This window comes from Cygnus olor, chromosome 5 (genome assembly GCF_009769625.2).
Source record: "Cygnus olor isolate bCygOlo1 chromosome 5, bCygOlo1.pri.v2, whole genome shotgun sequence".
NCBI classification, from domain to species: Eukaryota; Metazoa; Chordata; class Aves; order Anseriformes; family Anatidae; genus Cygnus; species Cygnus olor.
Genome location: NC_049173.1, coordinates 40,219,374 through 40,336,522, shown reverse-complemented (window position 1 = coordinate 40,336,522; position 117,149 = coordinate 40,219,374). Strand labels below are relative to the sequence as shown.

At 37.6% G+C, this 117,149-nt stretch overlaps 2 protein-coding genes and 1 long non-coding RNA gene across 5 annotated transcripts; 2 read left to right on the top strand and 1 right to left on the bottom strand.

Moving 5' to 3' along the window:
* Positions 1-28,221: 28,221 nt before the first annotated feature.
* On the top strand, positions 28,222-43,535 carry FAM98B (family with sequence similarity 98 member B). Of its 2 annotated transcripts, XM_040560468.1 has the most exons (8): positions 28,222-28,371; positions 29,090-29,238; positions 29,946-30,080; positions 30,815-30,990; positions 38,038-38,118; positions 38,503-38,619; positions 40,940-41,107; positions 43,177-43,535. In XM_040560468.1, the coding sequence occupies exons 1-8, from the start codon at positions 28,307-28,309 to the stop codon at positions 43,531-43,533; spliced, it is 1,248 nt and encodes a 415-aa protein (XP_040416402.1). In that variant the 5' UTR covers positions 28,222-28,306; the 3' UTR covers positions 43,534-43,535. The 2 variants fall into 2 exon arrangements, with proteins under 2 accessions (XP_040416402.1, XP_040416403.1); XM_040560469.1 differs by lacking the exon at positions 38,038-38,118.
* A 3,899-nt stretch (positions 43,536-47,434) lies between these two features.
* Positions 47,435-90,674, bottom strand: RASGRP1 (RAS guanyl releasing protein 1). Of its 2 annotated transcripts, none has more exons than XM_040560466.1 (17): positions 90,439-90,674; positions 88,287-88,456; positions 70,420-70,525; positions 68,937-68,999; positions 66,866-66,997; positions 65,606-65,759; positions 62,080-62,253; positions 61,221-61,337; positions 59,182-59,457; positions 56,813-56,893; positions 56,105-56,209; positions 55,467-55,576; positions 54,631-54,775; positions 53,397-53,433; positions 52,645-52,791; positions 51,793-52,163; positions 47,435-50,595 (listed from the first exon to the last, which is right to left on the bottom strand). In XM_040560466.1, the coding sequence occupies exons 1-17, from the start codon at positions 90,468-90,470 to the stop codon at positions 50,461-50,463; spliced, it is 2,355 nt and encodes a 784-aa protein (XP_040416400.1). In that variant the 5' UTR covers positions 90,471-90,674; the 3' UTR covers positions 47,435-50,460. The 2 variants fall into 2 exon arrangements, with proteins under 2 accessions (XP_040416400.1, XP_040416401.1); XM_040560467.1 differs by lacking the exon at positions 90,439-90,674 and adding an exon at positions 89,687-90,192.
* A 181-nt stretch (positions 90,675-90,855) lies between these two features.
* On the top strand, positions 90,856-111,466 carry LOC121071769. Its single transcript, XR_005820763.1, has 3 exons — positions 90,856-91,219; positions 92,053-92,136; positions 110,083-111,466. It is a non-coding gene; the product is annotated as an uncharacterized LOC121071769 (long non-coding RNA).
* The last annotated feature ends 5,683 nt before the right edge of the window (positions 111,467-117,149 follow it).

Here is a 117,149-nt window from a genome sequence, read left to right as displayed (position 1 = left end):
AAGAATTAACCAATTAACCCTTAGAGATTTTTTTTAAGAACATTTCGTGTTTTGCTGTCATGAAGTAAGAAACAGTCACTTCTCATTGAAGATATGTGAAACACTAAAAATAGTTCATTAGGGAAAGTGCCTATTTGCTATCATGGCAGGAGTGGGCAGATTGTCCTCAGAGTACCCTTCTTGTTAAATTCAAAAAAAAAAAATAAAAAAAAAATTCACGACTGACTTTTCTCACTTCCTATGCATTTTCAGTATATTTTCTGTAGCTTTTTGTTCTGCATGTATCAGTGCCCTGAATTTTCCTTTGTAGCCCAGAAGTAAAAGAAGCAAATGTATATCATCTGTCTGTAAGATACTTTTTAAAAGAAAACATTTATATTTATATTACAACCTGAATCGACCACATTGTGTACATAGATCATCTCGAAGTATTATTTCACATTGAAAAGAAGAAACATATATTGATAACTGTAGAAGTTACGAAAGAGCTTCTAGTTTTGTATTAAGATTGGATGAATTAAGTCCAAGAATATGACGCTGTAGCAGCAGTCTTGGTTTTTACTGTTTATATATTTGAAAGCTGCTACTCTGGTTGATTTTCATGCTTCACACATTTTCAGCTTAACTTGGTTGCCTGGAATAGACTGTTAACTTTAAAAAAAAAAAAAAAAAAAAAAAAAGGTAAAATGGTAATGTCTTTCTTGTGAATGAGAGAAATTGAATATTTGTAAGTGCTAGGTTCCTAACTCAAAGTGAAGAGAGGTATGAACAACCTAAGAAAAGAACTTGCTGGCTGTATATAGGTAAATGCTGTAGAATCCTATTCTGTATATAATTCAGAAAGAAATTAGTTTAACAATTTCCTCTGAGCACTATACAACATAGTGAAACTCCTGGTCCTGTACTGTATTTTATATGACACATATGCTTTAATATTTTTATTAGTGTGTGCATTAATATTTTCATCTTACGTTTTTAACCACTTCGCTGCTAAAATGTTTTCATCTTTTGCTTTCCTCTTTAAAGGCTTGATCCATCTAAAAAAAAAAAGTTAATGAAATGTCATGTTCACTTTTCCTTCTTGTGATGGAATTTGCAGTCTGCCTTTTTTTTTTTTTTTTAAGATCAGTGAAGAAAAGTGCAAAAATACAGCTACGGAAGGGTTGGTTTTAGAATGATGCACACATACTTTCTTCTTTTTCTGGTGTTAGGGATCTTATCTTATCCATGTTTGCAGGTGTGAGAAGGGTAATGAAAGGTGGACATACAGCAAACCCAGTCCAGAACTGGCTCTTAAATCCATGCATCTTTTGTTTTTGACAGCAAGTAAAATTTATTTTTCCTCTTATGAACTACTTTCTTAAACATTTGGGAAAAGAGAACTGCCTTCCCCAACCCTTACTCCTCCCCTCTCCTTGGACATCAGAACTGTAGCTCGTCAGGCGTGTAGTAGCGGAGCATTGTGTTGCGTGGAAGGGAGACCTAAGCCTTGGGAAACCATCATTGCATATTAAGTCCCTCGCTTAATGAAAGCCTCGGTTACCATGAAAATTAAATATTTCCCCTTGAAAGGAAGTGAAGGAAGGGAAGAAGTCAAATGACAGCGGCACTCGTGCACCATCTACTGGCGGAGAAACATTCAGGCTTTATCCAGGCACAAGCTCTGATTGCGAGGTAATTTAACAGGCTGTTGGTGCAGCACAACTTATTTTTGAGCTTATAACTATGAATTTACAAAATAGTATTCTGGAATCTTACAGGGATTCTTTATTTCATCGTTCCTATTAAATTTTCTCTGAAATTTTACTATTAGTGTTAATTGAAAGTAAAAATGGTTTAATATGTCGTTAGGCTGTTGTAACTATTTTAAATCTATTACATAAGAGCCTAAAAATCAGGAATGAAACGAAAATTCGTTGGGTTCTGTCAGTAGATGTAAGAGTTGTACTTTCTTCTGGAGTTCTTTCCAGTAGCAAGTGAAGGCATATGGATATTCATGCAGAAGAGATCTGGCTTTTTGCTTTGTGATGTGAATTGTTTGAATATGCACAGGTGTGTCTGTGCACTTGCACATGCAATTCAGTAGTTATGAGGGTACACCTACAGCTGTGTGCAAGATTAAAGCAATATTCTGAAAATAATCTGCAATTTCTATGGTAACCACTTAGTAAATAGCAGCAAATGATGGTATAAAACTCAGATGCCTTTCTAAAGCTTATGTAAGGGATGTTCTAGGCAGGCTTAACCAATTGCCTCAAAGGAAACAGGTGTTTTGAAGGATGTCTTAATTTTGCATGTTGGAATATAACATTCCCACTTCAGATGTGTTCTCTTTAGAATGGTCTGTTCATGTGTACCTGGAGGGTAATGTTCAACTCCCACGTAAATAATGCACAGGTTCAAATTAGACTTTAAATCTTTTCAGAGCTTGTGGCACAGTATGCAGCCAGTACAGTGATACATTCATCTTAATAAAACAAAAATCAAGGTGATGGCTGGCAACAAAATAATTTTTAAAAGGTGCCTTATGGTATCCTTAGTCTAGCAGCTGCGTGGATAAAATTTCCATTTCCTTTGGTGCAGTGATGAATAGAAGGAGGGGTGGGTTTGAGGGGTGAGGAAGCTTTGTTTCTGTTTCTTTTTTTTTTTCTGAAAGCCTATCTTAATTGCAAACTTCATGATTAGTTCAAGAAATAAATGCATTTGATGGAGAAGAAGCCTTCATGATCAAAGCTGAGGTATAATCTGTACAGAATTTCTCTCTTTTTGCTTGGTGTCATTTGCTTTTCACCCTAATGACCTCAAAGTGCCTCATGTGTATATTGCTTCCATTAAACCTCAACTGCTATTTCTTTCTACTAAATGATGTACAATTTAGTTAACTCATCCCATAGGTGTTTCTTTTATGTACATGAATATAGCTTATTACTTTGAGTATATAATGTAAATATGCCTTTAAATTTGTAACTGGTTTGTTACATCATATCCTTGTAAGTTGACACAGCAGATAACACCATAAAAATTGTTTAAATGTTTTTTTTTCCCTGTAATCACCTAATTAAAACTATCTTGAAATGAAACAGTTGATGTTTTTCCATTCTGTGTTGGGATTACTGAGAACAGTGCATATGAAGTCAAGCGTTGCAGCTCAAGAACAGAATAAAACGATTTCAATGCAGGTAACATTTTGCCATAGTATTCTATTTACTGGTTAAACAAAATCAGATCATTTTCTGATTTTTAAGATTGATCAAACCTAAATACTGTATTACCTTCAAGGTCTCACATCTTTCACTGTAAGAACTGTTTATAAGAGTTGCTACAATGTTTTATACAAAAATGTCCTTGCTTTGTGTCTCCAGCAGTGCATGTTCTTGGCTTGTTCTTGCCTTCATGCTATGCAGGTCAAAATTCCTTTATATAAATCATATCTATTCAAGCTTCCACTCAACCCCCATCACAAAATATGTGTATGTTTAGATATAATTTTAAGCTTTGTGCAAGTTAAATAATAATACATTTAGGTGTACACCAAAAAAATGAAGGAAAACCCCTCCATTCATGAAGGAAAATGGAGCTGAAGATTAATGTAGAAATCTGAGAGACTTTGCTTTTGAAAGCTCATTGGTCAGGATTTAGGATGGATTATTCTAAACTGAATCTTACTTGCCTCTAGCTTTTGTAAATGTTTTCTTGCTTGTTACAACTGATGAAGTAATTCTCAGTGTTCATCTGATCAGTTTCTAATGTGAAGAACTTTGGTTGCTGGGGGTAATCATTAGGTGGACAAATAACTGTTGATACTTGAGCTTTTAACTGGTGATTTGAAAGTGCAGCTCTGCCAGAGAAAGGAAAGAGGCAAATGATTTAAGGGACAACCAAGGGAGGGGTTAATAGGCAATATTATAGAACTATTGAGGACCACAGATAAGAAAGTGTCTCAGCATTAAATGTGGCTTTATAAGAATTAAAAAACGAATTGTAAGATCTCTGTCAAATCCCCCTTAATGTTATAGATAATACACAACCTTCTGGTTTTGAATGAGAGAGAAGGACAGGTAAGAGGGTCCTTTTTTTTTTTTTTTTTAGAAGGAAAGTAGGGTGGCAGCTAAGTCAAACTTGCCTGTGGGTTTTATAAATTAAATCCAAAACTGGCTATGGCACACAGACATAGTGGCCAGTTTCTAAGGAGAGGTCATAATAGTATCCCAATTAGTCTTTGCTGTATTCCAATTAATGTATTAACATAGTACTTGTGTATCACCATTTCTTGAACATTTTGGCTTTCTCTCATGGATCAATACGTGCTTATATACCAGAATGGAGACTTTAGACTGTGGTGTTATGTCAATACTTACATCATTTGGGAATGCTAAGCTATGTAATGAAATTCAATAGTTTAGAAAGATTTAACAAGTAAATGGATGGGAATAAAAAATGTTCCTGCATTTCATACCTTAAACTTGAGTATGGAGTGTATATGCATACACACACACAATGGGCTCTTGCGAAATTATGCTTTTAGTACAGCACAGTGTGAATGACTAGGAATATTTGTTTTTACATGGGAGGAAAAGAAGAGGGAAGTCAAGTTCTTCAAGAAGCTAATATCTGTATAGTGTCCATGCTTGATTTGAGAACTTTGGGAGTACTTCATAAAGTTCAAGGTAATGAATTTCTCTGATAGAGCAAGTCTCTCAGATGGATTGTGAATTCAGTTAAGTAGGGATTTGGCAAACTCCAAGCACATCTTAGTACCCACCAAGCTATATCCGATGCATTTTTAGCAGCGTACAGCTATTTATATGTCAGTTTGAGGTGATGCACAGGAACAATTATATTTGGCACTTACAATTTGCTTTAAAACCACAAAGGAAAATCTCTCCTGTGTTCTGGATGTTGAGTAATATGTAACAGGATAAGGTAAGATGACCAAAAAGCTCAATATTTGGTGGGAGGATGGGTGGAAAGGAAAACAGCATGGCAAAATGAAGGCTGTTGCCATAGGACCTGCTCTCTCAAACTTGAGACTTTCTATGAAGACAGATTTAGCCTAGTGGTTTGTCATATTGGGCTAAGACAGAGTTCTGAGCAGCATGAAGGAGAACATGCAGATGTTAATGAGTTTGCTAACCCTGGGAAATACTGCTTTTTGTGAGAGTAGAACCTTATTTAGCAGGATTAACAATAACTGTTTGAAAGATTGATACTGGATCTATGTTTGAAAGGATTATTCCTATTCTGTCAAGTGCTACAATTAGCTGTAAGAAAGTCTGTTAAGACGAATAAACTTCCTAATGCATGCAAAACTGGCCTTGAACTATGGGTTGATCAGGCTACTCCAAGTACCGCAATCTGCTGAGCTTTTCTTGTATCAGCTGTCTCCTTCTACTACTTCATTTGTAGAAAACAAACCAGCTTACGTGCATTAAAGACTTCCTAACTTCCAAGTATGTAGGTAATTTACCATTTTGTATTCCATGTAAACAGGGAGTAGTGAGCTATTTCTATCAAACTGAGGATATGAGACTAAATTAGCATTTCTGAAGTAAAAGGGAGTCATGAAAATATGTTACTGCTCTCGGCAGCTATCACTGTCCCTTAGCCAGAGCAGACTGTCCCTTCATATCTGAGTGGTAGCAGAACTACCAATGTGCTCAGGTGCTTTTTCATTACTGCATTATATTACCTGTGAGGATAGTATTATAACAGGTTGACCTTTCCCATCGTTTTGCCATTATTCATTCTTTTTTGCCTTTGCACTGACTGAAGTTTTCTTCAGCTTTCTCCATTGGCGCATAGTTTGTACAGGTGTGTATCTGATGGCTACAGCTGCTGATTACTGCATCCCTATTAAAAATATTATTTTCATATTGTGTTACAAGGGCTAAAAGAACATGAATATTGCATTTATCTTGAATATGGTAATGCTTAGAAGTTTTCTCTTTCATGTGGGGATCCAGCCCCAGGCTGACCAATTCAAAGAGCAGTTTTTTGAGTCTGTTATGGTTTTACATAAAATTTTCATTTGTATTTTGCCTAGTTGCATATAATTGTCTATGAGATAAGTAATGTGATGATCTCTACGGTAGATGATTGGTCAACTCTTTCTGAGGAGAAAAAAAAAAAGTGAAGTTCTAAACAACTCCTAGTGTGCTCTTTTGTCCCAACAACCACATCACTAATACAGTTCATAATTTTAACAGTTTTTGAAAGTATGTTGAAAACAACATGATGAAACCAATTAGTTTCGGAGGGTTGTCACTGTTGGCCTTCAGAAATACTGTTGAGACATCTGCTGTGCAGGATCCTCTGTGCTTTTTTTTCGTGATGATGTTAAGCCCAGTTATTTCTGTCATAAGACTGATGAAATGACTATTCCTTCCTCCCTGGTCTCTGGTTGTCTTCAGTGCATTCTTAGAAGACTGGAAACTGGTGGAGGTGCAAGATATGAGAATGAGATGCTCAGGTTGAAAAGGTACAGTGTGGGTCAGAGGCTATATTTTGTGTGTATATGTTTGTGCACATAGAATAATGGGAATGGAGAGGGAGAGCGGAGGGAGGGTACCACCATCTGGGCCCTGGTTCACAAAATGAACTTCTTCAGGATGAGTCATAAAAATGATACAGGAATCACAAGCAATTTCAAGCTTTCTGGTTACAACTGTACAGCTTCTGACTTCCCCATGGTCTCTTGAGCATCACTATATACCTGAATAAATCTGTTATGTCTGTTAGGGTCCATGTCCTGACTCTGCTGTAATAGGCACCATCTTTGAAATCCACCAAGTCATAGCACAGACCACTCCCTTTTGTAAAAGCTTGTCTGTGATTTGCACAGATGAATAACTGATTGATATTCAAGGTTGAATGCTTTTCAGATGTTTCAATTAACACCCTGTTCTAAAGTGATGGTGTTCAGACTTCTGAATAATTTTAGCTTGTGGCGGGCTTACAATGCTAGTAATGTAAACTTATGTTTCAGAAGTCTGGGTTATGAAAGTAGTATACAGAAAACTTCAGTGCATTTGGAGCTGGTTGCCCAGAGGGGGCGGTGGAGTCTCCATCCTTGGAGACACTGAAAACATCTATGCATGTCCCTGAGCAACCTGCTCCAACTGACCATTCTTTGAACAGGTGGGGTTGGATGTGGTGATCTCCAGAAGTCCCTTATGACATCAGTGATTCTGTGACTCATTTTTCAAGGAAAATTAAGATTTTGGAGAAGGAAGACAGCAGTCTCAGAAAAGTTAGGTGATTTTGTACCAGAAAAACTTGGTTCCTGATTTGGAGGCAGATCCTACCGTTACTGCTTAAATATTTCAAGTACCACAGAAGGATTGTCTTTTTAGTCACATCATCACTATATCTCAATGTTTTTCACTGACACAATTATTAAATATTAATGTATTTCATGAACAAAGGGTTCAACATAAGTAATAGATATTAGCATAGCATTGAGTGAGATGAGGGGAAAAACTATTCCAACTGTTAGTAAGTTTAAAAATATGCACAGGTGTTTACATAAGTACTGAACAGCTGCTTGAAATGCTCTTTTGGCACAGAAAATGTTTTCCCAGAATTGCTAGCTAATTTTAAGATAGTTCAGTTTAAATAAAAATAAAAATTAGGTCCTCCAAATCTTTTCCAGATTACCAGTCTAGTTTAAAAGCTTCTCTAGAAACTGGCTGGAATCTGAGGTAAGTTTGCTGAGTGAAGACAGGCAAAAACACCTGAGCAGACTGCTTGGAAGGAGTGCACATGCTCAGACTGGAGCAGCAGCAGGGGGATGAGACTGGACTCTGGTTTCCCAACTCATGGAGAGTTGGCAGCCTAGTAGTGGCTGTATCTCTGGGACCCTGCAGGGACCCTGCACCTACTTCACAATTTATGTTGTGCTCAGTGGCCAGAGTCAAAGGATGGGTGGGGACTTGAGAAGTTTGAGTCATTTCTTTTCTTGCCTCTCCTGAAAAATCAAAGTAATGTTTCTGCACACAAACATCCATCCTGTCTTCAGACAGACATATCTCTCAAATGGTTAATAGAATAATTCTATTCGTATAATGGCCAGTTCACAGTTCTTGGTCACTTTTGTCTCTTACAAAGTTGAGAATTATAAAATATTCTAAAAACTTTGTCTCTTTCTTTGTTTTTAGAAAATTCCAAAGTACCTGAACTTCATGACGTGCTTGTCAGTTTTCTGGTTGTCTGTGGATGTCTGCTAGCGTACCTCCAGCTTGTTCTGAATGGGCAGCTCCAGCTCACCGGTTTATTCACAGTCGTGACTCAAGCCCTTCCTCACTTCTCAACTTTGTTCTCCACAGCTTTCCTCTCGATTGATATACCGGTCTTTCCAGAAAGTGCTCAATTATTTGCTGAAGTCTCTCTTCCCTTTGGACAGGAGGGTTCAAAAAACTCTGTTTTCCTCTCAGTCCTCGTTTGTTCAGCCTGATACCTCTGAACAGACTCAAATATTTGTAATGTGGCAGCAGTCCCAGCCATACGGCCATACTTTCTGTCCACCAACAGCATTGTCTGCCTGCACCTATTAACTGCAGATCTCATCTCTTGGTAACCGCTGCCTTGAGGCTTAACAATAGTTTTAGTAAAGTAGTGTGGAGGATCCCCTCAAGATGAACAAAAAAAATTAAAGAAACTCAGTCTCTCCTTCCAGCAAGATGGGAAGCAAGCTGAGTGGAGGGAGGAGAAGATATATATGTGGGACTTCCCATGCTATCTCTCCCCAGCCTTGCAGCGGTAGGTCCTTGGACAGGAGCAAAGGTCACACAGGCAACAGAGCTGTTGTCCTCACAAACTGCAGCTGAGGCTCTGACTTCATGCCATTAGCCTCTTAGGCAGGCTGGTAGCTGATGGACATATCATCAGCATGATTTTTGGCTTCCTGAACTGCCTGTCTTACTAGCACCTAAAGCTAACCCTTTCTGGGCATGTGGTCCGTAAGTATCTGCTGAAACTCGTTCACCACAAGTTATCTCCATTCTCTTTTCAGCTTCCCTTTTTCTAGCTTTCCATTTCTTTAAAATATACGTATATACTTAATTTTACATTTTGATGCTAAAATAGAATGTGAATGCTTGCAGATTTTTATTGTAATAGGACACTTACTATTTAGAAAAAGTTAGAAAATGGGCACAACCTGTTGAGCTTCATAGTTCTAGATCATCTGGAGTAGTTTCAGATTTTCCAAACTAATCTTTACAATGTACTTTGTTCAGTGCAGGTATTTATAATCTGCTATGTATCCAGTGAGGCATGATCCAGAAATTACCTTTAACATACTCCTGGGGTTTAGGCTTCAGTTATATCTTGAGTACAAAGCTATCTGCACTTGGCAACAGCTTTTTGCGAGTCCTAGATCCCTTGATTTGCATTTTTTTTCATTTTTCCTAAGGACCTGCACCTGACAATCTACTTTAAATCTTCTAAGGAGGTGTGTTGTGTCTGTCTGGGATGGAGTCACCTTTCCCTGAAGCAGCCCACACAGTACTGTGCTCTGCACTAATAGCTGGAACAGCACTGGTATCACTCCAGTGTTGTGTCTATTGCTGCATAGTGCTGGCACAGCATCAGAACTCCCTCCAAGCCCCCAAAAGCCAGCAGGCTGGGGGTGGGCAAGTGATGGGGAGGGGACATCGCCAGGGCAGCTGACCTAAACCAACCAAAGGGATATTCCGTAACACCTGATGTCACACTCAGCAATAAAAAGGGGGGCTCTCGTGAGGGAGGGGGTTGTCCTCCTGAAAAACCGCTATGCATTTTGAGGCCCTGCTTCCCAGGACGTGGCCGAACATCGCTTATTGATGGGAAGTAGAGAATAACTTTTTTTTCTTTCTCTCTGTGCTTCCACGCAGCCTTATTGTTTCTTTTGTTTCTTTTTCTCCCCATTCCCTTTCCCTTTAATTAAATCATTCTCATCTCAAACCTCGAGCTCTTTGTGTTGTATTTTCTCCCCCTTCCTCTTTGAGGAGCGGGGGGAGTGAGAGCGCAGTTGTGGTGGAGCTTGGCTGCCCACCCGAGTAAAACCGCCACAGGAGGATAAGATTACCTTCAAGCAATCTTTAGGTCAAACAGTGGAGATTTTTTTTTGTAGATGTGTACAGAACACCATATGGGTTTCCTCTTCAATTCACAAGTGGCAAGTACTAAATTAGTAATGGTTTGTGTTGCCATCGTTTATCCACAAATGAACCTTTAACAAATATAAGTTTCCTTATCAGGCTTTTGGTTACAGAACTGTTCTTTGCAAGATACCAAAGCAAAGTAGGCTTCTAAACAGTGAAACTACAGCATGCTATGTGTGGGGATCTTCTCTGAGATTGCATCCCTTATGAAAAATTTGTATGTGTGAAAAATCACACTTTGTGTAATTAATGACAATATTGTAGAAAAGATCTTGAAGCATGCCCAGTTCAAAATAGTGTGTGTGGTAATTGGGCATAAGAACGTGTAAGTGAAACTGCTCCCACGTGTTGCCAAGGTCATTTAGGAAAGGTTGACATCATGAGTGATTCATGTCTGCAAAAACAGGGTGACTGACATCCTATCACAACATCACTCGAGATGAAAGTCTTGGCTGTCAGAGCGTTTGGTGACCGCACTGCCAGGGCTTGGTGGAACTTGGACTTCTGTGATGCAGCCTAAGAGGACTTCCAGTTTGCATATTTACATGGATGATCAGATGGCACCTCATCAGTAGCAGTCAATCTTGCAATTAATTTTCTTTGCCTATTTCCACTACATGGTATGATTAGGGCTTAACTGTTATATCTCTGACTTGGAAGAACTTCTCTGTGGAGACATATCGTAAGAAGTTTCTTTCTAGTGGGGCAGAGCTTAGTGAGCCAGAACACATCCCCAGGAACAGACAAAATGTCAGCTCATGTGTTGATGTTGAAGCAGAATATGTTATCCCAAGCAAAATCTTTACAGTCAGGTCATTCTGCTCCTCTCCTGTCACCAAATACATTGCAGAAATGTGGTTGTTTTTCTCAGTTGCTTATTTGCTTACATACTCTGTCCCCTGAGCCGCAAATGTACATGGTTAGGGTCTTTCTTATGCTATCTGCCACCTGTGTCATCAGTATGGAAGTGTTTATGCAAGTCTCTCTTCTATATGCATGCTGCTTTAGATTCCCACTGACGGAGTCAGGGCCAGCTCTTCAGAAGGTCTGTTATGAGCTTGAATCTTTGACAACAAACACCAGACAGCAACATGATCAATATCACTTGTGGTCTTACAGGTTCCTGTGGTGTGACTCAAAGCTTCTTCATGCTTTTAGTTAGTCTCACTGCTATAACAGTAGTGACAGCATTGCATTTCATCAGGGACCCTAGCAATGAAATTGCAATCTTGTGCCAGGATGTACAGACTATGATAGTTTTCAACCATCCCCTAGAAATAAAGAGGAAAACCTTGGGGGATGGGGAGCACCTCCTAAGCAATGTTTCATGAAAGAGAAAGCTTATGCAGCTTATATCAAGGTTTCCAACAATAATATCATGTAATTCTTTGGTTAGCAGGTTAGAGGGCATAGTACCTTCAGCTTGAGGTCTCTGCAGAGGAAATTGCTCCATTCCTTTTGAAATGATGAGATCTGATTACGCCAGCCCCCTGATCTCAAGCTCTTTTTACACTAGCTTTTTTTCTTGTCTCAGAACTTCCACTGTGCTCACAGTCTTGCCATTTAGTGATATTGGGTTTTATTATTGTTTATTTATGTACACTGTTAAGTGCTACCTGCACAGCTCAAATAATCTTAGAGGTCTTTTCCAACCTAAATGATCCTATGATTCTACGATTCTAATCAAGCCTTCTACTGTTCCCTCCCTCTCCTAAAAACACGTCCTCATAGGCCGGGAGGGAAGCCCCTCACCTGCTTCCTAGCCCACCAAAGCTCCCAAATCTCTCATTTAGTCTCTGTAAATTGGATCACTACAAAGCCACCTGGCAAGCAGTGACCCTCTTGCATGCGGCCTTCAAATGGCCTTGTTGTGCTCTATTTTAGCTCATTTTCGGGCTGTGGCTGTCCTGATTTCACTTTCTCTCTTTGTTTTGTCCAGTACACCCATTCCGGCTGGTAGCAGGCCTCCGAGTCTGTCATTGCTCAGTGAATGAACCACATTGATAATGTTTTTATAAGTTGCATGGAGAAACCCTGTTGTGCTTTTCCTCCTTTACTCCCTCTGCTGTGAGAAGCCTGCATAAATTTTAGCGTCACTTAGTCAGAGATGAATAAGACTCTTTCAGTGCCGTGAAAAAAAAATGTCATTGAAAGGCCAGTTATGAAAACAACCTCAATTTCCCTTAAATACAGTAGAAGCTGTACGTATTAATTTTATCTCTGGATCAGGTCTTTAGCTGTTAGAACTTATGTGGGTGCTCTTATTGTGATATACGTCTCGAGTGATTTTTTTTTTTTCAAGGAAAACTGCATAACTGGATAATGTATGGATTTCATTGTACAGGTTGAGGAATGTAAGCAGAGGAGCTCACTGAATATTTCCAAAAATTTTTTAACCCATAAGTGGTTAATGTTAACATTTGTCTAATGTCAATAAAGTTAAATTTGTGTGGCACGTAATTTAGGAAATTGAGTAGGCAGAGAGCTGGTGGATGCCTTCTTAGCTAAAAAAAAATGTTCACTTTCCGTTAAACGCTCACACACATTTGTCATAGCAACCTTGAAGGTGGCCATAACGCTAAGCAAAATAAATAGTGCTAGCATAATGTTCACTGTAATAACATGTCTCATGAGCTAGTTCAGTACTCCTTTTTATTACCTTATTTTCATTGCTCATTCTCTGTGTTGGAGTTCTGTTTCGTGGTTTAATCACTATTACATCATTTTCCTTTCTTAATTTAAAGCTGCTGCCCTGTTCCTGTCATTCCATGCCACCTCTTTACTACGTGCACATATCACTTCTAACTGACTCCATTTCTTAATAGTGAGTTCTCCACTCCATTAGTTCCCAATAATGACTAATCATTGGATAAAATTTATATAAATTTAGATAGTTGATACTTTATCATTAGGAGAAAAAAAAAAAAAAAAGAAAAAAAAACATACAGGATTAACAGGAAAAGGGTAGTACATTTAACAAAGTATGACAATCCAAAAGGCACAGAAAGCTTAATCAAGGTGCATCATATATACTTTTACATGAAGCAAAACTAAACAAGATTCTGAAGTTTATAGTTAATGATCATTGAACGTAATAAATCATGGTCAAAGTAACCAATATTTTTCACAAATACTGAGTTTAGAGTAGAAAAAAAAAAATGCTCTCTATTCCAGTCTTCTTCCTTTTTGTAGATGAAGAAACCCATGTAAAAACAGGGCTGGCTAGTATTATTCTGGATTGTTTGCAGAATAAAGCACCAGAGGTTTCTGGAGGATTAACAATTGCTATTCTGTGCACCTTCCCAGTCTCTCCTAATACATGTGGCAAAATCCCTGCTGATAGTCCCTGGGAAAGGCCACTACCAGCTCAGGATATAAGAGGGACAGGAGTTCAGGGCTGGCACCATATTTTATTCTTTTTACTCTTTAATAACTGAAATAACGAAATAACTGAACTGCTTGTTCTTGAGCAACATATGTGAACAGAATAAAATAAAATAAAATAAAAAGTCCACTGTCTTACTCCCTAGCAAAAACATGCTAGCTCATCATATTGGTAGATATTTTTTACCTGCCTCATCTGAAAGGTGAAACTCTGGTTGCCTCAGTGGCTCATGTAGAGGAAAAGAAATGTTTGCTATTCAAAAACTTTTCTAAGTCCCATTCACTGCATTTTGACATAAATTTTGTTAGATGGACAGCTTTTTAAAGGTTTCATATTATCCATCCTCTGATGTTCTGTCAGTGTCCAATTATTTGTGTATAAATGTATGAAGATCATCTTGTTATGTCCAAAAAACCTCACATGATGTTTATTCACAGTGCTATATTAATGGAAAGACTATGTGTGATGTAAAGAACAGCAGAAGGAACCAACAGGATAATAAAACATCAATCTAATAATATATTATTTATATTAGCTTTATATTTTCTTTAGAAAGCAACAAAAACAACAAAGCAAAAACAACCAGAAAGGTCACAAATTCCCCTCTTACCCTCCCAAAATAAAAATATAATCCTCCAGGTACTGTTTCAGGTACAGATAATTCTATGACTACTGGCAAAAATGGTGCACTGTACCTAAAGCAACAAAGTTGCTCTTATTTAATCATCTGCACTGAAAATTAATATCATTATTTTTGCAATGGTTTTATGATTCCTCTCTCTCCTCACTAATCTTTTCAGTTACGACCATTCTCACCAAGCATAGTTCCCCTCTCCTTGTGCTCATCTAAAGGAACAATGGGGAAGAAACACCAGCAGGCAAAACTCATCTATCTGCATGAGTAAGGACATCCTTGCAAGATTGTGAATTGACACATTGTGGGTCGCATTCTGCTAAAGCACGATAGTTTCATTTACAACAACAACAAAACACTCAATTTCTCATTTCAAATGAAAACAAAATTAGCAACATACTAGAAATGGAGCAGAAGACCTTGACTGGTACTTTTTCATTAGTACAACGTGACAATTCATTTATAGAAATGGGTTTATTTGAGAGTATGCATCCTAACCTTTTTATGCAATGGTATTCAGAAGAAAATACTGGATTAGTCAAGAGCTCATGGGCTAATGCAGTTTGTCTTTGTTTTATGATGTTAATTAGGTTTACTTGAATGTCTGCCATTTACCTCAGACCACAGGATTAACTGAGCGCCCTTCATATTAACTCTCTCATCAAATAATTATCATTGCTTTTTCCACACAGTATTATTACATACAGCATTTACTTTAATTTCCTCCAAATACTGAATAAAATGTGTATTCATTATATATTTACTCTCAGAGTCATGCAGTCATGAACTCATTTTAAGGACTGAGGAAAAGAAGCAAATATAAAATGATTATGGGCAAGACACACTGTCTGCCTCAGCAGTCAGTTTAATGTCTATCATGGAGAAACGTATTTTCCAAGGCCAATTGTGGCACAACTATTTTTAACTTGCCCTTGCTTACACTGGTTTAAATCTGGAGTAACTCACTAAAGTTAAAGGAGAAGCCTAGAAAAATTCCACTAAGTGAGAAAAGAATTTGGCTACCAGCATATGAAACTAACGCTGTTAATCTTCGTTTTGGTTCTAGAGTAAGTCTTTTCTTTATGAATGTTTACTACAGTTGTAGTATCTAGGAAGAAAATTATTTAGCTTTTTTGGCTGAAAATATAAATTCTCTTCCTGAAATGTGTATCTCAAGTGTTGTATTCTATCCAATATGTTTGCCTTTTTCCCTTCCCCCAACTGTACACTTCTCAATATTTCCAAGATATTTTCTTCAAAATGCTTCCAGGAAGAAAGGATGTGATAGTATTCCCATTTTAGGGACAGCCAGCTGAGTCTCATAGGGATTGTGGGCTAAATTCAGAGCAAGGATTTCTTCCAAAACTGCACTGTCTCTGTGAGCACTTACATATACACTCAGTTCTCTTATTTACTCAACGCTGAAAAGCACCTAAAGTCAATACCTAATATTTCGTTTGTGAAGTCGTATTATCTGTTGGACCTCTCACAGAATCATAGAATAGTTTGGGTTGAAAGGGACTTAAAACCCATCCAGTTCCAAACCCCTGCCATGAGCAGGGACACCTCCCATTAGATCAGGTTGTCCAAAGCCCCATGCAACCTGGCCTTGAATGCTTCCAGGGATGGGGCAAATAATCATCAAAAAATTATGTGCAGGTGCATCAGGTTGCAAACATATCAACATAGCTAGCTTCTGGGCAGCTCCTGAGTTCTGTCAGGATTCCCAAAGGGAAGTTCCTTGTCTGCTTTTTATTCGTGAGACTTGGTTCACTACCTAAATCGGGAGTATAAATTTTACAGGAAGACAGACATACAAGGTGGTCCCAGTGGTTCAGCCTGAGTATTGCCTTGGGCTCTGGGTCCTGGCTTGGGCTCCATCAGTGTGTGTGTGAATCCTCACCCCCAGCTCCTAGGCGATTGCTCCATCCACCAGGAGCTCTGGCAACTTACTGCAGTGGAGTTTGCTTTCTGTAAAACGCATATTGGCTGTGTGAAAAAGGTGTATTTACTTGACAAGCAGATATGCAGGGGAGGGACGGGTTCTAGAAATTTCTCTGTGTAACCAGTTCATTCATAACTGACGACCTTCAGAGTAGAGGTTTGAGTTTGGCTCTGCCACAATACCCAGAATGCTGGAATACTGAGTTGAAGTATACCTCCTCCATCTCTCTTTTCTTAGCTGTTGATAAAAGAACTCGACCACTGCTTAGAAGAGCAGTGACACTGATCCTTGCCCACCCCTCCATCATCTCCCTGGACAACCATGTTGTCTCCTGCTCAGATCACTCTGTCTTATGAACTTCACCCTTCAGCATCTAAGCCCTTGCATGTTTTATGGGGAGAATGCTGGGCACTTATATCAGGATGTACGTTGCAGATGGTAACTAGAAAAATAAAACCCAGACATGCAAGACCCAGCCAAAGACTCAAGCACCACCATCACCTTGCGGGCAAGATTGACAGAGGTGAAAACTAACCTGGAAAATCTGCTCCAGCATGTCAGTCCAGTTTTCCCTGCTGTCTATTGCATTTTTATTATTGAAACACAGCAGCGTCTCAGTCTCAGTGGTATTGCAAACTATAAGTTAGTTTTCTTTCTTAAAAAAATAAAAAAAATAAAAAAAATAAAACACCACCACCACCACCAAAACTCTATCTCACCACTTCTATTTTATTTCATCCTTATCTTTAGAAAGACAGCAAGGAGAGCAGCAACCATATGTGAGAAATGAGTGGTGAAAAGATCTTAGGTGCACATGTAGCATGCTTAATTTGTCATGGAGGAAAGGAGCTTTTCGACTGACATTGTGGGATTGAGAGTGAGCCATTGTCAACTTGTATACTTTGTACATGCTGTGATTTGTAACTGTTCCCAAACAAAGAGCCTCCTGTCTTGCAAGATGATGAACTCTTCATCTCGGTAAAGCCAATAGAAAACAATACACTTCAAGGTTCAGTCGTGCCTCAGAACTCTTTTTTTTTTTTAATTTGTATTTATGATTGGAATTATTATAGGTAGTCTGATGTGGTCTGAATGGATGACTATATGGTAAAAAATAAAATAAGGATGAGCAAAAGTCCCTACAAGAGTGCTCTTAAATAATTCTGGCACATGTATAGGTGTCATTTAATGATGGGAACAAAATAAACAGAACAATAGTGCATGACAATCAGCATACAGGGCTAATATAATATGTATTAAAGGTAAGTTTATTGCTAAAATGTTGTTTTTTTTTTTTTTTTTTTTTTTAATGGAAGGACTATTAAGGGATATCATTCTCAAATAAGGACCTAAACAGATATACATATGGAGCTACATGTAGGGGGTTACAGTGAAAAATCAGTTCAGCTGGGAAATAAGCTTATTTGCTGATTTGTTTTCATTTACTACCTTATATGCTGATACAGAAGCCAGAAGATCCACTGAAGCAAAAGCTGCCTAAGACAGTTCCTCAACTGAAAGAGGCGTTAGAAAGAAAATAAGAGACAAAACGTGTATTTTTAAGTTAACATAACTAAAATGATAAATATTTTTTAATTAAAATGTATTTTTTCTTTCCCAAAGTCCTTTCTGTTCCATTTAAGGGAAGACTATATAACAATTATTTCCTATAAAACCCCTCGGTGCACATACGGTGTGTATGTAGACAGCATACAGAGCACCATCTACTGGCATGCAGAGTATGAAGCATTCTTCCTTCCTAAAGCATTTTTAGTACTGCTGGTAACTGTGATTCTAGTTTTGTTACAGTGCACTTATCTGTCCTTCATTTAGCTTGCTTTCCAACTCCAACTCACGTAGAAGGAGTATAAGGCAAAAGGAAATATGCTGGGAAATTGTCAGGCTGAGGAGTTGCTCGTCCTTTACCTCCAACCAGCACATGCTTTGTCCTGAATGTGATGTTTTCTGAGAGTAATTACGTTTACAGTAATAAAAACCACTATTTTAAAATATATATTTATAGATATCTTCTTGCATTGGCAGGGAGTAAAAGAGGCATTTGTACAGGCCAGTCATCTTCTCTGTCTGCATGCATAACTCACACCAAATCCCTGCCTGGCTGATCAGCTCTTTCAATGACAGCAGCCTTAACTTTACTTGCTTGTGGGAATAGCCAGTAGCAGGTATTATATGACAGGGATCACTGTATCTGCCTCTTCTGTTAAGGTGAGTTTTAAGATTTTAGTCTGTCATTTGAGAGCTGTTGATTAAGGACTACCATCTCTCCTTCCCTCAGCCAGGTGTGAGGAAAGGCTGTATTCCACAGTTCCCTGTCCTCTGGCTTCTGCCAGACAAACCAAACATTACCTTTCAAGACTGCTCTTGGTGGATTTACTGCTGTCACTCTCCGGATATCCCTGAAGTGGCTCAGATAGCAATAGTTTGCTGATACGAGCCAGTGAGTGGTATATAGGTATATATAGTGGTATACGCGAGTTCTGTAAGGCAAATGTGAGCTGATGTAGATTTTTTTTCCCAGTTTATAGAAATTAAATGCAGCTCCACAGAATGTAGATATGAATGACAAGTAATGCTTCAGAAATAAGAAGGAAGTTGTGTCTTCCCTACTTCTCTGTTCCATAGTATATTATTATTATTTTAATCAAATAAAAAAGCCAATAAGGGAGCAAGAAATCCGGGTATTTTCCCCCATCTGTGTAGTTTAGCCACCAGTTAGTTTGCCTAGGAATTACCAATGCAAATAGTGAGAGGGAGACGAGTATTTACAGTGTAGCTGGAGGATTTGTGGAAGCCGTCACGCACGCTTCATGAGTCTGTCTTGGTTTCACCCAAATTACTCCCCCATCTCAGTTACAGACCCACAGCTCTTTGAGGAGCAACCATATGGTTAGGAAGAGGGGAACTGGTGCTGCACCAGCCAGGAGTTTTTGTTTTCTTTTTTTAATGTGCTCTCAAACAGTGATCTCCTTGGGGACAAGCTAGGCTTAGGTTGTTGCATAACTTTGTTATGCTTTGTTATGCTCTGTTATTGCTTTCCTAAGCAATTTTTGCAAGATCCTTTTCAAAGGCTTGCACAAGCCTACTTTTCTTAGTTTATAATCTTATCTTTTTGTTTTTGTCTTCATAACTCATGTGAAGGTAGGCTATTGGCAAAATTCTATCATTTAACAAAGGCAGTCCTTGGCAGCATAGCTGATATTTTAAAAGGCTATACTACTGTTAAGAGGACACACAAAAATACTGCCAGATTCTTTCTGAAAGAACCGAAAAGTGTCTGAGTTTCCTGAGTATTCCCAAAAGACATTAAAAAAAATGTGGATAACCCTTCTGATTTCATCTTACCAAGATTATGTTGAGGTCATCTGAAATTTATGCAGTGAAGACATTTGGGGAAAGGGGGAAGGGACTTTTCTTAAAGAGCTGCAAGGGTGCTAATAATTATTGTTATTATACGTTAATAGTAAGGTCAGAAATATATAAGATGCCTTCAAGCTGCATTAGACATGATGTTACCATTGGAATCAGAACCCAAAAAAGGAAACATAAGCAATAAATATGCTGGAAGGTCAGAGAAAGAATTTAGCACTGTCAGAATGGAATGGGTCTAAGCATTTTTCCTGATGGGGAAAAATAGCCATTAGAAAAAATGATTGTTGCTATTTATGAACATCAGGTTGCTAAGTGACATCATGTGATATTCACTGCTTCATCGGCCACCCACAGTTCTCAAGGAATAGCAACAGAGGAGGTGAGAGGGGTGAAAGAAAATCAAAAGGCTGAGTTACTATTAAAAAAAGTCCTACAGTTAGGGAAAAAGACAAAAAAAAAAAAAAAAAGGCAAAATAAGCTTTCTAAAAATACCTTATTTCTTTTTCTAGGAGAGTCCATCAGAATTAGGTTAAGAATTTTAAACAAAACGAATACATAGGTGAATCATCTGAAAGAGAAAGAACAAGAACCAAACCTACCCCCAACCTCAAACATACGTTAGCCACTTGCTAACTTGCATGTGTGTGAATTAATTTCCATATTCCACAAGGAAGAATGTACGCAGTAAAGGCCACACATTTCTGAGTTGTTTCTAACGTTGTCAGACTTCAATCATTTGGGCTCAAATGCTTCATGTTCTTTTAATTTATGCTTTATTATTATTATTATTATTATTATTATTATTACTTCACCAATGTCAGCTCAGCTGCTTCTTGTAGGTTAGATTGTTTAAGCAGCAATGCCACTGAACCTTCAGCACTTCCCAGGCTTTGTAGTACTCTTTTGAGATTTGTCAGAGGAAGTGGGACAAGGACAAGATTGAAGAGGGGAGGAGAAAAAGTCTGGATCAAACACCCCAGGAAAGCATGTCTGAGGAACTGATAAGCTTGGATGAAGAAACAGAGAAGAGGGAGAAGAGACAACAGATTGAACAATTCCATTATTGTTGTTGTCATCATCATTATTTCTTATGAAAACATACCATGGGTCCAAGGCCAGAAAACAAAACCTCACCTCTTCCCAATTTGGATATTCCTCACACTCAGGTCTTGAGAGGCATGGGGCATAAAAGAAGCATGCCCAGTCTCTCTAGGCAGTGTTATCTTTTTAGCTGCATATATTTAGTAATTTCCTTGATGCTTTTTTTAATCACCTCTCCCATTATAATTTCGGTTTGGAGGCTGTTTGAGTGCTTTACTCTGGGCCACAAGCATTCATCTTAACTTTCTTAATGCTTTGCCTTCAATACAAATATATAAAATGATCAATATATCTGCATGCCATAAATGTCCCTCCTCCCACCCTCTAGGAACCTTGTGTTGCCTCTCTCTTCTTCAGATGCTTTCAGTTACATTATTCACACACAGAAAAAAAATTTCAATAGGTGTCTCTCAACAATTCTGATGGTTTTCATTTTCAATGAGCATGTTATTAATTTGACACAGGTTATTAATTTGATGTGTGCTGTCCAGAGAAAACCACTTAGGATAATTAATTAATTTTCTCTAATCACGCATACAGTGAGTAGAAAGGAAAGGCAATTTGGCAGTTCTGAGTGCTGGGATAAACACGTTAGCCAGTTAAGTTTGTTTTTTTCTCATAGCATGATTATCAATAAGTACCCATTATCAATACATCATTGCTAAATTTCAGAGTTAGGATGCACAGAGGTACATAGCCTGTTTACTGTTTCAGAACTACAAGATTAAGCTGATTTACATTCAGGTCACACTTTGATTCGGAGCATAATTCCCTCCCAAAAAGGGAATTTCTGTTAGAAAATGCAAAATGTAGCCTTCTAAACTTGCTTGGTTAAGCCTTTCCATTACCAGACTCCCTGGAAACTGTTTGTGTAGCACCACTGAAGCCTTTAAATTAGAAATGTGTATGCTTTTAGAGGGGAAAAAGCAAAAATTTTATTTAATGCACACTTCTTTTGTTGACATTTTCATTTGTGCTGTTGAAAAAAAAAAAAAAAAAGAAAAAAAAAAAAGACAAACATGCCCTCAGTTCATTTTCCCATGCTAACAGAGTCGCTTTTTTTTCTGTGGCAAACACACCTTCCAGACAGGGAGTTGCTTTCGGACTTTAGTGGTTCACTCCCTTCCTGTTTGAGACCAATTACGTCTCATTTGCAATACCATTAGTCAAGGAAGTGGCTATCCTGAGGTCACTTCTTAGCCCACCCTTCCTAAATGGCACTGGTAGGCCTTTCTTCCAAGCCACCGGCCATGAGGTTGGGTCCTCTTTGTGGTGCAGTCTCTTCCAAATGTACAAGCAATGTAAATCTTTCAGGACTGACCACAACTGGTGCATGTTGAAATTCTCCAAAATAATTTGAAAGCTGTGGTTTGAAAAATGATGCTGGCTATTTATTAAAACAGCAAGCATGATCAGACCAAGCCAACTTGCTGGTTTAACAGATGGAAGCTTGTTAAAAATCTTTATTCCAATATGTTAAGAATCCAGTTTTGCTACAAGTTGTGAAGTATGACTTGTGAGTCAAGCCCCAGTGGAACGGATGTCTCATACTTTGAAACTCTCAGCTTTACATTCAAGACCTAACATTTGCCACTTTATAATGCTTTGATTTGTTTGTTGTTGTTGTTTTCCTGTGTTGCTCTTTCTCTTTTTCTTTTTTTTTTTTTTTTTTTAGCCGTCAACTATTCCCATCATTTAATAGCTATCCCACATTTCCTGTTTTTTCTTTCAACTAGGACAGATACTCTGATACTTTGCATTTTGTCAGCTGGGGAGAATATGATGATTCCTATTATTTCTTAAATTCTTTAAGCTCTGGTCTACCATTTCTACCATGCAGATAACACTGTTTTTTACACATGAAGCACAGAGACTTCTAAGTGTTTTCTCAGGGTCACACTGTGTGTGACTAGGAGAGAAATCATTTTGTCTTACAATTTGAAAAGGATTTTCCTTTCTCTGATTTTTGTTCCCCTCACTAGAAAGAAGCAAATTGGAAGAAGAAAAAGAAAAAGAAAAAGAAAAAGGAAAAGGAAAAGAAAAAAGAAAAAGAAAAAGAAAAAGAAAAAGAAAAAGAAAAAGAAAAAGAAAAAGAAAAAGAAAAAGAAAAAGAAAAAGAAAAAGAAAAAGAAAAAGAAAAAGAAAAAGAAAAAGAAAAAGAAAAAGAAAAAGAAAAAGAAATCATTTAGCTGTGGCAAATCCATGGAATAAAGAAATCAGTAGTGAGAAAAAAAATCAGTAGCAAGCTGAGAGAGATCTTTTGCAATTCTAGATGTTTGGTTTCTCTATGGAGGCAGCATGAAGTCTGTGGTGCCCTACCACACATGCATTCCTGGAAAACTTCAGGCTCCCAGTGCTTCTGACACAGGCTGTGGGAATTCAGCAGCAGCTTTCTGACCTCAGAGAATCCCCTTCAGGAAGCTCCCACACTTGGCCACATACCTCATTCATCCATTCAAATATTCATCATATTTTAATTAAATTGGTACTTGCATAAGAACTATCATAAGACTTCTCTGTTGTTATCATGAGACTTTTCCTCTTTCCTATAAGGAGGATGGGGTAAGTATTAAGCAAGCACCTCTGAATACATCATATATGAGTATAAAATCTTAAAATAAGTTTGCGTGCATTCATGAAGAGATTCATTTTCAATCAGAAAACCTAAAAGCAGGAACTCTGTATGATTGTTTTTTCACACCTGTAACTCCAAGCTAAGATGAATAAAATTACCTTCAGTGAAGCAAGTGAAACAGAGAAAGACTGCAATACACATAGCTCCTCACAGTGAGGCCCTACCACTTAACTTCTAAGAAATAATGTCAGTGTAAATCATGATGTGATGAATGCTTCACTGAAATGATTCATGCCATATGGTCTGAAGAGCAAAATGGGCACAGTTTATTTTTAAAAGAATGAGAAATATGAACTTGGAATATTCATTGCTTTGTCCTGCCAGGCTGAACATTTGCTGAAGCAGGGGCCAGACCTACTGCAGGTCTGTCATTTTTTGCTCACTTAATAGCATATGTTGCAGTAGTTTGAGGCTTTAGTCTCATTCACAATGGAATAATGTCTACAAAACTATGACCAGTACTCAGAAGACTCCTCTGCAAACAGATCTTCACTGTGCACCCAGAGATTAAATTGTCTTACTATCTCTTAAAAAAAATCTATGAGAACTTCACAAGCAAACAGTCCTCACAGGGTAATGACTATCTCAGTAGTGAGAAGCCAATTAAATTCAGTCCCCTGACAGGCAAAAGGTGCTGGTGATTCCATGAGTCACTCATCTTTCCCTTTTGTAAGGCTACTTATGGTCAACACTTTTCTTGACATGCTGTCATATTTCAATATATTCAACATGAGATTCCATTTAAGCAAAACAAAATCTAGCAATAAAAATTACGTTCTTTCAATAGTCATAACTTTTTTCTTGCAATGCACCACTGGGAAAAAATAAATAAAATTGAAGCAAACAAATGTGTACGCTGGGGCTGCAAAGAATTGTTTTTTTTTTAAGAGTGGTACCAAAAGGTACAAGCACATCTCACTGAAATACTTTAGGTTGCACACCTACTCCTTCTAAAGTAAATGACAAAAATCTCAGTAGCTTCAACTATGTGCTTTTAAGTCTATAACATTACAGAGCTAGACTGTCCATTATTGATTTTATTCCAAGTTGCAGATAGTGAAGAACCACTGCCTCCTTAGACAGGCACTGGTAAAAGAGGAATGGTCAATATGTTGCAGTCAGTCTGCAACGTCTGTTGATGTCTGCCTGCTCCCGACCTCTCCCCTGCCATCTGTGCAGAAATGTGTGCCCCAGGAATCTAGTTTGACAGCAGTCCACTTTCAAGAAATTGACATTTTCATTAGAATTCACAGAATGGTTTGGGTTGGAAGGGACGTTAAAGATCGTCTAATTCCAACCTCCCTGCCATGGGCAGGGACACCTCCTGCTAGATCATCACGTATATAATTTCTATCAGAAATTCATTTTGGATTGAGAACTTCCATGTCATTACTTTGGGTGGCTTGATTTGGTGTAGGATATGTTAGAAGCATGATCTCTAAATCAAATGTTTATAATGTCAGGTCAGCTTCAACTTAATTAGGATGGCTCTTAAACTGATAGGCAGGATTCTTGCATAAATCCATTCAGGTTCAGTGGAGTCAGTAGACCTATCATTCACATCTACTTTATTTGCAAGACTGATTTAATTTATAAACAGACAGATTTTACCTTGCAGTCCGGTTCTACAATGCTCTAATGAAGTTGGTAATGCCTGGGGTGAGTGCTCCCAAATCATCCTTAAAGATAGCAAAGAGTTTATTGAAGGATTAAGAGCAGTTTAATATTAGGTTTTAAACTAGCAAGTTGCTCTTGTTTAAATGTCAGCAAGTCTAAAGAATGGTACCTATTTTTTTCTAATAGGCTAGTGCTTTTCGACAGAAGTTGAACAAGTTCAACCTGTATCAGTTTAAACTGATGCAAAAAAAATATTATGGAAAGAAGTTATTTCACTTCAACAATTAAAACTGCTATTGATCTGTTTTAAACTCAATTAATATAAGCTTTTTATATTTACTTAAGCATGCATAATGTACTGTCTTTTTTCAATCATTTTTAAACTGTGAACAGACGGTAAAACATTGCATGCAGGTAAGTTTATGTTGGGGAAAACATTTATTATGTGGTATATTCAATTCCTTCTCTATGCCTATGATCCCCTCTAGTGGTCAGTAATTGCCTGCTAAATGTTTCTTAGTACTACAAATTACTTGTACCTCTTCTGTATTAAAATAGAGGCTGTCTCCTCCTCACTTGAATTCAAGAAATCTTTTTTTTTTTTTTAATTCCTTTGCCACATTTTAGAAGGACAAAGCAACTGAATCTTTCCAAACATGCATCTGCTATATCTGTGAAGAGTTTCACTTTCTTTACTAGAAAGAGAAAGAGATATGTTGTGCATATAATGCACAAGCAAGAATGTTTTCTCACATCACAAGCCAGGAGGTGACTGCCCTGCTGCAGCAGTAAGCAGAGCCCTTTCTCCCCACCCTGCCCACTGGGCTGCATGAGAATGCCTGGTGCCCATTTGTGAGTCTGGAAGTAGGAGCACTCCTCGAGCAGTTTTGAATAGTGTAACAACGGTTTGTCATAGTCATACAGGTAGTTTAACAAGTGGTTAAGATTCACCTTAGATTAATTTCAGTAGAAAATGTTGGGTTTTGCCTTTCTTTTTTTTTTTTTTTTTTCTTTTAAGTAAGATTACAGACACCTTGTAATTGTAGGGATTTAATATGAATTGGCAGAAGACCTAGCCCCAGATTCCTGTCTTCACCTTGCTTTCAACTCTGGGTACTTTCCAGTATATTTAAGAGAGGTGTAGACAGCTGCAGCTGCACACTCCATTAAGATGCCACTTCGTATCAGTTTACAGGGATTCAAGTCAGTGCTGATCAGTCCTGACTCCATTTCCTAATCCAGTCTGTGCATTTCTGCCCCATCCTCGTGCTAGCACTGGGACATACCTGACTGCTGAGCGAGATAGCTAACTGCTAGAGTAATAAAAAAGAAATCCTGACAAAAAACTAGTTCCAGTTTCAAATATTTAGGGCTCTGACGACAGAGCTGACAGCAGGGAAGCCACATACACCTTTCACATGAAGGTAAGGGCTGTATGCTGGGGCCTCTGCCCTTGTCGTTGTTTGTGTTTTACATAGTGCATACAGCAAAGGTAAAATCCATTCTCTCGAGAATAAGCTGCTACAAAATATTATTTAGCCAACTTTATCATGATTTCTTTTTTTCACTCACTAGGGACAGGAGACAGAGGAATGGCCATGGAGAAAGGTGTGGACTGTATGAATGGCAAAGTTGTAAGAAGGTGTTGGGCAACATTATATGTGCAATATTATCAAATGACAGTAGGAGAAATTACTGTTTTGTGTATTGTCCTGTAACATAGCAAATCATATTTATGACATAACAAAACTTACAGAGAAACCCAGAGAATAATGCTGCCACCTACTTGTACCATGCAGTACTTCTTACATTACCAATTACTTTCTAGTTTTGATAATGTTATGATAGTTTCACTTTCAGTTGTTCCCAGTCCTTCTTCTTAGCATGAACTGCTGGGTGATACGAAGACTTTTTCTGCATATTTTGCTTTCTCACTCTTAACTAGGCATTCATTTAAATCCAAAATAGTAGTAGAATTCTGCTACAGTGGCAAAATCCTGGAGTTTCAGGACTTCGAAATGCACAGACAAGAAAACTTGATTGAAATGTTATTTTTCAGCAGACTGGAGAAGACATTACTATAGGCCTACAAGACTTCAGCAAAAAATGTTTTCTGACTAAAACAGAGCTTTCAATGGAGGACACTGGTATACTCATTACACCACCCTTGAATAAAATTCACAGTGTTTTCCCATTCAAGTTGCTGCAGGAATATCCTGGTTCTATTTCAAACAGCAAGCACAAACGGGACTCTTGGAAGAAATAAAGATTAAAATCCTTTTGGGGTTGGATCTATTTCTCAAGTGGGAGACAAAAGGATTAGGAAACTCCCTGTGACCCTCTCTTCTTGTAAAGCAGGCAATGCTCAAACTTCCATCTTATTTCATATTTTCCATGGCTTTCATCATTCACCTTAAAGCTATCCTGAAATCTTATCTATTCCATTAATACTAACACTACTCAGCACAAGCTTCTCACTGCCAGATGATGCAGGAACGTTTGAGTCTACCAAAATGTAGTACTAACTAATGTTTTTTTAGCAGGAGTAAGAGATCTTATTTTCAGATTCTTCACTCTCAGAGACATGCTTCTGGGTTAGGATAAACCCTGCTGAAACAAAAGTCCTCTGAGAGCTCCATCGTCAGAGGGAGAGGCAGATGAGAGCTGTGAAAGAGGCCGCAGACCTACTGGCACTGATGTACATCATATGGCTGACATAAGCCTGCCTGACTTTAGTGTGCTCTCTTTTCCACTGCCATAAATATTCTTTTTACTTTCTAGATTTCTGTCCATATGTGTGGGAGGGTCTCACGGCTGTTCAAAATAGTTGCTTCCAAAATTGCGGCAATTTCACATGTTGGGAATGAGAGAATGCCTTTACAGGCCTTCATCACAGGTTTAGCTGTGTGTTTCAGAAGGTACATGTAAGACATGACTGGTTGAAAAAAAAAAAAAAAAAGAAAAGGCAGAATTTTCCTTCACCTAATAGAAAAGATAGGAATGCATGGCTGAGCTGGATGAAATGAGTATCTTTAGAGAGCTGATGTGGCAGTAGCGTTTTAGAGGCAATTCAGTGATGCTTCAGCAGAAGTGGCTGAGCGAGCCTATGGAATAGCTTGGTGCCAAGCAGAAAAAAGAGAAAAAAAATGTTTTTCGGTTTATTTCTCTCTCTCAACATCGCTGAAAAGGGATTTCAGGAGACCCGTGTCAGGGCAACGCGACCCCCAGCCAGCGGAGGCCCGGCGTGCCCGCGGGCCGGGACAGGCCGAGGGGGGCCGGGGCAGCCCGACCAGCCGGCCGGGCCCCGCCGAGGGGCTGACAGCGGCCGGGGGCAGCCGGGGGCCCCCTGCCAGGCCCGGTGCCCGCGGCCGGCGGAACGCAGCGGCGGGCGCAGGTTGCGGCGGGCCGCTTTGAGGCGGGCACAGCGCGGCGCGGCGCGGCGAGCCGCCGGGGCGGCATGAGGGAGCTGGCTGCCGGCCTGAAGATGGAGGGCGACATCTTGGACGCGCTGGAGGCCCTGGGGTGAGCGGGGGGCGGCCAGGCCTCGGCGGGCGAGGGGAGGCTCCTGGCGGCCGCAGCGGCCCGGGCCGGCCCTGCTCGGGCGGGGAGCGGCTGGGGACGGAGCGGGGGCCGGGGCCGGGGCCGGGGCCGGGGTCTTGTCGCCCGCGCTGGGGCTGCCGTGGCCGTGCTGCGGGGGGGTTGGCGCCGGGGGCTGCCCCGAGGGGGCTCTGGTCGCTGCCTGGGGCTGAGAGGTGCCCCGGCTCGCAGGGGTGGTGGGTGGCTTTGGGCTTCATACGGATAAAACGTGTTTTCTTTGTTCGGGGCGGAGAATAACGGGTGCAGCGGAGTAAAAATAGTGTAAAATGCAGTTGAATTATCAGCTCTTAGTGTTGAGGCTGTCGGGCAGCGAGTTAAAAGTGTTGGAAGGAGAATTGCTTGGCTTGAATAAATGCTGGATTTAGTATGTTTAGCGTGTATTGAAACATGGAACTCTGTTCTCATATACCTGTCATATGTGAAAATGCCTCTCTCCTATTTTCTCTCAAACCATTTTGTTTATAAATTACCTCTCATTTTTGGCATGTTTAAAAAAGTCTGAATTACTCATTCGCAAAAGTAATTCACAAGTATTCATTTGTCTCAGTGTAGTTCCTAACCAGTTTATGTTAAAATTATTTAGAAGTATGCACATTTTATGTTTAACCCGCTTCTTATTACTAATGTTTCTCTCTCTGCACAGGTACACAGGTCCCCTATTGGAGGAGGAAGCCCTGAACAAAGCAGTGGAAAATGGATTGTCTTCACCAGAGTTTTTTGACCTTTGTGTTTGGTTAGGTTCCCAAATAAAGCCACTTTGTAACATGGAAGAAAGCATCACGCCAACAGATGGTAAATGGATGTTAATTTGTTGAAGATACTTAGTATTTAGTGGTTTCAGTAGGTTTAGACTTGTATTTTTAGCTAGTAGTAAAATTAGTGTTGAAATTGAAAAAATAACCAAAAGGTAGCCAAAGAGGGGCTGATGTTTGTGTGTATGTGGCTGTTAGATTAAGGTCCTACCTTGTGAAGATAATTTTCAAAAGAAAAGAAAAAAAATAACAAACAGCCTAACGTTGACACTAAAAATGGACTCATACATGTGGTTTGGTTAATTTGATTCCTGTAACTTGTTCATCAGAAAGTTAATTACATTGATCCACTGTTTTGTGACATAAGCTCTTCACATGATAGTGCTGATCCTGTGATCTGAAGAAGGAATAAGCACTGTCTGTTCCTCTGCTTGGTGTAAACTAACTGCTGGTTCATTCCAAATATTTGCATTCATGTTTTCAAGCTGTTGTAGCATCAACTTTTGTTTAAAGCATGAATACAGTATTGCTTTAGCTATTAAAAAGGAGTGTCTGCTGGTATGTAGGACTTCTTTAAGAAGAAAAAAAATGTTATGAGTGGTAGGTGGTAAATATATGTCTGGGGTCTTGAAACCTGTAATCTAAATGTGTAAATTAAAAAAAAAATAGATTATAGTTTGATGTTTCTGTAAAAATAACAACAAAAAAAGGGTCATTAACTTTGCATTTATTTCTTTATTTCCATAGGTGATAAAGATATAGAGAGCTTCCAGCTTGAGATTAGTGGCTTTCTGAGAGAAATGGCTTGTCCGTATTCATCACTTATATCTGGAGACATAAAGGACAGATTAAAAGAGAAAGAAGATTGTCTTAAACTCCTCTGTAAGTTAAGACTATTTTTGCCACTTATTATACTATTATTTTACATGCATCTCTTATCATTATTCTACAATTTACATTGAATAGTTCTTTGTGTGTATTTTAGCATATCTCTACAATCACTACAGCCTACCCAAGCATGCTTACTTGTGGAGGGGTGGAAATGGTAAAACTAATATTTCTTTGTGATGTACAGTTCAACCTACTGACGCCTCCTGACAATTTCTTGATCCAATTCCAGCTCAGCTGAAACTGAGACCTTCCTTCTCTAGTTTCTGAGAGGTTTTGGGGCAGCTTGAAAGAACATGCGACATGATTTGAAGGTGCTGAAAGCAGGATTGAGAGGAGTGAAGTCTAGGTTTAAGCTAGACTTGGACAAAGGAGCACCAGCTGAGACTAAGTATGGAAAGAGATTACATTGAGAAATTGGTGGTGGCAAACACTTAGAATTTTCCAGGAGAAGAATGGAATAACATCAGGGACCAGTGTGACGATATGAAACTAGTCAAGGAACTAGGGGTCTGGGGAAGGAAGTATGTTAAGTAGTTAAGTATGGTGTACAGACAGGAAGTTAGATGGAAGTCAGTTCAGGTAATGAACGGGATGCTGATACTGGCCTGTCTACAAGAGGACTGAGAGTCTGTTTTATTGTTGTCTTCTTAACTGTATTATGAGAATGTGGATGCAAAAATTTTTGAGTCCCTAAATCTGCCATTATCTGCCACTTTTCTTTCTAGTATTTCTAAGTACAGAACTCCAAGCTTTGAAGATATTGCACAGCAAGAAAAGTAAAGGCTCTCATTTGGAAAAGCACAATGAAATTTATCAGGAAGTACAAGCTATTTGTGATGCACTGGGCCTGCCAAACTCATCATCTGATATTCCTCCTTTGTTAACCAATGTGGAACAAAAGGTACGGGTTTTTTTTTGTTTTCTCTCTTGTTAACCCTTACTTCTGTAAGCATTCATCTTAGTTGAGGGCCTAGCAGTAAGATTCATGAAGGCCCTATCCAACAAGTGCAAAGGGATCTTTATTCTGGAAACCAGCTTAGTGTACAAGCTAAACTGTTTTAGTTATGAGGTGAAATATTTGAGTGGTTCCCTCAGGATGAGATGTACCTGTTGAGCCATACTTTGCCATGCTACCTTAGGGTATGAGTTGTAGGAACGCTTTCCTGTCACCTATTCAAATATGCTGCAGCAATCACAAAACTTTGGGTAATAACTGATTGCACATTTACATACCTATCATTGTCAATTCTGAGATGTATTCAAATTTAATGTGCAAAACTTACCTTTTTGCTCTTTGGTTTATGAATACCTTAGTTGCAAGTATTGATTTGTTGGTGCCATTTCATTCGTTTTAATTCAGGCATTTTTCAACCTATCTACTAAGTTAGCTAGTCAATATGCAGCCTCATACCTTATTCAACCTTATAGTTCTTTCAGTTGTATCCCACCATATTCTAACTCGTTTCACTGATGTGATGTTTAATTTAGATTCCTCACTGCAGATTATAAGTGCCACCCCAAGAGCCAATTTATCTTCTCTGTTAAAAGTTTGGCTCTTCATTTCTCCCTAGTATTTGGGAAGAGAATCAGTCCCCTCTTGAGTTATGAGAGATGCATGGAATGAATTTCCCTCTGCTGCTTTCTGAATCTTTGAATTTACTAATTTTTGCATGATGATGGATTTTTTTTTCTCCTTATCACTCAATGGGAAGTTGAACATTCAGAGGTTTTGGGGAGGGGGCCTGTTTTTTCCATGATTTTCTTACAGATGTGGATCTTTATTGTGGCAAGACAGAACCTTTTAATAGATTCATATATAAAAAGCAATATCCAGGTGGCAGTGAAAATGCCTGCATTCCCAAAGTGTCCCTGTGCTTGATCTGTTTAGCTCATATGAAATCTTTAAATCTATTATTTCCATTAAATATCTTTGAGGGGTTGGAGAAACAATTCTATTGCTGTTTTCTGAGGATTAAAATGTCAGAGTTCCAGCTAGTAACTAGTTGATTAAAGCTGCCTAGTACTGTTGATCTCCCCTTGTGGGTGTTTACATCCAAGGGGCTTGTAGGCTCCAACCATGGACAGTGGCCTTCCTTGCACACTTCTTGACTTCACTTCTTGGATACAGGTTTAGTTTCATGCCATGTTAAAGGAATAACACTCTAGTGCTGCAATAGCAGACATGGTGGGCCAGCTTTTCACACACACGCCTAGAAAGTTGTCTTTGCATTACAAGGTTTTGCAAAGTCCAGGACTTCTTTCAGATAGGGTCACATGCTTGCATTGGTGTGTAGGGTGTTACTGTTAAACTGTTAACATAAACTGTTAACAGTTTCATAAGTCCTGAAGCAGCAAAATCTTCTAAGCATGTTCTCTCCCTCTCCCTCCGTCCCCCTCTCTCCCCTCTCTCTCATATCACAAATTGCCTTGAGCTGTTTTTCGGTGTTTTCCAGGTCTGTCAATTCCACAGTGGTTATACAACTTGTATGCACTTCAGAGTGTAGAAAGGTGGCAAAACTAGTTCTTTCATCTTCTCTGACTTCAGATTAATAGTGTAATTTGTGCTCTGAAATGTTCTGGCCCTTACAACTGAAGGACCTTTTTTTTTTTATACTTCTCAGGAGATTTTGTACAATTTCTGCTGTATGTTTCATTGTCCTTCATCCCCTACTTTCATGTGGGACAGGTTCAGAGTTAATTTTGATACAGTGCATGGAGTTAGATGTCTACATTTGTTGATGTAGCTGCATTAGCATGGTGACACCCCAATTGGAATTCTTTGACTTCGTAAACATTTTTTTTCAGTGCAATTTGTAACTTTTTTTAGATTCACGCAAAATTTCACTTGCAACGATCAATTTATTTTTCCAAATATTATGTTGCTTCTGATTTAATTAGGCTGTGTAAAATTGCACTGCTAACATGTGGTATTATACTATACGATTTGTAACAGAAATTTACATACTAATCTAGCATTTTTATTGAATTTGAAAATGTATCTGCAGCATTTCAACACATCTACTCTTTGTCTCTGTCTAGCATCTTCAGCATTGTCAGTAGCTGTGGGAATAGTTCTGAGACTAGTTTGGCTGTGCAGCAGCAATCTACCAAAGGGACAGATCACACATTGTATTTTGGTATGGCACATTAGAACGTTGATTGTTTTTAATAATTTGCCAGATTACTTAAAAGACTAGTATAAAATCAAGATCACTTTCTTCGTTCAAACTATGAGTTTTGTTGTACATCAAACTTTGAATATGCAATCATTGGAAGTACCTTTTAAATTTACACCTCCTGTAATGAACTGGGGCAGTGGTTACGCATATAAGAAAATATGAGGAAAGAGTTGGTAGCATTACAGCCTCCTACGGCTTAATGTAATGTATTATATTCTATAGCATAGAAAAACTAATAGTCTTTTTTTAAGATTCCCTTGTGAAGTTCCCTTGTAAAGTATATTTATAAAAGTTACCTCTGGGAGGTGTTCTGCAATTTGCTACTAGAAAGCCCATAACTTGTAAATGAACCTTGATCAAAGATTCAGAAGAGTTTCTGCCAGCATTGTGCTGCATGCTCATATCTAGCTTTTTCCAATCAAGATGGTGTGAATTTCACACCTAGTTACAAAGTAACTTTCTAATACTGTTTATTCCAAAGACCTTTTATCACAAAAATATTCAAAATACTTTTTTTTTTTTTACCATGTATTGCTTTGCATCATTTTTTTCTTAGTTTTCTAATGTACAAATTTCTTGTTTTCTAGTGCCGAAAAAGGTAGTCTCCTAACAGTCTACTGCAATGAAAGGAAACTGTAAAGGGTTACCTAAGAAATTAAATCAAAAGTAAGCTAAAATAGGATTTAACTGAAATATGAGGAGACTTTATCTTTAAAAAATATTTGGGAATGTTTTCTATAATTTATTCATATTTAAGTTAGTGTGTTGCCTTTAACTGTTAGTGTTTAATAATCTTACAGCCGTAATGGTGCCTGTGCATTAAATGTCAATATAGCTTCAGGGAACAAGACAGAAGAGTTGTCTGGTTTGTAGTCTTTGTGCCTAAACTAGTAGGCATTCACCAGACATAAAGCTCAGACAAAAACATCTCTAAAATTAGATAAGTATTGAAAATGAAATGACATGTAAGTAAATGGAAGAGAGGCATTGTTTGGATTAACATGCTCTGTGCTCAAGAATGTAGGTGATCTTTCTGCAAATGTGCAGTACACCTTATGGCTAATTAAGAAAATATTCCTTCCTGTGTGTTGATAGTGTTTTAATTTAAATTACTTTAATGACATCTCTCTCCAGGTTAGTTTTTTGAAACCTGAGAAACCCTGCAGTTGTGTGCATATATTGTTTCTCTGTGCAAATGGTGTTAAACATAAAATCTATAGCTTTATTTTGACAGAGGGTAAAGATATTTATTAAATATGTGGAACATGGAACCTGAATTGTGAGCTAAAGTTTTGTTTTTTTTAAATGAGCATAGACTTATAAAACAAATATGTTTTATGTTTGATACATAAGGGTACGCTTTATTTGGTAAAAAATAGAATAACTGTATATTTTTATACAACAAAGTTTGGAGTCAAATTCCAATACTTTTGTCTCAAACATCCTATTTTTTGAGTATATGAACTTCCGAAGCAATCTTTAGTGTCATCAAGGTCTTTGATTACAATGTATATTGAATAGTCAAATATATGCATCTCCCTTTAGCTTTTAATTAATTGGATTGCTTCTCATAACTGGGTGTGTGAGAGTTTTAGGATGACCTGGCTGGTATAATTTGTTTTACATTTCTGTGAATATGTTTTCACTGCCCTTTTATCTGGACACTGCTTTTTGTATTGTTCCCACTTACAAATGCAGAATTTACATTTTTTATTTTTCTCCCCATGAACTTCTGTTTGTTCTTCTTAATGCAGGGCAAGTATCATGGCTAGGAATGGGTTACAGCATAGATTCTTGTATCAGTTGGATTCTTGTCCTCTGGCAGACAGGATATGTGTCAGAGACCTTATGCTCATAGCCCTGTTGGTCAAGGTTGGACACCATATGCTGCAACTGTAAGGCAGAAAAGCTTATTTCACTATTGTACTTGTAGGATGTGCACTCAGAGCACTGCTAATGCAAGTGAGGGAGTAAAGTATTAATGGAGTTTCAGAAATCTGGATGTGACTTTGCAGAGTGTTACAGACAATGAAAGTAGATTAGGTTATCTGTGGAACACGTTTCTCCTTAACTTGCTTCTTTTTATCCAGTGACAATTTTATTATCAATGTATTTTTTTTTAACTCGGGGAAAAAAAAAAGGTTGCAGAAATTCGCAGTTTCCTAGCCAGAAAAGGGTTGTTTCATTTAGCTACTCCTGCTTCTTCTGACTGTGAGTTTCGCTGATTTTCTTCCTTTATTGTTCCTCTGAATGTTCTTTCATATTTCAGCTTATAGAAATCAGGGGTAGACAGTGCTGAGTTAGGTCTTTGATTTGTGATTCACTAGCCATGGCAGAATGTATTGTTTTTGTATGTGGAGCCCAATGTTGTACTTACTTCTTAGCTGCCCTGGCAGCTGCAAGCTTGTAATAATTCTGATCTCCAGAACGTCTTCAGCATCTGTGCTTTCCAGGTTTTATTTCAATCTATAGCTACAGGTTATCACATCGAGGTGTTTTGTTGTTTGTGGTTTTTTGGCTTGTGGCTTTTGTTGTTATTTATTTGATTTTTATCCCTCCCTGAAGTCAGTTTCATTTTGGTAGATTCTCATCCTTTCAACTCATTAGAACCTTTGAGGATAATATATTTCTGACCTTAATGGCTACAAACATCTTCCCTAATAGAGCTTTTAATTCATGTGTTATTAGTATAGAAGAAGTCCTATAATAATTGCTGGTTTCTACATCTCTTTCTGTCATGCTGATCTTATATTGTTGATTATTAAATTTCTTTTTGACTCTTCAGGCATTTATTTAATTTCAAGTGTAGTTTGTGCTCAACTACATTTGAATTTTGAAGCAGATTGAGAGGCATCGTGTACATGCTTCATTAGAATCAAAACAAGTTGGCTAGATTTACAAGGTAGACAAGTCAGTCAACCCTGGAGGGCTTTTTGTAAATAAAGGTTGCAAAGGTACAAGAATTTTAAGAGAAAGGAGTGTGGGGAGCAATAGGGTACATGAAACTGAACTTCACCCCTTATCATGAACACTTCTTTTATATGGATGGAATCTAATAGCACAGGGAATAGAACAGCCCAGGTGGTGCTTTTAATTCATCACTTTATGCCGTTTGTTCCTTCTTCTGTATTAATTACTGATTTCTTCATCTCTTGATGTCATGCTGATGTTATATTGATTATTAAGTTTGTTGGCTACCACAGTACTAGGTGGGCACTTCGCAGGTATTACTGTGCTGGAGGCCTTTTGACTGCAAAACAGTCAAAAGACTGTTTTGAAGTAATTTGCTTACTACACGATGTTTTTGACCTAAATGTTTTTCTGGGGGAAATTGCATTTTTATCTTGCCACAGTACTGTCCAAAGCTGACGTAAAGAAAAGACACATCTTTGTTTTCACACAGAATTTGTCATTATCTATATATACCCCTTGGTATATCCAAAAAAAGAAAAAAAAAAAAAAAAAAAAGGAAAGGGGAATTGCTACAAAAAACTTGAAATGTGAGAGTCAATTTATCAAGTATTCATTTAAGTAATTTTCTGTAATTGACTAACTAGGTACTCTAGAATTTGAGCAAGTTGATTTGTCTCCTGCAGTTTCTTCACAGTGATCACTGCAGATGATATTTCTGTAATGTGTAGACATCAAAACTCTGACAAAATGAAAAGGTAATGCTAGAGGAGTGAGCACCGGACCTTACCTCTGTGATAAATATTAATGTAAATGGCTGTATGCCTACATGAAATCTTATAATCCTGGCAAATGTATCTAATGTCGCTCTTCAGCTATAGGTTTTATTGTAGATCATGGACTGCCTTAATCCTGCCTTGTGAAATGTTTAAAAAAAGAAAAAAAATATATAGTTTTAGTGTTGTTTGACTTGATTCCACATGAAAGCAAGTGAAGATGTAGTTCCTCCAATCAGACCGTGTCCAAAAGTTCTTCCAGTCAGACCGTGTCCAGGAACAGTAATACGCGTGCGATCTACTCCTGCTTAAAAATCAGTTGGCCTGAAAGTTATGTAGGAGTGTTGTGATCATTTGTGGTAAAGTTTGTAGAATTGTGTGTGAAAAAGAAAGTGTGTGCTGAAAGAAGTTCCTTGGTAGAAGCTTTTTGTAAGGAGAGAGGGGGATGCAGCGAAGTTTGGAAGTCAGAAAGAGAGGGCACACTTCGTTCCCAAATACTGAAGGCAAAGCTAATGAAGAAGTATAAGCCAAGCTGGTTTGGAGTGAGTACAAAAGTCTTAAACAATGTTAATTGGAACCAATAATAGGATTAGAAGGAAAGAAGTGAGAGAGAATAACCTCATACCTGTCATATCTCCTGCCTTCCTTACTAGCACCCATTGTCAGCTTTCTGTAGCCAGGTCTATTATGTGTCAGTGAACTCCTAGCTTTCAATTGTTAATTTCCTTAGATGTAATTACAATGCTTAATGATGAGTAAACCCAGTAGATTTAACTAGTTGTATTGCCTGTATGTACTTGATAAATTTGACATATAGATATTTTTCAGTTATAATTGGGAGGAGAAATGCTATGCCATATAGTCTTTTAATATAGAGGTTGATCATGTAGTAGAAGTATTCAGGAACTCTTCTTTTTGTAATGGATCATGATAAGGCAGAAGACATCTGTTTTTATGAGTCTGCTAAAACAAATGTGCTATGTTTGATCTTACAATTGTAGCAAATTGTGATTGCAGCACATTTTGCTTAAATAAATGTAAATATAATTTGTGTTCTGAGAAGAAGTATGTGTTTTGTTACAGATAAAGGACGTTCTCTCAAAAGTTCAAAAAAACCATGTGGGGAAATCGCTGCTAACAAAACCTCTGAATTCTGATCAAGTGGTAAAAAAAAAAAGTCTCTGTATTTTGTTTTCTGTATTTCGTGGGATGGTCAAAATTAATGCTTATGGCTTTGCCTAACTGTCTTATTTTACAGTCACTCTTCTATTACTTAATATTAAATTACTAAATATTAATAATGCTAATCAGATACTTCCAGAATTAATGTTTTTAATGGACTTTTTCTTGATATATGTACGTACTAACTTTTAAAATATTTCGTAAATACATGCTACTGAAGCACTACACAGCTGCACCCCTAATTTTATGTAGTTTGTAGTGGTCACCAGAGTATAGTCATCTTATTTGCTGAATGGGGTTAACTTTAAATTGACTTGTATATCTTCATTGAATTGAATATTTGGACTTTTTATTGTAACACTGCAGGAAAGATTGGAAAAAATCAATGATGCTCTTCGCAGTGAGTACGAATGTCGCCGTCGTATGTTAATGAAGAGGCTAGATGTGACAGTGCAGTCTTTTGGCTGGTCTGATAGAGCAAAGGTAAGGTTGCTGTATTTTTTGCTTCCTGTAGGTGGGAGTCTGCTACAGTTCCATAGGTCTTCTTACCAAATATATGCACTATGTAAATACAATTCCGTTACTGCTGTCTTCTTTCCAAGCAGTTTCTCATCCTGGATTGTAATGTCCAAGTCGTAGGTATTGAGGAAACGGAAGGATTTGAGCAGGTGACGCAGTCCATGTCTTGTGACTGTCTATAGCTTCATAAACATACATACACTAGCATCCTCTGTTGGGATTTTTCACTTTAAGTCCATACCTCCCTTTTTCTTTCCTATATCCACCCCTCCAATCAAGTAAAGTAGGAGAAAACCTCAGCATTTCTCTGGAGATGCAGGAGGAAGACAAACACTAGGCCTTAACAGAGATTGGGTGCAGAGAGCATCTTCCCACAAGGTCAGTGAGATTATTACAGTGACTGCTACCTATCTTGAGTGCAAAGCAACTGAATAAACAAACGGTCAACTGAACAGCTGGTGTGAGAAAAGCCTTCAGATGGCTAAAACATCCAAACTATTGTTGGGGATTTTGTCTGCTGGTATTGTTTTAATCACAGTAATTTCATTTGTACTATTTCCTAGCACTCTGTATGTTAGAAAATAGACACGACTTAACCAGTCTGATATTTCTGAGCTAGAAATTCATATTGTTTCCATCCAGCAAAGAAAGAAGATAAGATACTAAAAGTTTGTAACTTGATGAATATACGTGTGGTAAGCTGAAGGCAGATATTTTTGCTCATGAGCTGCAAGATCAGCTTTACTTCTAAGAGAAGGTTTGTGTAGAAATCTTAAGATTGTTAAGCGTTAGAACTTCAAAAGCTTTCTGAAAGTGATATTATAGCTTGGCATAGACATGTGCAGACAGAATCTGCTTTGTGAGGCTCACTAAATATCACTGAAAGACATGACTAGATTCTTCTTTGCTGCTTCAGAATGGCCCACTTTAATTTCTGCAGGGGTTATGAGTGCTTTAATGGTACAAGAGAGGAAAAGAGAGGGCATTTACCTCAAAATCACCAGATTTCACTGTGTGTATAACTGTTATAGCTGAACCAATGCAACTATACATTTTCAAATTTAAGGTGTATTTCTAAGACGTAGTTGATGTTAACTGATAACTAACTTAGACTAAAATCTGATGTTTATTCCAAATGACATTAAAAACAATGAATACTTTCACGATAGATCAAGTTTAATGAAATTTTTAATGATGCCAGAGCAGTAAGATGATTCCTTTTCCTGTCTTAGAAAGACTGCTGATGCAAAATAGCATGCAGTTAGAAATAACCCCATTACATGTTAAATCTGTGATGCAGATTTACACAAATTGACCTTCATTTAAAATTGCGTATGATTTTTTATACTTTTTCCCCTCATTTTTCTTGTAAAATACTTGTTTAGAATGTTTCCAAAAATTTTGTGGGGATTCAAAATACTTTGGCATTGAAATAATTTTGATTTTTTTTTAAGTGATGAAGCAAGCTCTTGTCCTTTTTTAATTCATTAGCTAGCTTGTCTTCCCCTCCCTCTCTATTAAATAGGTATTGATACCTGTTTGTCTCTGCTTTTGATGGTGTGTTTTGGTGTGTGTTTTTTTTTTTTTTTTTGAGGAGTGGTGGTAGTGTATTTTTTGTTAATTTTTTCTGTCCCCCAGGGGGCTAGTTTTGCAGATTGAAATGGATCCATAAATGATGTTGCAATTGCCTAGCAAAACAGCAATGACAAAGAACAGCACCTGTTGTCTGGTCCATCCAAGATCAAATGTTTATTTACTCTGAAGATCATCTTAGTTGTTCACAGAAAGTGTATTTATTTTTCATCTTTTGTTAAACAAGTAAACATCCAAGTGGGTTTGGAAAAAAATCTATTTTTTTTCCCCTTCTTAATTTCACTTTTTCATGGCTTGCACAAGTGTTCTGCTTCATTGATGCAGATTTCCACAAATTGACCTGCATTTAAAGCTATTCTGTTTTCATCACATTTTGGAGTGATGTGTTAAATATGGCTATTTAAAGCACTGCTTCAGAGAGCAGCATGGAGCCTAAAATTTAGTCTTAGATATGTCGCCAGTGGATAGGAGAGTTTCTGTTGTAACAGTGCTAAGTTCAGCATCAATTAAGCATAATCAGCATTTCCTTGCACATCATCAGAGAACAGAACTGGTAACAACTGGCACCAAATTTTTCATACATCACACCTTGTGCTCAAACTGCAGTGTACTGAGACCGCTGTGTGGCTTACAGTGTGTGTTTGTATTTGTATGCCTCACAAGTAAGTAATGTCTGAATTTTATTGTTTAGGTAAAGACAGATGACATAGCACGCATCTATCAGCCCAAGCGCTACGCATTATCTCCAAAGTCAACTATAACATTAGCTCACCTTCTTGCTGCTCGAGAGGATTTATCAAAGATCATAAGAACAAGTAGTGGATCAACACGGGAAAATACAGTCTGTGCAATCAACAAGGTAATATTTCTTCCTGGGGTATGATAAAAGGACGTGGGAGCTTACAGACCCATCAAAAGTAATTCTGGAATTACACTGTTTGTTTAATATTTTTGTTCCTTTTTGCAAGATGGTTATAGCTGGTGCTTTTAACAAGGAAAGTTTGCAGCATTCCAATAAACACTGCATTAAGTTCTTTTTTATCTTACTACACAGTCAGTCATGCAACCAGATTAAATAGTAATCTAGATGAGAAAGAACAGTGGAGGAAGTAGACAGAGTTCAGAAGTTACTTTTCCCTTCCTACTGAGTTGTTCTTTTCAAACAGCAGTCTCAGAAAGCAGGGCTACACTAGCCAGTTCTCAGGAAGAGTCAGTGCTTAATCTTTCTGGACAGCTTGGCCTGTCCTGCCTTTTCACAGCAGAATCTGCTGAGCTTTAATCTGCCCTCCAGCAGGGTCAAATGCACCATTCACAAATAAGATAAGATAAGAATCATCCATTTGCTTTGGTATCTGTATTTTCATAGGAAAGGGACTCCATTCAGCATAAAATTATAATAGTAGTTGTTTCTTTTTCTCAGTCAACACAGGAACAGGATCGCCTGAGAACTGTTAATTTTCCTTACAGCTACTAGATAGCAGGTATACTTGGTAAAATAGGAGAAAGGAGGAAGAAGGGTTTCTTCAAGTTGGTTTATACTTCATGGTAGGACTAGTGAGTAAATACAATACTTAACACAATTGGATTCATTACTGGTAGTTTTTGTTGTTGTTTGTTTTTTTGTTTGTTTCTATATTTGGGTTACAAACTTGGGTCCTTGAGTTCAGTGGAATTGTATACCTCAAGTTAAGAATACGTGTTAGTCTTTCCGGTATTGGTGCCTGGACTATGTATTTTCAAGCACAGTAATGAAAAAGTAAAACACAAGGTTTTTTTAGTTTCCTTTGTTGATTTTGTTTGTTTGTTTGTTTTTTGTTGTTGTTAACAGGCATCTTTAGTGTATCACTACAAACCACAGAAGTTTCTGTGGAAGTGGTGTTGAATTATTTGGTAAAATTGTTTGGTTTGGCTACTTGTAATAAATAAACATAGTACTACCTTCTGGACTATAACAAAAGGTGGAGCTTGCAAGTAACTACGTTAGTTCACTATTTAAATAGTGAATAGTTCACTATTTAAATGGTGACTGTCTGTTTTCATCAATCCTTTATTTACAGACTTTCTTAAATGTTGTGACCCATTTCGATATCCTTTAGTTGTTTTGATCCCAAGAGTTCTGAAGTTTCCTACCTGTGCTAGGATCTCAGAGAGAGAGAGAGAGGTGTTGTTATGTTTGGTTGGTTTTTATTTTTTGTAAGAGGTCTTTAATTGGAGTGCCTGGGACTGAGTCAAGTATGTTAATATTTTTCATATAGAGAGCTGAGGAAATCTGAAAACAGCAACAAAAAGATCTACTTTATTCTTCAACTTGATGTTTTGTGTAACTTTGTCCAGTACAATCTCCCTTTTGGTACGCTGGGTAATACCTACAAAAGTTCCTTTTTTTTTTTTTTCTTGAAAGTGTTATTGCAGTGTGTTATGTATTTTGTCCGTTCCAGTTCTTTGCTCAGCATCAGTAATTTCTAATGTAAGGCATACTGGTGTTCCTTTTAAGAGTTGAACATCAGTTTGGCAATTTTTTTTTTTGTTGGCTGATTAGGTTTGAACTTCTTTTTGAAAATGAAGTAGAACAGCAGCAGCATCATAAGGAGTTATGTATATACATATATGAATGATATATTGCTTTGTTGCAGTATTTTGCATGCAGTTTTCTTTGTAATGATTTCACAACAGTACTATGAGCTAGGTAGCTGCAATTATTTAAGTCTTAGAGGTAAAACATGGGATCAACTTTGAGTTCTTGCCTCCTGTTGTCATGCGGCAAGTTACGAAGACAGAAAATAGGAATCCTAATGTCAAGCTCCACACTGAAGGAACCGTATTTCCTCTAAAGGGCAGTCAGCATATTTTAATCCATGAGAGAATTACTCTGTCTCTCTTTAAGTAATTACTATTTTAAAACTAAAAATTATATGTTTTACCATACAGGTTCTTATGGGGAGAGTACCTGATCGTGGAGGCAGACCAACAGAGATTGAACCACCTCCTCCTGAAATGCCTCCTTGGCAGAAAAGACAAGAAGGTGGTGGAAGAGGTGGCTGGGGAGGTGGAGGTGGTGGTGGAAGGGGTGGCTGGGGTGGCGGAGGGGGTCGAGGAGGGGGAGGAGGAGGAGGAGGAGGTGGTGGTGGTGGTTTTGGAGGTGGTGGTTTCCGAGGTGGTGGAAGAGGTGGAGGTGGCTTCCAAGGTGGCAGGGGAGATTATGGTGGCAGGGGAGGTTATGGTGGCAGGGGTGGTTATGGAGATCCATATGGTGGAAGAGGAGGTGGAGGATACCGGCGATACTAAAACTAAATAAATAAAAAAAAACAACTGTAAATACTAAGAGTAACTGGCAAAATATAGTGGTGGTGTTTACTGGTAATCAGGAATTTAGCTATGGTACCTTTGGTTTAGGTTAGATTTAAGTATGACCATATGAATCATTGCATTAGACCAACTGATGTTGTCATTGAATTCTTTTAGTTAACTGAACAGAAGTTTTATACTAAAATATTATGACTAGAATCCTTGTTTTTCGTACTGGTCATGTTTTTTTATTATGTCCTCTTATTTAAAATAAGCCTCAGAAAACTGAATAAAAACCTTTTTAAAGAAAAAATATTTTTTTGATGTTCAGGCCTCTCTAATTATTGCATGTTGCATGTCCATTCCCCTGCTCCTGAAACTGTATAGAAGGGAGAGAGAAGAGAGGAGAAAACAAACAAACAAACAAACAAACAAAAAAACAGGCCTAAGAACTAGAGGGAAACACTTTTAGAAGAACGCTGCTTTCAGGCTTTTCTCTTCATCCAGTTTTCTTATCAGACATGTAGAAGAATTTTGATGTTAAAACCCTTAAGGCTTTGGTCAAAATTATTCAGTTAGGTTTCTTATTCTTCGAAAAATTCTCATAAAAATAATATTCTGAATTACTACTCTACAGAAACTAATAAAATTAGGTAGCTTTGTGCGTTCATAAATATATTAGAGACTAATCGAAGGTCAGAGTGTGTACCATAAAATCAGAATCATGGTGACTTTTTTTAAATGTTTATTATCATTTTACCTGTTTTCCATTTTATTGAGGTTTCATAAAAGTATTTTAAGATCAGATTGAGCTGGAAACTTCTGCAACCATCATGCCCCGTGGGAGTTCATTCCTTTTGCATCAGCCTTTAAAAATAAAGGTTGAGCAAAGCTGAGCTTCCTGAGAAAGAACGTGCCATTTCTTCTTCTTTTCTTTTTTTTTTTTTTTCCCCTCCTGCTTGATAAGGTATCTCATACAAAAGTTGTTCTTCCCCATTGAGTTCTCTGGAACAAGTGCAAATGCAATTTTCAAAGACTTTTCTTCTCTTATTCCGCCAACCAATTGGTCTGGTAACTTAAAAGAAATTCTGTCTTGATATGATATGGCTATCTTCTCCTTCACACATAGTGCTACTCTAGAAGAAGAGCATCTAGGTGAGGAGTTAGATTTTGTATAATTATGGCTGTAAATACATATAGGCAAGTTCACAGCTGTCAGTTAAAGAAGGCAATTTCTGTTGTCCAGTTTCTTGAGATCTCCCCTGTTATGATGCCACCTGTGAGTAGAGGTGGAACAGGGAGACAATGCCGATGTGTATATTCATGACAGTATTTATCAGGGTCACATTACTGCAGAGAGATTCAGGAAGGCATCTGATAAACCTGGGCATGTGTGTTGATGGCATAGCACAGAAACCTTCCAGCACTTCCACTGACTATGTAGCTTAGTCTTAACTGCAGGTTGAACTTTCAAGATTTGATTGTGGCTTATGTTCCACAGTTATGAGGTGAGTTGTTTTTTTTTTTTTCCACAAATCTGCTGTTGGTGTCTGTATTTGGTCTGCTTTCAAGTTGTTACTCTGTCTTCAGGGACACATGCATCGTGTCCTCAGTTACAGAGGCAGATCTGTGCACAAATCTAAAGCTCTGTTTAAAATCATGATTATCTATCACATCCTTTAAAAGCCTGTGTAAGATGTTATTAATTAGTCACCACCAACACGTTCATTTGAAATCTTAGTCTAGATAAACTTGAAAAGTTTCCCTCCTGTAACATCCCTGTATGATTGTTGTTTGTTCGAGTATGCTGCTTTATGATGGGACTGATAGAGTCTTATCCATACTTGGGGTCCCAGCAGGTACCTAACAAAAAAAAGGGCAGGAGTTTTCCTTGCTTGAACACATTGGCTTGGATGTAAACTCTCGGTACAATGAGGTGACTCTGCTGGCTTAACTTCACCACCTGCTAGCAGTATGGTCTCTTTATCACTTTTTTCTATGCTTGTTTCTGTTGTCAGTGTCTGCTGTCATTGCAGAGGTGCTCATGGGTCATGTTGGAGCATAGCACTGGTTTTCTTGCTTTTGAGCTTGATTTTTGCCTAATGGTACATAACAGCTCACAAGTTCATGACATTCTGGGTGAGACTACTGGCCTTGGAACTGAGAAGTATTGGTCAGCAAGGGAGTGGAAAGAGTAAGTTTTAACAAACAAAGCCTTAAGTTTTGTTTCCTCATGCCAGTGATGTTATTTTTGCTACAAGTAATTTCTGAACAACAGCCAAGCATTTAGTAACACCAAGGAAATACAGGTGGTTCGTCTCCGCATAAAAATTTCATCAGTCAAGATCTGATGTTGCACTGTTTTAGTTGAACTGTTTTAACTGTGGATGTGCCTTGGTGCTTTTACACTCACCAGTTCATGTAGTTTGTAACAGGCAGGGCAGTTCAGAATGAAGTAGACCATCAAGTAAACCAGCTGTGTGCCCACATCCAATTCTAACAGTTAAGTATTCCAATATCATAGTTCAATTGGATTGATGTAGACCACATAGAAGACAAGAGTTTAAATAGGAGGAAGTTTTGTGGGAGTTTTTTTTTTTTTTAACTCAGGCCATTTCATTTTTTCTTGAATAATTCCAAAACGCGAAGGCAGTAGTAGAAAAGTAAAGTAAGCACCACCACATTTCATAGAGGTATCCTTTTCTCAGTTTTCTTTACTGTCAGAATGTATGTTTTTTAATTTATCAAAAGATGCAGTAATAACGTTAAAATAATTGATTTAAACCTCTTCTCAAATTTTTGTTTCAGTCCTGACAAAAAGTATTTTTAAAAAATTCTGTTGTAATTTTTTTTCATATCTGTTTGTGAAAATTTTTGTGTTTATTCAGACTTAGTGAATGGTTTTGGTTGCTTGAGAATTGAAAAAAAAATTTTTGTGTCAGGATTTGAAAGACTTGTTAACAGCTGTAAACACTGAGGAATAAAGTACTGTATTTGAAGTTACTTGCATCACTGTAGTGTAATTTGGATTCTCTATCTCATAGTGCTCCTGTGTTTGTAAGGAAGAATTCCAGCTGGTGATTTGCAGTAATGATGAAACTTGCTTTTTATGATCGTGACCAAAATAGACAAGGCAGTAGATAACAATACAGGAAAATTTCACCAGACAGGACAGATTCCAGATACATCCCAATTGTATTGTCTCATTTGAAAGTGTCAGTGTCCAAAACAGGACAAAAAGCATAGGTCTACATGATTGTTACTGTTGTCTTTATGTAAATTAAGGAAATAACTTCTAATTATTTGTGAAGCTTTCAATTTTTAATTTCTGTAATTCTGAAACAAAACACAACTTGTTCTTGCCTCCCCTCTGTCAGATATTTTGATGTTCAATACCTCACATAAAAAATGGCTTTGAGATGCGGTATTTGAGTTTTGCTGTAAGGTAAATAGTAAATCTTCAGGGTGCTGTGATGTTGTCTGTGTAATAGCCAGCCTTAGTAGGAATTGCAGAAGACTTGTTTAAACTTTTTTATCATGCTGTTAAATCTTTTCAGAATTAATAGGATATTGTGCTTTGCAATACTTGGAACATTAGAGTGGCAGAAACAGTGTCTGTAGCGTCTCAACCACTAAAATACTGAGAGAATAATCTACGCAGGCCTAGCTTCCCGAGCATTCTCAATGTTCTCAGGTGCAACGGAGAGTAGAAACTCAGACACTAGGTTAGTCCCAGAAGTGTCCCAGATAACAGAATCGAGGAAAATGAATTTAGGTTGTTAAGATTTTTCAGATAGAAACGCAGAGGCAATGTGCAATTTTAATATTTTTTCTATTATAAATATTAAACCAAAATCTTACACTTATATATAAAATCTTTACAATCTGTACACTTTTTCAATCTTCTTTAATAGCATTAAAACAAAAACTTTTCAAGTTGCTGTAGAGATCAGTTACAACAGAATAACAGACTGCTGCTATAATAAAAAATTCCAAAAGGTAGCTTTGATATTTTCAAAAGCATTTCTAAGCTACTTTAAATGCAGTTGTCTTTAATTTGAATATTAAAAGTAGCTCTGCCATTTTCATTTTTATATTATTCAGTCTACTTTATCTTTAGAGGATCAGAATTTATACTTAAAAATAAACAGTAGTTGGGGCGGAGGTGTTCATTTTTTCTTCCTTCCTGTACGTACATGAAACACAGCTGAGCCTGGAGAAAGCATAAAGGTAAGTGCTTTTCATTTTTATTACAAGATAAATTATAAGTGGTGTTCAATATCACTGTTTGCTGATAAGACTTTAAACAGCACTTGGTAGTTTAACTGTATCTTTTTTTCCTAGCATAGAGGAGGAGCATTAAGGTTAACAGAGATGCATGTGATGTTTGCTCATAGCTCGGTTGGTTTCAGCAGTATCTCAGTACAGTCTGTTTTTGCTATTAGCACAAGTCTTTCATGCATCAAAATCAAAGTCCCAAAAGTAATAAGAAGGGACTATCACCAAAACAGGGGAAAAAAACAACAACAACAAAAAAAAACATTGTAAAGGGATTTTGGCAAACATAGAACCTGAAGGTAGTTGAAGAGCTCTCAAGTTTTCCAGGTATCAACCAAGTCATTTGAAGCAGGAAGCTTTCAGCACACATGAAGCACCATATACTGGTTCTGTAAGATGTTCCTGCAAATAGGTGTTGTAAATCATTCAAACTGTTTGTAGGAACAATAGAATGACAGAGAGAAATGTTAACATTTACGACTGTACAAATATGGTCTTAACTCAATTTTAAGCATTAAGACTAAACCTTAGTACTCTGTAACATAGTAACGCTGGCCTTTGGGCCAGCTGTTGACATTAGTTTGTCTACTTTGGAGAGGGAGGGGAGGAAATGAACAAAGTATATATATGTATATACACATACAGAAATTCTATTAGAATCCAGAGTCCAGAGCATAAGCAAGCAGTTAGCTGCACAACAGGATTTACCAGTCTTTGTTGCTCTTTGAAGGTATTTTCCAAATACATGAAAATATATTAAGTATTTATCCTGTTTGTTTTATTTGTTGCAGAAATAGACTTTTGTTTGCTAAATGCATATCAAAAATTCTCCTTGCTGTAGTCCTGCATAGAGGACAAATATCAAGAAGCTTACAGAAAATTGGCAAAGCAAGTTTACAAACATGACCTGAAAGCCATTTTGACTGCTTCACTAATCAAAGTGCAATTACGTGTTAACTGTTAATAATTCAGGTTTAGTGTATGAGGAACAAAAGTTGCACGATCTTCACAGCTGCTATTTTTTGTCATATGCATTTCAACTCTTTACATACCATATTTATTTACAGTAAATAACAAACTCCATTACTACTAGTACTACTACTACTACTACTGTCTCCTACCAGTCATGGAGGTACAAGCACAATCCAAATGCTAAACAAGGGTTTAGAACCAGTAAACTGCTAAGTAGTTTCCAATGATCTTTTTTTTAAACAGTAAGTAAAGCATTCATATACTTGACAATTAATGACTGTAAACTAGAGATAGAACATACACTTATGCCACTTTGAACACAAAGCACGCATGCTATTATAATGAGTCAACTAAAAATTCAATCTATAATGTAGTTTGTAAAGTAACTTGCAAGTTTTGAAGAGCATTAAGTATACGTTATTAATAAATATATCAAGTTTTAACTTTCTGCTGTTTACATGTATGATGAGAAATGCCTGCTTGATAAATGCAAGTGAGTTTTATACAACTGTAAGTGTAAGAATTACCTTGAAACGCAAATGCAATTTTAAAATTGACTATTCTGACAAATATACCAGTAACTTGAAACGCTGTTTTGTCATCTTTTGCCAGTATGAACACTTAATAGCATTAAGAAAACTGTTACCTCCCTAGCACCTTTCACTATACAAAATTTATACACATGAGAGCATGGTCAGCTTGACTCTTTAGATAAAGTGCATGTGAAAGCTATGAGAAAGATAATGGAAAATCCCGGTTAGAGCTGTAAGATGTTAGAAGCTCAGAAATACATTATCTGTTGCACTGGGATTACTATACAGTTTCTCTCATAATATGGCCTTTAAGGTTGTACTCAGATGTTGCAACACTGGTGTCATTTGACATTACAAAAAAAATAATCAACTTTGTCCCATATTTATGGTAAAGGGACAGCAAGCTATCCTTTAAGCTGAATAAGTAGGGCTCATTTCCACAAAAATGGAAGCAGTGTTCACTCTAAACTCTTAAATCTCATATTTTACCTTAACAAAGGTAAGCATTTGAGCAGCAGGACTACAAAGCTCTGAAGGAGTTTTAAAACATTTGTCAGTTTATCCTAACAAAGCCTAAGAATCAAGTAATCAAATATCATTAGCTTTACTTATTTTAATATTTTTGCTAAACTTCAGAAATAAAGGCCACAGTCCACTTAATAATTTTAATTGTTTTTAGACACAATGAGAAGGAACTCTCTCTCTTAATGGAATATTTCTGCAGTTTTACTTAAATGCTTAGCTTTATTGATCATATTTCTACAAACCTGAATTTGGACCAAATCTGAGGTGATAGTCTTATGAATAGCTACATTGTCAGAACACTTGTAGAGTAATGTGTGCTGCCTGCAGCGAACTCACTGTGGAATCCGTCATGAACATAAACTTCAGGAACAGTGTCACTCCTTTTAAAAGCAATCCCAGAAGATATGATTTTCATCATGCAGATGATGCTAAATTACCTTAAAAAGGTCAAAGGAATTCATTTATACACTTAAGAGTGTATTTCTAATACAGAAGTGTACAGAATAAGGAGAGCATTTCTGTTTAAAATCCTTTGGACTAGCTCTCCAGATCACTTGGTAAAGCAGCTTTGTCACACCTTCAGTCTTCCATTCTTCCATAGGGATCTTCCCCTTTTCTGCTAGGAGCAGTCTCTGTGCTGTAGGTCATCAACTACATGATTTCTTCTCTGGATTGTAAGAGATTCGATTGTTTTATGTGCCTGCTCCAGCTGGATCTTTAAACCTTCATTGTCTGCCTTTAGAATATTTCTTTCCTAGACAAACAAAAAAAATAGAGAATGGGATTTGATTTTAAATTTGTTTCAGGATTGTCTGGTTGTATATTTAGGTTGATTGGCTTAAACATAAGTTGGAGATGTCTGTTAACGATAGAAAAGATACTAGCTTACACGCAGTAACATTAAAAGGATGAGACATTTTAGCTAACAAGCAGTTAATGTATTAAGACAATCATTTGCAAATCTTATATAAGTGTTTTATATATATACACAAAGCTATCTATAAAATGTTTTATCAGTCATTAACAAGAAGTTCCTCTTACAATCCAAAGCAGAGTCTAAATTAAGACATGGTGTAGAAATGTGTCTTTACAGTGCTTGATTACATAGTGAGAATCAAGACATGTAGGACATAACAGTAGACACTATATTCTGTAAAGTTTGGAGCTTGTACACAGAGCTGATTTACCAGCATTGTAATCCATGAGGAAAGAAATACAGAAAACTACTCTATATATTGTTCAGAACAGTTGTCTCCAAGGCAGGCAGGGATATTTACATTTTTATTTTTATTTTTTTTTTTAACTTTTAAGAAAATGTTAAAGCTTTGAACAGATTTCTAATTCCTTGTTTAGTAATGGCTGATGTGCATCTCACTATGCTTTTTGTTTATTCTATATTCTCTGTACTTCTAGGAACTTTTTTTTTTGACTAACATTGTTGTCTTAAATTTGTATTAGAAGTCAGATTTTCTTTAGCCATAAATATTTTTGTTAAGGTAAGTGTTAAACTGGTTTCAACATAACGCCTTACATAAATAGTATCCTGTCAAAGTTATGTTAAAACACTAATTCAAGTTTCCCAGTCTTGTATTACACGTGCAGAAGACTGTTCCTTAAAATAACTTATTTTGTGGAGTAACATCCTGTCCTAAGCAATTGGATTACAGTCACATTCTTGCTTGTCACTTAAAAGGCTACAGGAATGAATGTAACCATAACAAAAGCTTCAAAATGTATTCCCTAAGCCCTGTACCACTACTAAAATTGCATTTGAAGTGAAACATCACTGATGCGGTTAAAGCGGCTAAGAATTCATGATACCTCTCATGGATTATTCTGGCAATTATACTGGAGTACAGTGGTAGTGCAACACCTTCCCACTCAGCCACCCCACTCTAACCACTTTACAGTACTGTTGTACAAAGCCAAATTTGTTTCGCTATGTACATACCTGCTCAAGTTCGTGGTATGAGGGTTTATAGCTGTGATGCTCCTCCTTCATTTTCTGGCTGGAGTCCTTGTTTTCCCATTTAACATATGCCTTTTTGCGGCTTAGTAGTGGGCTTGGACATGGGGATGGTGGAGTAGGCTGGAGATAAGGATTTTCTGGTAACCTTTCTTTCTTCTCTGTCTGCCTATGAGATACATCACCAAACAGCAGTACAGAATCAGTCTGTGTACCTTTATGAACCACAGCTGGTTTCAGTCTTACTGAGATTTTCTGAGCTGAGGAACCCATCAGCATAATGGTTCGGTCTTTGCTGCCTTCATTGTGTTCCACTACTTCTCCATTAGGAAACGTGAATGGTCCTTCTTCTTGTCCTGTAGAACATGCATCATAAATTGAGTCAAGATTTTATTCCAAGAAAGGAGAACCAGCAGGTACAGTAATTAAACATGATTTTAATGAATAAATAAAACTATTTATTCTTTGTTTTTACATTGGTAAATGTAAAATTGGTGTCATGGGACATTTTTCAATATCATGTCTCTTGGAACAGTGCTGTGTCTTATCTCAGTAGGATTATTAAGAGGAAAACAGGAGTCTTCCATCACAATCACAGCATACCTACCATTACGCTCAGAGAAAAGCCTCTAGATATTTTATATGTTAAGTTTTATACAGACCATTGATCTTACTGCTTGAGCTGGAGGCCTACTCGTTCTAGTTACTATGTTGGTAAAACTCTGCAATTAACTAACCAAACCATAAACAATACTGTACAACTCATCTTTAAAAGAAAAATGAACAAAACAAAAATTATCTAGATCTTTTGATCTTTTTAATGTGACCTTTCCTCACCATGGAATTGCTCTTTGACCCCTAGTGTGCAGAGGCTTGAAGCAAGAGCAGATGTTGGGCTGCTGTCTGGAACTGAAGTTTTGGGTCTTCTCTTGCACTCTATCACAACCAGGTCTTTGCATTGCTTGTGGCAATTCATTCCACAGTCTGTAAACAAAACAAACTTGACATGATTCAGTGGCTCTGTTGTAGTATTTCAGGTCAGCTCTCACACTGTGTTGCTTCCAAAGGAAGCAGGAAAGTTTCTTTAAGGTTCTCTACATGCCTTACCTGAAACAATATACACTTAGTAACAACTCAACTATATCCTCTTGCTATATATACACCTCAAACTCCTTTTCAATAAAAAAATATCAAATAGCAACATACGGTTGTAACAGTTCTGACTATAGGAGTTGCAGAGAAAGCAGATACATGCATGAGGTGGAAAACTGCAAAATACTTGTGAATGTTACACGGTTTTCAGAGAATTTGTATTGCACTCATCAGAATAGAAGGGTCTGTTTATCAGCCCTCTGGATTCAGTGAAGATTTGCAAAAGGTTAGGGCTATCAGTTCCTTCACCTTCGCATTTCTTTTGGAGCATGTCTGTCATCCTATTCTTGAGTCAGCCTTCTCCCTGAGAGGCCAGATTAAATAGGTCCATAGACATAGCAATGGATCTTGGAAAAATCAAGGTGTTTTTTTATTTGGTTGTTTTGCCATTCACCATTAGTTATAGATTAAGTTTAACAAAGAATAAACTATCTTACCTTTGCATCTGTATCCTTGTTTTATGACTCCCCAAAGCTGAAATTCAAACAAACAATGTATATTAACATATTTCTGTGCACATTTGATATCTCTGGATAAAAATATTCACTAAACACTCCACTCACATCTGAGATTTGAGCACCTGCAGAGTACCTTGTTTTCATATCCTTTTAATGGTAAAAATCAAAATATGAACTACCTACACATCTTTAGAGTAAGGTAAACAGAATATTTGTATGCATGTTCCTTAATCACAAACAAAATAGCTTAACCTAGTCTCTAATGAGTACATCAGCAGATCTAACAGCTCCCAGTGAAGGTGCAGAACTAGAGTAGATGTAGAATTGTGCATCAGCACTCTTGTTTGATCCCAGCTAAGCTAGGAAGTGGTTGGAGTCAGTTTTACTAAATCTTCCTGTGCCAGGCACGGGGCTTGTGTGTACCAGGACATGAGTTCATATAATCGTAGAATATCCCAAGTTGGAAGGGACCCACAAGGATCAAATCCAACTCCTGGCTCTGCACACGACCACCCAAAAATAAAACCATATTTCTGAGAGCATTTTCCAAATGCTTCTTGAACTCCAGCAGGCTCAGATCCATGAATATTTACAGATTATACATACATACAAATATTCTCAGTGCCACTTTCCTGGAGAATCTGCTCCAGTGCCCAACTACCCTCTGGGTGCAGAACCTTTTCCTAACACCCAGCCTGACCTTCCCCTGTCCCAGCTCCATGCTGTTCCCTCGGGTCCTGTCGCTGTCCCCAGAGAGCAGAGCTCAGCACCTACCCCTCCACTCCCCACATGAGGAAGCTGCAGGCTGCCATGAGGCCTTCCCTCAGCCTGCTCTGCTCTGGGCTGAACAAACCAAGGGACCTTAGCCACTCCTCATACATCTTGCTCTCTAGACCCTTCACCATCGTTGTAGCCCTCCTTTGGACATGCTCTGAAAGCCCAGTGGAGTGGAAGCCTCTGGATTTGGAAAGTCTTCTCTGAGAGTGATGCAGCCAAACACCACAAGGTAGGAGCCATGTTTAAACAGATAATAGCACTGCCAAGGGGGATATAAAAGGTACATTAAATAGCTACACAGGCAGTAGCCTGATGTTTGTAGTTTCATTGGTGTTTTAAACAGATTCATTTCTGTATGTGATACAAAGTAATTATGAGATAAAAATAGGCATTTTTCCAAACAATATTAACATAATTTACTAAAAAGTGAACTTACAAATCCAGCACAGTTGTCGCAGAAAGTAGGCCTTAAGTAAGTAGTCTCTTGGAAGTTGTGAGCAAACCCAAGTCCTAATTTGGAATAGATTGAGCTAGCCCTCATAAAGTAAGCAGTTATTTCATCCCTGCTAATCAGACCTTCCCTGAAAATAAGAAAAGTTGTTTGTGAGGCACCTCTTTTCTTAAAAGCAATAAGGAGAATTAAACATACCAATAAGGAGAACTAAACATACCTTCACAATTTATAATGGCAATACTTTAATTGGCCAAGAACTTCAGCGATATCAGTAATTTTGTCAACAGTTCCCAAAGTCTACAGAAGCTTCTCTACATGTTACAGTTGCAGCTTGTAAGGATAAATGAACTATCTGTATATGAGATGCAACCTCAAAGCTATTTCAAAACTTTGAAATAACCATGTTTGTATTTTTCCATGCTTTAATGTGCTGCGAGAAATATTTTGAATTTGACCAAAATATACATTTGCCAATTCTCTATTTTTTAGGAACAGGTCATCTTTGGAAAGTTCCTCAGCAGTACATACTGCATATCATTCTAAAAATATTTCTTCTATTATCTCTGTTCTTACTCCTACATCAGCCTGGTTATTTCTTTAAGCTCATGAAGAGTTCATTCACAAAACACTTAAAAGATGCTTTTGTCAGTTGTTTTCACTTCCATTTGTTGGTGAAGAGGATGATTTTACCATCATAGTGACAGAAGAAAAAAAAAAAGGAAACAAAACCACTACTAACAAAACAACAGAAATAACACACACAGGGCCTACAAAGTTGATAAGCAGAACTAGGTTAAAAGAGATTTGTAAGTACTTACCAGTCTTTAGCCATTACACAAAATGAGAATGGAAAACTGGCTGCTATCTTTTCAAATTCTTCCTGAGAAATGTATCCATCCTGATCATGGTCATAATTTTTGAAGACAGACTGCGTGAGATAATAGTAGAATAGTTTATAACATGGATAGAAACTACTGAATTACCACTTCAGAAAGTCTTCACAATATTCAGAGGATTCCTCTCCCACTTTCCCTCAATATCTATTCAACAGTACAAGTTTTTTCTAATTGTTTTTCTTGCTTGAGTCTGAAGAAGCATGATGATTTTTTGATTTGTAGGAAGATACGGATAAGCCAACATGAAACGGACTGAACGCTTCACAACACTGGCTCTTATTTCATCACTCTTTAAGATCATCATTAAGGCACAACTTGTACTAATGCACTCAGTTAATGCTGTCAATAATGATCTCCCTAGCCAAATCTGTGCAGCTGCCTGGGTTATTTGGCCAGGTTAATGTTATGTGAGAAGCAGCTGTGTGACAGACCTATTTCCACTTATAGAATGACATCACTGATTGTGTCTGGCCCTATTTTTTTCCCTTCTTTGTGTCTTTTCATACCTAAACATTAAGACTATAACTGAGATGTAAGGTAGATAGTCCAACCATACTTACATCCACCATCCTCTGAACATGTTTGCTGATGGTTTTTGGATCAGGTTTTGGGGCTACTCCTGAGGCCCAGTCTGCAACTACTGGTGGTCTAGAAGGTGTCAAAGGCTACAATAAATTGAATGGAACTTTATTAGTACCATGTTAAAATATTTTCAGTATAATGCTTCCTCAATTTGTGATGATGAACTCTGTGATACAGGACTGCAGAAATGGCCTATCTGACCCAACATCATACTTTCGATAATTATGTGGTACTTCAGAGAAAGCTCTTCCCTGAACTGTCCAAAACAATGGTTTAAATTCTCACGGTTCACTGGCAACCCTGTAAATTCACCATCTTTTCCATGTTTATAAAACAGGAACAAAAACTGCACTCATGGGTTTGATCATTTGAGTCATGTAAGAATTCTTAACTTAAAAGAACCAGTATCGTTTGTCAAGGTTGAGCCTGATGTCTCTATAAAAGTAACTGCATTTGTGTTTGTACTGTGAAACCCAACATTGGTGTCAAGTCTTGCATATACTCTCGTTTATGCTTCATTATCAACCTATTCAACCATCATCAAACTATTTATGCTTTAACAGATTTTGCTCAGTCTATGAAGCTTATGCTAAACCAAAAACATACAAAATAAAATGAATGCAAGGGATAAAAGTTAAATTGCTCATAAAAAAACTTTTTTGTTAAGAATCTGGAAAGGCTCTTACCGCAGCTCGGTGACTTCTTGGCTCTCGTGCATATGAAAGCTCGTAAATTTCATCTTCTGTGTAGTACAGATCAAGGGACAGCTGAAAACAAACACAATATTAGCTTAATCCTAAAGCAGTTGATACTACTTGATTGATTTCTTCCTGGCATGCATTAGTATATTTCGATGGACTATTTTTTAATTTAAGTTGCACCACAGGAAAAAAATGCATTTGAGCTGCGTAGGCATTGACCATGATTTGAAATAGGCGCATTTCTAAATTCCAGTCTGTTGCTGCTGTTATCTGGAAATCTGTAACATTACACAGCTACAGCCATTAACACGCAAGTAACTGAAGGCATAACTAGCCGTGTGTTAATAAGTAACCTGAAAAAAAACTGTTACTCCCATGATACACAGATAGTCTACCATGCAACTAAGCACCATTCCAACGAAACTGTCTGTCAACCATAATTCTCAGAAAATTCTCGTTTAAACATGTCAGGGGACCACACTGAACTGACAAGTATATGATGAGGATAAAAGATGGACTCGCATATATTTAGTGAGAACTTAGCTGTCAACTACAGTTATGTAGAGTGAGATACTTTACACCTGGATAAATAAAGGAATTTGAAAAAGTTACCAAATTTATATCTTTGCTTATGGGTGTGCCCCAGAAAATGGTATAGCAAATAATTGGAAACAATTTCAAGTTAAGATTTAAGACTGGCAACATGACACTTTTTGACTATACGAAAATATTCACTTTAGAAACATGAACAGAAAAGCCACAGGTAAATGCGTTACAAGCCTCCATCCAAGGCAAGTCTGAAGAAAATACAATGTTGAAATACTCTCTCCGTAACAAAATCAGTTTCAAGTTATCCTAGCATATCAGTCAAGATGGTGGCAGTCACATATATATAAAATAAGAAACCAAAATATACTGCAAATAACACATCAGACCAAAGCTGAATAACATGGCTTAAATTTCAAATGTGCAACAACTTTCTTGTGAACAACTAAAAGATTGCTGTTGTAGTAAAAGTAGTGAATAATTTTAAATTCCTGGGGAAATCTTAAAGTAGTTTCTGACACTCAAAAACTAGTGCAAATGTTAAGATATTTCTATAAATTATTGACTCATGTACGTAATCACTACTGCCTCTTCAAACTGATTTGGCTGTTGATAGGAACACAAGGGAGAAAGACTTGAGGGAAAAAAAAAAAACAACAGGGAACAAACAAGAAAATCATACACCCTGGAATATTAGCAGTTGAGAAACTCCTGCTTTGAAATGAAGAAGTATTTCTTTTATTTTATGTCCTGTAATATATAGTTACATGAACTTGTGGCCAAAGTTCTACAAGTTTGTAATAGGCACTTTTATAAAATGTTAGTGAAAAAGATCAACTTCTAATCATTTGAGACAAAGCATTTAAAACATTTTACAGGAAGAAGTTCACCACTTTACGTAGCTCTATGGGAAGTACTGAATAGCCTGTTTCAGGCCTTGGGCACAAGACCTTACACAAGTGCTGTCAGAGAGGACAAATAACCTTAAGCACAGGAACATTTTATTTATGAGGTTTTCCTGAAACAGGGCACATAACCAGAAAGAGTCAGCAGGCTATCCAGCTTTTCCAATCTGTAAGACTTGTTAGGGCCAAGCAAAACTGAGAAACAAGGAAGGCAGATTTACTGTTTTACTAAAAGTTACTGTTTTAACTTACCAGGAGAAGCTAGAACTATTTTTGTGACACATGTGCTAGGTAATATTAATTTTGTTCGTAACATGTACTGACTAGAGATTACTAGAAGCACAATACAACTACGCTTGACTGATCTTTATGTCAAACAGTTTTATTAGTACCAGAAGAAACTTGGCTAGAAATGTGGTATGTTTAACCCTACACATCTTGAGGAACCCCTTTTATGTGCAAGTTTATACGTTCAACACGAGCAAGCCTTATATGCAATCTTCTGCCTCCAAGGTGCACCCTAAGGAAGCTTTCTACCTTTCTGCCTATTGAGGCTTAATCAGCAGAGGAGTCAGGGTGCTTCCATAAGGAAAGTACACACAGAATGTATACTACCATAGTGAAATGTAAATAAATGTTTCCTTCCCTTATGGAAGTAATTTGGAGAAAATTCCAATAAACTTTAAAATAATAAAGTGTTCACGAGGCACCTCTACCCTTGCTGCCAGGTAAACCAGCATCACTAACTTTTTCTCTTCTGTTATTGTACACTTCTTTAAGGAAAAAAAAAGTCTTACAGTGTTAAGTATTTATAATTAATGGAATTCTCTACTTAGTTTAATTTGAGAGGTAATTGAAAATCATTTTTTAAATGGAGGTATTTATCTCATCCAATAGACTTACTGTAAGCAAATGAACAAGGTCCATATTAGCCTCCAGGGGAAGTGGCATTTCCTGGAGTTGTATCAGCTCATTTATGTGGTTATACAGAGAGTACAGTTTGTATATGTTAATTTTCTTGTCTTCTAAGTAGTCTGGCATGGCCTCATGAAGCGATATCAAGTCTTTCAGGTGGACCCCAAGGATTGGGATCTTAAAGTTAGTGCACTCGTTATAGGCACGTCGATAACTGTCATAGTTTTTGTAAGATGAAAGCAATTCTGTCATTTCATTAAACACCTAAAAAGAAAAAGAAAACAAATAATAAAAAGTGGTTCCTCCTTCTGTTCTGGCCATATATCACAAGAATTTTCCATACTGTTCTTAAGTGGTTTGCTCACTGTGACTGTCAACATCGATTTAAAAATGTAAATCTCTAGGCTCCAAATGAAATCTAGTTATTCACCTTGTTTAAATTAATAATACATCTTACGTGCCTCATCTACAATGCCAGCCTTCCTACATTCCCTATTAAGTCAATGAAAAGAAAGAATCCTCTCAAATCAAGGGGATGCTTCTGCAGGTAATGTATAAGCTATCTGTCATGTCTCTGACCTTCCTAAAAGCAAGCATCTTCACCTTACAATGTGGAATGCAATTCTCCAACTTCCAGGTCACCGGCTGGAATGGACTGGCAGAGAAACCTTACACTGTGCTATGGTCCTATCACAACATGACCAGAACTCTTACAGTTCAAGGTGGCACATCTGTGCTTTTATGAAAGCTTTCTTCCTTGATAAGGAAGGAACATATATCATAACTTGTTGCAAAGGCCAAACAAATCTCAAGTCTAGCCATATAAACACCTTCCTTGCTTAAAACTGTACAGGCACAAAGCTGACTTCTAATATTATAAAGTCAATGGAGCAATGTTTTTGTTTGTTTGCTTGTTGTTTTTTTGGTTGGTTGGTTTTCTTGTGGAAGTTCCTGTCTAACCACTTGATTTTTAACCTTCACAAGTTAATCTATTTAATTAAACTTTAAAGTAAACTTTAAACTAGTAAAGTCATTAATTACCAACCTTTATTTACTTAATTTTTATTAGTGCTTATATACAATTTCTTGATGCAAAAATTTATTCAAATCATAGGCACATGTGCAGTCCACTCCTCATAATGAGGAAATTTGTAAAACAACATGCTTCTAAAATAAGCTTGCTAAACTGGATCTACAGATCCTGAGATCTGCAACTGATATCAGTGGGAAGTCATTTCTGGTCTAGACTTCAGGTATTCACTGTTCATTAAAGCTGTTTAAATATACTGTGATCAAAACAAATTCTTTAGATACCCTTATGAAATCTTTCAGGACCCAAATAAGATAAAGTGCATTAGTCTCTTAAGACCAAGTGCCTAAAGCCATTTCATAGCTAAAAAACAAAACAAAACAAACAAACAAAAACCTCACAGTTTTAGTAGCTGGAATCACAGCAAAAATATGTCCATTCTACAACTCACATGAATTAAAATGAAAATTTCAACTAATTCCTAATGTTCCACTGTATTACAATATATGTGTCTTGGAGTTAAGTTTGTTCAAGTCTCAACTAGATAAAATCTGTCATAGGGAAAGATCAGATGAACTGGTCTTTTCAGTTTTAAAGTGCCGACGTCTGTGCTAGCATTTTATAGACTCAGGCTGGTCAGTGTTGCTATGGATAGCAAAGTTTTATTCTCAAATATTCTAGGATATAATTGTCCGCTTTTGTTTGAATGCTATTCCGTGCTACCTCATGTAAATGAAAATGCATCTTCTCATACCCAAACAAAAAAATTGAGAAAGCTCTACAAATCTCCAAGAGAGGGTTGAAAGTGTAGGAGTAACTGGTGTTTGTAAAGATGAAATGACAAAGAAAAAAAAAAAAAGAAGAACAGAGGAAGTCTTCCTTTTTCTTTTTTTTTCCTCTGTCAGATTTAACAAAGTAAGCTTAGTTTTGTGCATGTGTGTGTAGGCAATGACAAAAAAAAGTTTAAAAGTTATCTCATTTATAAAACAATACCAACCTTAGTTACATCATGAGGAACACATGAGCTTGTTTCCTTGAGTCTGGAAATGGAACTGTGACAGAGACCTCCTATCACTGCCATTAACGTATTGAAATTCTGCAACTGGTGAAGCTTCTGTGTTGACATAAAAAAAAAAAAATCAGTATTTATCATTTAAAGGGTGAAACTGTTCAACATGAATACCCAAATTCTACATTTCCTCTATTGTTCAGGGACAAGTTTAATATTGTTCTTACAAGTTTTGTCCCATAATCCATTTGACTTCATTCATTTCAGTATTGAAATTCTGATTTTACTGGGTGTAACATTTACTTGTTTTACTGTTATTAAATAAGATACTGTATCTGCAGAATTATTAAGTCTTCAAAGGGCTCCTTAGTACTTCTCCCTTTTCCTGCAGTATGCCACACCTAGGAAACACTGACCATTGTCTTGTTTATGACTGCAGTTGGATTAGCATGCAAAAAAAATATCAATAGGACCATAGTTTTGTTTCTATCAGGTAAAGCATATCTGGTACAAATGCTTCTACTTATGGTCAAAAACATCATAGCAGTTCATACAGTGGAAAGATAGGCAGTTTCAGCTTGGGATCTCACCAGCTGATTGAAAAGGAATTCTAGTTTCTCGGTGCAGTTTCTTCAGAATAGATACGAGAAAGCTATAGTGCCATTGAAGATAATGTAACTGAATACGTGGTATGAACCCATACATGTGCACACTGTATATATGAACCAGGAGACCACTGCCAACATCTCTTTCCTAGCTGACCCCACACTAGTAGTGTGGGAAGAGCAACTAAAGGGCTGTTTCAGAGAAAGACAAAATAAATAACATGTGTCAAAATTTAACTGACCTGTGCAACATGAATGAACTTGATGAATACTTCAGCTCGAAGCTGTGGTGTTGGTCTACTGAGAACCATTAACTGCACCCACTGAGAGATACCATTGCAAAGAGCAATTGATCTTTCCATCGTTGGATTCTCCTTCACACAACTATTCACAATGTAGTTTTGATAATCTGAGAACTTCAAAGAAAAAAAAAGTAAATTAAAATTCATCTTCCATTTCATACACCTCGTGATCTGTTTGCAAATAAAGGTCTGCTTTACAAGTTAAATACTAAAGAACAAGATCTATCTTGCACTTTAAATATCCATAAGACTGAAAACTCTACTTTGTAAAAGCTATGTTCAGCTTTGTTCAAAGCAGAAGATTTGCAGTAATGAAATTAACTGAAAGCATCTTTTCTTGATAATTTGTATCACATCACTTGCATCATGTATATCCCACAAGCCTTGACTCTTATAAACCCTAGGATGAGCAAAGTTGGGGTTTTCCTCTCCAGTGGCTCCACAGATTGATTGAATCTAGGTTTCTATGGCGAATGTTAAATGTAATGTACCAATCTAGTAATTCAGTAATGGTTTAGGTTCAAATATGTATCTACAGCACACTTCTGAATTAAGCTATACTAAAACAAATATAAAGAAGCAAGTTCAATCATATTTATATAAAACTGTGATTAAACCCATTGAGAAATAAAGAAGGCTAGGGACTCCTTAATATTTTGATATGGCTTGTGAGATCGTCTCCTTTAACCAAAGTAATCCAAAATTGTTTAGGGGACAAGCAGTTAAAACTTTCTTTGAAGCCATTCTTCCCATTAAGATTAAAAAGAAGCAATCATTTGTTTTTGTTGATGCAACATTTATCTGTTCTCTTGAAATATCCATTTACAGGAATACACAAAAATGTAAGTAATCAGAAGTTTTGACAGGAGATTTATATACTCATTCTTTACTATGGGCACTAATACTGACATCTTACCAAAAACTTTTGTAGCCATGGTAGATATGTATTCCTTTCTTAAGGTCAAAGGAATATATACTGAATGGCACTGATCCTTAAGGAAAGGTCATAAATTGTAATACTGTTATATGTTTCTTGCTCACTCTCTCTGCTTTTTTAACTTTTTTTCCCCCCACCCATTTAATGAGAAGTATTAACACTAAAAAGCAGAGACAACAGCAGACACCTGGATTCATCTTCTTACTAAATTAAAAATGGAAGAAATACTATGAGTAATAAGTAGAGCTGTCTCTAAGATTTCATAGCACGCACTTACAGTTATTGTTTGAATGTTGAACCATAGCCAGATTTGGCTGGATGTTGAAATTTAAGCAACTACTCTGTACTGATAATTAATTTTTCAATATCTGACTACATAATTATCAACTTCATAGCAGTTTCAGAGCAATTATAAATCAGTTTGATTAATTTATATTTTGTCGTCAGCAGCTCTCTCCTTCAGAAAATGTTTTTTTTTTAATGCTGAACAAGTTTATATCTAATACTACTTAAAGACTCGAGATAGCTGTAAAAGAATTGTAAGCGGCATATATAGTAAAGAAGTCCAGGTACTTAAATAATACAAGGGTCTGGTATTGTAATGGCTAATTAAAGAGCCTCAATAGTAAAGCAGAATCTGGGTTCTTACAAAAGAGCATAGGATCCCTGTATTTTATAGCTATGCATTAAAATGATTTCCAAGTGCAAGCATACCTGCAGTCATTACTTTGTGAACATCACTCCCTGCATTTTTCTTTGCTGCAAGATACAAGGTGTGTCCTGGAAGATTTTGCTATGTGCTGCATGTGTGTAGGGGATCAAGTATTCCTTTCTCACTTTCAAATGACTGAGTCTGTAAGTAGTTATGCCAATAACTGATAACATAACAGGCCATTTGCAGTCTCTTTCCTGCTATATTCTGCCAAGTTAGAAAAGGATTCTGTGGCTTAGCATATCGTGAATACATTCTGCAAAGAGTTAATGATTAGAGCTATTTCTTAATTACACATTTTTTCCTGATCTGAGGTTTCAGTAAACTCAATTTATACCAAAATGCATGCAGGTATGTAACTGAAATTTGGAATACTATGACAAATCCAAGACTCTGACAGCAATCATACTTGTTATGCTCATTAATCACTAATTATTTTATGTCTGCACAAAGCTTTGAAAGTGTTAAGACTTGTATAAGCTTTAAGTATTAGTACTGCCTACAGGCAGCACGTCTATGCATGACTTTGGTTGCACAGCTCTTTGAATTTAGCACAATACTTGAAGAGTCACATACAGTCAGCTCAAAATAAACTACACACAAACTACACTAACACATGACTGAAAATTGCAATCTACTGAGAGCCACCTTCCTTGCTAGACCTCATTTTCAAATTCTGCTATTTTGAGAAAAAAGAGACTGATTCTTTCTCTGCTTTCAGTGTTACCACACTGACTTTGCAACTCAACTACATTTTGGTGTCTAGTGTTCACTATTCTGTTTCATGTGTGAACTGTACCATGTTTGAATAGAAGTAATGTAGCATAAAAGGATGCAAGTGAGGCCAAAGTGTGGTAGGGGAGTTAGCATCTTAAAATGCTGTTTTCTCAAGTGCTTACTTATCCTTGTTTTTATTTTGTTACACACACACACACACACAAAAAAAAAAAAGAAACAAGGCAAGCACAGTCCAGTGAGTCCAGAGTGACTCTTTATGCAGAAAAGCCCTTAGCCACTGCATGAGAATGATGCATTGTTTCCTACTGCCACAGGAAATTAACATTCTGGGAGCTTTCCAAGTTTCCTTCATACCTTTTCAGCCTGACTGACGATTTGAGTCAAAGGATGCTGCTTGTTTCTGTGCCCAATAACACCACTTGTTCTAATAGAAACAGATTATTTGGAAGAAGATTGTTTATTCCTCTTCCTTCCAAAGGACCCTGCCCTGACTGTGTTACATAGCTACTTAAAAGGTTCTACTCTCCCTCCCCCTGACTTTAGGGAAAAGAAAGGTACTCAGAATAAGTATCACTGGCCAATTCAATTCCAGTAAAACAAGAAGAGTCTGGACACAGACATGGGCATATATTTGTCCATACATTTAATTGTTAGCTTAAAATTGATAAAACTTCAAGTCATGCCACTAACACTCTCATAACTACAGGTGGATTTAATCCATGGATACGTCTGTATGGATATGGACAGCACAGACCAAGGAATATTCTCAACACACAGCATGCATCAGTATCCTTCTCTAGAAGGCATGATAGTTTAGCCCTGCAGATGCAAGTTGAGCTGTGATCATTCTGCTTGATTTCAGGGCCAGGGAACAGGCCTTATCTACTTCATTTAGTTGTACTGATACACAGATAACAGTTTTCCCAGCTGGTTCTGTAATTGACCTTGACGTTGCTAGCTCTCCAGCAAAAATATTTTACTTGCACTGCAGGGTTAATATTGTAATACTATTCCTCTCCCATCTTTTCTACATCCTTCCTGCTTTTGTTTTAAAAAATGAAACAACATAAATCACTTACTGATATTCTTCTGAAAGACTTAAATTCCAGATAGGTAAGGTGGTCTGACAGCTCCTCTGGCTCAAGGTGATCAAAAAGTAGAGAAACTTTCCGTTTCTTACTGGTGTTAGCCTTTACACGCTGTGTCAGCTTTCTAGACCAGTCCCTGGAATTTCTTTTAGAGAAATTTTAAAACACAATTACCCTGAGTTATCTTCTGAAGATAATTTTTTTCTTCTATTCATAATACAAAATTTACATTGTTTTCATGTTTTACTGCATAAAAAAGTTGATTACCTGAATTTCTAAACAGCAAGTTTGTCACATATTACAGATTATATGACAATACATTATTTAGTCTAGGTATTATATTAATGAAGCACATAAGTACAGTACAACTCTATTATTAAACAAAACAAGATCGTATACTGCACTTTCAGAATTGTTGTCCCTAACCTTGGCTTTATAGAACATACACTGTGTTCTTCCATTTAATAGTTCTTAACAGATTTCATTGACCTGCATCTGAATAACAATTATTCCTCCTATGATAGTTGTCTGCAGAGTAACAAAAATTACTTGAGTATGAAAAACTAAGTATCGTCTTTCATAAGCAGATATAAAATGCATGCCAAGTTCTGCTTTGCTTTTGCCTGTGCATTTCCGAAGTACGAATTTATAGTTAGGCAGTTCCACAGAGTTATCTTACTCTAACATAACAAGGAAGGTTCCCTTCCCAAGACAGGACTATGCTGTACGGTTTTATGTATAGCTGTAGGGTTTGTTCTTGACAGTATAAGTCATCTTATAGCTAGAAATCACACAAAATAAAGAGTCTGACAATGTAATAAACTGTATCTTCTACCTTACCTTTGGCTTTAAAATGCAAACACATTTTACCTCCTTTATTAACCAAAGTGTACTTTCCTTTTTCATCAGCTGGGTCAGTAAGGCCTTTCAAAATCATTAGGCCTCTACAAATTTTCTAAGTTCCCTGGATAGAATAAAATTTATCTAGTACAGAGCACAAAGTCTACACAACAGTTAAATTGAATGTCAGCCATTCTTGAAAGGCATTCTATTCCTCTATGTAATATATATTTTAACTATAATAAGGTATAAATTCTTCTAGGATAAATAACAGTCAATGATCTTATTACAGACTAAACCTAACCCACTGTAGGATCGTGACCCTGTTGTACTGGAAAGATATTATATTTGAATAAAGGAAATTCAGAACAAAAGTTTGTTTTCTAAGCATACTGAAACTTCTGCACTCACATTTGAGTTGTGTCAATTAGACGACAGTGTAACTCCTCACCATTAGCTTTAACCAGTTCTTGAAATTCCTCCATAGTTGTGGATAGTTTAGAGTCCATTTTGAACATAACCCAAAACTCTGTAATCCAATACCTATTGTATGGTGAAAAAACAGAAATACAAAAATAAAGATTTTGCTTTACCATGAGTGAGGCTGAAACTTAGATAGTTGCTATAGATGCTCCAGTTTATTATTTGTATTTCTTTTTGATCAGCTTCAGGGGATAACCCCGTTTTTAAATGCTTCTGCTTTATTCTATCAGAAATCAAATATTCAAGATAAAAAAGAAGGTACCTACTTTAATTCTGTATAAAACTATAGTACATTTTTAAACGGAATTCAGTAATTCAATATTAAATTTTCTGTTTTCACATTAAATTTAGATAACATGAATGCTGATTATTTTCTTCATGATCTCTTAAGTATCTTATGTATTCCTTTAGAACTTGAAATAATTCAGTCTGAAAATGTACTGTGCTAGTCAGAATTTTAACTATTAACTGAAGAAAAATTTACTATTTAAATATATTTGTTTGGTGGTGGTTCAACTTCCCATGCACCAAATATTTTCTGAGAACTACAATTTTATGTGTATGGCATTCAAACTGTTTCTGTCATATATTTCAGTTCCCATATGTGAATTGTAACCCATTGTGGTAGGTTGAACCTGGCCAGCAATTAAATAGCGACCCAGTTGCTCACTCACTCCTCCTCCTCCTGCAGTGGGAAGGAGGAGAGAATAGGAAGGGCAAAAGTGAGAAAAGCATGTGGGTCAAGATAAAAAGAGTTTAACAATTGAATAAAAGAAAATGAGAAAAAAAAAAAAAGGAAAAAAGAACAACAACAAAAAAAACCACCACCGAGTAAGTGCTGCAATGGCAATCACTCACAATCTCCCATGAGCAGACCGAAGCCCACGCATTATTCAAGGTACGGCTACTTTGGAATGGCAACCCTGTTTTTATTGTTGAGTATATTGTTATATGGCATGGAATATCCCATTGTCCAGACTGGTTCAGCTGTCCCAGCTTTGTCCCCTCCCAACCTCTCAACCTTCACTCCTTGCCTACCCTCTGGGGTGCAGAGTGGGAAACTGAGCAAGCCTTGATGCTGTGCAAACACTGTTCAGTAACAGGTAAAATGTTGCTGTGTTGCAAACACTGTTTTAGTCATAAATTTAAAACACAGCACCATACAGGCAGGTATGAAGACAATTAATGCCATCCCAGCCAGACCCAGTACACCCATGCACATAAAGATCTGTGCTTGTTGGAAAAATGGAAATGTGTACTCTCATGGATGCATATATACATCAGCTTGCCAGGAAGCAAAAATGTTCCCCAACCACACACAAAAGCAAAGCACTCTGGCCTAATAATCTACTTTTAATGGTAATGATTTTATAATCTCAAAAAAAAAAAAAAAAAAAAAAAACCTTTCATAACCGATACTAGTTATTTCCTATTTCGTGTAAAGAAGAATTATCATATGCTACTCTGTTATCAGGGTTGTATCTTTATTTCCACTTTTTTGTTTTCTCTACACTAAGATATTAAATTTTATCACACAGTCCAAAAGAAAAAAAAAAAAAGTGATAAGTGATCCAGGATATTTCAAGTGACTAAGAACAGTTACTAGGGAAAATTACCTCCTGAATACAATGGTGTTTTGCTTAGTATTAAAGTAGCTGCAATATCCCACATCTTTTTTTTTTTTTTTTTTTTTAATAGGCCTATATAATAATACTAGACATAACACTACTGATTCCTGAACACTGTCAATTCTCATTAATGTTCAAGGTACAGCCTTATACAGAATCAGTTTGAAACTGACCCAGTGATTCATGCACTGACTTTAATGGATCTACACAAGGCTACCTGGGCCTTTTTTAAGTTGCTAAACTGAAATTTGAAAAGATGAAGAAATGCAACTGTTTCTCCTTCAATGTCATCTTAAGATATGAAAAAGCATTCTTCTTTATGGTACAGGGACAGCTGCAGACTAATAGCTACCATACGAGAATATTCTTACCTCACAAAATAGCATATCTTTACACACAGCATGGAAGATTTCTTTTCTAAAGCACTAAGATAGGTAGAAAACCGTTAAGGAAAACCATATCGATTCACATATGATATGAAATGTAGCATGCTTAATATTTCCCTACCTTTAAGTCTAGTAGGAATCATTCTCATGGCATATGATATCAGATTATAGTTTTATATAAAGGTATAGAATTTATGTTCCAAGATCACTAGCAAATGTTTGCTGTAAATATGACAACCCTGAGTAATGTTGTTGTAACTGCCCAAGTATAGAATACTGTTAAGTACTGAAATGACTGCTTTCTACACATACCTCTTTGAAGCATGCTTCACTTGCATATCTCACTAAAATTTGAAACAATACCAAATATATCAATTACATTTAATTAAGAAATACTCTAGTTTAGTATGAGTCACTGAAGCTTTTCCAAAAAAAAAAAAAAAAAGATATTTTCTTTTAAATATAACCAGCTATATAAAATACTCCTTGCTAACCTCACCTCTCTAACTGCAATAGTTTTCATTTGACATGCTCTGGTAACTAGAAAGAAACAAGAAACATCCATACTTTTAGTTTATTACCTCTGTAAAACACATGTTCTTATATTGTAACCAGTGTCTTATGAAGACATGGAAGATCCATTTGGAAAAATATATTATATATACCTTCAGTCTTCTGCTATAGATTATACATATATTTTCAGTACTACAAAAAATAATTTAATGAAAACACCTTGTAGATTCTCTCACAGTTTGATTGAAATTGACTGCAGCTGAAATCTACCACAACTGTGGAGAGAAAATCCACAAAAATGTACCTGTATTAAGTGTTTAAATGAGGCTGACTGTAGAGTTCATGAAGTCTGAAAAGGTTCCCCAAGTATTTTGAAGGGCTCTGAACAAATGGTCTAAAGTTAGATGGCTTACAAATCATTCCTAACTATCCAAAATCACTCATGGAATTTGGGGGAAAATTTTCATGAGAAAGAATATTTGTAGAAAATTGTCATCTCCAGGTGATAAAATCAGAATACCAAAAAAAATAAAAACGCTTTTGTGCCTTTTTCTTCTACTTGTATAGAGGAGAGAAAAATAAAGAGAAATCTGGACCAGGCCCAGGTTCACAGTATCTAACTAAGGTGCCTAATTTAATCTAACACCTGTTAAATATTCCCTAGATATTTCTTCCACAGCTAATGGAGGGTGATTTATCCTTCTTAAAATCTGAACTGGAATTTCATCTCTCTCTGTAGATCACAAACTAAACCAAACAGACAAAAAAAAAAAAAACAACACTAAAACAAAACAAAAAACATTATACAGCCACAAAATTTGTAAGGAACAAGTCTATTGTTTTATTAGTGAAACAGTAGTATACCCCTAAATTAAATATTCTACACTTACCTATTTTAAAATTGTCAAGTACTTCTAATTTTACCTTAACAACAGGTGGATATTACAAAGGATATAGATCAACAAGTTTCTGGAGCATGTCTGCAGAGGAGATGAAAAACTGGTGCATGGTCAGAATCATCTTTAGCAGCTGGTTGTTCTGATAAGCGTTTCCTTCTAAATCTGAAAAAAAAATAGTGTTCATATTAGAATCTTGATACAATTTCATAAACATGCAAGAGGCTTCTTCAGAACACTAATTCTAATCAAGCCTGTTTGTCTATGCTGTTTGAATGACAGCAGTTACATACTGACTTAGGAAGTCCATCTTTTTTTGTGATGAGAGCTATATAACAATTAAAAAAAAAAAAAGCTTTGTCTCAAAAACAGTCAAAGTATTTAGATAAGTATACACAATGATCTGAGCCCAGCAACATACTTAAATAGTTAGCTTTAGGCAGGTGAGATAACCTTTGAAACAAATCAATGAATCGAGGAGCAAAAGAGATAGGCTACTGAATCGTGTCAGTCAGTGGCATGACTGAACTCATGAAATGGAATTGAGATATTCTTAAGTGCTTGTGAACCTTTTTGCATTGCTGACATATATAATCCTAAACTATACACACAGGTTAGAATTTATACCTAGAAATGCATGGTATGAGGTACAATGTATACAGAAGTCCAGGGGTTAACTGATGCATACTTAGCAGTGGACCTAAATGCTCTAATGAATTTCCTTGAACTGTGCATTACAAGGATTTCACTTGAAGGACATTTTTAGACTACATCTATCTTCTGGGTATTGTATTTTTTTTTCCATATTTGGAAAAAGATCAAAGACATCAAATATATCAGAATGTTTTAAAAAGTTTCCATTTCTGTTATACACACTTTAACTACTTCATTAATATTAATAGGCAATGGTTGTGTACAGACTGCCACGAGACAAACTAGGTAGCTTGAACTGGAATTAGACACCTTTTCAAAATGTACTTTTCAATCATTTTTAAATATTTAGTCCTCTATTAGGACAAATGCAGTTGCCACTTAACAAGAGCAGTATGCAGAAGCAATGCACAGTAAGGCAAAACAGAAGAGGTAAGTGAAACAGCAGATCTGGAACATAAGAAGTGGAATATAATGCTAGGGGGAAAAAAAAATTAAATCGCACAGCACAGAAAAAGGAACACTAAGCTGAGTCCACTCACAAGACGACATAATCCATGTTAGTCACTGAGCAACAATTTCCATGCCCTTATACAGGGAGGTACCAAATGTGAAGAGAGGACCCCAAAACCCAGGCCTTTCCTTTTGATCAATACATTGGATCTTTGGTAGAACTAACAAAGCCTGATTGCTTCTAGATCTGTCTCCTCTATTCTTCACAACAGTCCTATTCACACCCTTTGCTGACCCCTGGAAGTCTTTGCCTTCTCTTCCCTGTATCAACGCCACAGTTCCCCACTTTTGCTTACAGAGAGCCAACACAAGGCAGTATGTGCTGTGACAGGACCCTGACAGTCAAATCCAGCCAGACACACAAAAGGCTCACCCCACTGCCCCTATACCAACGTGGGCACCAGGCTGGATGTCTCTCTTCTACGGAGTCAATTCTTTACAGAGTCCTGTCTTTCCATCAAATTTAGTTTAAGGTGGCAGACAGACCAACTAATTATTTCATGTAGTTCAGGAGGAAGGTGATTCAGAACAGCCTAAGCCTGTAGCTGGCAAGTGAAGTTACTGTTTCAGCTCTCGGTTTGAATCCCTAAAAGCAAAGGACGTGCTGGGTATCATGCACCTGATGCAAGTATCTTCATTCTTCTAGTAACAGCATATTCGGTTTGCAGGAAACTCAATACAAAAGACAGTCTTGAAATCTTTTATTACAGCCAGCCCCTCAGGCAAGAGGAGCAGAAAAATCCTGACTGGTAAATCTTGGGAGGACCTACGGGAACGTGCATCAACCCAACCAGCGTTAACAAGCCCAGAACACGAACTTTATGTATCAGGTGATCTTCAACGCTGAACACAAGAGACCACTTTCTGAATTTACTTTCTGTATTACACCTAAGTTGTAAAAAACAATTCTCCCTACAGGCACATGGGCAAGGGAAAAGTCTGCGCGTTCTCCAGCCACATAAATGGCTGTATAGAGCCTAAGCAACTAAAAGGAGGAGAGAAGATTTAAAACAACCAGTGTTTAGGAAGCCATTAATAGAATTATAAATCACAAAAGTAACAAATACAAAACATATTTTTCCTTCTTACTGTCCTACCATAACAGGAAATAAAAGAAGTCCTAGATTCAATACATTGCAATTCAAGAATTCTCAGTACTGAAGAAAAAGCTAATGTGTCCAAAAATTAAAAAAATAAAAAATAAAAAAAACATTCTACTACTAAGTAGAAGTGTCCATTAATGTAGTAAGGTTTTGAAACTAAACATATTACATCCCCAGCATAACCAAGGAAACTGTTAACCAGCTGCTAGTAAGACTAGACACTTCCAAGTCAGCAGCTAACATTATCAGGATTTTTCAAAGAACAGGCCACACTCATCTCTGGATAGTTATTTACAGACAGTAAAGCTTAAAACCTTTAATAAGTTACAAAGAATTAAAATAACAGTAATTAAAGCTGAACACTCAGAGGTGCAGTCAGTTTTGCATTGTATGATCATTTTAAGCTTCCTTGATAAATTCAGCAATTCCATCACTTTTAACATATTTCAGTCAAAACAAGTTCATGAAAATTTGATCTTTCCAGGTAAGGGGGATATGGGTGGGAGGGGTGGTTTATCGTTTTTTTGTTTGGTTGGTTTGTTTTTTTAAACAGCTGATGTAGTACATACTAGCCCAATATTTTAAGGCAATCAGAAATGTTTGCAGCATCACAACAGAGTGCACCACAACTGAGTCAGTGGGCAGTAGCATCTCTTAGTGACTCAGTTAGAAAGGCTCCAACTGAAAAATTTAGGTGTGTAGAAAACACATCTGTGTGTATAACCTCAGTCTGATAAACTTATGGAGAGAAAGCACTGGAGAGTTAGGAGAATAAATTGCAGAAAATTTCCTATGAACATTTACTATCAACATAGAATTTAAAGCTAAGCTTTCAAGAGATAACAGCCAAACCTCCTTGCGCTTACACTAAGAAAACAAGTAAGATGATAAAAGTCCTGAAGACTAATTTCTGTAGCGTTATTCTCAGCCTCTTTTTTAATAGAGCGAAAGGTTTAAGTTAACAGAAGCACTTGCAGATATGTTTAGAGATTTGCGTGCTCTTTGCCACGCTTCCAGCTTTGTTTTCATGTGTTAGCTGAGCTCCAAAGTCATGTCAGTGCATTCACTACTCAAGAAATACAGAAGACTCTGCTTAGCATACGATTCAACTAAGATGATATGAAGAGCTTATAAATACCCTGTTACCAACCACAGGCACATCCTTAAACATCTAGGGCTTTTTGTTAGCAACGTACAGGAACTGTTAGTACTCCTGCACTACAACGACCATATAAAGGTTTAGTTTCCTTTCAGGGAATCAAGTAGAGCTAAAGGTTCAGCATCAATAATCAGCATTTTGAACTGTATAAATACACGTTCCCTCAGTGTAGCAGATAGAAACCAGTCCTTTTCTGTAGTATGGGATATACTAATTGTATTTAACTATCCACTGTTTGCACAGATAAGAGAGAAACAGGCTATCAGCTACACTGGAAATCAGTTGAGTCAGGACACTTAATTGATGACATAGGAAACTGCAGTTGGGTGAAGAGAGTTGAGTAACTGGAAAGAGAATACTAACCAGCAATCTCCAAAAAGGGACGTAAACTAAATAAAAACGTTGACTTCTTAAATACAGAAGTTACTCTAACAGATCAATGTAAAATAAAAACTAACATTGGTGAATAGGCATCTACCATCACACTTGAAAAGTTCTTGAGCTGTCTTTTGACTTTTACTACAAGTTCTCCATTTTACAGCATGAACCAAAGTTTACACATCCCCTGTTCATGTTCTCACATAATTTCATTCATTACTCAACAGAACTGATTACAACATTCATTATACAACAGAGTTTTTCTGTTCTTATTGGGATATAAACAGTCTAGTAGAGCAGGTGTTGTGTACCAGGGCACTGAAGACAAACAGCAAGTTTTGCCAGAGAAGTAGGGAATTTGCAGGGGAAGGCTGGGACATCAGGAATCATAATGTGTTTTCAACTCTTTAGTATTTGGCTTTTTGTACTATTCCAAGTATCTTCAACAAGAGTAAAATTCTTTTAGGTCTATCACATAGAGGTTGGTATCAATTTTCATCTATTTTTACAAAACTTGTTGTTTTGCTATGGCTTACATCTAATGGGTCTTGTTTAACCAGAAAAGCAGTTCAATATATCCTTAACTTGAAAGCCAAAATGATTACATGCACACTTAATAGTAAGTATGTAGAGCTGTAGTTAAATCACTTGCTTTTAAGACATGCTCAATATAGATCATATCCCGCTGACAAAGACAGCAAAGAACTATCTTAACAGCTTCTCCTCTGTGCATATTCCAAACTCTTCTATCAAGACATACCACAGGTACCACTTGGTACCATGTTCCAAAATGAACTTTTATCCTTTTGTTAGTCTTTTTATTTTTATTTTTCATATTATAAAGGTGCACAGAAAAATAGCATGTTCTGTTTAATGGAACTGTCTTGCATAACAGAAGTGGATTTATGCTTCAAAACATCCAGATCTAACTATCTCACAAGAGAGGTGGACTTTACGGTATTTTACAGCAACATGTAATTATTTTGCACACACTAACGCATTACTGTTTTGTGCTATCCATTCCTCCCCTGCACCAATAATTAAAAGGTTCAATCTACACAAAGAAAAACATTGCATTACTGATGGTTTAAAAAACAAACGCTGCAGCCACAAATCTCAAGGTTCCCAGTACAGTCCAGCACTGAACAGCAAACTTATATGGGATTGTAGCAGCACACAATTTTACAAACACATCTGATACCAAATATTTAACGTCATATTCCTGCCAGATCTATGAAAGAAGCACTTTTCAAGTAATGCACTATGATACAGCAAATGTTACCAAGGAGAAAAATGCTGGGTTTGATTCTTTTTCTATTTGTATTGCATAAATTCCTAATTCAACAAAACTGTTAAAAATGGACCTTCGGTGAGAAGAGACTCCAGCTCAGTTTCAGAAATGTCACTGGTTATTTCACACCTCTGACCACTGGGTCACTTCTTTTCAGAGAGCTAACCTGCTAAACATAGCTGTGTGTAAGGAAGTTACAAAAGTCGTGGTAAACTATCTTTGTGCAAATGCTGAAGCCAATAAGAGGGCTTTCCTGACTCTCTTGCAAGACTGTCTCTGACTGCCTCCACAGCATTCTCTTGAACCTCCAGCAGTGCTTTTTTTTTAAAAAAAAAAAAAAGTTTGAGACTCATTTTCATTTCCGTTTGTATACCTGTTTCTAACCACACACCCTGCTGAGCAAAAACCACTGAGTGAACATTAAATAAAGTGGCATGGGTGTGTTTCAGTTAGTCAATTTACCTTAACAGAATGCTGCAAAATACTGTATAAGCCTTAGCTTCGTTTCACTGCAGAAAAATATAAGTAGTCCACCGGTTACATTCTTTTTCTCTTGTAAATACCCTTAATGTGTTGTTTTAATAAATATTCTCTGAAGCAAACAAGAAAGCAGGAACTGAAAATACTTTTCCAGTATTTAACTACATGAGTGAGAACGCAAAGAAATATAGGGCTGAATATTTTAGTATCCATAAAGTAACAGAACGCCACTAAAATTATAGCTATGAAAGTTCCATTGCATGCGTTACACTCAGAACACACAAGAGTAAGAACATCCCAACCTAGGCTTATCAGCCACTCTACTGCAGGGAGCCACCAGTTGGAGCATGTGACCTGTGATTTAGAAATAGGTGAAGTATCGCTTGTTCCTAGAATAATTAGAAGATCAAAGTACTCAAAAGCTAATAAGCAAGGCTGTAAGAGCGAACTGCCTGTTTTTCACCATCTCCTGGCAGCCACCAAGCCTACAGTAAATGTGCTTACTAGAAAAAGTATGTTCTATAGGCTGTATCACTGTACTGAGACCTTCCCACTCATGAGTGCAATCATAAGGCAACAGGAAGAATGCCAAGAATGTCTTAACTGAACTTAATTTTGGAAGAAAGAAGTTAGTTTTTCCTAGGTCTAAGAGTCCTTTATTTCATAAGCATTTCTTTACCAACAGGTTCCCACTCTATCACCTAGTGTACAATTTGAAATGAATCAGAAGTGAATCACAGAACCCTGACATCACATGAATAGTGATTATACTACTAAGAATGTGAATAACTTCTTGTAAGCTACCTGAAGTCTTCCAGTCATTATCAAAAGCTATCAATAAAAACAACACAACACAAGAAAGCATCAAGCAATTGTCAAGTAGTCCGACAAAATGCAAAGCTGAAACTCATGGGTTGCTATACTGATGTTGCTGTATAATATTCTTTAAGACTTCTACAAAGTGTTTTTTTGTTTTGTTCTTTTCCTGGTAACCTAAAGATTGTGTGAGGACGGTGTTATAAATGTCTATAAAGATTATTAAAGCAGCATCTGATAGGAAAACTGGGGCAAGTAACGTTTTTAAGGTTTAGCAGCAGGAGAACTTAATGAAACATACAGACCTGTGTGAAATATGGAGCTACATGTGGAAGTACCATGCTAGGGTTTAGTGACTGAATTGAAATAGCTGTAAGACAGTGTCACTGCCCCAAATCTTATGAGATAACTTAGAAAGGCTAGAAGGAGCTGAAACTAAAAATATTTCCTGAATACTTCATTGATGCTTTCTGGAACTTGCCTTCACAGATAGGAACACTATTCCCTACAATCACTCTGTTTCACTTCAGTTAAAAACTTATACAACACATAATAGCCTTACTATGGGCTTATTATTCCCTTTCAGCAAGGGAATTTGCTACCCTGCTAAGGAGGCAGTCATTTAACTCTATTTGTTCAATTGATCAAATTTGGTCAGAATCAGATTCTTAAGAAGCCACCCTCCCAATCATCAGTTATGAGTGTGAAATCATAGAACAGAATCACAGAATGGGTTGGGTTGGAAGGACCCTTAAGGACCACCCAGTTCCACCCCCCTGCCATGGGCAGGACACCTCCCACCAGACCAGGTTGCCCAAAGCCCCATCCAGCCTGGCCTTGAACACCTCCAGGGATGGGGCATCCACAGCTTCTCTGAGCAACCTGCTCCAGTGCCTCACCACCCTTTGAGTAAAGAATTTCTTTCTAATGCCTAATCTAAATCTACCCTCTTTTAGTTTAAAGCCATTAGCCCTTGTCCTATCACTGCACCCCCTGAAAAAGTCCCTCGCCAGCTTTCCTGTAGGCCCCCTTTAGGCCCTGTAAGGCTGCTATAAGGTCTCCCCGGAGCCTTCTCTTCATTAGACTGAACAGTCCCAGCTCTCTCAGCCTCTCTTCATAGGTGAGGTGCTCCAGCCCTCTGATCATCCTTGTGGCCTTCCTCTGGACTTACTACAAAAGTTCCATGTCCTTATGTTGGGGGATGCCATCACCAAGAGCTGAGAAACAGATTCAAATTAAACTAGGGTGTTTAGTTTTTGAGTGAGAAATAGCCTTATTTGTTACAGGCAGCTGAAAGCTCAGTTAACGTAGACATCAGGACTAGAGGCTAATGTTCCCATTCCAATGCAGAATTGGTTTTCTCTAAGCCAGTGTGTTTCAGAACCAGTCTAATTTGTTGCTAAATTCAACAGTGATGAAGATACCACAGTCTCCGTAAGTAACTTATTCCAGCACTTGACCATCTGTGTCAGAGTTCTCCCTGTTGCATTAAGTTTTTGACTAGACAACTTGAGCAGCTTCATCATATTACGTCTGGCCCCGAGTAGAGAGAAAAAAGACTCTGTTTTCCTTACCAATGTATTTTTTTCTATTTAAAGATTTCTTTCCTCATCTCTTTTCTCAATTAGGAAACATTAACACTGTCTTTTTAACTTTTCTTTAGAAGCTAGACTTTCTAGATCTTTGTTCAACTCTAATGTTGTTTTTTGAACGTTCAGCAATTTGCCCATTTATGAAGCAAACTTGAATAAAGTAATACAGAAGACATCTTAGCATCAGAGCATATTATTTTGAATATATATATATTAAGGTATGGTGCACAGAATAACTGTATATATGTTATAAATAATAAAAATAAACATACGCACGCTTCTGTGCCTATATATCCCCTTAGAGTTTTTGTCTTTTCTGCAGTACTACAATACCATTACATCCTTTTCAGTTTTAAAGCCTGTCTTCATGTTGATATTCTTTCCTGCAGAACAGCTGTATATCAAGTTCACTGTACTCTGCTTTTACAATTGATTACCCTAAGTGTAAACTTAGTACTTGTTCTTAGTGAATTCTTCTTCATTTCAGATTATTATTTTAGATGGCTAATGTCTTTCAGAAACAATGTAAGCTAATTACTATGACCTTACAAAGATGATGCATCAATTAGGTAAAAGAATGGCATTCAGTAGAGTGGACCAAAGCATTCAGGGAATTGCACTAAATCTTGCCTTTTTTTTTTTTTTTTTAATTTGGCTTTTTGGCTTAGTCTACATAAATGCTTGTAGTAATATATAAATTTATTTACACAAGCAATTGGACTTATGGGAAAAACCTCCAAAATTAAAATGAGAACAAATCAGTATTTTTACAGAGAGGAAAGAACCATACTATATTGTGATCAGTTCCACACTAGCAGAACACTAAACGAGCCAAATAAACAGAAATGCTGAAAGAAATGCTACAAATGTGACAGTTCTCCAAGTCTACTTCCCATTTCAAACTCCCTGTAGAATGGGAAGGAGAAAAAAAAAAAAAAAAATGTTCTTCCAAATACTCACTAACAATGCAGATATATCCAAGACACAAGTGAGTCTAATATGCATCCAAGAAGGATAATAAGACTGTTCTGTGTGAGGGTAGGGAACATTAGGGGCTAAAAGCCTCAAGGGAAAGCCATTACTCTCTCTCAGAAACAGCTTTGGGAAAGCTAAATCTTGCAGAAAGCTCTGGGTGGATAATTCTTTAAAATGAAAACAAGAGGATAAAAGCTCTTGTCAAGGGGAAATGGGATGATTTTGAGAAATTAAAACGTTCTTCAAGAGAAACTAAATGAAATGTGGGTGGAAAGCATTCCATTAGCCTTGGAAATTCATATCAAGTACACAGAACAAGGTAAAAAGTTAACACGCCCCTACACACGCTAATATTCATTGTTCTGCAGTATGGTTAAAGTATTGATCTTCCCAAGCGTAGATGAGAACTTTTTAATCAAGTACTCTTCTTCTATAGAGCCTAACAATCGTTATTTGAGAGTTCAAGTTTTTTCAAAACTTGAAATCATCATACTAGAGGAGCCATGTGCAGTTTTTCAGCTATAGACAACTTCTGAATAATTCAAGTGTAATGCCTGGCAACACAGCTGTGCTGGTATAAACACGGCTAGCTAAGACAAACCAGACTTCCAGAACAGAAACAGAAAATTCTGAGGACAGTACCACTAGGTGACCACTCACCTCAGCTGCATGCTTCACACTTACTCATCCCACAGCCACAGTGTTTTTACAATGAGCTTCTATCTAACTGCATGATTGATCCTGGTGCAGCCAGTCATCAAACCCATGGAAGCATGAAGTCAGCTTCATTCGAAAGTTCAAATTATAACAGAGCAGCAGACAACAAGCAGCTTACCTCTTGAGGACCTGAAGATGTTACAGGTAGCTTAGACCCCAGTTTCTGGCCTTGACTTTCATTGCTGACTCATACTTCTACCCTAACTATAAAGTTGCCCTGGTATAGTATTTCTGACTTAGTCTCAAATTTCCCTTAAATATCTCAGCTTCCCAGTCTTTGGTCTAACTTCTAGATATATTTCTGGAATTAACATTTACACACTACCAGGCAAGCTATCTTCTAACCCAGCAGATGCAGGCATGCCTTTGTCCCTTCCTCAGACTGGGACATATCTTATTCACTGTAGATGGAAAAAAAAAAAAAAAAGAAAAAAAAAAGGTTTCCAAAAAGCCTTCAGCTTCACTACAGACTTAAAATACACCCAAGCACCATGCACCACTATCAAATATTTACATACAGAATCTGCTTCCCAATTGCTGATTCTAGCTAGCTGCACTATGTCAAATTTTCACCAGAGAAATTTTCTTGTATGTTCAAGTGTAAGCTTTATTGGCCCCACTGCAGCAGTTGCTCTAGCACAGAAAGTGTCTCATGCCTCCCAAGTACTGTTGTAGCACATTTCTTAATATTAGTAATAAAGGTATCTGATCATTTTCTTATTCAAAGTAAACACTTTTTTTTTAGTGTACATTTTTTAAAAGAATAACACTACACAGTGGAGATCAACACTAGATAGAGCTGAATAAATATAGCTGAGGAACAGAGATGACAACCTCATCTTTATCCAAACTGTAAATTTGGAAGGTGAAGTATTTTCAAGAAAATGTAAAGGTTAACATAGAAAAAAGGCTCTTCTCATCTCACACTACAGCCCTGTGCCAGAGGATTCTGTATTTCAAAAGAAAGGAATTATGGCATATTGCTAAATGACCACAATATAGATGACACTAAGCACTGAATTCTTCTTAACATAACCTCTATGTACATACGAACATTAAAGCTGCACTGTTTGAGGATTCCTGAAGTTACCTCCAATGCAAGTATAATCTTAATAGTTCTTAATGGGCGCTCTCTTACCTTTGCCTTTTCCTGGCTTTTGCACTTTCACATTCTGACCTCTTTAATGCGATGAAAAAAGTGGTATCATGTTTAGAAAATTATCGTAGCTTTTCATCTCCAGTCTATCCTGGGTAACAGAAACATCTACTGAACTGTGTAATACTTTACGGGAAGCCACTTCTTTCTCAGATTTATAAAAAAGCATTGCCAAAATATGTCTTTATACCTGGCAATAAACAGCAGAATACTGAAAGACTCAACATTAAAGCATACACAAACCAAATAACAAAGCAAAATGCACAGGGAAGCCTAAAGAACAAATGACTGATTTCTTGCTTCTACTTCATACACATGCTGTAGAGAAGAAAAAATTGAAATTCATGAAACATTCTCAGGAGAATTAATTCTTTTCTATTGCTATCTAAGCTTTTGTGTACTGCAAATTAGAAGTTATATTGTTTTTCTGAAGCTATATTTACAGGTATGAAGATATAATTTTCTGTCATAGCCCTGTGGTTACTATCAGTAAATGGGAGGTGGCTTTGTAAAGCAAGATTTCTAAGTTTTATGTATTTTCTTTTATTGTTTATTTCATGACTCAAACAGCTATATTGAAAAGACTGAAGTCAAATTAGCTAATTCGAACTTTAAAATACACACAAAGAAATCTAGTTTCATTTCTTTGGGAAAAAAATCCACAGACATCAGGTTAAAAAAATAAATAATTTTCTTTTTGGTACTATCACAATTACCTTTAATAGTTAGCTAAATGGCACTTAGCTTTCTACAGAGCAACAGTTACTCTTCTGTTCCCACAATGTCATTAATTGATCATTAACATAGTTTGTTGCCAAGCAATACTAAATTTTCTGCACTGTATTTGACCAAATCACACCCAAATTACTGAACACATAATGATTGACGCCATTGTAACACAGTATAACACTGTGAACAAACTTTAATCACTTTTTGGGGGGACTAGGGACTTCAACGTTCACTCTAGGCTTTGGGAGCAGAAAGGACAAACGTGAGACAAACAAATGACTGGCCAGACAAAGCTAACAGAGAAAAAAGTAAATGACAAAAGTTGGCTTCTGTGGGTGTGCATATGCCCTAAAAGCCAGAATTCTGACTAAAAGGCAATTATATCCTATAATTTGGTATATTTGGTAAAAGAATAAAGATAAATTTGGTACTTGAACTGTGATTGTTTTATAAGTTATTGTATATTGCAACTAGACTGGAAGAATGTATTTATGTTAAGAGCAGAATTTTTTTTCTTAGAAGACTCAATATATTTTTGCATGATACTGATGCAAAAGTGAGCTATGGAAATATGAGTTCACAGAACTAGACAACACTGCTAACATAATTATTTTCTTTTTTTTTCGAAAACATAAGCTATGATCAACTTGTTGATCACCTACAGAGACAACCAACTCCTTTGACAGATGGTCTCCATTCTATCACAATAATTATCTGGCATCTTTCATCCAGATCAGTCCTGAAGTGGTTTCCCAGATTTCTAAGGTTAGTTTACAAACACTCTCTTTATCCCACACTGAGTCAACAAGCTGGTTTAACACTGATCAGATACTGCAAAACAATTTGCATCACAGCCTAAGATTATTATGACCATTAGAAACTGCAAATTGCAATAGGTTCACATGAATTCTGTTAAGAACATTGCTAATTTATGAAGTTAAAACAATAACTTTTTTGAAAAGTGGGCTGCAGGTTTAAATCTTTGTTAAAATATACATTTTTTCCCTATTGAAGATTGACATAGCAATATAAACAATTAATTTCACTGCAAACAGTTTTTCATGCTTGAGCTTCTACATAGAACTACAACACATAAAACATGTATTAATGTACGTGCATTATGTACATGTATAAATGTACATGTACTCTGGGGAAAGAAAAAACAACAAGAACAACCAGTTGCTTTCCTAAAACCCTTTACTTACATCTCTCAAGAAACCAGGCACAGGGACACTGCATGGTGACTGACACTTAAAAGAAGTTTCATATTTCTTTTTTCCACTGAGCATGCTCATCTTGCCCAGCAGTAACTGAAGTGCCAGAATTGTAGGTTAAGCATAGCTCTTCCATGTGCTACAGCAAGCATGCTTGCAGTGCTTAAACACAGAGGCAAATATATAAGATCTTATACTCAAAGGCTGAAGACATAAATATCTTCATAATATTAAAATTGTGACATCTCAGGGATTTCTTAGCTCTTTCATGACCCTCTGATGTTTTCAGGAAGACATAAGCGTTTGTAGAAATTAGAACTGTCAAGCATGCTCTTAGGAGTGTTCGTTAGGTAGTTTGAAGTAAAATTTCAGGACTTCACTGTAGACAAAGCGGGGAGGTAGCAAAATGACAATATGCTGAAGATACATTTTGTCCCAATTGCTACAGAGTTTTTAAACATTTGTAAAAATGATTTAAACAAATGTATTGTGTGCTCAAAGGAAAGACCCTTTAACTCTATATGGCCTATAAGCTTTAATGCACATTAAAATAGTTCATTGAATCTTCAAAAGATGTATTTAAAAAAAAAAAAAATAGCAGCACACTTCAACATTAAGATACATTTACATGGTAAGATAGAAGCTTACAGTCAAAGAAAGAAATTGGGACCTCTTACCATGCACCTCTTACCCTACACAGTAAGCATACAAATAGGGGGGAAAAAAACATCTGCTAGAACAGAAACTGACTTACTATCAAACAGTCAAAACATCAAGCACGCAGTAGCATGAGAATAGCCATGGGTAAAATGTACGATGAAGTATTGTTATTTCACTTCTGTGTGTAGCAGATACAGAGTTTAAAAAATTAAGATATAATTATCCAGTGAAGTGAACACTGCTGAAATATTTTTACTAATTTGTAACACTTTCTGGACTAAATATATGTCAACATGCATTTATGCAGTCTTGCAAAGATTATTATAAAGAAGAACTAGCAAAAATAGAGCTCCGCTACTGAGCATACGCTTCCTGTGTTCTACTGAACTGTCAGCATTAAATAGTCGATGTGGCCATGGAACAGCGAGCTACTATGGTGGTTTTGACAACAAAGCTGATAGTACAAGTGTCTTTACAACGAAGCAGTGATGTAGGAGACAAAGCCATACTGACTTCCAGAGACCGGTCTGACACTCAAAAGTACATTATTTTGCAGTTGTTTTATATACTACATAACAGGAAAACATGGATACAAGGGGTTAAAGCCACTGTTTTACCTACAATTTCACTCCAGAATTACAGTCACTAACAAAGACTTCCTCCAGAATAAATTATCTCCCTCCTGAAGTTGTCATATTCTAAGCCAAGATCTATTAATTACTTTTTTTCCATGAATTCACAGCTTCAGCCATCTTGTTGCCAATTAAAAGAGGAAATTAGAAGTAGGTATTAGTTAAAAGTAGGTGACCTTTCTGTTCTGAATTAACCTCTCTGATGGAGAGGTTGCACCAAATCTAGGCCTTCCTTATACACGCTACATTTTCTAGTCTTTTCAATCACCTTACCCTACCTCCTGCTCTTCCTCTCTATCCACTCCCCTCCCTCCTTTGATTTCTCTATTACGACTTCCTTCCTTCCATACAATCATTTTTTTTAATCCTTAAATGTTATTGTCAGCTCCGCTTATATCCTACACTTCCTCTTCTTTTCAAAGGCAATCAAATGTAATGTGTTCATTTGCGCTCTACAGCTCTTGTCAATCTAGATCATAGCAGTAACAGCATCCTGTAGGTACTTGTAAAGCTGAAAGGTTTTCCCAGTCACATAGAAAATGTTTTTAATCCCTGTCCTATCTAATCATATTTTTTCCTCTTTGCACTGTTGAGAGCTGTTTCAAGCCTCTACAAACCTTCTCATAGACTAAAAACAGGACCACTGTCCCTTTCTGAGAAACTACCTGCCTTCAGTCTCTCATTGCACTCTTTTTTTCCTGAACTCTTGTCCTAGTCCACATCCCGGTTTTTCTATTGCCTTTACTTTTGGCAATTCTTTTTTGGAACTCATCTTACTCATCCTGACGCAACCTTTTCATGGCTCGAAGAAGCCTCTTTCAGCATCTCCTTCTATCTATGTTAATAAAAATCATGCTGTTGAATAAAATAAGCACTGGCGTTATACTCTTCTCTCAGATGTAGTTATCCACATGACTTCACACTGCCTCGTATGACCCTCGCTGTTTCTCTCTAAAGTACACGCCCATCATTCACCAGTTCAAGCTAAAGATGGCCAGATTTGAGAGGGGAGAGAGAGAACACATTAATCATCCCAAAGTACGTGTTCAAGTTGATTACACTGAATAAGATTTTGGTCTTTTTTAAAAAAGAAAATGAAAGTCCACCTAACTCTCAACTTTTGGAATCAGCAGGTAACCACCACCTTGTTGATTTTGGACTCACCACCTTGTAAATCAAGGTATTCATTTCACATTCTAGTGTCATTTTCTAACCAGAACTGTTGCAGACCCACAGACAATATCACAAACTCCAAGATCCAATCTTTGCTTCTTACCTCCTTAGCATAGGTTTTAGATTATCTCAGCTCTCTTGAGCTTTCTCTTGAAAGTTGCCTTTCTACAAAACATCCTGGAATCATTTACAACACTGTGGCAAAATTTTCTCACTCATTATCTGAACTTCACACATCCCACTTTCTCATTTTTCCGCTTATCCATACTGTAAGAGAAATTATGAATACTCGTGTCCTTCACAGTTTTAAGTGTGGGTTAATTCTTCTTGGTTAGGCCATCTTTGTGCTATTCCTCACATAAATGGCAGAAGGCTGCCAACTTCCCTTTACACACTATTTTTGACAGCAGCCTCTCTTACACATAATCTGTTTTTTTCCAAGCTTTTATAATTGATTTCAGGAATATAAATTTGGCTGTGTACTTTATAGAAAAATTGTATTTATAATTGTATATATAATACTAGCAAGTGCCGTATAGTATTAACACGATGAAGTACATATTCTGAAGTGTGACACATCAACATCTCTTATCTACTACGTACTGTTTTTCTTAACCCTAGACAGTAAATAAATCAAGGGATTTTTTCCAGAAAGAAAACTTAAAATGTAGTAAGAAGATCTGTGCTTAAGTCTTGGAGGATTCTGCATTTTTAATATTGAAGTAACACTTGCTCAGATTACAATAATCAATTTCCGGAATAATATACAAAATAACATACAGCAGCATATTTGAGACAGAGGATACAACTTTAATCTGATTAGAATAAAGGGTAGTAGCTTTACTTAAGTATTATGCATGGGAATAAACTTGCTTAATCATTCGATATACTTGTAACCATTCAGCCTTTTTTTTACCCACTCTTTTTCTCCCTACTCCTCCTCAGTCTCCCAGATTAAAGTTTTTCCATTGCTTCCTTTGTTGGCATGATGAAATGAACATATTTTCCGTAGTATTTTTGTTGATGGCTACAAAAACCTTCTCTAAGCAACTTCGTTAAATAGGTTATCTATAGTTTTAAGTTGCATTTTACAGTTTCCTCAGCTTGGAAATTCCAACATATTTTAAGAATATGCATAATGTCATAGAAGACATACAAATACAGACACTACTACATTTTGCCCAACAAAGAGTCTCAGTGTCTACAGTGCACATCATGGCTGTAGCAGTCCTTAATGAGCTCAAGTATGAAACCCTTTTGAAAGATTCACATGCATTGACAGCTGAACTGGACAGGTACGCTTCTTATCTCTGTCACCTTAGTCCTTATAATACATGGATGCCCAGGAATCTGAGAGCACATGCTGATTTATATACTTTGAATATGAAAAAGTTATTAAAACTAAGCAAACTAAATCCCCGATTCAGTGTTTTACATATAGGACTTGAAATCAACCACATAAAAATGGATACAAGTTATTATTGGTTAAAAAATCTCAATATTTTAACTGTACAAAGGTCTTACATGTGCTTTAGATGTCTTGCCTCACTCCCAGTGAACCAAAACTTATAATCGATGTTTGTTTAAAACCTGGAGCTTTGTGGCAGTTCAGTGGATACATTCTTTACAATAATTAAATGGAGGAGGAAAGGAGCCAAAAAGAAACAAAACAATATCGATAATTGCATGTTTTATCAACTTTTCCCAGACACGTATTTCTCTGTACAAGCTGTAAGTATATTTTTAACAAATGCATTTCCAATGGATGCAAAAGATTAGTCATTGTTTATACAGTATTTATGTGCTGCAGTACTACATCAGCACTGTGTGTTACTATTTAACTGCACAGATTAATTATTTTAGAGGTGAGTGGGCGTTTGAAAGCATTCAATGTCTAAGGGCTACTCTGCAAGTAAACTTTGCAAGATGCTTTCAGAGTAGTTCACATTACTGAAAGATACAGTGTTAAACAAATTACTTACAAAGTATTTGGAACCCTTTTGAGTGCCTTCAGTACTAGTATATTTTAATCATATAAAAAATGAATATGTTTACTAATGAAAAAGATTGGAAAAGTAGACAAAGTATACAGGGTTACAGCAATAATCATCCACATACTACAATTCTTATGGCAGAAAGAGAAATGGATAACTGACAGGCTTGAAAAATAATTCAGCTGTGATTTTTATTAGGATTTTTTCTCACTACTGAGAGACAACTTAAAATCTATACAGGTAACGTAAAAGGCAATCCAATGTTACTTCACCCAGCTTAAAAATAGCTCTGTTCATTTCAAAATATTTAACATAAACACGTTGTTGACACTTTATGAGCATATTACTGCATATTACAGTAACATAATGATTACTTGTTAAAGTTTACCAAACTGATATTCAAAGAAACAAACAAAAAAAGAGGAAAAAAACACAAACATATGGAAGTATGGGTGACTGGGGTTTGTCCTATTCTCTCAAGAAAAATAAAAATCACATCAATCTCTTGGCACGTATTAACATGCATACACAGATCAACAAACCCATAAAATATCCATTTACCTACTGAATGTATAACGATCAGTTAAGCCTTTCTAATTCTCTAGTAAATCAATGTAATTCACTAGTAAATGACCTAGAAGTAACCAGTACAGAAACATATTCATACCATTCCAAAAACCCCCAGACACTCACCGAAAGACTGAATGCAGGTTTCAAGAAGATCTTCCAAAGTTGCCCCTTTGGCCAGGTGCCCCAGTGGCACCATTGTGACCTGCGTAAGATTTGAAAGGCTGTGACAATGACTGATCTGCTTCAGCTCAAGTGCTGATTCAGGAGCAGTGCTGCATCCTTGGGCAGGTTGCCTAGAAGAAAACACAGTAGCGAAGTAAGTACAAGATGAGTGAGTGGCAAATTTTACGCCGCATGGAAAAGGGGGACAGATTTAAAGGGCAATTAATTCCCTGTAGCTAGGTTGGTGAAAGACATAGCCCTCCCACTTAATAAGTACACCAAAGAGACTACTCAGTAAATGATTTTTTTTTTTCCTGCTAAACATGGATTGTAGAGCTCACAGTTATAGAGTTCCTTGAATGATGTCTCAGGTTAACTCTCAAGCAAAGCAATAAGACTTCTGGTATGTTTACATTACTGTTTTAGTACAAGATTAAAAAACAGCAACAAAACTTTAAACTGTGTATACAAGCCATGTAACAGGAACATCGTTATGCATTAATGTACTATACGTTTTTGTGGTTACCAAAAGTAAAGGAGAAAAAAAATATAACTATAATCAAATATTACACATTGGAAAAACACAGACTAGCTTTATTAATAGTGATTTTCCAAGTGATATTAAGTCCCCAAAATATCAGTGCAACTTTACAGTGGAGCATTTCACAATCAAAAAATATTGCTGGTGAGTTTGTATCGATTCTATACTATTATTTCCTACTAAATTGTTTTAAGAGTGCATACATGACTGAATTAATGCTTTTATTATGAAAGGCTTATAACTATAAATGAGGCCAAAAATAAAGCAAGTATCTAGTTTTAGGCTTGTATTTTACTCGTACTATCATTTCTCAGAGCTTAGGAATGTGTACATTACAGATAATGTTAAAAGATGTTTACTGCTTGTGGACGTGTTCTTCTTTCTGTATGAAACATTAAAGAAAACAACTATCATGAAGAGTGCTGAAACGTTTTCACCTGCAAATAACAGGAACCACTTCAAAATCTGATTTGAGAGCATGATAGTACGGCTCCCAAAAGGGCAACAGCCACTGCTGTTTCCATAAAACTCAGGATTATTTCAGAGACAATTCACACTCCACAATCTCCCTAAGGAAGTTACCGCAGCATCTTTAAGTTGCTATCTTAAGCTTTCATACAGCTTTTCTTAGACAGAGCACTATGCAAAACTTTTTATTAATACACTGACAATCCTGAGAAGAAAAGGCATAGAAATGTATCCAGCGTGCATACCACATACAGGCAGAGACTGCAGTAACGACACCAGCATCCCATACAGGTGGTCCCGGACAAATTTGGAAATACAGATGCCTAGTGAAGACAGACTGGACCCTACCTACCTCATGTCAGCGATTTTCAAGCCTTCGCTTAAGTTTCTGACTCATTTCCACGCTGGAAAAGCCACGAAACTTCACGTGGTGTCACTCCTCGCCCACCGCCAGCTGAACGCAGCCCTGACCCCGCAGGGGCAGCGACCATCGCTCAGCTCTCCTGCACTCAATCTGGCGCTGGCTATGCAAAGAATTTTCTGTTCCCTTCCCCCTTTCTCTAAATTTCCCTCGTCGCTTTGTGATCTGACTTCCTGTTCTCGCATAAAGCGGAGCGAGGGCCCGATCAGCTTTCAGGGTTCTCTTTTTAGGCGCTCGGCCACCACCCCTCCGAGCTTCGTGCCAGGCCCCCGCAGCGCAGGGCAGAGGATGCTCGGGACGCGGCGGTGGCGAAGCCCGAGTTTTAGCGGAGGATATTTTCGGTCTGGCCATCCGAGCCGGCACCGAACAGCGCACAAAAGCAAAGTTCACGGCCCCAAAGAGGGTCGGGGCAACACCGCGGCCCGCTCGGCGGACCCCGCCGGCAGAGGCACCCCAAACCGGCCAGGCGGTAGCGCAGCCCCCGGGGGCCGCGGAGGGGACCCCTCAGGGACCTCCGCAACACCCACCGGCTCCCCGGGGGTGGCGGCGCCCCCCGGCAGAGCCCCACCCCCCCCGGGCTCCGAGCGCCCCACGGCGAGACCGGCGCTGGGAAGGGCGAAAGCGGGTCCTGCCCGCCGCCTCCTGCCCCCCTGCCCCGCAGCCCCCGGCCCGAGCGGACTCACCGGTTCTCCCTCCGCTTGCCCAGGGTCCCCATGTCGCCGCTAGCCTCGGCTCCGCCGCCCGGCCGGCGCCGCGGGACGCGGGGCTGCGCGGGGCGGAGAGGGTCGAGGCAGCGGGGCGGCCCCGCGCATCGCCCGCTCCTGCCTCGCCTCGCCTCAGGAGCCCGCAGCCGAGCGAGCGGGGCAGCCGCCGCCCGTGACGAGCGAAGGCGAAGATCTTATCGGCAGAAGGAAGTCCCGAGCCGCCGGGCTGCTCTTCTCTGAAGCCGCCGCGTTTACCAGGTACTGAAGCGCCGGCTCCTGCCCGGCTCCGAGGCGGCCGCGACCCTGCCTTGGGCTCAGCCCCCAGGGGCCGGCCCTGGCGGGGCCCACGCGTGCCTCCAGGCAACCGCCGCGGCCCTGCGCGTCTGCGCCCCGCCCGCGGGACGTCCCGCGTGGGGGCCGGGGGCCGCCGCAGCCCCTGGGGAGGGCCCCGGGGGACCAAACCCTCAACCCCGAGGGAGAGGCGCAGGACGCGTTAAGCCCGGGCGAGCAGCCGCGGGGAGCGGGGCCAGGCTCCGAGGGGCCGCGGCGCGGCTCTCCCCGCGGTGCCGGCGGCTGAAAGCGGAGGCTGAGGTGCCTTTGTGCAGCCCCTGTTGGCTGCCACCTCACGCCGCCCCGCCGGGTGAGATGTGATGTCCCACAGGCGCCCGCACTGCTGACTGTCCCGTTCTGGTCACTGATAGAAAAGAGAAAGAAACTCCTTCGCTTCTGAGAAGAAACGGCTGGGCAGGAAATCTGAAAGGTCAGGCTTGTTGCATGCAGCGCAGTTCGACTAAATGGGCTTGCGTTGAGAAGTACGACCATCTGAGCCGTACAAAAGTCACAGGTCACTTAGGCTCCATCACTTTGAGAGCTCAGTTTATGTTACAGAAGGCTACTTGGGCATCATATGCAGTTGTACCTCACACTGAGATCCACACAGTTTTTAAACTGTTTCTTTAACCGGTAAGATTCGGATATTCTGAATAATTTGCTACCAACAACCAGGGCACATTCCTCTTTAGGTCTCCAAGATGATTAAATTCACAAAGGATGCCACTCATGGGCATTTTCTCAGGTGAACTGCCACTATCACCATGAGTTGTACAAACCTGCCTGGCTGTGTACAAGACCTGCAGGTGAAAGGAAAAGCCCTGCATGCAACTGGAAATCACATTAGTGATTCAGCAGGTGCCATTCTGATGAGTGATACCGAGCTCATTCCCAGCTTGAAGATCACTGTGGCTTATGAAACACAAATGCATTAATATATATCCAAGACCACTAGTCATGTCATCTGTGATATTCTCTGTAGCATCTGTGTTGTTAAGCCAATATCCTGGCCTAATTCTACTTCAGAAGAGCCCATCCCAGCTACCTTTGCTTTTTCTTTAACTGTAGTTTTCTTGAGAAGTTTGTGTGCATGTGTATACACACACAAATTAATTGGGGGTTGAGAGAAAGAACACTATCCAGCTTTGTGGTCAGAAGGTAACCATTAGCAAATCTTACACAATCTCGTACAAAAATACTATGGTAACTTACACACCTGTATAGCAGCCTGACATACTGACCCTTCAATGTAATGTTTTCCAGGTGAAATGGTCTCCTGCTGTAAACTACATTCACACCTGTTTTGTGTCCTCAGAAGATCAGAGACCTGCTCTGTGGAAGGGGAAGGTAATTCTCTTTTCTGAGAGTTTCTATCAGTAGATGATTGCTTTACAATAAAACTTACGGAGCCATGCTAACAGAGTTGCAAGAAGACTATTATGTCTAGGATGGGCCATATTGCTCCTGAGGGAATACTTCTGATTCAGGAATTTTATACCATTGTGTTCCGCTCTCTGGAATATCTTGCAGCAATTAAAACTCACATATTGAATTTTACCATTGGAACTGAGTGAACTACTTTCTGCCTCAGAGTAAGTCATATCTTTGAAGTTCTGCTGTACTTAAAGATACACCTTTTCCCCTTCAAGTTGGTGTGAGTTCACAAACCTAGCTTGCCCTCAAAGCGGAGTAAAAATAATTTTCTGAAGCTACTCTTTCATATCGACTTTAAGCTCATTTAATTTCCCCTCTTTCCTGGGTCCACATTCCTGCTTTTTGGAATGGGCCAGCTAGTAGAGCTCTACAAGCACGCAATGAGTTACATGCAACAATTAATCAAGGAAAAAGCCCCACCCCAACTAAAAACGATGCATGTTCTGCCATATCAATTCTTTCATTTCCCCACCCACTCATATTAGCTCAAGTGCTGCCACAACCAATTAATGGTAAAAGAGCAAGACCACACGTTTTTCCAGTAGCATTCACTTAGATCTGTTTTACTTAGATCATTGTGAAATCACAGCATGAGTGTGAAGGCTCTTAGGTGTTCTCGTGGGATAATGAATGAGGTGGCTCCCTGCACTGACAGAGGACCCTGTTGGGTGGTGGGGTTACGAGACAACATCAGGAAGGCAAGCTAGACAATCTAGTGTGGAAAGCAATTCCAGAGAAGGAGAAAAGATTGCTAATACAATTGGAAAGAAGGACAGCACATGGAAGCTATGAAGAGCTACTGCTGGATTAACATATGTTATGCAAACAAGTAGTAATCAGAATCACTAGTTCTCTTCAGTTAGGGCCTGCTACCAATTGCATGTGAAAAAAGAAAAAAAAAAAGAGAAAAACAAAACAAAAAAAAACTTCTTTTATCTGAGTTGTGATATGCCAAACGTGTGGCTATCCTGTGTGATAAGCTGATACAAATAGCAGCTGTAATGAAGACACCATCTGAATGTGCTTCCCTATTATAACTTAAATTTATAGCTGTTAGAACGGTTTGCCTTAGCATGAATGCTGACTTCAGTTGTAGCTAGTAGAGCATTTCTAGTGTCTTGTTCTAAGCCTGGGTCATAACTTTTCATCAGGATTATCTAGACTTTGATATTTCTCTTTTTATAAAAGTTGCAGTGTTAGCAGAGATTTTCATCTGATAACCCTGCTGAGGTTATCAGACAATAGTAATTCCCTTGGCTATTTTTCTCCTGGTGCAGCTTTGCTAAAGGGGCCAGAGGTAGAATGTCCACTTTCTGAAGCAATGTGACCTATAGCAGGGTTAGTTTTTGTGTCTTTAGCACATGCATCGCAATAGCAGTATCTTCCTTTGGTGCTGCATGTTCTGGGGCAACGTTTTGGACAGCTATAGCTTTTATAAGGAGGAGGCAATAAAACTCCTACTTGTGATTGTGGAATGGGACCTGAAAATATGAAACTGTAGAATTCAGAGAGTGGATAGCAAATTAAGAGGAATGTAAATTGTTTTATATTTTTTTAAAGTTGATTTTTAAGTCAGGTTGAAAAAGACCGGACTAATCTTATTTGAGTGCTTTGGGTTGTCAATAAGGTCCCTGTGAAGCCCCCACATTTTCTGCGAGAACAGAAGGAACTAAGCACCCAGTAGTTGCTGCCTGTGCTTGAGGACCCTAGATTTGTATACATGATATGTAAGACATCTTAAAAAATCAGTAGCTGTGCTACTAATAGGTCTATATATCCAATCTATCTCTATACTGAGGTTTCTGCTGTAAAGGCTGCTTCTGTCAAACCCTTCAACATCCAGTAGTCAGCCTTGAGGAAAGCATCCACTGTGAGGACTTAAAGAAAGTCAATACAAATGAATTGATTGTCCATGTGTCTTTGGAGAGCTTGAAAATATACAGGTAATAGTACTTTTAGCATTGAAGATGTATGACAAACTAAATACAACTGATTTTCCTTTATCTGTGTACCTTTGAGCATAAGGGGGAGGAAGGTCAGTGAAAAATGTGTAAAATTATATAAAGCAGTGTTCTACACCCATCCCATGCTTAATGGTGTATGTTTTATTGAAGTTCTCATACAGAAAACATTCTTGTATCTTCTAGGTGAACAAATGCTGAAAAAGATGAAAGTCTTTGATATTAGTGTGAATGATAAACTAGTCCCCTAGCATTCTGTTACTGGAAATTCCTTTTTTTTTCTGTTATAGCAGCAGGTTTTAAAATAAAGATTCTGTGTTATTCATGCTTAAGGTCCGGTATGGTACTTCACTCATCTGAGGCAAAGCTGAATGCCAGAATGTATATGTGCAACAGGCATTTAAAATGATCACAGTGCATAGGAAAAAGCGAAGAATTACCATGCCTGAGTAGACACTATGTTTAGGTCTGTGGTATCTCTCTCATATACGATAGTTTGTGTGTAAAATCTTCTGAATCCTTCATGTTTTCAAGGAAGTCTCTTGTGCTTTTTTAAAGATAGTAAAAGTAATTATCTAATGTGAGGCTTGCTTTTTGTGAAAATACCTCTGGGGTAATACCATAAGCAACTGACTACAGCAGTTTAATAGAGCCCAGTCTTACTTAAATTGGACTTTTTTTTTTTTTTTAGGCTTGCAAACACACATTGTTCATAAGAAGCATCAAATAAATATTCTGTTCTATGGCTGAGTTACGTCTACATCATTTCACTATTACATAGTAAAATCCCATACTGATGCAGGTTTCTGTATGATAAGGCGCTTAAAATGTCTTTGAAAGATTTAGTATCCCAGATCAGCAAATAGGAATATACGGCACATAGGCTTTCTGAAACAATTTGAAAACCAGAACCAAACTGTTTTTAAAATGCTTCTTCAAGTAAATTTTGCATTCCTTCAAAGGGCAAATAAAGGAGCACTGGCTTAGTTTCATTATTCTTAAATTTGTGTCTGATTACTATATACATTGTATAACTCCTGAAGATTCAGCAGATTTCTTTGATAAGAACTGATGATTTCAGTAATTTCTTGTGGCTGATGTTTTTTCAGAGTTACCCCGAAACAAAACCTATGCTCTGGATTGCATTGTTTTCTAGAAATTAGATCTACTGGGGGGGAAACAAAACAAAACAAACAAAAAACACTAGAACGATGGCAACCTTTTCTGTCCTGTTCTCTCAGCATACGCAGCCACTATCCATATCCAAGTAACTAACAAACCGCCTGCTTGTGAGCATCATGCTTAGAGGACTGGAGCACCTGTCGTACGAGGACAGGCTGAGAGAGCTGGGATTGTTTAGCCTGGAAAAGAGAAGACTGAGGGGAGACCTCATCAATGTGTATAAATATCTGAGGGGAGGGTGTCGAGAGGATGGAGCCAGTCTCTTTTCAGTTGTGCCCAGCAACAGGACGAGAGGCCATGGGCACAAACTGAAGCATGGGAAATTCTGGCTGAGTATGAGGGGGCACTTCTTTACTGTGAGGGTGACAGAGCACTGGAACAGGTTGCCCAGAGAGGTTGTGGAGTCTCCTTCTCTGGAGATATTCAAAACCCACCTGGATGCTATCTTGTGCAATGTGCTTTAGGTGGTCCTGCTTGGCAGGGGGTTGGACTAGATGATCTCCGGAGGTCCCTTCCAACCTCGGCCATTCTGTGATCAGGAAGGGGTAAGTGGTTCCTGTTAACAGGACCATGGCATACAAAAGGCTTCTTTAAGGCAAACATAACACAGTTTTAAAAGATCTCTTGGGGTTTGGCATTTAAAGTAAATGCCATTAAACAAGATGGAAAAGAGACAAGACAGGAGTTCATGTAAAATCAAAAGAAGCTTAGGAGAATTGTCAGATGGATCTCAAACTACTAGCAAACACTTCTTTGCAGAACATAGAGTAGAACATGGAGTACCGAGATCTTGCTGGCTTGGGATTCTGCCAGAGCATTTCATAGGTATTAGCCAGCCATGAATTCCCCACCACCCTCAGTGAACACTCAGGCTGATCGTTACAGCTACTGTGAGTCATTTTGTCAGTTCAGGTGCCACAGGTCCGTGGGATGGATTGAATGATTCCAGTCCTGGTAATGATCCATGTGGGTGTGAGCATGCCACATGATGGAACGTCTGTGGTTTTGAGTCTTGGAAATTATAGGCAAGAGAGTTTGTAGGTAAAGGCAGCATTTTCTATCAGACCAACTAGCACAGCTGGAGGAAGGCAAGGTTTGGGGTAGACTTGAAGAGAGTTTCTGCAGAGAATCACAGAATCATGAAATGAAAGAGTTTGGAAGGGAACTCAGGTAGCTTGTATTCCAACCTCCTGCCCAACGCATGACTAGCTGTGGCACCAGACTTGGTTGTGAAGGGCTTTATCCAGTTGAGTCTTGAAAGCCTGGAAGTCTGAAGACTGCACAGTCTCTGTGGATAATGTGTTGCAATGTTTGACTATTCTCATGTCTTGCTTTTGTTTAAAAAAAAAAAGATTTTTCCTTATGCCAAATTAGATCTACTCTTGGTTCAGTTTGTCTCATACTCCTGCCATGCACTGGGGTGAAGAGACTGGTTCCTTCTCAATAAGCTTCTCAGAAGCATTGTCAACCTGTAATTACATTGATAATTGGTAATTACATGTTGGTGTGAGTCCTCTTGGACACCTCGATGTGCACGATTCTGCCTTTGTCCTTGATGAGTTTCGTAAAAGTTCTTGTCAGTGCATTCCTCTACTCTGTCTAGGTCTCTCTGGGTGGCAGTCCTGCCCTCAAGCACACTGGCTTGTCCTCCTGGTTTGATGCTGCTTGCAAATTTGACAAGAGTGCACTCTTGGACTGTTGAGGACAGTGTTAAAAAGGGCAGGTCCCAGGATAGACCACTGTGCTACTCACTGCCAGACTTGTTAGTGTACAACCTGTACCCTCTGAGCCTAACCATTCAAATGGCTTTTTACCCATCTAGTTGTCCACCCATCCAGACCTCAGTGTCCCAAATTGAATACAACAATATTGTGGGAAACAGTGCTGAAAGCTTTATTAAAGCTAAGAAATATCAATATCTGGAAATCTGTCTACTTTATCCTTTATTATACTAGTTGGCCTAATAAAAGGCATTATCTCTACCTACAGATCTTGTCTTGCTTATGTCTGAAAGCCATTGTGGTTATGACAGTGTTACCACGTAGAGATGCCCATTGGAGAACTGTTTAATCCAACATGAGGAGATTGATTTGTGTCATTGCGTGTATGGATGTCTGTTGCCTTTAACTATAAAGCAAGGTACAATTTCCATCCTAGCACCTCTGCTTCATTCGGATCATAGTGTGGATACGTAATAAGGGCAAATAAGGAAGCATACCGATGAGAGTTATTTTCAACGGCTTTGGCTCCAGAAGTTGGATGACATGTAACCATTAAGGAAGGAGGACTGTACAAGTAAAAACATGGTCTGATGGCTGAGATAAATGTGATTGATCATTAGTTGTTCGTGCAGATAATTTGCAAGTTGCTGGTGGACAAGTCTTGCACTTTCAGCTATATATAACTAAACGATTGAAACTTAGGTGTTTTTGGTTTTAATTTGGAAGACTTTAGAAAATGGAGTAAAATGACTTGTTCCAGCAAGGAGAGCAATGAACATATATGTTGATAATATAGGAAGACATCAAGTCTAGTAAGTTAGAAAATGCAATTAGCTGGTGGCATTCTGAGTAGGAGCACGCTTTGATTTTTGTTTGAGGCTCAGTCCTGCAAGTAATATCTTGGCCTTTCTATTGAGTAAAGATTTTGTTTTCCTATTTAGAAGAATGCTGAAATACAGTCAGCACTGGTCATCTGCCTAGAAGATTTGACTACCTTGCATCAACGCCCAGCTGTTTCAGAAGTAGCACAAAGTGGGGTTGTCTTTGAGATATTATGATATTGCAATATAGAGTGAGAGGTAATGATATTGCTAACTGCAGTCTGTTCTGCATGACCAAAACCAAAAGTAGGTTTAATTCTGGCATCAAGGAAATACGAAGCTTGTATTTACTGTAAGTGAGTCCAAGAGCAGTGTCGTCATAACTTCTACTTTATGTCTTACAGCAGTCCATAGCGCTTACCTTTATTGTCTTTCAGAAGTAACATATTTTATCAGTTTTGATTCAGGTCACCAGGATGCTTATGTGTGCATATAATTTATGAATTGATTTTGGTAAGAACTGTACAAAAATTCCACACACACACCCCCCCCCCCCAAACAAACAAACAAAACACTAAAAATACTGCAACATCTTTTTTCTTAAAATGCATGCAACTAAAATATGGGAAGAAAAAGTGAAAAACCTTGAACCAAATAATGTCCAGAAACAGTGAGACTCAAGGTACAGAAAGGAAAATCGTAACCGTGCTACCGAGAATGCCTCTTTTTCGTTTACCATTTGCTTTAAGAGAACAAAACAGCTGCTTAAACAGGACACAGATAACATCATCCCCAATGTTCCTTTGTAAACATTTTCCAAGGAGACAGTGATTAGCTACTTCCTTTACAGGATATTTCTTGGTCAGCAGCAAGAGGCAAGACACCATTCACTAGAAATATATAAGTGTATTGTTTTAACCTTTTTAAAGTGGTTTCACAGATAAATTGTTGTGGATCTGACAGTATCTTCGAAAGTTTGACAGGATGAAAATCAGGTTTTGTGAAGCGTATTTTTATTTTAATATATTTATAGTTTAATGTAGTATTTACTTTAAAAATCTGTTTAGCAAATAGCAACTAAAATTACAGTGATCCTTTGAGCTGGAAAGAAATGTAGATACATGATTTCCATCAGAGAGAGCTGCTTCAAAATCTGCAAACAGTGCAAAATTTAATTTTGCTGCTGCAGGCTTGCAGGCCAGTCTTAATGATTTTGCCTTCTTTATTAGCAGTGACAAAAGTAAGAGGTAGGGATTGTGTGAAAAAGCAAGAGTGAAAGATGAGGAGAAATAAGGAGTAATCACAGGGGTTTCACAGGATGTGGGTGTGTAGGGAGTGGTATTTCTCTTTGCTGCCTTTTCTGACTGATCTCATCTGCAGGGCAGAAAAGTTTTCCAAGGGGATTTCACCCTGAAGTACAAGGTGGTGCTGATTTGAACTGAACACTGGATTAAGTGCTGAAAATGTAGGTGGACATGATACACCACATAGATAAGGTCCAGACTCCTCCTCTCCCAGGGGACTTTCTTTCCTTTTGTATTGCATTAGGGGAAATGCTCTTTTCCCTTCTAACCTGGTTTTGCTTGCCCATCTCTCTCCTCTCAGTGTGCTCAGTATGTGAATCAACTGGGGAAGAGAGGAGGTGAGAGGACAGGAGAGGAGGAACAGTGTCCCTCAAACCCATTCCAGCCACCCATGGAGCTCGTGGTGCTGGAGGAACAGTAGGAAGCACAACAGGGCTGCGAACAAAGGCAGGGTGGCTGCAGCTAGCGGCAGTGGCAGCCAAGGGCTTTCTGTCTTCTGTTGCTATTAATACAAGAATCAATGTAAGTTGAATGTTATTTAAATGAAAAGAATCATAGAATGGCTCATGCTGGAAGGGACCTTAAAGATCCAACCCCCCTGCCATGGCAGTGTCTTATCTGTGGGCTGAACATGGTAAGCTTACCAGCCATATGTATACATAAAGGGAAAGGTTAATCTTTCCAGGACTCCATTTGTCTGTCATGTTCTTATGAAGGGAATGTATGACTTGTTCCTCAGGTTGCTGGACTTAAAAGAAACTTTGCGATAAATTAGGTTGGGAACAGAATCAGGCAGATGAATGCAGTAAGGAAAATTTTAGTAAGCTCAGAGATAATGGGCCACCTTCATTTGTGGTCTATTGTGGCTAGATGTAAAATGAATACAGGCAAATAGTCAACTACCTAGACCTAAAATCATGCAAGTATTTTTCTGAACTCCTAAGACCTTTTCCTTCTCCTCTCAGTTTTGTCTCTCCTCACCTTCCCTGCTTTAAAGCAACATGTAATGTTTCCTGTTTTAAAGGACCGCTCAGAATAGCAATATGGCCAAGCATTGCTGCCGCTTTCTGGATTAGAAACATTATCAGTTGCTGGCTTCAGTTTTAATCAGGGACAGTAGCTGAAGCAATACCGAACAGTATGTAATTGAAAACATATACCAAAAACAATACTCAATACCATATCAATAGTTGTATGATTTGAAAGTATTTAGGCACCAGTTCAGCAAACACATTTAAACCTGCTCTTATTTTAAAATTATAGGCAGGGAGAGGCTTAGTCATATGCAGAAAATTAAACTGGTTTAAAAGAAGTCCTTACTTGCTAGGAGCAATATAAGGGGTTCTTATGAAGACCTAGCCCAAGTACATTGTTAGCTTCAGGAACTTAGACTCTAATTATTGGTGTCTCTTTGAACATCCAACCTAGAAAGCAATGCACAGTTGCACAGTTATCAAGATATGCTGCACATGTCTAGTGCTAAGGTTTCTGCCAGTCAGGTTACAAGAGGGTTAGGTAAAGTATCCAAGGCTTTTTGTAGACTCAACTGGAAGGGGTTTTGGAAATTGTTAGTTTGCAAATTTTTATTTTGTCCTTTCAATGATTTTGTGAAAAAAAAAAAAGAGTTAATAGTGCCTTTCTATAATACCTTTGAAAGTTTTTAAAATCCTGTGGTAGGAACATGAACAATGAAGTCTTACGACAACCTGAAAATAATCTGGTAGTGAAAGGTAGGGATTCTATCACTGTCTAAAAGTGGTTGCTTAGGTGGGTTTTCTCTTCTCACATCTACCTGTCCTATTTCATTACTTCAGAATTTTGAAGGCAAAGGTTGCTAATGCTTGTTCAGGGTGACTCACAGGTTAAAAAAATGATTTGTGCCATTTCCGTGTCAAACACAAGCATGTTTTAAAAATTGAGTTTAAAGTTAGTGGTAGCTATCTTTAAAAAGTCAGAAAATCAAAGGGGAAGAGGGAAAAAACGTTGTCAGTAAATTGTGTAAATAACAAGTCAGAGTAACTAACTGAACTGGTATTTTTAATGTAGATTGTTTTGCACCACTTTTAAGAACATGCCGTACATTATTATTCTTAGTGCTAATTGCATCAGTTTTAGAGTATTATTTAAAAATGGGGACAAAAAAAGTTTAATGCTCTTTTCTACGGTAGAGGGAAATGACAAAAATGAAGGAAAATTGTGCTTAAGTGGACGTGTCAGATTCTACCAATATTCAAATCACTATTTTACAAGGTGCAAACTGTGTACAGACAGGAAGGCTGTTTAAGTGCTTTTGTCTCAGTCTGTGGTTGTGGCAATGAAAAAACAGTTCAGACTAAAACAAAATAAGTTTTCTAGTCTGTAGATCCCTCAGCTTTTTGCAGGATAGATAGCAAAAAATAGACAGCAGCACCATGTAGGAGTAATTGCTGATTGAAATTCAGAACCTGATTCCTCTTCTACGTGGGTATAGATCAGAATAGCTTTTCTGATTTGTCTGAGGAACTCCTGTATTTACGCAGTGGTTACTAAGGCTTCAGTTTGACCCATCAGTGGGAAGCATTCACGTACCGTGGTGACTTTACAACATTGTCAGGACCTATGGAAGTCATGTGTATGTAGATGTGCTAAACCATTTCATTTTCATACAGATTTTCAGCACTGTGCTATGCTGATAATTGCGGTGATAATGCCGAGATAAAAAGATGCAATATGAATATGTTTGACATGGTTAAATAGGAAGTTGTTCCATTTGAGCTGTGCAGATTACAGAACATACTTAGGTATAACACATGGGACTGAAAGGAGCACTTGGTTTATTTTTTTCTTTTCATGTTTTTCTTTAACTGCCATATTTATATCTGTGCAGTTCAACTTACTGTGCAGCCACTTTTTCAAGCATTGCGTGTATCCCTCAAAACTGCTTATACCATTTACCTGATCCTCCTGTTTCCTGAAATTTCATCTCAGTGTTTTTGTTAATTTGGAGGATAAGAGGAGATTCAGGAGATCACCCCAGCTATCTAGCAAGCCTATTTCAAACATGGGCCATCTGTCTTTCATTTTTCTGCCATTTACCAGAACATGGTGTTTTCTGTTTGTTTGTTTTAATTTTATTTTTAATTTCACTTAATCTGTTGTGAAAATACTGTCTTTTCCCTTATTATTTTCTTTTTATTTCATATGTCTTTTTGGCACTCACAAACAAATTGTTTAACAAGACAATTATTCCAACACAATTAGCTTATGGACTATATTTTGAAAAACAACAAACACGTCCCACTATACAAAGTCCTTCTGCTACTTTTTGACTGATTAAATACTATGCCTTTTGCAAGCTTAATACTTTTAATTTGTTGATACTTGCAAAAAGTGCATAAAGTAATCTTTTATGTTGAAGCTTTTAAACTTAGTTAAATAAATGTCAGTTGCATCTTTCTCTCACTTGTTTATGGGATGATAATTTCTGATTTTCTCACAGCTTTAATGTAGGTAATACCAAAGGACCTGGGGCAGGTAGGAAATTACCAACATCATCATTGTACCAACGGACATCTCAGTCCACAGAGTGTTTTGTATTTCAAACTCTTTAGATCCAATTTAAAATTCTTAATACCCTGGCATAGCTGCTTCCTCACCCTGGTAGCATCTAAAGCTCTGTTCTGAGACGGGTTTGTAAGCACTCAGCAACGCTGTTGCATCTAAGCCTCATCAAAATCCATAGGCTGTTTGATCCTCTGGCTATGTTGTTACCTGAAAAACTTGATCCAAGCACTATATTAACAGAAATGGAACTCAGTTTCTCCCTTTCCCAGTAAAGTGTTTTGGTACTTGGCCATGTTCATATTTGTTGTTTGTAGTCTCTGTGGTTCAGTGGTTCTTTAATTATTGAATAGGAGAGAGTGAGAGTACCCTTTCCTTTTAAATATCCTGTAGCCTGCCATTTAAGACATTTTTCCACTGAGATGTGGGAGTTAAGATTTGAATTTCCATGGACAGTGGAAGGAATTGAACCGAGGCATCTCATACCCTAGGAGAGTGCTGTGGCATGTTAGGCACTGAATGTAAATGCATTACAAATGTCTTAAGAAAAGTGCTGCCTTCTCTGCCCTTTGAAAGGAAAGTCTCAAGAAGCTATCCATGGAGAGATTCCAAGCCTCAAGTGAAAGAAGTGCCTTCTTTCAACGAAGACTATGTATGTACCTCATATGAAGTAATTGAAGATATGGTATCTCAGTAGGAGTTATTTACCTACATTAAGCTGCTCCCAGCTCAGAATGCAGCCTGTTGTAAATGAGTAATTTAAGGTTCTCAGTTCTGGTTCCTCGGCCGAGCACCTAAACTTGCTTGTTATTGCTCTTAACTTCTAGTCAACACCATGTTTCAGTGGATCTAAACTGGGAGACACACACTCAAGGTCAAAAAAGAAAGCTGCTGAATAGCAAAACACTGAATTTAGATGTCAAAAATCTTAACCAAAAGCCAGCCCTCCTTTCAAATATTTCATCATAATTTAATAAACATGTCTTAAGCATGCTATTGACCTATGTGTTCATCTTTCCCTGATTACATCACTTCCTTGCATTGCAGTTGTATTACTCTTGTCTGAAACTACCACTCTCTATAAATGTGTAATTGCAGTGATTGTGCAATCATCATCTGTATTCATTACTATAGCAACCAGCATAAATACATTCCCTAGCCCAGCCCATATAAAAAAGATCTTAGAGTTTCAGCTTCTCACCTTCGATTTTATGCATAGGCTGAGTGAATGTGTGTGACACAATGGAAATTACGTGCTTTGAAGGCTGCTCACATATGTGAGGGTGGAAAGCTAAATTCTACTGAAACCCCTGTCTCAAAAAAGGGAAGAAAAACTTCTGACCTGCCCAGCAGGACTCAAATGAAGCACGTGTGTCCTCTCTCCAGTCTCCTTCACGTACTGTTGGCAGGGGACTCACCAGCTAGGAAGAACAGCAGTGCTCGTGGGTAGCAAAACAAGTTCCAATACGAGGCAGATGCTCAAATTTCATATTCTAACATGAGAAGTTGAGTCTTTGCCCTCCCTGAGCCTTAATGAGGCCTTGCTTACACTGATACTTTTGTAATGACAACCCCTAAGCCTTGCCTAATTATAACATCTGACATCACTAACATAAATATTCTGAGTCATGAACACAGCTTTGCCCCAGATTTCATCTCTCTCCCTTCCTTCCCCCTTTGAATGCAGTATCTGGAGCTGACAGGTAGTCAGCCTTGCACTTTGTGTTCCAGAGCTTTCTCCTACCACAGTTTCGCCCTTTGAAGCACAGAAGAAATTTGAATGGTCTTGAAGGCTTTTCCTAAAAACATGATATGCACAAGTTGAAGGGAGAAATCCACGTCATCTATTTATGTGCAGTTATTCTAGTTCATTATTTCATTATAAATAATGTCATATTTTTTTGTCTTCCTTTAAGCCCCCGTTACTGCTGTTGCATTGTTTCATGAGATTGTTTTGTTCTTGCGTTTTTTATTAATACATTTCTTAATGCAGAGGAAAACTTGAAAACCTAGCTGAAGGGATCTGTGCATCGTTCTGTTAATATCTAAATGAAAGTAATATTATTTCTACCACATAAATTTTCAAGGATCTAATGATATTTGCTCCCAGGCTACAGGCTGGCATTTACAATTGTCTCCCTATTTTCGCAGTTTATGTAGGAATTACATTATGTTTGAGACCACTACTCTGTGTCAAATTTTGATAAAGTTTGCCAGCAGGTTCAAAATTTACTACTTGAACTTATGTGCATGTACCCATACACACCCACTGTGATTGCAGAAGTTTCATTTCCTTAGGGAACAAGACTGAAAACAAAAGGCAAAAATAAAGAAGTCAAAATTGTGCAACATGCCAAATAGATTCTAATAAGTGAACAGATTTAGTGTTTGGTCTCCCCCGCAAATTCTGCAGGTAAAATGCAGCCTGAGCCACACTGCCTCTTGGACTTAAATGCAGTTAATGTTGATTTCATTGTTTGCTATTAGTCACTTGTGTAATTTTGGACATATTCTCCTCTCCCATTTCCCCTTTTGCCTGCTTAGACAAAGTTTGGTCAGGCAGGAGCAAGCACTTTCTTCATGCCTTAAGGTGCTTAGCCTGCTGCTGCCCATGAGAGACTGAAAATCAATTCAAATATGCAGTGCTGCATCTCTCTAGTTGATGGCTATATGAATGACCAGAACAGACACAACATCTGAGGACTTCAGTAACCAGTACACCAGAGAAGAGAGCTGGTCACAGCTAGATTTTTGAAATCTGCCTGCTGATCAAAGGAAATTTGTTCATTGACTTTGTGGACAATTTTAAACTGGGAAATCTTTTTCTGGATCATTTAAAAGCAGGAAACAAACAAACAAACAAATAATAAATTGTTCCTTATGAAGAACGAGTCCAAGTTAGTAGTCGCTTCTACTCTTAACCACTCTTCACTCTTCTTAAGGATCCTTCTGTTAAGCAGCCATTTCTTCAGCTGTTTAGAAAATGTGAGAATCCTGTGAGTGAATGATACTCTTGCTTACTACTTCTCCTTTTTCTAAATGGAGCATGAAAACAACATTGAGAAATTATGTCTAGTTTTGATGTCGCTGGTGGTGCAAGTGCAGACAGCTGTAGTAGAGATTTTTAAGTGAGTTGAAAGGAGTTATAAAAGTCTGGCTTGCGCTTCACCTTACTGTAAACAGCCCAAGGGAGGGGCTCTGCAATAAGATAGTAAGCCTACACCACACCCTGGGTTCAGTTACTTGAGAAACAGTGACAGGTTTTCATTCACGCTGCCCACCTGACATGTTGTTTACTTCTGCTTCCCTTTCAGTACAGTTAGTCTGTACTGAATGATGGATTAAGTTTAATGGCTATAAATAAGCATCCTATGTTGTTAAAAAGCCGTCTGTGGCTTAACTGTAACTGGGATGGTCTCATTGGGCATGAAAATTATGTGCTGTGCTTTGAACTACTATAACGATGATCCCCCCCAGTCGTGTGCAAATTTTGAAGAACAGTCAGTGAAACTTGAGCTTAGTTGGCTTAGACGTCTTCCACTCTCAGTTTGTATTAAATCAGTACCAAGTTTTGTGTTGCCAAAGCCACCTCCTCCCCCCAGCTACTTTTAGATCTCCTTCTTCACACACAGTGTATTTACAAAGGCCTGCTTCACTTTCATGCACTATTGTAGGAATTTCCAATACTCAGAAACTTCTGATTAATTTTTCTACGTGTTTGATAACTAATCAGAATTTGTTCTTGATCCATAGAAGGAACTTTAAGAAAAAACTTTGACAGCAAGATATGCTTATTACTCGGGGCATCAATTAGCGGAATACTTAAAAAAATACCAATACCTGTGCAAATTAGCCTGAAACAGTAGTGATGAGTACAGTTAAGCTGATGAATAGAGGTTGGAATAGCACGGAAAAGCAAATACATTGTCTGTGCTAGGAATGTGAGAACTGTCATTGAACAATGCATCAATGCTCTTTCATTTCAACCTGGAACTTTGTGTTTATATAATACATTGGGTACTTCAAGCAAGATGTAAAGAGAAAAAAAAAAGTTTTTACTTTTTGCTTAAGCAGATATTTCTATAATGTGTTTTTGTAGACTTTATAATAGGATATTTTATACTCAGACTGCAGCTTAGGAAAAAAAACACCAAAGTAGTTGGAATTCAACCTTGTAATGAATGCAACAGTACTGTCACAAAACAGGATCTATTTAGATTCCCTAGGTGGAAAGAAATTTTACTTTGAAGCTTAATTGTAATCCCACTTGTTGGGGTTTTTTGTTTGTTTGTTTGTTTAGTGAGTTGTGATGAACTGTAAAGCAGCACATTGTGCAAATTTTGTGCAATAACTATAGAACACTGTTTCGCAAGATCGGGTAATTCCTTATATATTAAAGATCAGAGCAAAAGCATCAAGAAACTGGTGTCAAGGAAGACATTTAAAAACAGAATATTAAACAAACAAACAGCAATAAAACCAAATAAAGTGGCTTTGGGAGGCATATGCCTTCCTTGACAGTTTCTGTAACTTAGATAAATGACATTTGCACCGACACAGTTTTATGTGGAGTAGAGAAGAGTCTTTTTCAGGTTCTGGGCAGGATAAGATAGATATAATGTATTTTTAGAATAAATCCTTACAACAGAGATAAATGAACTTGCTGTATAAAAAGCTTCAGATAATAAATAAGGGAAATAACAAAATAGAATATATCACTTACTCTGACTCAAAAAAAAATACATGGAGATTTATCCTTTCTTATCAGTACATTTATGAACAAAATTAATTTACCAAGCTTTGCACATTTATAAAATCTAGCTTGTAGCCTACTGGCGTTCATTAAACATTCCTGATTAGACTTACTACATCTCTTAAAATGACTCATGCACTTGTATGTAGAATTTCAGTAACATCCTGGTTGCTAGGGGACATGTGATCACTCTGACATATAAACTATCTGCTAGAAGTACTTTTAACTATATAAGGAACAAATCTGTAGGGTTTTTATTAAATACATATTTCTGCCATTAGTTAATTATGCAAAACAGGATGATATTTTAAGCCTTCAAATACATTTTGAGTATATTCAAATATATTTCAAGTATATTTTGAGTATTGTACATAATCCCTAGTTAATAAATATGACTTTTTTTTTCCATTTCCTTAAACTTTTTGTTTCTGACATGTGTGTGATACAATAGTTTCACACTGGGTAATTTTCCTTGACTTACATTTTTTCCCCATTGGCCCACTCTGTCTACATTGTTGCTTGCCCGTAACTGGTTTTTATCTTTATTTCAAGACCAGCACAAAAGCATTACCCCATGTTTTCATATGGCTTTTAATATGTGGTTTTATGTCTCTGTCTTAGAACTAAAGCCTTGCTTATGCACTTGGCACTGTGCTTGTCCCTGCATGAAATGCTTTCTTTTAGAAAACGGCAGGAATTGCAGGACCGATCAATCCTCCATTAGTGCAGCCTTCTCCAGAATTTATTCTCATGGATCCTGTGACATAATCACTTTAAGACCAGAGCTTTGTCTGTCACACTGCTATTTAATTTTAGATTGTGTATTGAAATAATATGTTAAAGGAACACTAAACCTGTGAAGTGCTCCCTAAATTTATATACATCCTTGCCTCAGTCTCTAGGTGAACTTACATCATTAGACAGTCTACCTAAATAAGAACGTGTTAACTCTGCAGGTTTCCTACCTGATGGCTGTACCTTCAGTGCACATGATAATCAACGCTCACTAATTGGTAAAAGCACTATGATGTGATGGAGGAAACTAGCTAAAAGGAAGCTAACAAGTGGCACTGAAAGGGAAAGTGCTCTGTTACTAGAGCATGATTGGTGGAGCTCTTCAGGGCCAAGTCTTTAAACAATTTTTGTTTTATCATTTCATTAATAAGCTTAGTCTGTAGAGAAACGTGTATGGTGATTGAATTTGCTAATAGCAAAAAATATGTCTATTGTTAATACAGAAGAAAGCTGCAAGGTTTGGGAAGAAATGGATGACTGTAGGGACTGCAATCATGTATAAGGGATAAAATTTAGTAGTATGAAGTGCAAATACAGTGCAGGACTAAGAGCTTCTGTTGTTAGCTCACTGACTGGAAACAGCTGTGGTGGGGACAACTGCAGTGAGTGGTTGATCACAGTGATTTATGAGTCACCAGTATGATATGGCTGTGGAAAAGACAAGCGTACTAGATGAAATTGGTTACAGTAGTGCCAGAAAGCAGTTGTACTATTTGATGTGCAGCAGATTCCTCATCTATGATAGTCCTCGGCATCCAAGCTCAAGAAGACGAATTCAGAGTGCAACACACACTAAGAAATGTTAGGCAGTGAGGTGCTCCATTTCTATGCTATATTCCAATCTATCATAAAATCTTTGTTCCTTTAGCTGAATATATGAAAATCTGTTCTAAAGGAAGATATTAGCACAAGAACAGACACAATCTGGCCATGAATAAATTCAGGTTGAACATTAGAAGTTTTCTGGCAAAATGGTGAGTGAAATCCAGAGATGGCTGGTTTGCGGCTTCTCATATTCTGGGCAAGCAATCCAATAAACTCTAAGACAAATTTTGAGCATTAGGAAAAAGATTAGAGTATGTGGTTGGCTGCAATTGCAGGAAATTAGATTTTGTGACCCATAGCATAATTTAGGTCTGATTGTTGTACGGTCCTATGAACAGTTTGCTATTTTCTGCAGCATGTTGCTCTGTGAATTATTTACAGCTTATTGCAGTCTGTACTGAGTACAGAATAATTAGCTTCCTTTTTGCAATTTCTGTTGCTATTACTTACTTAATTTTATTAAGGGTTGAAAGAAAGACTGTTCGTGTTGTATGCATGTAATACCAAAGTACTGAGAGTAAAACCCAGACAAATAAATGAGGTAATGTTGGGTATCCAATCTGAGATACCTACAATCTGATCTTCCAAGTATTTAAAAATATATATTCAAATCTTACTTATCACCACATTTAATTGAGGAAACTCAGCTCTGCTGAAGTCAGACCACAGCTGCCTTTTTTGTACGTGTCCTGAGTGATACTTAGACTGAGGAACTGTATGGAAGAGGCAAATTAATATAAAATTCTCTGTTGTGTTCTATAACATTAGCTTAAGCTGTAGCAAAAGATCCTATTGCTGTTCACCTGAGCTGTCCCTAGCAAGTAGAAGTGTTTATCCAAGCAGTGTTTTAGCTCAAGGTGACTGTTAAAACGGTTGAAACTGAAATGGTGCTGATATGCAGCTTATGCAAAATACTTAACTGTACAACATGGTAGAATTAACACCATTCTTTTTTAGGTGCTCTGCCCGTCACTGTTGTTCCCCCTGAGCTTTGGTTTAGAGGAGAACCACGCCAGGCTCTAATACCACTGTGCAGCACCTCAGTGGTAAGGCCAGTCTGAGGCATTTCAATGTTTCCCATCCATGCCTGGGCACCAACTACTCCAGCGCTGCACCTCACATCCCCTGCTTTGTAACTGCCGCTGGTGGTGGGGCCGTGTTGTGAACCAAGTCATTCAACCGATCTGACCTATTTGTGCATGTTTTCTTTCTTTCTAACCTAAGTCAGTTAAGTCATCCAGTTCACAGAATGACTCATGAAGTGGTGCTCTTGCTTAATCTAGAAGGGGAGCATGCCCTACCACCTGAGTGCAGGAGTAAGCAACCTGAAGAGCTCATTAAGCCACTGTATCATAGAACAAGGACTTCTGTGTATGTCTGTGTTGGACACGAAAAGTGTGACCACTGCTTGGTGAAAAGAATTCAACTGTGAATCAATGTATGGTAAAAGTAACTATTCTTTACAAAAATATCAAACAAAACACATTTTAATCAGTGCAGGCAAATCCACACCATCATCCTGGTGAATTTAACAAGGCATGACTGATTATTTGTCCCCTGGTATGGTTCACAGGTTGATCCCATGAGATTGTCATTAAGCGCAGACAATACAATGCATTTTCTTTTAATTTTACTCTAGGAGATGGTTCCATTAAAGCAGCTGAAATTTACAGAAATATCCAGCCAGTGGCAAACAGTGGCATGAAAAATTTCAGCCCAAATAGTTGACATACACTATTTTTAAACAGGAAAAAGTGGAAATTTACAAGGATAACATCACTTACAAGATGTTAACCCTATAAGCATTGCACTTATTGCCCGACTTTAAAAAAAAAAAAAAAAAAAAAAGGCAGGAATATTGTTTTTAAGCTGCCATTTTACCCTGTCCTTCAATGATCTGCTTTGATTTTGACATAGCTCATATAAGAGCTATTAAAATCTGTGAAATTATACATATTTTTAAAGTGTGCTTCTGGGAAATCTTCATGCCTGTCAGGTACTGATTTTGTAAAACCTGGCAAAAAAGAGAGTATTAATCTCATCACCAGCTACCAGTTTCTTCTTTAACTTTCTTTCTCAGTCATGTGCAAGGAGCTTCTATTTAGTCAGAATTCCTGAACAGTCAGACCTGAACTTTTCTCACACTCTAAGGTGCTGCAGCTTGCACAGGTGCCTTTGAGAAGTGTTTTTTCTCATATGTTTATTGAAGTCATGGGTTTAAGCTAGAACTTGTATGTTAATGAACGTTGTGGAACGTTATGAACATTAACGTATGTTAATGAACGTATGTTAATGAATGTTATGGCATTCTATCAAGCTCACCTGCCATACAGTTTAACCAAGGGAGTCATTCTGATTTTCCTACTGCTCCTTCAAAGTGAAGTTAAAAAATTATAAAAAGCAACTGGAAATTTTAGCAGATGGGTTAATTATAATCAAACAATTATATTCCTTTTGCATTTGCTTCTCATAACTATCACATAAGACATAAATGTCCATGTTTGGCTCTACCTGGTGTTGAACAGTGAGCAGTAAGTGTAGTACTTCAAGTTACCTTAATTACAGAAACTGGGAATGACTGCTTAAGGATGAATCAGTGCTGTGATCTTTTTTATTTTGTCTATTTAAATATTGCTCACCAGTGTCCTGGTTTCAGGTAGGACAGAGTTAATTTTCCTCCTAGTAGCTGGCAGGGTGCTATGTTTTGGATTAGGATGAGAAGCGCTGATAACATGCTGATGTTTTAATTGTTGTAGAGCAGTGCTTACACCAAGCCAAGGACTTTTCAGCCTCTCTCTGTCCTGCTAGCGAGCAGGCTAGGGATGCAGCAGGAGCTGGGAGGGGACAGACCCAGGACAGCTGACCCAAACTGGCCAAAGGGGTATTCCATCCCATCTGGCGTCATGCTGAACAATATATAGGGTGGCTAGCCGGGGTGGAGGGGGGGGCCGGCTGCTCGGGGATAGGCTGGGCATCGGTCAACGGGTGGTGAGCAATTGCATTGTGCATCACTTATTTCGTACACATTATTACTATTAATACTATTATTACTATTATTATTATTATTATTATTTTCCCTGTCTTAATAAACTGTCTTTATCTCAACTCACAGACTTCACTTTCCCGTTTCTCTCCCCCATCCCAGAGAGGGAGGGGGGAGGGTGAGCGAACGGCTGTGTGGTGTTTGGCTGCCAGCCGGGCTAAACCACAACAACCAGCTTGCTTGCTAACTCAACTATGGTCTTATGTTGAGTCCAAAAAAGGCACGTATGACAGAGTGATTTCAAATGAGTTAATTAACTAACCTAACTCGATTGTAAATACTGTATGCTGTCAACATTGTGACAGCAAGACGTTTTTAGCCCAGTTATAGCCTAGGTTTATGCTTTAGAAAGCACTTGTTTCTGGTATGAAGATGGGGAAAAACTTAAAGTAAAAGCAAGTAGATAGTGAAACATGAATTCTAAATTTGCTTTTAAAATCCTGAGTATCAGCTGAAGTCCCGTTCTCAATCCAGGCTTTTGTGTGTAGGAATTCCATCTGTACTTTAAATAGTATATGCATGGGATGAAAAGTTCTTTTCCTCTCATTCTATCTAAAACTGCAGACAAGCCTTCCTATTAAGGGAAAATATATCCAGTAAGGCAAGTGTCATTGAAAATTCACATTTCTTTAACAGATAGACTCTACCTTTCTGCATGTATGGCACCTGATGAGTAAGACTAGACATTTTGTAAAGAAATTCTACAATTGAGAAGTATATTTAAGTCATTGAACAACCTAGTTGTGGAGCAAAGTTCTGTGCTGCATCCATCACTGAGTATGGAATACAAAAGCACATTCCTTACTGAAAGAGTTCCCAGGCATTGGTTCACCTAATGCACATTTTTTCCTATTAAAAATGTTGCTTTGGGTTCAGGTTTTTTTTCATGCTCTCTTTCTCCTGTCAGAGTAGTAATTTAATTGCTGTCTTTTAATTCACAAATGTGTCCCTTGCGATATAAACAAAGAAATGATATACTCTTTAGAGAAGAAAACAACATCACAGCAGAGGAGGGGGAGAAACTACATTGCCTTTCTGCTGTGAGTTGGTATGCCATGAGTGCCTAATGGGAAACTGCAGCCTTCTTCCTCAGTCCATGCCTAAACAATTCCTTACTTTGTAATCTCCTTGATTCACTGGTTACTTTAAACTGAGCCACCTATGCGTATAAGTAATGCTTGTAATTTAAAATTTCAACTAAAAAATCAGCCTTACGCCCTATCCTACTATTTAGGGTGACCATCTGCATTCTGATTTCTGCACCGATATTATATACAAGCATTCACATGAAAGACCAGGGATGTGGACCTCTATTTGGCTCTTGGGTGAACATTGTAACCAGTTGGGTGTGTCTCTTGCTGGGTGCATGAGTGCACAGGCCTGAATATTGTTTTCTTACACGGTGTCAAAACAAAGACAAGAACAAAATCTTCCTATTTTGATCTACTTTCACCCTCACAAGAAAAAATGTAACGTATATATTTGTCACAGAAAAAAGTATCCATTTTAGTAAGAGCCTAAGTTGCACAGCATTCAATATTTAATTACTTATTCAATAGGCAACCTCCACTATGTACCTTTCAGCAGCAGTGCAAAGGAGTAATAACTTTAAGGAAGCAATTTTCAGAGATTACTATAGATAAGTGCATAGGGTTTCAGATGCAATCAGCAGTGTTTCTGAGCTTTGCAGTGATTGATTAAAGAGGCTCTGTTACTCAGCATTGACCCAAACAGGAATAAATATCCTCAGGCTCTGAAGAGATCTTAAGTAGACCTTCTCTTTACAGCATGAGTATGTGTTGGAACTAAAATGGGAAGAGAGGAAAAGAACAAAAAGTTCTGTAAAGAAATGTCAAAGGCCATTAGAAGAGAGTTTTTAAAAAGGAAACTGTAGCATATGGCAAAACGGTCAGGGACTGCTATATAGAGAAGAGAAATATTCAGCTATTAAATGAAACTGACTGATTGTATCTTAAAAGCAGTAGAAATTCAAAATTTATGAGACTTGCCTGTGAGGTGTTTTTGCTTTGGTTAAAAGCTGTTGTGTATAACAGTTACCAACGCATGAACATTTGTTACTTATCTGAATTCAATTATTATTTTTAATTGGAAAAGAAAAAAAACACCTTATTGTTCATATATTGAATATAGGTAATATCTTTTTTAAGCTGAAATATATATATAAAAGAGTTGAGCAGGTCTACCATTTTAATGAATTGGATTAAAAATACTAGAAACCCCATGTGGCTTAGTAAATAAGAGAACATATTAATTAAATCGAAACAGTGGTTGATATGAGAATGATCACTTTTAGTCATATCACTTTAATGAGGTCATTTTACAGTTGATAACTCAAACCATTTAATACTGGATTGATTTTTTTTTTTCTTGAAGTTATTGCTAAACAATATTCTTCTCTATTTAATCTAGTTAAATCTTTCTATATCCATCCTTATATCTCTATTTTACGTAAAAATGGCCTCTCTGAAAACTTACTATGTGGCAAGTTTTTAAGAACTGAAAATTTTAAAATGGCTTAAACTACAAAGTGTCTTTATGAACCTAGACATACATCCTTGATTTTAGAAATGCTTTCTCTAGTAGGGAAGCAAGCGCACAAGTTTATTCACACAGTATCCTAGTATAGTAAGGGAGAATTTGACATGCCAGTTCCTCTTAACTCAAATAGTCTTAGCATAATGCAACGGGTAAACAACAGGGCTCATTTCAAAATGAAGTAAAGGGCCCATTAGGCACTGAATTCCTGTAGGCTCTTCAGAAAATTCAGTTACAAAGAATATCTAGTCAGGCATATGGTGTTTTCTATGTAGCATAACATCTGTTGGCGTTTGACCTAGTTCTTAATCTCATACACTATGTGCTTGATATATTAAAAATAGGTTGATATATAGCTATGATTAATTGCATTGCAATTGAGGAACAAATACAAGTATTGAGCTCATGAAACGTGTAATCAGGAGTACTGGATGCAAATCAGGGCATTAATCTCTTAAATGCTACTGGACACATTATCACTTAACTGCTGGAAAAAATGGATTTGTAATTGATTTTTAATTGTTTTTTGAAATTATTCCTAGATATTTCCACATGTTTAATTTTGTATTTTGTCATGATCCATGTTTAAGAATAACTGAGTCTGTAGATAAGAATCAACATATAATGACAAAAAGCATAAAAATAAAAACATAAAGAAGTAAGTTTCTGGTATATTTTTCTTAGTTCTGATGTCTGTTTTGTATCACTGTTTTAAAGGTGCTTAGCATATTTGCCAGGGGAATAACAGCTCCTGTTTTACTGAAAAAAATGAGTTATTTACAGTAGTAGCTTAAATGCTTGTTATTCTAGAAAGCATATGCACCCCATTGGATGCATTAGAAGTGATGTTTTGCACAATACAGTGGTTGCACAAAGAAAAGAATCTTATTAATTTTGTCAACATTTTCATGGTTTTGGTCCGGGTGGCATGTGACTGGTAAGATGCAAGACTGCTTTGTTCTTTTCAAGACTCATCTACAACATTGGATGGAGAGAATTGCTCATCCTGTTGGACGATCATGTCTTCATCTCATCTTCAGCTTGGTAAAAATGTAAGGAGCAAAGTTGGACAAGCAATGTAGGCAACAGATGCCTCAACTGTGTTGGCCACGCCACATTGAGCAAAACTGATGAAATTTCTGTCCAAACTGACTCTTGGACTTGGAAGAAATGTCTAGAATTGGAGTAAAAAATCTATCAACACACCTGTGATGTGCAGCATTGCATCCCTTGAGAGTATGCAAAGTAAAGGATTTGCAAAGTATTTACAGTGATGTAGGAGTCTTTCAGGTAGTGAAGGCATTTAGAGTGTATGTCATTCACTGCATGGTGCTCTCACACACAAATAGATGGAACTAGACAGCTTAAACATTTAAGGAACACTTTCTGGGAAATTACAAGTAAAATCAATTGGAAAAAATCAGGAAGATATATATTTACTAATCTATCTAACTAAAAAGTCCAAAGTATGGTTACATGAATTAGATAAGGGCAATAATGCCCAAACTGCTGGTCAGTAGGAGCAACTCAATCTTTGGTGCAATGCAATACTTCAAGAAGTTCTTGAAAAACTTTCCAAGCTCATGGACGTGAGGGATGACACCCACAATAGAACGGTCCCTTGGGTAGAACTGGGGTCGCACAAAAAAAAAAAAATGGTGAGCTTTCTTCTTGGTTAGAATTTTGCAGAACATGAACTCTCATATTGGAAATTTCTCTGACATGACCTGAAATGAATGCATTTCTGAGAGTAGTCTTTTATACTCAGACAACACTGGGTGGCGTTGTGCAATTTATAACATTAAAAATTATTAGAATTTATCCAGATTTTTAAAAAGTTTATCGTCTTCTACTCCTCCAGGCCTTAGATTGTAAAAAAGTTGGGAGTGACTCACTGCCAGCTTGGATACACACACTTGTGCTGCAGTTACAGCTCCTGAACACACAAATGGATGTGATTACTTTATTGCTGCCTCTCAAAGGAAGTGTTTATGTCTTTGTGCATAATTAGCTCCACTGAGAAGAAGTCCTGAGAAGGACTTGGTTATCTTGTTAGACTTGTGGTTCAGCAGGGTTGGAGGTAGTGAGGTAGAAGAGAGGGTTTTTCACTTAGTCATAAGCTGTGCTGGAGGCAAGTAAAATCATTAGTATCGACTGGCTGAGTGTGGGATTCCATTACCAGCAGAAAAGGAGAGATTCAAAACCTGACAGTGGTTTCAGAGAAATGCTGCTGGGTGGAAATTCCATGCCGTCCTGAAATCTGGCCCTGAGGGAACATGAAAGAGAAATAAATTTCTGTGCAGAGAAACAACACCCATACATCAAATGACACAACTAGACAGAGTTTTGTATGAGATTCCTGATTGTATTGAAATTTGTTTTCCTTCCAGTTATTCTGTGCTTTATAGTTTCTAGCAAGTAACAT

Coding starts and splice junctions, on each gene's coding strand:
- RASGRP1 (XM_040560466.1), bottom strand. CDS start 90,470: ATGGGGACCCTGGGCAAGCGGAGGGAGAACCG. Junction 69,000..70,419: donor CTCCAGAAACTTGTTGATCT/ATATCCTTTGTA, acceptor ACGGTTTTCTAC/CTATCTTAGTGCTTTAGAAA. Junction 65,760..66,865: donor CTAATTGACACAACTCAAAT/GTGAGTGCAGAA, acceptor TTTCTCTAAAAG/AAATTCCAGGGACTGGTCTA.
- FAM98B (XM_040560468.1), top strand. CDS start 28,307: ATGAGGGAGCTGGCTGCCGGCCTGAAGATGGAGGGCGACATCTTGGAC. Junction 29,239..29,945: donor AAGCATCACGCCAACAGATG/GTAAATGGATGT, acceptor TTATTTCCATAG/GTGATAAAGATATAGAGAGC. Junction 30,991..38,037: donor TAACCAATGTGGAACAAAAG/GTACGGGTTTTT, acceptor GTTTTGTTACAG/ATAAAGGACGTTCTCTCAAA.